General features: G+C 38.8%; 1 protein-coding gene across 4 annotated transcripts; it reads left to right on the top strand.

Moving 5' to 3' along the window:
- The first annotated feature begins 24803 nt into the window (after nt 1–24803).
- Nucleotides 24804–98355, top strand: CPEB4 (cytoplasmic polyadenylation element binding protein 4). Of its 4 annotated transcripts, XM_002744562.7 has the most exons (10): nt 24804–27331; nt 47657–47738; nt 69591–69641; nt 80615–80638; nt 82540–82713; nt 87311–87400; nt 87768–87886; nt 89630–89744; nt 90880–91061; nt 93962–98355. In XM_002744562.7, exons 1-10 carry the CDS (start codon nt 26207–26209, stop codon nt 94187–94189), a joined length of 2190 nt encoding a protein of 729 aa, XP_002744608.1. In that variant the 5' UTR covers nt 24804–26206; the 3' UTR covers nt 94190–98355. The 4 variants fall into 4 exon arrangements, with proteins under 4 accessions (XP_002744608.1, XP_035146426.1, XP_017825153.1 ...); XM_035290535.3 differs by lacking the exon at nt 80615–80638; XM_017969664.5 differs by lacking the exon at nt 69591–69641.
- The last annotated feature ends 6547 nt before the right edge of the window (nt 98356–104902 follow it).

A 104902-nucleotide genomic window follows, 5' to 3' on the forward strand; every position in this document is an offset into this window, starting at 1 on the left:
CCCTGGTGTAGAGGGTTAGAGGTCACGTCAGCCTACCAGCTCAGCCAGCACAAACCTAATCTTAGCCCTCCCACTCCTCTCCACAATCCCCAAAACAGGCCACTATCACAGGGATCTTAAATTTGACTTTTTCTTCAAATCTCCAGTCCTGGGGACAACAGTTTTTCTAGGGTTCCAGTCGAGAACTGGGGTTTCAGAAATCTTCCCTCTGCCTCTCTAGACTCACAGTCTAGCCTCTTGCACCCTGCTCTGTGATTCTGGGAGGCTGATCTCAGTTACCAGAATCAACGATGATCCTTTACTCTCTAGTTCCTGGTTGAGCTCAAACAACAGAGGGTGGGGTAGGAGATGGAAAGTGATGTTGGAGTATTTATTCCCCTGCCTCCACTTACTGGGCCACTATGGGTTGGCTGAGTCCTTCGACCAAAGGCCACAAGTCTTGCACACTGGGCTCTCTGTCTCAGGGTCCAGGTCAGCACTCTGTCTCCTGTCCCCTCAGGCCTAGGAGAGGTGACAGCACTCAGCTTTAACCAGCCCCAGGAAACTGCGCTGTATCTCGTGGATTCCCCACACCTTTGTAAACAGCTCCTTTATTAAACGTTCCTCAAATTGCCTAATTTGAGCATGCCATCTGTTTCCTCCCAGCCCCTGACTGACACCTCCAGTTTCTCAGCCTGGAGACTACTTTGCACTGTGCATATATTTTTCTGGACCAGTGGAAAATAAGGCTGGAAATTTGGCCACGACAAGGTTGTCCTTCTAAGTCTTTGCACATCCTGTTTGTGGTTCAATTTGGGCCAGCTATAAGAGTTACTTTTTCTTCTAGTCCTTAGGAAAAGTGATTTTCTGGAATAATCTGAAACCAGGAAGCTCAGAGATCTGTGTGGACAGAATTCACATTAACTAAAGGGACCCATTCATCTATCACACATCATGATCTCAGGATTAATTTGAATTATACAATGCCAGTCTTCCAGGAGAATGTCTGGCACAGAGTAGGTACTCTCAACTTTACTAGATCATATCATTAGCTTGACCTGACTCCCTAATGATTCCCATGGTTCTTGTCCCAAATATCCACTCTGCCCTGTAGCCTTGTCACTTATACCTCTGCAATGTACAGAAATGTAATTCACATGTTTTGAACCCCTTCTAGGTGCCAGGCACTTTAGGCAGTAAGGCAGAGGGTGGCAATTGGTATAGTGAATAGGCATGCTTACTCTACCCGCTTCTTCCTTTATTCACTTACTAGTAGCCTGAACCAGTTACTTAGCATGCCTGTTAATGCCTCAGTTTCCCAATGTGTAAAATACACACAATAATATTACCTAATCTTATAGTTGCTGGGAGGATTAAGTAAATAAGATGCGTAAAGTGCTTATACACGTGTTTTATGATTATACCCATCATTTCATTTAATTCTCATAACCCTAGAGGTATGCATGATTGTCTCAAAGTTGCAGATCTGTCTGACTACAAAGCCTGGTTTCAGCACGCTGTCATTATGGCCAGAAGCAGCTGGCATTACTAAAGCCGATCACAGTGCCCATGAAACAGGAAGCAGGCGAGGGCCCTGGCTTTCTGGGTCCTCGATGATCCCAGCCAGCAGGAGATTATGTTGGAGGACAGAATTCAAGGAGGGGTGTAACAAATATATTAACAATGGCTGCTGTGTATTGGGTGGGCACTCTGTGCCAGGAACCATGATAAGCACTTTATATATATTATCCTGATTTCAACTCACAATGATGCAGAGAGGAAACCATTATCAACCTCATTTTACATGAGAAACTGGGGAACTAAGGTTTAAGTTACCTGCCTAGGGTCATGCATATAGCAAGTGGCCCTGGAAAGATTGAATCTTGGCTCTGCACTCAGAATTTCATGCTCTTAACCACCAAGGAAAGACAGAATACCATGCTGCTCAACTGACAAAACAGGGATCCCCCAGAATCCTGTCTAGGGATGCTGCACTGTGAACCCCATCCTAACATAAACCAGGTTGGCATCCTCTGCTGCAGCTGTGAGGAGCATAGCTCAGTGCTGAGGCTGGCAAATGCAGCATCTGATGTAATCTATTGCATTACTGAATGTGCAGTAGCTCAAGTTTTAGAAAATAAGAAAAAAGGAACAAAAGGAAAAAAAAAAAACTCTGTGGAAATGGTTGGAAGTCAGGGAGGCCCAGAACCAGCCAATTGAAAAGCAGCAGCTGGCATTACCAATGCCGATCACAGTGCCCATCAAACAGGAGCAGGAGAGGACCCTGGCTGTCCAGGTCTTGCCAATCCCAGCCAGCAGGACAAGGAAGGCTGAAGGCACTCTGACAAGGCCCTTTCAGCCAGCTCCCGCAGCCAGGCCCAGCTGTATAAAGCAGTGTCACTGCCTCAGAGGAGACCATCTGGGGGACAACAGTTCCGGGATAGTCCATCCTCTCTCTGTGTGATCTATCACCCCCAGGCTCCACCTCAGCTGCTGCCGGCACCTGACCAGGGGAGACTTCCCCATTTCCTCCTTTAAAAGGCTCACTCAGGGCCGGGCGCGGTGGCTCACGCCTGTAATCCCAGCACTTTGGGAGGCCAAGGAGGGCAGATCACGAGGTCAAGAGATCTAGACCATCGTGGCCAACATGGTGAAACCCTGTCTCTACTAAAAATACAAAAAATAGCCGGGCATGGTGGCATGTGCCTGTGGTCCCAGCTACTCAGGAGGCTGAGGCAAAAGAATTGCTTGAATCCAGGAGGTGGAGGTTGCAGTGAGCCGAGATTGCACCACTGCACTCCAGTCTGGCGATAGAGCAAGACTCCATCTCAAAATAATAATAATAATAAAATAAAAGGCTCACTCAGGAAGGAAAAACGAGCTAAAAGTAACTGGCAAAATAAGGTTTAGCTTCATCCAACACAAAAGGGGGTGAGACAAAAAATTGTGTGTCAATCCCAGTATGAAAGACACTGGGGCAAGGCTATTGAGTGGGGGCCCACCCAAGAGAGAATATCAATAGGCTCTAGCAGCCGGTCACAACCACTGTGCAGGGGCTGAAGGCTTGCTAGGACCAACTGGACTGCACATGAAGTCTTCTGGCTCTAACCGATGGCTTTAGGATTAGCAGCCTGGGACTCCAATTACAGCTCAGCCCCAGATACAGGCCTGCAGCCACCTCCGTGGTACCCTGTGGCACCGCCCCTGGGCACATTATTGAGTGGGGAGAAGAGGTCAGCTGACCAAGAAAGACAAATCAGAGCCCCACTCTTCCAGTGGGAACACTAGCCTCTAAACACCTCGAGGGCAGCACTTTCTTGTTTTGGTGTTTTTTCCTCCCACTCCTTTTATCTATTTTGTGCACTGCTATATCTTAAATGCCTAAAATAAAACCCAGCCCCTAGTAGGTGCTCAGTATATATTTAACTGAATCATGCTCTACACTTCAAGTCAGGAGTCAGCCAACTGGTGTCCCTCGAACTGGAACTGAAGTTCCCTTAACTGGGAAGCTGGGGCCATCCTGTTCTGCAAAATGGACTTCAGGGTGTAAAGTGGCAAAAGAAGGAGGAGAAGGATGAAGGCAGAGATAATGATGACAGTCTTCCAGAATACATCCCAGTATCCTTATGATATTGTTCTTTTTCCTTAAGCTAGCTGGAGTGGGTCTTCATATTTAAAACCAAGTCATTCTAACCCAAACAGCACATTTTCATGAAATCCTTTCCCAAAAGGATTGGCGAAAAGTCCCATGAACTCCTGAAATATTTTTAGCTTAGTTCACTTGGAGGCATGTGGGACAACTTTAGTCCTTCCCCTCCCAAATGCCTTGCCTGATCCGTTAACTGAGACACCACAGAGGGAAAGTGATAGGGTGGCCAGTTCTGGGACCTCACTGCCTGGCCCCCAATCCTGGCTCCTGCCCACACTCCCTGAAACTCAACTCAGGTTGTCTAACCCTTCTCAATTTCTTCCTTTGCAAAAAAAATTTATAATACCATCCATCTCCATGGTGTGTTTTGAATATATAAAGTGCTTTGTACAGTGTTTAGCACATGGTTAGTGCTAGATAATAATAATGTATCCAATACATTGGATAGACAGGACTCATAAAAGCAACTTTATTTTTGTCTTCCATTTCTCTTTAAAACTCTTCATTGTGTTCAGTACATTCCTTGCCCCAACGTGAAAATATGGACAGATCCTTGAGTTTTCTAATCAATCTTAAGTAATAAAACATCCTGTGGTTGCTTTAAATCAGGGACATTTCTTCAATTCATTATTTGCATTTTCTTTGCTCTTTTCCCTAAGGCCTGCTGCCAGCAGAAACCTGTGAGTCTGGCTTTTCTGCTCCTCTACTAGCTTGCTAACCTGTTTTCTGGTCCTTCCAAGAATCACGTGGGGATAGGGAAGGGAGGTAAAGGGGATAGGGAAGTTCTTAATTGGTTGGTGCTATTAAAGGCTGGCTTTGTCTTCTCTGAGTCTGATAGATGTTTTAAGTTGACAGTTTCCCTCCTGGATGCTCTATAGGTTATTTGGGGACAGCCCTGCTGCCCCACCAATGATTACAGCTCCCTCGATGCAGGTGAGCTTGTTGCTTGCCCAGTAACTCCCTATTCCCCCTCTTGGCCTCTCCAGGTACTTCTGCTGGACAGGATCCCTTTCACAATGACCCCAGGCTGACATTCTACTAGGAAAGTAATACCCCTTTCCCCTGCCCTCCGCCTCATCTACCTCTGCCCAACCATTGTAGGCCATGTCCCTACTTCCTTCTCCCGCTGCTGCCAGCAGCAACTGCAGCTTCCTTAAGCATGAGTCAGACCCCAGCCCACCACAGTCCCCCCAGCTGCAAGGCACACAAAACAAGCTCTCTGGGAGTCCTATGAACTAGGGCTAAGGGTGAAGGTACAAACTCCTTTTCCACGGAAGTCTTCACAAAATCTGTCCTACGTTTCCACCACCCAACCCTTTTCTGTCTTTCAAAGAGGTGGCAAACTTTGAGAAATGTGAAACTGGTTTTTGTATTTTACTTTTGTAAATCCTGCACTCTTGGGCTGGCCTCAGCCCACCTGTGGCTTGCAGCAGCTGTCATATCTTGATGCCTCAGCTAAAACTTCAATTTTAACCACCTGTTACATTAATAAAAAATCAACATGTGCACTTAACCTTTCAGAGCCCAAAATGTGATCATGTACATCATCTTACCTATTCTGTACTGCAGCTCTATTTTGGTGGCAATTCTGCTCTCTCCATTATTCAAATGAGGAAACTGAGGCACAGAGAGGTCGCGGAGCTTGTCCAGGATCACACATCTGGTAACATAGAGTCAGATTTGCACCCACATCTACCTGACTCCTTTTCACTGCCACATATAGCCTCCCAAGGGGAAAGACATAAAAGGACCCTGTGCCCTTACTCTGTGAGGCCTGGCACTTGGGCCCTGAGCCTTCCATGGCCCCCAGGCACTTCGGATTCAGGGGATATCCCAGGAGCCTCTCTGGAAAGGCAGTGGCTTCCTCAATACAGAGCTAAAATACAAACGTGAGACTTCCTTGAAGCAGAGCGCGGCCGCCAGCCTTGTGACTGGCAGCTGGGTTCAGAGAACCAGCCAAAGAAAAGCCGTGTTTCCTTTGCACATAAAGCATCCATTCTCAACCATGCACACTGGCACAGACACTCACAGACCAGAGCCTCAAAGGGCCAGACAAAGAAACAGACACAGGCAAGAGCAAAAGATTTTTTTTTTCTTTTCTAAATGCAAAGCCCAGATAATACTCAACACGTATATACAATTTTCATATGAGCAGAATTTTTAATAGAAAAGGCAGAGATTTGTTGTGCCAAAGTTTTGGGGGCAGATGGCTGGGTGGGGGGTGTCTATAAAGACAGATTTAAAGCCTGTGGCCACTTCTTCGTGGGCTGAAAATACCCTAGCTCCCTCTCCCCCATGTGTCTCATTTTCCACCCATCTTCTCCCTTTCCCCTTTTCACTGTAATTGGTACCTTTCAGTGGCCAGCCCTGGTAGCTACAGAAATGAGCTATTCAAACTTGCCTTCAGGGACCTATAGTCAGGTAGGGGAGACAGACAAGAAAAGCCAACAATGAAAATACAGAACAGGGCTGGGCGTGGTGGCTCATGCTTATAATCTCAGCACTTTGGGAGGCCAAGGTGGGTGGATCACCTGAGTAATCAGGAATTCGAGACTAGCCTGATCAACATGATGAAACCATGCCTCTACTAAAAATACAAAAATTAGCCAAGCGTGGTGGCGGGCACCTGTAATCCCAGCTACTTGGGAGGATGAGGCAGGAGAATCACTTGAACCCCAGAGGCAGAGGTTGCAGTGGGCGGAGATTGCATCATTTCACTCCAGCCTGGGTGACAGAGCGAGACTCTGTCTCAAAGAAAGAAAAAAGAAAAGAAAATACAGAATAATAGAGCAAAGGAACCATACATAGAGTGGGGAGGGGGCAGGTGGGATCACTGGGGATTTTCACAACATGTTACCATTGGTACTGACTGATCAGATAGAATGACTGCCTGACCCATCAGAATGGACTCCAGCCTTTACATGGAATTGGGTGACTATCAGCTCACGGTAGAATAAGAGAAAGCTTCATGGAGGAGGCGAAGACTGAGCTGAGTTGTAAAGGGCATGTTTGTGAGGCAGACATGATTGAGATGTGGCAGTTTCAGACCGAGGGAACAGTAAAGGCAGAGAGGCAGGAGAGAAAGCCCATTAGGGGAACTATCAGGACCTCTCCATCTCTGATCCATCAGAGGCCCAGTGTGGTCAGTAGATATCTGTTGAATTAATAAAAGAATAATGAGTGAATGAATGAAGTGGAGAAAGTGTGGTAGGGAAGCATACAGAGTGACACTGAAGAGCAGCAGGAAAGCAATAAGATTTATTGAAGTCTGAGATGTGCCAGGCCTTTATACAGATTATACTATTCCATCCTTCCCATCAGAGCTAGATAAATTGTCTATGTTAGGCAAGTGAAGAACCTAGAGCAGTCTCTGGCACAGAGAAGTGTTAGATAGATATTAGTATTACCCCAGAGTTACAGATATGCACGTTGAAACTCAGAGAAATAAGGTAACAGTTTGTACAGCTGGGTCTTTCTGACCCCAAATCTCATTCTCTTATCCCAAATCCTAGAGGACAGTAGGGCCATTTAACTTATGTGAATTTCACTAGACGCATTTGCGGGGCAGTGGGAAAGGAACTTTTAAGAACATAAGCCATTCTTCTCATCATGACCTGTGCCATAGAGTAAATGTGGGGCAGAGCCTGAATCTAAAACATTACCTTCACTCCTCTCTGTTTCTTTGGGCCTCTCATAGCCAATGTATCTAGGTGCCCACATGATTTCCAAACAACAAGGTTCCTAAATACAAGCCCACTACTTTACTTGGGCTCAATCAAAGAAACAGTGATCTATCTGGTCCAACCATGGACATTAAACAATCACTCTTCCTATATCATGCACATCTATAGACAAAAAATTTTTCAAGGTGATTTTTACAATATCAATGCAGCCCATGTTGTCTTTGGAATGTATTGGCCCCAATAAGGTGCAATTATGCCCAGGGCAGCCTCCAGGTTAGGAATGGCCAGTTGGTCAGTGGGTTAAAGACCCCTGCCTTGGCAGCCATCTTTGTGCCCTTTTGTCCTTGGAGTGCCAGTGTCTTCTGAGTCTCAGAGACAATGCAGCCAGATTTTATCCGAAACCATGTGGTTTCCTCAGCTATGGGAATATGATGAAGACCAAACTGACCCCACTCTGGGGCTGTGGATGCCATCCCTTGGCTTTCCACCACCCTGGTCTTTCTGTAATTAATTTTTGGCCCCTAGATATGAAGGCTCCATAATGGAGCTGGAAAATTCTCTCCAGGGCAAGAAGGAGCTGCCGAGCTGAGACCTTTCTCTTGACATCAGAATATCAGAACCTAATCAAGTATGAGGGCCATTGCTTGGGCCCTCACCGTATTTCTAAGGTGACTCAGCCTGACGAGGCACTAAATAACATCCAAATATTATCCCACCCAGGGAGAAAGAAAGAAAGAAAAATAAAATCAGGCTACTTCATCATTTGTCTCTCATGAATGCATCTTATGAATATTTTCCTTTAAAAGACTAATCTGCTGAGGACTTAGAAGAATGTATTTGTGTGCATTCATTAAGTCTCCAACTTAGAGGCACATTCTGGGACTAATTATTTTTTAACTAACTAATCAGCATGTTTCATTCATAAATTGGGATTTATCAGTATAGCACATGAAAGGAGAGAACATATTATTATTTTAATTTGGTTAATATGCAAAAACGTGCTGTGTTTGTAATGACCTGCTTTCACTGAATAGAGACAGCCTGGAAATAGCAGCAGCTTCCTCTAATGAGGGTTCTGTCTCCCGGCCCCAGCTGCTCAGCACTAGAAACTCAGTTTGCTCCCTGACCCATCAGTGCTTGTGCTTCTCCAGTGAGGAGGCAGGAATGATTTCCTCACAAGGAGAAAAACCAAAGGCCTTGTGTTTGTTCTGCTGATAGAACCAGTTACACCCGCTTTGTTAGTGGGAAGAAAAAGCATGGGGGTGGGGGCAGAGAGTGGTGGTGGGAAGGGGTTATAACACACACACACACACACACACACACAGACACACACACACACACACACACGTACGCACGTGCTCCCAGAGGCCCAACTCCATTAATAAGAGACTCCACCATAATCTAGTGATTCTTGTGTCTTTTCACTCTATTGCGCCCATCATCCATGTGCAGCTTGTCTACCATGCAAATAAGTCCTCTGTTCTGAAGTCCCTTGATAAAGGGATTTATTTATCAGCCTAACCTGGTTATCCCATTTGCTCCTTTAAATGTGTGGTTCTTCCTCGCCTCTGAGCTGTCACACATGCTGGTTTAGAGCCACCGAGCCAGGACCTCAGGTTCACCCAGCCTGTGAGGAGTCTGGGTTATCTCCCCACCCCCTGCAAACATCTGGCCTGGCTTTGAACCTGAATCATCTTGCCCCTCGGGCCTCACCTAGAAGAGCAGCGTGGGGCAGAGTGGGGGCAGGAGTCACCGCTGGCCTTTCTGTGACACACTGAAGCAGGGTCCAGCTGTATTCTTTCTGTCCAACCCTGGTGCCAGCCTGCTGAGGTCTCCACTCGGACACAGCCTGAGGTGGCACATTCTAGAGCGAAGCACTGCTTTTGTGTTTTAAAGGAGGACATTTCTTCTTCTGTTGTTTGTTTGTTTGTTTTTCACTATAGAGGCTCTTTTTACATTCTGAAAGAAATACATATGCTCATTGTAGAAGATTTAGAAAAAGCACAAAACTGTCCATTAAAAGTAAATCTATAATCCCACTGGCAAGAAACTACCTGCATGCACACTGACATTTGGGGCGTTTGCTTCTGGCCCCTTGTGCCTGCAGCAGAACAGGTCTTCTCCAAGAGGGAGAGTGACCTGGGTTCTCCTCTATTTCTGAAACTCTGGGTATGAAGCAATACTAAAGCGAGATGAAAACCATTGTGCTGTTAAATGGTTTGAATGTGCTGTTAAATGTGCGTACTCTTGATATATTGTACACAGATATAATCTTGCCATTTATCATGTGACTCTTACAACAGTTTATCTGTGACTATGTGTAACAGTATTTAGAGTGTTCCTGTGATTATTGCATAACTGCATTTACAGGTCCCTTCCAAAGTCTAAATCAGTGAATGTGAGACCTAGTCAAATGGGTCTCCTGGATCCCTTCCCATGACCCATGGACATTTGTACTTATATCATATTGGAGATCATACTGCCTTCATATTTTTATATTCATACTTAATATAATTTTGTTAACTTTTTTACAAGTTAATAAAAATTCTTCTACAGAAACTTTTAGTGCTACCCAGCATTGTAATATGTAAACTTACTAGCTAAGCTTTCACCCATTATTGAACATTTCAAATGGTTCCTTTTTTTCACCATTATAAATAATACTGCATTGAACATCTTTCTGTGACAATCTTTGCAACTATCTGGGGTTATCTCCTTTGCATGGAGGCCTAAAAGGAAAACTAATGCACCACAGGGTAGGAACATTTGAGAGTATTTTGTTTCATGTTGCTCAATTAATTTCCAAATCGGTGGTACTGCTTAACCTGAAAGTTAGAACACTTTCACTGTTTTAATTAGTCTTTAATTGCACAACTAATTCACAGGAATATACGCTCCTTGTACAAAATCTAAGAAAGTAAAGCCTAAGTCTTTTAACCACTCCCTCCAATCCCTGAGGTAGCCACAGTCTTCGGCTTAACAAAAATCCTCTAACAATGCATTTATTTAGTTATCCGTGTTCTTATATAAAATTATATTACCTATAGAGCATTAAAGACTTGCATATTTCTATAACCGTAGAAAACATATTTTTGTGTGTGAATTTTTTACATAAATAATGTCACGTATGTATTATGTGACTTGTTTATGACCTTTAGCTGTCTGTCTTGGAGCTCTTCCTTTGTGTATATAAATCTACTTCACTCTAACTTTCCATATGTTTGCATGGGATACATTAAAGCCTACAAATTTAGATTTCTCCAATATTTTCATGTTTATGAATAGTGATACCATATATACCCTTCTATACAAGCGATTTGAACAAGTTTTTTCTCTACTTGAAACCAAGTGGTAGAATTTCTGAGTCATGGGATGTGCACACTTTTAATTTTAATAGATGCCAAATTAGGCTGGGTGTGGTGGCTCACATCTGTAATCCCAGTACTTTGGGAAGCCAAGGCATGCTGATTACTTGAGGTCAGGAGTTCAAGACCAGGCTGGCCAACACGGTGAAACCCCATCTCTCCTAAAAATACAAAAATTAGCCAGGCATGGTGGCATGCACCTGTAATCTCAGCTACCCAGGAGGCTGAGGCAAGATGATCACTTGAACCCAGGAGGAGGAGATTGCAGTGAGCTGAGATCACGCCACTGCACTCCAGCCCGGGTAACAGAGCGAAATTCCATCTAAAAAAAAAAAAACAATAGATGCCAAATTATATAGGACATTTTATATTACTTTTATTAGGAATATTCTAGAATGCCTTGAATTTGGGCTTAATTATCAAGGATGTAGTCCTGAAGTGTTCTATTATGTAGGATGTCACCCAAAGGTCTTTTCATGTCTTCATTCATTCCCTCCATCTCCATCTGCTCCAGGCCCATGTGGCCACTTACCTGTAGTACACAGTCAATGAATGTGGGTTAGGCACTTTCTCCTTCACCCAGTCCCACCCTTTCATAGCCCCAACCTGACACCTGATTCCCTTCAGCACCTGCCAAGACCCTGCTCATCTTTCCCAATAGAGCTCACATGTCTCCTCTTCTTGGAAGCCCTCCCTAGAGGCAAGCTGTGCAAAGCAACCTCTCTTCAGTGTCCCCATGGCACCCTTATTTATTGGTTTGTCATGCTTATTGCAATTTGGAATTTAATCTTCTCTACCCTGTTAAAATGGCCAGTCTTGGGCTTTCAATGGTGCAGCATTCGGGTGTCAACTGATAAATGTGGACCACTGACTGAATGACAAATGTGCACAAATGGCAGTCTGTTGGTTTCTAAAGAGAAGAGACCAAGTGTATGCAGCTTTTTAAACAGAGAGCTTAACAGAAAAAGGCTGCAAAAACATTAGATGGCTAATAATTGACCCTTCATTGTGACCATGATCTCAATAAGAATGATAAACACTTAGTGAGTAAAGTGAATCACAAACTCTCATACGTACAAAAATTGAGAACCACATTCACCTCTCTGGAAAGTGTTTATAGCACTTCTTGCTTCAATATTTCTTCCTGAAATCTAGAAGCTTTTTGTGCAATTTATTTTTTAAAATGCATCACAGGGAATGATAAACAGTGGCAAGAAAGCCACTCACATAATTGGAATATGGTGATTGTATTGTCATAAATCTCTGGGTAGAATCTCAAGTATGAAAAGAAATGTATGAAAAAAGACTGGAAATAAATATATCAAAATGTTAATAATGGTTGCTCCAGTGGGGTTGGGATGCTACACAAATTTCTTTTCTTCTTTTTATTTTTTTAAACTTTTCTGATTATTTTACCATGAACGTAAATTCATTTTTTATTCATTTTCTATTTTTTGGAGACAAGGTCTCACTGTGTCACTCAGGCTGTAGTGCAAGGGTATCATCATGGCTCACTGTAGCCTTGACCTCCAGGGTGCAAGTGATCTTCCCACCTCAATCACCTGAGTAGCTGGAACTATAGGCATACCACCATGCCCAGCTAATTTTTGTATTTTTTGTAGAGACTGTTTTTTGCTGTGTTGCTCAGGCTGGTCTCAAACTCCTGGGCTTAAACAATTCACCTGCCTTGGCCTCCCAAAGTGCTGGGATTATAGGCTTGAGCCACCATGCCCAGACATAAGTAGAAATAACCAAAAAACGTTCAGCAATTAATCAAGTTTCTAAGGAGAAAATTTTAAATACTCTGTGATTTTCACACATATATGACAGGAGAAAATAATTCCAAGAGAACTAGTCAAAAATATCAACCCTCAGATTAGATAGTCACTCATTCAGGATTTACTGGGTACTCTGTGATGTCCCAGGGACTGTACTGGGGGAAACGTATATAGTGGTAAACAAGTCATGTACTCTTCTCACCCTCAGGAAGCTCATAATTTAGTAAAAGCCACAAACTCAAATATCAACAGGGGCCAGGCAACAAGGAGAAAGCAGTGAAATCCACTAGCAGGCCCATTCTCAATATTTCCTAATATTTGCAGGTCCAGGGAAAGAATATATGGAAGCCTACCCACCGTATGTCTAAATACTTACAAGTTCTAAATCAAGTTAGCAAATTTAAGTAACTTCTAATCTCTTATCTTGACAAATATACCTTTATAGCTACCTGAAAGGCCAAGTTCAGATTTAGAATTCTCCCTTGCCTAAAGATGATGACTTAGGAAAAACTGGTCCCCAGTCCAGGGTCCTTCCTCTTCAACACACTATCTGTTCTTCTCTTCTCATATCTGGTTCCATTTCACATAGCAGGGGGCTTTGTGCAGGTGGGTGGACACTCTGGCCTTCACATCCAAGCATTATTCTATTCCTCACCAAATAATAATAATAATAATAATGATAAAACAGCTCTTCATTGCCACCCCTTGGATCCCAGGGTGTGTAACCTGGCAGTGCTGGGTGAAATAACCAAGAAAGAGGTCTCTGCAGGCTTCAGAAGCAGCCTCAGGTGATTTGGGCTGGGCACTCAGTGTCCCTTGGTACCTGCAGCATGGTCTAGAAGAGGCAATGCTGGCATCCATTTTTTCTTCAGACTTCTTGCAGCATGGGGAAAGGCCAGGGTGGACCCTCTAAAGCAGGCCAAGGGCAGGGGCTCCAATTCCCTGGGCCTTTGGTCAACACCAGAGACCACGGTGAACTGGAGAGCAAACACCCCATCTTACAACAGCAGCAGCTGCTCAACTTCAGCCCCCAATTATCATATGTAGGAACATGGATCCAGTTGGCCACATCTTCTACTTTTTGAAGAAAAGACACAAATCTGGGTTTTCTTATGAAATTGCATAGTTTTTACATGTTAGTAGGTAATAAGAATAAAAACATAAATTACTCTGCAGGCCAAATAAAAAGTATCTGTGAACCACCTGTCTGTAACTTCTATGGAAGGAAGCAAACCAATATCACCATTTAGTTTTGAAAATGATATTCTCCAACTCATTAATGTCACTTGAGCCCATAAGTAAATGATACGTCTCCATGGCTGTATATATGTTTGAATTTCATGCATTTCTTGTTCCCTAGCAGAAACTGAATTTAGCTGGTACTTTCCAGTACTAATGTATGTCCCCATAAGCCATCAGGAAAGACCTGATGTATGGATCTACACATTTTTCTTCCCCGATGCTGATTTTGATCATGCTCTTCCACTCTGACCTTCCATCTTAACCTGGGCACAGAGCTCTCACTGCACTGCACATAACGCTTTACATGGCTGTTTACATGCCATTATCTCTTTACATGGCTGTTACTTTGAAACTTATCTCCATGTCCCCAGGGCCTACCAGAGAGCCTGTCATGTGACAGACACCTAGTACATTTTGTTTTTTCTGGAACTGAATTCATTGGTGTTTTGTTCTCCATGATGACCCACATCTCTCCAATCACAAATGAAAAATAATCATAGCTGATAGTCCTTGGACATTTGCTGTAGGCTAGGTGCGGCGCTAAGAGTTTTATACATTTTACCTCATACAATCCTTTTAACTAACTGCTCAAAAATTTTATCCTCATTTTCCAGATGCAGAATCTGAGGCTCAGAAAGACAAAAAAGACCTGCTCACAAGCCTCTCAGCTGGCAAATGGGAGAGGTGGGACTGGAGCCAATCCTGCCTGCTCTGAAAGGTCTGTGTTCTTAACCAGGAAGTCAGTGCTTCCCTAAATGTCCTTGAGCTCTTTTGGATAATACACAGAGGAACTGTCTCTTATTTTGATTTCTAGACATTTGTTCCACTCCATATACATTTATTTCAGTGTATATTAAGAAAAAACAAACAATAGCAACTTCTTGTGGGATATCATATTGATTTTTCATTTACATTAGTAATACAGAATTTTCCTTTTAACTTATTTACTTAAGTTCTGAAATATTGAGTCCATTCACAAACAACAATGCTGAATGAATAATAAATATGATATGTGGCACAATAATACAGATTATATATCTAAGTATATACAAAGTACTAGGATTTGAAAAATATTGCCTCAGAAACCACCGTATATGGGTTAAAAAGCAACACACACAAATATACACACACACACAGAGACACACAATGAAACTAATATTTCAATTCTCACCACTGTCACTTGGAACTTGCATTTCCAAGTTTGTAGAATGTTGCTTAAAAATATATATTCCAGACCCTGCCTAATGAAGCCTCCAAGCAGTCTCTAAATTTCTAACTTTGAAGTGTGTTTATTTCTTTTTCCTCTTTCTATTTTTGGAACTTAAATGGCTGAATGGATTTTTTAAAATTGCCTCTAAATAAAAAATGAGCCAGGGGCCTGGAGCTCTCTTCTGTCTCATTTCAACTCTGAGCAAATGGTGAATTACAACACCCCTGGACATAGTGGTTTCTAACTACCAAGCTGCCAGGCTTTTAAATAACAGCAGCACGGAATTGTGGACATAATGTTACCTATTTCCCTTGCTAAATTATTTATGCATTTATTATATTTTACATGGGCTGCTGAACCTGAAGTTACTTCTTTGAGGGCTAGGTCATTTCAAGAAGCCCATTACTGAGAATCAACTCAACAACGTTAGAAACTAGCACATCCAATTGTATGCGATATTGCTTATTAATATTATATCATTACTGCCTCTGCAGTTGTTTGGTTGGTGATAACTTTGTGTGTGTGTGTGTGTGTGTGTGTGCATGAGTGTGCACTATCCAAAGGCTTTAAGGCAATTCGCCTCATTAAGAAGCTGTTTAACATTGAGGGTACATCAATAAAAACTAGCTTAATGCAATCGTGGAACTGTACCTAAGATGACTTGGCCAAATGAAGCTATTACACGTATAATGTGTTTTACACAAGATGGAAATGGTTTACTAAGTTTATAAAATCACTCTCCAGGATTTACAGTGACTGATTTTCTGTAAGATCAGCAGTGTGGTAGAAGTTTTATGCTAACAGTAACTTCACATATGCTTTTAGGAAATTGCTATATTTTCCCCAAAAACAACACAAAACAGCAATAAAATAGAGAGCACTGTTTGTAAAATATTCCAAAGCATGCTTGTAATTCAACCTAATATTTAGTATTTGGACTTCATTTCTGACTCGCATAGAAGAAGAAACAAATTAATTAATTCAGCCTTACTTCAAGAAACACTCATTAAAGGCCTACTATGTGCTGGATGCAATGCTGGGCCCAGGCAACGCCAAAGAGAAAACTAAGAGTCCCTGACCTGGAGGAGCAACTCTAGTGGCTAGGATCTAAATGGTCAATTCCATAATTGTCAATTATGCAGCCAAGTGTCTGTGCCAGCCTAGGAGAAGACACCCACTTCTGTTAGAATGGCAGAGAAGGCCATGCATGCTTAAATAGGAGCTCCCTGGGCAAACAAAGCAGGTGAGCCCCACAGCAATTTTATGGTGATCATGCTAGACACTTGTTGATTGCTCCAGAGCCTTTCCCTCCTCTTTGCTAGCTGAGTCCTGATTTGTTTACATTTCAGGTTAAGCTCCTTTAGTATCAGAGAAGGTGGGTCCATGTGTGATCTAGATCAAGGAATGTGACCCAGCTCTGTCCAAAAAGATATAACAGGGAGTGAGCAAATGGAAAAGGCCTTTCTTATCTGATCAGAGGAACATCAGTGATGAGAAACTCTAGTCTCTTTGCATCCCTTTCCCTCTAGCTTCTGAATGCCTTGTGATGACAGGGACTGTGGCAGATTTCTTAAGACCTTGGAGGAAAGACCAAGAACGTCCAGAGATTTCAACCCAGTTCTCTGACATACTGGCCTGCCAGCACCAGCAACCACCCACCTCTAGCCTTCTTGATGTGTGAGAAGTAACCTCCCATTGTTTAAGGCACTGTGTTACTTGCTGCAAATAGCATTCACGACTTATTGCAAGTTTGTGGAAATACAAGTTTTTCAGGGTGCTTGGAGCAATGCTCTTAGAGAGAGATGATGCTGATGTCAGGCAAGTTCCTGGCTGTTGAGGGCCCTAATGCCACATGAAAGGAATTTAGCAGTGCTTTCTAGGCAATGGGTCCTTTCTCAGTGGGATATATGAGATGACTGGAGGCAGCACACAGACAAGGCAATGAATAATCTTGAATCATACAACGAGACATTTAGTTCTCTTCACATTCTCTTTCAGTCCTTCTAATTACATAAAGAAAATTTTTCAAAATTGGCCTAGGTGCTGGGCACAGTGGGATTACATCTGTAATCCCAATACTTTGGGAGACCAAGGTGGAAGGATCACTTGAGCCCAGGAGTTTGAGACCAGCCTGAGCAATATGGTGAGACTCTGCCTCCACCACAAATTTAGAAGTTACTAGCCGGGCATGGTGATGTGCACCTATAGTCCCTGCTACTCAGGAGGTTGAGGTGAGAGGATGGCTTGAGCCCAGGAAGGAGAGGCTGCAGTGAGACAAGGTGAGAGAGCCATTGTACTCTTTCTGGGTGACAGAGAAAGACCCTGTCTGTTAAAAAAAAAAGGAGGGGGGAAATAGGTTAGGAAGTTTTTACTCTCTCCAACCTTATTAATCTTCCTTTTCAACAAAGAGAAAGAATTTTGATAATTACCTTTTGGTTATAGCAAGTGATACTTTTCTTTCTTTCTCTTTCTTTCTATCTTCTCCTTCCTTCCTTCCTTCCTTCCTTCCTTCCTTCCTTCCTTCCTTCCTTCCTTCCTTCCTTCCTTCCTTCCTTCCTTCCTTTTCTTTCTTTTTGAGATGGAGTTTTGCTCTCGTTGCCCAGGCTGGAGTGCAATGGTGCAATCTCGGCTCACTGCAACCTCTGCCTCTTGGGTTCAAGTGATTCTTCTGCCTCAACCTCCTGAGTAGCTGGGATTACAGACATGTACCACCATGCCTGGCTAATTTTGTGTTTTTAGTAGAGATGGGGTTTCTCCATGTTGGTCAGGCTGGTCTCAAACTCCCGACCTCAGGTGATCTGCCCACGTTGGCCCCCCAACGTACTGGGATTATAGGCATGAGCCACCATGCCTGGCCTTGTTTTTCATTTTGGGTAGTAAATCAAGTTTCCTTAAATGTATACTTATTTAAATTTAAAAAATTTTTTTTCCTTTTTAAAAATTTTTTTAAAGTAAGTCAACTTGCTGAAAAATATTACATAGGTGATAGTGCAGGAGGTACATCTACATGGAAAAAACTGCAATGCTGAAATGAAAAACACTGAAGTTTAAAAAATGCAGTTGAGTACCTCAGGGAGCCACCCAAAGTGTTTAAGCAATGGAGTAATGTAATTAGACTCTCCATTTACAGAGATTCAGTGGACAAGGCCAGGACTTAAGCCTGAAAATGTCTTAAAAAAAAAAAAAAACAACAAAAAGAAACAAATTTCAGGTGAGAAATGAATAGACCTGAACCGAAGCAGGAGATAGGGAGAAAAGGAGATGCTAAAGAGGGAAAAGGAGGAAAACTTGGGGACCAACAGTAAAAGGATGGAGAGGGAAATGGAGAAGTTTGGGATGACTCTTAAAGTTTGGCTTAGGTGACCGAAAGAATGAATCATGGCATCATTAAATGAGCTAGAGAAAATGGGAGGAGGGCTAAGGCTGGAGGGAGGGTGATGGGTGCAGTCGGCCACATTGAATTGATGGCCTCTTGTTAAACCCAGATAGTACTGTAGACCACTGGTTCTGAGTGTGTTCACCAAACCATCAGCATAGCCTGGAAACTTGCTAGAAATGCAAATTCTTAGCTCCACCCATACCTATTGAATGAGAAATTCTAGTCTGGTTTAACTAGTTCTTTAGATGATTCTGACGCATAATAAAATTCAAGGACCACTGGGCACGGGACAGAATTCTGAGTCAATATACCTGGACAAAAAAATCTGGATTATTTTAGACAAGGCCTTTCCTTGGGCCTCAGTTTCCTCAGCTGCAAAACGAGGATTGACTGGTGGCATACAATCTCCAGTATGTCACCAAACCTCACTGGCCCTCAGTACTTCACCCCTAAATAACCAACTCCCCCTTCTTTTTTATTAATAGACCCTGATTTTTAACTAAGTACTTGGGAGTCTAGAATAAAGACCATACTTTCCAATCTCTTTTGCTACCAGGTATGGCCGTGTGACCAAGTTATGACCAACAGGCCAAGAATGGAAGTAATGCGTATGTCTTCTGAAATGTTTCCTCAAAGAAAAGTTCTGTCCTTTTTCATCTTTTCCTCTGTCCTTTGGTTTGGAATGCAGACATGATGGCTGGAGCTTGATCAGCCATCTTGGATCATGAGGGAGAAATGACACTTGGAGGAGAGAAGAGCAATGAATTAGAAGGAAGCTGGGTTTCTGATGACTCCTTGAAACCACTTACTAGCTCTATGTTAACTCTTCCAAACTTCTTTCATGTAAGAAAGGAACTATTTGATTTTAACCATTTTTATTTTTGCCTTTCTCTGCTCTTACATTATTATTAGAAAATCCCTTGTACCTTTTACTTTTATTTAAAAAAGATTATGAGAAAGCTGAATCAGAATATTTGGGGCAGGGCCTGGGAATCTGCATTTGATGACATTCCTTGGGAATTGATGAATTCTAAAGTTTGAGGTTGGGTGGCTAAGAACTTTCTTTCTTTCTTTCTTTCCCTCTTTCTTTCTTTCTCTCTCTTTCTCTCTTTCTTTCTTTTCTTTCTTGTTTTTTTTTTTAGAGACCGGGTCTCACTGTGTTGCCCAGGCTGGAGTGCAGCGGCTATTCACAGGCACGATCCCACTGCTGATCAGCACTGGAGTTTTGACCTGCTCCGTTTCCAACCTGGGCTGATTCACCCCTCCTTAGGCAACCTGGTGGTCCCCCACTCCCGGGAGGTCACCATATTGATGCCGAACTTAGTGTGGACACCTGATCAGCATAGCACACTGCAGCCCAGAACTCCTGGGCTCAAGTGATCCTCCCACCTCAGCCTCCCGAGTAGCTGGGACTACAGGCAAGCACCACCGCGCCCAGCTCTAGGAATTAACTCATATCATTGTTTTATTGTAATATATATACTCCAACAACAAGGGAGTAAGAAATTTGGATACTAAAAAGATCATTTTTTTTTTTTACACCTGTAGATGACTTTCTTTGCACTTTTGTTGCGTAAAGGTTCAGAATGGAAACTCTGTAGTACAAATTCTGGCCATAAGGAAATCATCAGACAAACGGAACCAGTGCCTGTGAGCTTATGGCTATGTTAGGGCTAGAATTTTGATCCCTGACACCAAGCTCTCTGACTTCTGGACCCTGTAGCTTGCCTGGAATCTCTGAAAAATTATTCTTTCTCCAGCTTTGCAGGTGAAAATCCTCCAGCCTAGCCACAGAGTGTTACAGGGCAGCTGTTCAGCAGCATAGCCACAGTTTTGATAGAGGAAGCGAAGTATGTCCAATCAAAACAGCCAAGGGCAATCTAGGTCAGCAGCCAGGCCACCTAGGTGGCTGGAGCCACAGAAGAATCCAACTTATCCCAAAGTGATGCATGTCATAATTTGGAAGGTCAACTCCCTGTTCTAGCTCACCTAAATCCTTGCTAGGATGCGACAATTTCAAGTGAAGTATATCTGTGTCCTGGACCTTTTCAAACCATTTATTCAATAACAATGCATCAGAGGCACTGGCTTCACCACTCACTATCAAAATGGCTTGTTAACTATCCACTCTATGTTAATGGTAATACCTAAAATGAAAAGGCAGGAAGAAAATCATGTTTAAAATGCAGATGGCTTGCACAGGTTGCAAAACAACCAACCAAAGAAGAAAATACAGCCCAGAAATTAATTGTCAAAAAGAAAAATGGTTCTTTCTAAGTAAATATGTATACTTTCCAATACTGAAAGAAGGCAAAGATCAGAAGTGGAGTTTAATAAAACTTGCTTTCAGGACTTGATTTTGTTCCTATGAAGCTAGCCTTATGGTGGTGAGTTTCCAGGTACTCTTGGAGAAGAGGATATTCCAAAGATAATTTCACCTTTCTTTCTTCCCCTACCGTCACAGGCCCTGCCTTTGAATATTATTATTTTTTTAGTTTCATTAAAGCATATATTTCACACTATATCAGAATGTTTATTAACGTTGCTAGGCAGAGTAACTGCTGGGTATTCATCTCTTGGGGGCCTGGACCATAAACTTGTCCAGACTTGTCTTCTCACTACAGCTCACTAACCAAAACCAATACCAAGGACACAGTGTCCTTCAATTCAGTTTCAGAAAGTTCCTGGGCTGCTAACTATAAAAGGATCAAGAGCTTTAAATATTTCTGCATGCAATAAGCATGGCTCATGTAATGAGCTTTTTTTTGTATGGGTGTCATATTTGTATACTATGCCCCTGTGTATTATGAAAAAGAACCGAAGCAGGGCCACTGCCTTGTACAACTCCATTGGGTGCATTCACATACTAGTCTGTGGTGCCTTATGGAGTTGCACAGTGCACAACCAGGGAAGCCTTGGGTAGTGGTCCTGATTGTTAGTCATTAGGCCTCTGGGGAGCTTGGGTGTGGGCTATTGGGAGAAAACTGACAATGTATGCTTCAAGGAAAGTGGTGGAGGACATTAGAGCTGGATTGGGGCAGAGTTCACCCTGTGTGATTATGGGGTAAGATTGATGCTGCTTGCCAAGCTTTAAAAAAGGCTGGTGAAGGAGATATTAATGCCCTGCTTCCTGGGAGGCTCTGTTCTGGGTGTAGTTGGCCTGAAACCCCAGAGTCGGCTGGGCAGTAGCCAGCAGGTTACAGGCATTCCCCAGCCTACAACTTCTCTGAAGGTGTGTTAGCCCTCACTGTACTAGATAGGGATGGAGCTTTTAATTTTTTTTTTTTTAACTAGTAGCACCTTAATGCTTAAGTAGAACTTGCTTTTCCCGCAACCCAAAAGCTTTCTGGTGAGCCAGCTTCATAAGAAGGGCTCTCTTCTGCCAGCAGAGTGCTTAAGCCAGCACTTACCTACATCTCTAGATCCTTTTGGAGATCCTAAATGGAACTGCTGAATTGTCGTCATGGTTACCATGGGACGTTTCTGAGGCCAGTATGTTTTCAAGGAGGGCAGCCCTGGCCTCTGGGTATCCTATGTTCCTGAGTTGGCAACTGATGGAAAAAAAATTGCTTTCTCCTTCCTTCTTCCATACCTCCAGTCCCTAAGCAAAAGCCTGATGTCTCAGTGATCATCCTAGCTCCAAACCATCCCAAATCTACTGCCCACATTTGACTTAGCCTTAAAAGATTAGCGTGACCTGACAGCACCAGACTGTGGCCCTGGGCGTCTCCACCTTCTATCAACCAAGACAGATTCCTGGATCCCTTTGTGCACACAGCTGCTTTTAGGCAAAAGACACTTGTGAAGGAGTTCCCTGCATTTAATGTGTTACAAAGGAAGTGACATTTTTGAACACTTCTGATGTGGTTTGGCTCTGTGTCCCCACCGAAATCTTATATCAAATTGTAATGCCCATATGTAGAGGGAGGGAGGTGATTGGATAAAGCGGGGGCAGTTTCCCCCATGCTGTTACCGTGATAGTGAGTTCTCATGAGACCTGATGGTTTTATAAGTGTTTCACAGTTCTTTCTTCACTCTAGTCTCTCCTGCCGCCTTGTGAAGAAGGCGCTTGCTTCCCCTTCACCTTCTGCCATGATTGTAAGTTTCCTGAGGCTTCCCCAGTCATGTGGAGCTGTGAATCAATTAAGCCTCTTTCCTTTATAAATTACCCAGTTTTGGTTATTTCTTTAAAGCAGTGTGAAAATGGACTAATAAAACTTCTTAGGAGTCCAGCACTTTAGATGCATCTCGTGTAATTTACAAACTTAGCATGAGAGAAAATATCATTCACATTTTATCTACAAGGAACCAAGGGCTTGTAGAGGTGATGCCCAGGTCTGCATAGCTAGGAAGTAGCAGAGCTGAGATTCAAATTCAAGGCTACTTTGTTCCAAAGGTACTCTTTTTTCCAAGTCATGGCTGTCATTTTAGCCACTGATAATTAGTAGCTCCAAGGGACCCTCAACCATCTACTGGGCATGGAACATTCACTTCTTCATTCAATAAATGTGTCTTGAATCTGCTCTGTGCCAGACCCTCTTCTGGCCACTGGGGACATAAAGATAAATCAGACACAACCTCTGCCCTTAAGAAACGAACCCACTGACAACCAGCAGTAATTAAAAGAGAGGAATCTACAAGATATTAGAGAGAGGGCCAGTCAGGGAAACCATTCTGAAGGAAATGACACCTTATGGAACTTGCTAAGTTCCCAGGCATGTCCAGTTGTAGGGAATAAACAGCAGGTAAGACCCAATCTCTATGCTCAAAGAATCCATAGTAGAGTTGCAGAGACAAGACTCATGCTCATGACACAATGAAAGAGAATAAAATCACCGATTTAAGGCCCTCAGGTGTTCTAAATGGAAGTGATGGAGAATTGACAGACTGAGGCAGAAGTTGAGACCATTAGAGGAAGGCTACGGAAATGAAATGGAAGCCACCTTTGTTCACACTATTCTTCATTAATCTTGGTATCTTTTTTATCCCCTAGTTTTGCCATTTACTTCTGGCTCTACCCTGATTTCTTTTTTCATTTTCCTTCCTGCTAAAGGAAAATACTCATTTAACATCTTTAAAGCTTGTGCTGACAGCAAAGCATTATCCTAAGCCTTGATGGTGGTCACAGCGTTGGGAATGTACAAAGATAAACGAGGTGTTAGAGTCCTTGAGTAGCAAACAAATTATGAAAAGTCTGAGATGTGAGCTCCAAACCAAGTGGCAAAAGGAAGGAAATAATTAATTCAGACTTGGAAACAGAGATGAGGGGTGGAGGGGAGTGATGGGTGAGAGGGTGGCTGTGGGGTGGAGGACTGTCACTCAGGGAAGACTTCGTTGGTGTTGGTTTGTTCATTCTCGTTTTTAGGATTCAGTCACTGATGCCTCCTAACTACAATGTCTGCTTCTCAAAGATCCCAGCATAGGTTTGGAAGACATAAACTGTCACAATATAGTGTGAGAAACAAGCACGAAATGTACACAGGGCCGTAGATGCTTATAAGAAAGAATTCAGAAGATACTGTTGGTGGCATTTGAACTGATTCCTAAAACTAAATAGGAATTTACCAAAGGAGAAGAGTGCAAAGGGCATGTAAAAGGCATTGAGAGTGTGTTTGGAGAGTGATGAAGCAGTATTACCCACAAGGTAGAAAGGCTCGAATACCACACTAAGAAGTTTGGCCTTTATCCTCAAAATAATGGGCAACCCTAGAGAAATCGGAGCATGGAGGGTCAAGATAAAATTTTAGTTTTGGAATTTTCTCTCTGGTATTGCGGGTAAGGTGGACTAGATTGGGATAATACGGGGGCTTAGCCACAGACACGTCGGCTGCATTTCTGTGCCTGGGAAACTGAACCAGATGAGAGTCTAGCAGAATCGAAGAGTGGAAGGTGCAGGTGATTGAACGGAGGGTTAAGGGTCTACATTACTGGCAAGGGCAAACGCAGTTCTAGGCACCGCACAGCTGCTAGGAAAACCCGCCTCCCTTTCCAGATCCCTCTGGGGCGGAGCTCGGGCCAGAGCACGTGACGCTTGCAGCACCACCTTTACTGTGGGCACTCTTCACATTCATCCGCGGTTTCACGGGCCGCCACTTCGATCTCCAACACCTAGACCCTATGCCTTCGTGAACAAGGAATCCATTCTCGTCGACGCGTCCCTGTTGCTCCTCCTGCAAAGCCAGATAGGGAAGAGAAATATCGAAGGAGTCCCTTTCCCACACAAAAGATGGCGACCTGCTGGGCTCGCTTTGAGCGGGGGAAGCGGGCGACCTGCTGGGCTCACTCTGAGTGGGGGAAGCGGGTTCCAGGCGCCCGGCCTCACTGGGCGAGGCGCAGACGGAAGAGGCGTCTCTGGAGGTAACTTTTCGACCTTCCTGGGAGTAGCCCTGAAGCTAGGGGGCGTGGTCTTGTCTGAGTTCTAATAGACGATTGGCCTTCCGGCCAGTAGGTGGGGCATGCGCGCTACTCCACCCCTCCCTCTTCGAACCGGAAGTATCTCTGGGTCTTTCCAGCTGGTTGTCATTTCACTCGGCTCGGTCCTGAGGAGAAGGACTCAGCCGCGGCTGCGGGACCCGGGCACCGGGAGGCGGTGGCGGCGGCGGCGGCGGCAGCAGCAGCAGCAGCGGCAACAGCAGAGGAGGAAGAGGAGGAAGAAGGAAAGAAAAAGAAGAGCCAGGCGGAGCCCTTAACAACGACAGCGGGGACTGTGGGACCAGGGTAAATCGGCGACGGCGGCGACGGCCCAGCAACCGTGAGGAGAAACAAAAGCCTTCTAAATTATAGTTTTTTAAAAAATCTAGGGGAAAAGAGAGAGAAAGCCGAGGGGGGAGGCGCTTCTCCTTTAAAATAACTACGGTAGTGGGTTTTTCCTTTTTTTCCTCTTTTTTCCCTCTCTGCGGAGAATCGAACTGAGGGAGTAACTGAACAAACCGCCCCTGGGTCCCATGAGGGAAAAAAACCCCGGAGCCGCAGAGAGGGGAAGAGGCAGAAACCGCAGGACCTTCCAGGTCGCTCCCTCGGTCCCCGCACCCCCGGGCCGCCAGCTCACCCTCGTCGAGTCTTGCTAATCCCGCCTGATCGCTACCCCCCAAGAGGGAGAAACGGGTGTTTCCAACCCCTTTCATGGGGGAGAGGAAGCCGGGGGGAGCCCAGGAACAGCGACCGCAGCAAGATCTGCACCCGAAGCCTCAGGAACAGCCCCAGAGGCCAAAACTGCACCCTGCGAAAGAGCAGAAAACAGGACCAGGAACAGCAGAAACCTCCCTGCAATCATCTTTCCATTAGTCAATGCTGATTTCCTCTCCCGAAACCAGGAATTCATTTCCCACCCCAGAGAACCTAATATAATCTATATATATAAATATATAATATATAATGTTCTTAAATTATTCCTGATTTTTTTTTAACCAAGCTGCCAAGAAAAGAACGTATTCCCCTCGTAGCCCTATTCTAATTTTTATGTGAGTGAATCTAAACTGCTGAGGAAAACCATATGTGACTGTTAAATTATATATATCTATATTTTTACTCCGTGCAAGGCTTATTCTTCTACATCCATAGATGCTTGAGAAGCTCTGTTTTTGTCATTCATGTACATTTTCCTTTGGAAAAAGAAAGCGCCTATTTTACTAACCAAAGACTTGATTTTTACCCTCTTCGTTTTTATTCCCTCCTAAAAATAAGCCCAATTGGATCCATGTCAATGTTTTAAGAGATTTTTTTAGAGTTGTTTTTTTTCTTTCAGAGACCAGAATTCCAAATCAGAACAATTTAAGGTGATAAGCTGCGATCTTTGAGCTAGCTATAAATAAGACATTTCAAGCAAGCAAGCAAACAACTTAAATTTTGGGTAGAGGAAAAAAAGGCGTGAGACATCAGGTTGTCATTTTTTATTGTGAGATTCTGCTCCTAAAAATAATAAATGGGGGATTACGGGTTTGGAGTGCTAGTGCAAAGCAATACTGGGAATAAATCTGCTTTTCCAGTCAGATTCCATCCACATCTGCAGCCTCCACACCATCACCAAAATGCCACCCCCAGCCCTGCTGCTTTTATAAATAATAACACAGCTGCCAATGGCAGCAGTGCTGGGTCAGCTTGGCTTTTTCCTGCTCCAGCTACCCATAATATTCAGGATGAGATCTTGGGGTCAGAAAAAGCAAAAAGTCAGCAACAGGAACAGCAAGACCCTTTAGAAAAGCAGCAGCTTTCCCCAAGTCCAGGTCAGGAAGCTGGAATACTGCCTGAAACCGAGAAGGCAAAATCAGAGGAAAATCAAGGGGACAGTTCTTCGGAAAACGGCAATGGGAAGGAGAAAATAAGAATCGAATCTCCAGTGTTGACAGGGTTTGATTATCAAGAAGCCACTGGGCTAGGTACTTCGACCCAACCCTTGACATCTAGTGCATCGTCTCTTACTGGTTTCAGTAACTGGTCAGCAGCGATAGCGCCTTCCTCCTCTACAATAATCAATGAAGATGCAAGTTTCTTTCACCAGGGAGGGGTCCCTGCTGCTTCAGCTAATAACGGTGCTCTCTTGTTTCAAAATTTTCCCCATCATGTCAGCCCTGGCTTTGGAGGCAGCTTCTCTCCTCAGATCGGGCCTCTCTCACAGCACCACCCACATCACCCTCATTTCCAGCATCATCACAGCCAGCATCAGCAGCAAAGGAGGTCTCCTGCCAGTCCCCATCCCCCACCCTTCACACATAGAAATGCTGCTTTTAACCAGCTGCCTCATTTGGCGAATAATCTTAACAAACCCCCCTCTCCATGGAGCAGCTACCAGAGTCCCTCACCAACACCCTCCTCTTCCTGGAGCCCGGGCGGTGGTGGATATGGTGGCTGGGGAGGTTCCCAAGGCCGAGATCACCGCAGAGGGCTGAATGGTGGAATAACGTCCCTGAACTCCATCTCACCTTTGAAGAAAAATTTTGCAAGCAATCATATTCAGCTCCAGAAGTATGCTCGCCCCAGCTCTGCCTTTGCGCCTAAATCCTGGATGGAAGATAGCTTGAACAGGGCTGACAACATTTTTCCTTTTCCGGTAAGATTATATTCCATTAATAGATTAGCATGAATAAGGAAATAGCATGGTGTAATATCTGTGTAACTAGAGTTTGAAGTGCCCGTATTCACATCGGAGCTTTTCTTAGATAGAAAATGAATCAATATCCAGACTTTATTTAGCAGGAGTGTAATTGGAACAAAATATTCAGCTGTTTCTTTGGCAGTTTTCTAAACTGTAGCCTTAATCTTGTCATAGATAATTATGAATACCTGGTAGCTGGTGATGTAATAATTATTAACTGTGATACCTTTCTTGCCTGACATGAGAATCATGGTCAGTTTTTCCCTACTTACTTAGGTGAGAATAAATAATATATAGATACAAATATATTTCATTGCAGAAACTAATCAGTGTTTTCTGAAGTAACTATATAACTAAAGAAATTTCTTTTGACACTATAAGGCAGTGATTCACTGAAAACCAGCTATTGAATTGCAGTTTTCTCACTGGTTGGTTGCATTTTAAATCTGAAACTCTCTGAGCCTTGTAAGTCTGAACAGTCTGAATTGATGGATTTGGCAGTTCCTCTTAAACTTCTGCAAATTTTGGCCTACCTTTCGTCAGTAAGGACTAACTAGTGAGAGAAATGATCTAAATGTTTTCTTCATCCCCATTTATTTTTGAACACTATGAAACTGTTCGTCTCGGAGTGACTCTTTATGCCTTTCACCCATTTGTTTATTTTCCAATGTTAACACCGGAGGTGTAGATAATTAAACCATTCCTAAAAATAGATCCAAGCAAAGATCATTTGTCTTTCTTGCTACCAGTATATCCTTATTCTGGCAAGAGTCATTGATATTTTTGAATTAATGGGCAGCAAGTTTGGTTGACACAAACAAGATAAAGGGAATTTCATAGGTGCTTCAACGTCTGATGCGCCACTAAATATGTATACTTTAAGGGTATGATTATTTATGTGTGTTTAGGAAATTTATAGGGGGTAAGAATGTAGCATTGAATCTAGTTTTCCCAACAGCCTCACAGCATGAGTTCTTTTATTGTCCCCATTTTACAGATGCAGAAATTGAATATGAAAAATATGTAATAACTTACCCAAGGGTACACAGCTAGTCAGAGTACATATTCTAAGTTAAAAAAAAAAAAGATTGAAAATATGTATACATACATGTCTGCACATACACATGTGCTACAGCTAGAGGATTTTAGAAATATTTCCAAAAAGGCTAAAAGAGATGACAGAATCGTTGCACTGTTAGCACTAGCAGAATTATTTATTTTAATTAGTAATTGGCTGAGAAGGAGGGGAAGGTTCTTAAGAGTACCCTATGTCATTTGAGGAGTTATATATCTGTTCCTTCCCTAAGGATTCAAGTGCAGTACCTCGTAAAATATGTGGTTATATTTAGTTTTCGACTTTTAAAAATCATTTTTTTTTTTTTTAAAATTTTGCCTATCAGAAAGCTGTTGGCATTTGCTTTAAAGGGTTTCGGTTGTTAAAACCAAACATCAATTACTGTGCTTTAGTGGTCAGGTAAAGAGGCTGTTTTTAAGACATTGACGATCTCATGAAATCTATTTTTAAAAAGTTGCTTTTGATATTCTTTGGAACATAAATTTAAAGAAAATTTAATGCATAGATAAGTTTTGATTATTGGATAATTGGATTACTGGATTAAGATTTGGCTCAGAACTGAATACACCTTTTTTTCTTATTTTGCTGCTATACACTGGCAGAATGAATTTATGTGGCCTCACGATTTGGTTCCCATTCTCAGCTTGCTGATTTTTGATAAAGATTGCTTTAGGAAAAATGAAAAGTTCAGACAATGAATAAAATATACATATACGCACATTAATATTTTTTCCTATAGTCCTAATAGAGCATGTGTAATGTGTGAAATCTTTTTGAACAGTTTTTTTTGGAAATTAAGGTGATTTATGAAATAATGGTTAGACTTAGATTGATACCAAAACGTGTTGTTAGAAACTAAGTCTTCCCTTAGAATTGTTGTCTTTTATATTGATTATGGAAAAAGGATTGGTCAATGTACCTTGCTCTCAAATATGGTAAGATTCAAAAGTAAATTGTTATTTCTGCTCCCCATTCCCATTATTTGTAACTGTGTGTATGTGAGAGAGAGCACATGCACACATATGCGAGGAGAGAAAGCTAGCAGTGGGGTGATTTGAAAGTCACAAGAGAAATAAGTGATTTGAAAAAAATCTCTATGACAAGAAACTCCTAATTGGGTTTTGAGAAAGTCTAAAGCAGTAAGTAAACTGACTACTGTGATTCTTACTTAAATGAATGTGGTTATTCTTGCTTTTAAAAACCAATAATCCTTGTGAATTAGTTTTTTTTGGCAAAAAGTATCACTTTAAGTTGGTATAAGTAACTTGGTTAAATTTGTCTTATTTAAATTTATAACATGCAGGCATGAGCCTGTAATCCCAGCTACTTGGGAGGCTGAGGCTGGAAAATTACATGAGCCCAGGACTTTGAGACCAACTTGGGCAACATAGTGAGACCCCCATCACAAAAAAATAAATGAATAACTTATAACTTTAACACTATTAATTTTAGGAAAGGAATTTTATAGATATTAGCACTTCAATTTAATTAGTATTATAAAGAATTTCTTTCTTCTGCATTATTTATCATAGGGAACAAAAATAAAAAGAGTTCATTAGTGTTATAGAGAGACCTTGAAACTTACCACAGACTTTAAAGGATAGTGCTTACGTAGTTACATATAATATTGGTGTTCGATCAAAGGCCAGCATGTTATCGTTATATTAAAAGGAAATAATTTACTTGATGTATAACTGATACTAAGTAGTGTTTATTTTAATTTGAAATGAACCAGAATGATTTTTACATTTGTTTACTGCAGGCTTGGGTATATGTAGTGAATTAAAATTAATAACCTTTTACATTCATAACTCCCTCCCCCCAAATAACTGATAGGGGAAGGCATTTTATTTGCAGGTATTTTTGTATATTAAAATTTATTTCTAAGTTATTTTTGTTTAGCTTAAAGCTTCATTACACGAATTCAGATAATATCCTTCAAATCCTGTTTTTTGTTTGTTTTTTTGAGACAGGGTCTCACTTTGTCACCCAGGCTGGAGCGCAGTGGCACATTCACAGCTCATTGCGGCCTTGACCTCCCTGGGCTCAAGAGATCCTCCCACTTCAGCCTCCCCAGTAGCTGGGACTACAGGCACACACTACTCTGCCCGGCTAATTTTTGCATTTTTTTGTAGAGACAGGGTTTCACCATGTTGCCCAGGCTGATCTTGAACTCCTGGGCTCAAACAGTCTTCCCACTTCAGCCTCCCAAAGTGCTGAAGTTACAGGTATGAGCCACCGTGTCTGGCTAAAATCCTGTTTTCAGACACAGCTAAAGTAATATGCATTTAATAATAGCTAACATGCCGCTGGGTGCAGTGGCTCATGCCTGTAATCCTAGCACTTTGGGAGGCCAAGGCTGGTGGATCACTTGAGGTCAGGAGTTCGAGACCAGCCTGGCCAAAATGGTGAAACCCCGTTTCTACTAAAAATACAAAAATTAGAAAATTAGCTGGGTGTGGTGGCAGGTGCCTGTAAGCCCAGCTACTCGGGAGGCTAAGGCAGGGGAATTCCTTGATCTCGGAAGGTGGAGGTTGCAGTGAGCTGAGATCATGCCACTGCATCCCAGCCTGAGGAACGGAGTGAGACTCTGTCTCAAAAAAAAAAAAAAAAAGAAAAGAAAAAATATCTAACTTGCCTCCTGTGTTCTAAATGTTTTGTGTGTGTTGATTCATTTAATTCATTCAACAATCCTATGAGGCAGAAATTATTATTTTTATTCACAGACAAGATTTGGCTCTTAACCATTATACCACAGTGCCTCTTCACATAATGATTATATGGCAGGGGGATAGTGGGTGTAGGCGGGGTCGGTAGGGAGGCAGAGTGCCTCCCAGAAGCATGTAAGATGAGAGGAAAAATTTTACGGTGATTCATGATGACCAAAAGCTGATTATAGATTGAATATTGAAAGTGGAAAATAATTAATTGAGTATACTTATCAACTTTAAATGTTAAATTTAGATAATATTTAGGTCAATGCTTTTGTTTTAAATTTTGAGCTTATATTATATACCAGGCACTGGACTAGGTTCTTTCAAGTATGTTATTTCACTTTCTATGTAGGATTTCTCAGCCCTGTGACATTTGATTTTATTGTCCCAGTTTCAAAATGAAGAAACAAGGTCCATATTCATGTTACTACAGGCATGATTTGACCCTTACAGTAAGGGGAGAAAGAAATCCTGTCTGTCCTACCAAACACATCTTTGAATTCTGACATCCAAACCAGATATATATTGGGGTACCTGCCAATAATTATATTTGAGTATAGTATATCTTTGGAGGAGTGCCTAGATCTTTTGTCCTTATAGGAAGGTAAAGGAGAATTGCTTAGTATATGTGCAGACACCCTCTTAACTACAGCTCAATTATGTTTCTACTTTAATTAGCTAAGAATCAGGAAGTAAGGAAAAGACAAAATCTATATGTCGCAAGACTATCCTAAAACTTGTCTGATAGGGAAACAAGTGTATAGATCCTCAAAATTATATACTGCATCTTATATTTGCAAACAGAACATTGCTGCAGTGCTTCAGTTCTGAAAGTCATGGTGAATTATTAAAATTGTCTAATACGCAACCTTATTACATTTTCTTGTTTCTTGATACAGTATAGTCATCCAAGAGGGAACTTTGCATAGGAAATATTTTCTTTTACTTAAAAGGGGAGAAACCAATTTTTTAATTGTAAATTATGGGTCGGATGGTTCTAACTCTAGCAGAATTGACATATTGGAAAAGTCTTGGGAAAAGTCTGTCAGATACAGTTTTCTTCCTCTTTGTAGACAACTTTTTAACTAGGTGAGATAGTTTTTCTGATGAAATTAAAACTAATTCCAGAGTAGAGTTTATTTTTATTTTTATTTTTTATCTTCAGAGAAGCCATGGAATATGATCAGCACATTGTTCCAACATCTTTCAGGAGAAACCTGTTTATTACAAGCCTAATGAATGTGGTTGTTGCTAGTTGCAACTAGGAAGATGCTACTTAGTTCATGAGTTGAAGTTTTTGAAAGTCATCTTTGTTGGTGTTTATAAGGAAGAAATGGGGAACATAGTTTTAAAATTAATATATGCTTAGGTTTAAATTTTACAGTCTCTGTTTATTTGCCTTATGACTTTTTCCTCTTTCTTTTGCTAGAGGGAGAATAAGCTTGATGATTCACGGTCATATTTTTTGGTCTCATCACATATAAGATAGTGTGAATAATGTGTTTCTCTTTAAGGCACAGAGTCTATAATGTGAGCATTTTAACTTTTAGTGACAAAATTCCCTTTAGGTTTAAGTGTTCAAAGATGCCTTGCAGAAATCAACAGTGTGTTTTACCGTGATAAATGTAGAGCAATATATTTTTAAAAAATGAAATTATTGTAGATTTTCTTCCATTTTTTTCCTCATCACATTTTATCTGATTAAAACAGAATGAGTTTCATCTTTAAGTTTTCAGAAAATACTTAGTGGATAGAAAGATAAAGGTGTAGATACTATTTTTAATCAATATTTGAAGGTGAAAAGTGAATAATTATTGAGAAAGACTATTTTGTGAGCCCAAGAATGTAGAGTGAAGCATAGGCTGTGGACTCAGACAGACTTAAGTTTGACTCTGAATTTGAATATAATTCTCCAGGAAGCTGTTCTAAAAATAAATAAAATGCATATATAAAGCTTAAAAAAAATTGTCTCTAAACTCTAACCTTGAGTAAATCTTTTAAATTCCAGAAGGCAATACTGTATCAAAATAATAATACCTGGCCGGGCATTGTGTCTCACACTTGTAATGCTAGCACTTTGGGAGGCCGAGGTGGGTGGATCGCTTGAGCCTAGGAATTCAAGACCAGGCCTGGGCAACATGGTGAGACCCCATCTCTACAAAAAATACAAAAAAAATTTTAAAAAGGTAATAATAACTAACAGTGAAGGGTAATGTGAGGTACCTTATGTGTGTGGCCATATTAGGTAGGTTAACTTTTTTTTAAATGTAAAATATGGCTTTCTAATATTGAATAAAGTCATGGAATTAGTTACAAATATAGCTTGTGTTCCTATGAAATATTTTGAACAGCTTTTAGTTATGCTTATCTTGCTTTATTGAATAAGCTGTAGGTGTAACCAAGGACAGATAAAACATTTAGCAGAATTATCATTTCTCTTGAAGAGAAGTTTTCTAATTAAATATAAGCTTAAACTTTCATTAGCATTGACAGCCTGTATCTTTCAGTATTTTGAAAGATTTTGGCTACAGTTGTTTTATTAAGAACTTGAGAACATGTGATTGCTTTTGCATACATTAAAGGAGACTACATTTTAATGGAGAATTTGTGATTTTTTTCAGTAAGAGATATGAAAGGGTGCCATAGATTTGAATTGAGTATAGTTAGGCTTTTATCCTGGAATCAAAGTATTTTTTTTAATATTTTAATGTATTTAGTACACATTTATTGGAGCACCTACTAGGTTATGAACTAGGCACAGGACTGTCATAAAAATGAGTCCGTTTGACCTGGCTAATCTTTGAGTAATACTGAACATGCATTTTTTCCCTTAAACATTATAAATAAATTATCAACTAGCCCAATAGTTTTATTTTAATCCATTAAGTTGTTTAATCTTTAAGGCAAACTAACTAAATGTGTTAGCTATAACAAAAACATTGTATAAATAGCATTTCCAAACATTTTAATTAATGTAGTCATTAATATGTTTATAAATATATACTTAAATTGGAAATTTAAAATTTTTAGAAATTATAATTTTTTTGGAAAGAAAATGTTATTGTCAAGTATAAATACATGCTTATATAAGCTACCTGTATATTTGTATATAACGTGATTATTAACATTCTATAACAAAATGGTACCACAAAAGGCAAACTTTAACTTGGATAGCAGAATTCAGTCCTGTTACATGCCAAAGAAAAACTCCCATCAGCTACCGATAGGTGCTCATTCATGTTTACAAATGGAATTATTCAAGTTTAAAGTTAAAAGCTGTACAAGCACGTTTTATATTATAGGGTATATTGGTTGGGCAATTTCTCTTTGCTGAAGATTTATCAGATATATTCCAATCATTTTCTTAGTGGACCTAAACTAAGTTATAATTAATTCCTCAGAATTATATATTTTAAATCTATATTTATTTAAAAACACCATGTAACATTTTAAATAATAGTTCTTCCAGGTATTCTTGAGGAATAGGATCATGGTACTAGTCAGTAAAATAGTTGCTGCCATTTTATTGTCTATGAGACCTTAAAAAAATAAAACTCAATATAAGAACGTGACTCAATGTTCATATACTCTGAGAAAATGTTGTTAGAGAAATTATCTTAGTTAATGGAAGTCAGATCTGGGTTCCAGATGTGGCTTGACCACTCATTAGCTATGTGACCTAGGCAAGCTGTACCACCTTCCAGGTCCTTCAGTTTCACATTTCTTTTGTCTGGTATTTTTGAGGATAAAATGAGACATGTCTTATATTTGGCTTCTAGAAGATTCTATTGTTTTAAAAAAGCAAGTCATCTGACAGAAATATTAAGTCAAAGTTTTATTCAAAGTATAGCACAGTTTCTTAAAATGTGAAAACCCATGTATACCTGGTGTGTGATAATTTAATAATTTTTTGAGATGGTCTCATTCTGTCACCCAGACTGGAGTGCAGTAGCGTGATCTGGGTTCACTGTAACCACCAGCTCCTGGGTTCAAGCAATTCTCATGCCCCAACCTCTCCAGTAGCTGGGACTACATGCACATGCCACAAGGCCCATCTAACTTTTTTTTTTTTTTTTTGAGATGGAGTTTCGCTCTTGTTACCCAGGCTGGAGTGCAATGGCACGATCCCCACTCACCGCAACCTCCGCCTCCTGGGTTCAGGCAATTCTCCTGCCTCAGCCTCCTGAGTAGCTGGGATTACAGGCACGTGCCACCATGCCCAGCTAATTTTTTGTCTTTTTAGTAGAGACGGGGTTTCACCACGTTGACCAGGATGGTCTCAAACTCTTGACCTCAGGTGATACCCCCCACCCCCGCCACCCCCGCCGCTTTGGCCTCTTGAACTGCTGGGATTATAGCCATGAGCCACCGTACCTGGCCTGAACTTAAGTAAATAAACTACAATTCTTAAAGTCACTATACTTAAATAATCGTGGGACTGAGGCTAGATGACACACTGATTTTCTTGAGCACTGCTGAAAAATACAGTGACCAACTGGTGGTATTTTTTTTTTTCTCTTTTGGTAAAGCACCCCCTGACCTATGTCTTCTTAAGTTTTTATTATGGAAAAATTTAAACATATTCCATGGTAGACAGAATAGTCTAGTGAACTCCCATGTGTATGTCACCTGGCTTCAACAATTATCAGCTCCTGAGGAAACCTGTTTCATCTATACCCTTAACCCTCTCTCTTCCTTTTTATATTATTTTGAAGCAATTGCCCCCATCATATTATTTCATCTGTAAATGGTTCAGTATGTGTCTCTAGAAGATAAGGAGTCTTTAAGAGAAAACAAAGTTTTTTTCAAGTCTTTTTTTTTAAAGAACGGTAGTGAGAAACTGAAGCAAGGCCCATATTTCTGTTGTACCTGCCCAGCCTGTTTCACTGCTCAATCTGCTGCTAATCTCTAAGGCAACCACTGTTGGCTTCATCTTCTCCTTCTGTAATGTAGAAAAATAAGAGATCCAGTTAAACCACCAAACCACCAGGTGGGGTTAGAAATTTGGGAGCAGGACGGGCGTGGTGGCTCAAGCCTGTAATCCCAGCACTTTGGGAGGCCAAGGTGGGTGGATCACGAGGTCAAGAGATTGAGACCATCCTGGTCAACATGGCGAAACCCCGTCTCTACTAAAAATACAAAACATTAGCTGGGCATGGTGGCTTGTGCCTGTAATCCCAGCTACTCAGGAGGCCGAGGCAGGAGAATTGCCTCAACTCAGGAGGCGGAGGTTGCGGTGAGCTGAGATCGCGCCATTGCACTCCAGCCTGGGTAACAAGAGCGAAACTCCGTCTCAAAAAAAAAAAAAAAAAGAAAAAGAAATTTGGGAGCAGATCAGATTAATGGGGCGCGGTGGCTCACACCTGCAATCCCAGCACTTTGGGAACCTGAGGCGGTTGGATTACAAGGTCAGGAGATCGAGACCATTCTGGCCAACATGGTGAAACCCCGTCTTTACTAAAAATAAATAAATTGGCTGGGTGTGTTGGTGCATACCTGTAATCCCAGCTACTTGGGAGACAGGCCCAAGAATCCCTTGAACCAGGGTGTTGGAAGTTGCAGTGAGCTGAGATTGTGCCACTGCACTCTAGCCTGGGGGACAAAGCGAATCTCTGTCTCAAAAAAAGAAAAAAGAAAAGAAAAAAAGAGAAGGAAGAGATGACGAGGGTTACGAGACATAAGCTTCAGTTTAGGAATAAAGGTTGTGCTTTAGGTTTGACCCTTCTCCCTGCTGTCTCTGGACCCTGCTCAGATCTAGCAGACATGGAAAAGAGGAACTCTTAACAGCCAGTTGAGGTCTTTAAGACTTAATTCCTCAAGGCTAAGTGTTAGTATTGTTTACCTGTTTTTCTACTTTGCTTGAACCAATAAGCTATTCTTGCCCCGGATAGCTTATTAGGGAGAAGAAGTCTTATACTGATAGTTTTGGGGTCAGAGGTTTAAACTTATTTTTATTATCTCTATGAAAACAGGTTATAGAAAATACCATAGAATCACCAAATTTTTCAGATACGACCAATATCTAATTTAAAATGTGAGTTTCATGCTGTTTTTCATTGCACCATAGAGAGATAGGGCAGAGAAATGTTTCTTGAATGAGTTCACCAACTGCCATGCATTGTGCTCCTGCTGCCCACATACCTTATCTCATTTGCTTTTCACCACAATTTTATAAGGGAGGTGTGGTATTTTGGTGATGAAATTAAGGTTCAATGATGTTGCAGCATCAGGGTCACTTGCTTAGTTTGTGACGATTTGAACTCAAAGCTTGTGATCGATTTTAATTATTTCTCTGTTAGACGAGATTAGTATGAACCAATTGTCAAGAAGAAGAAAAGGTCTATTGAATCAGGAACTGACTAATCAAGCCTAGAATGCCTGTTTTTTTAATACAAATAATTGATGACAAGAAATGTTCATCATTTTAAGGAATTTTAATGCTCAAATGAATGTGATTTATTTAGTGAAGGTACAATAAAAAATGTTTTCAGAGGCTTTCTGGAGAGATCTTATTTGTCAGTTCACATGGCAACTAAATTGAGCTGTTGATCCAAGGTAATGCACCAAAGACATTCACTCATTTAATTATAGTTTATAATTCTATTAGGGAACATTTGGCAACCTAAGATCTGTTAGATTCTACCTTCATTACAGGAGTCTTCATGAAGAAGTACTGATTGAAGAGGGAACTTGCTAAGAAATACAAGATGCTGTTAAATGTGGTTCTTCCTGCTTCAGATAATTACCACTTTAACTTTAATCTCTCACACTTGTTGTCCTCATTCAGGCCATGTATATACGATGAAGGATTTCATACCCTGCAGGTGTCAATACAGCAAAAATTCTAGACTAAAACAAAACTTCACTTAAACCACTTTTCCTGAGCATATGCTTTGAAGTCAGACTCTACTACTTACTGTGTGACTTTGTAGGGCGATTAGTTAACTTCTCATAGCTTCATTTGCCTAAAATGGGGATAATACATGGGAGTACTGTCTTCACATGGGGGGTGTGAGGAACTAATATATGTGAATGTTATATAATTCTTGTAAGATGCACAATACAGAGCCGGGAGGAACATGTTAGCCACTTCCTATATCAGTGGCAATGGCTTTACAGCATGCTACACGTATGCCACAAGCTGTGGATATGAAAATGAGTGAAGCTCATGGTGCAATGGGTGGCCTGTCATACCGAGCTCATCAATATCATGGATGTCAGAGTGCTAGGGAGACATAAGGAAAAAGGGATTTGCTGCCTGCATAGGGATGTGAGGGTCATTTGGTAGTGGAATATTGAAAGTTTACTGGATAAATGCTTGATGATCTGTGAATTTAAATATTATTTAATTCAAGATAATTTTATTTTGACAAATCTTGGATTAAAACTCCCATAGTTATCTTGATTAATTATGGGCTCTACTGGTATTTCAAACTTTCTATTTATTTTGGCAGCTGACACACTCATGTACACTTTCCTTTCAAACACAAATATTTTCCCTTCCCTTCTTTACCAGGGAAAGTTTTAGCCAGAAAGAGAAACTTCCATAGCCTGGTACAGATATGTAGTAGTCTGAGAAGTGATGATCATAGTAATGTATGTTTTTATAGAAATAGAATTAGTAAGAGGTAGCTGAATTTTGGCTTTGGTTCTTAATAATGTGATTACATTCAGTTAATTACGTTTTGTGTTTTAGACTCAGTCTAGTAATGCCAAAACATACTAACTCAAGTATAAAAAGAAGCAATAATAGGGTGGTGGTGGTGGTGGTGGGTAGCATGGGTTATATTTAGATGAGAACATTTAAGCTCAGTAAAGTTATTGCCTCTGAGCACATAACCTAACTGTGAACATCCTAACATCTAAGACAAGAATGTAACATCATGGGTGATGTAGATCTCATTCTCTGATGAAAATAAGCATGCTTTTAAACAAGAGAAACATTTTTGAGATAAATTTGCCTTGCAGGTTTCTAATCATGGGACATTGACAGACAATGAATTTTTCCATTGCTGACAGATTTTTACAAGAAAATTCATATATGTTTAACTAACGGCAGTTAGTAATGTTTTCTGCTTGTTAAAATCTGAGATCATGCTGTTAAGCCATAATTCTATAAAAGCAAGTCAAAAGGGATCAGAATATAGTATGTATTTTCTGATGATGTGACTTGATAAATATGTTGAATTTAAAGGAATGAGTAATTAGCATATCCTTTGATTATACTGTTTATCTTGGATAAAGATGTCTTATAGGGCATTTGACCGGTTGTGAGACAGAGAAGACACGTCAGTAGTAAATACCTGAAGGGCAGATATTCTATGTAGCTGAATGGAAAAAAAAGTTACATGCTTCAGACATGAGGTATATGGATGCCAGGGATAATATTTTATTGTGAAAATTCAATCACCAAATTTGTATTTTATTTGATCTTAATGGTAAACTACTCACCTCTTTATGCTTTTTTCTCAAAGAGCAATTCTCTATTTGTTGAAATTGAACTTTATTATAGTCTCTCCCAAGGTATGGACCTTAGAACTTGAAAGGCAGAGCTGTTTTAGGTTTTGAGAGCAAAGCCCTTCTCTTCATAAGGAAATCTTACAATAGTTCCTGTAGAATATTTAAGCTGGACTGCATCATAGCTGGCCAACCAGGATATAAGCTATAAAGCACACCCCCAAGGATCTAATTAAGTTAAGCTGTTGAATGGAATTGCTTAATTCAGTGGTTCTCAAAGAGTAATCCCTGGTTGTTTGGAAACTTGTCAGAAATGTGAATTCTTAGACCCTACTCATACTGAATGAGACTGTAAGGATGGACCCAGTACTCTATATTTTAACAAGACCTCCAGGTGATTCTGACATACTCTCAAGTATGAGAAACACTGGCCTAAATCATTCATCTGGATATTAAAAAAAAATGGCCACAAATGATTATTTTGGTTTGTGGCATAATTACAGTTTAGTTGTTTTTCCTGATAGCAAAGACCAGCAGGTTCATGTGCAGCTTATGGCAACTTCTGGAATGTTATGAAAAGCCTGGTCATGATAGCTATATACTGATGTAGGTCTTCCTATTTTGCCATGGCAGGCAGTATTCAGGTGTATATTAAAAAGAAGGGTCCTCTTTGAAACATTCATTTCGTTTTGTCGGAAGCTTATTTTTGTCAACTTTGATTTTCATAGTGGTATCATAAGGTTTTTCTTTTAGAAATTGTCCTGTGAAGTAGAGACGACAGAAACTGAAACTAACCAGTTACTGACATGCAACTCAGTATATTAAATATAACAATTAAAACTGCAAAATAAGATGAGGTTTCAGCATGTGATAAAGTTTCTTTTGCTGAGCCTTGAAAATCACTGGTGATCTTTTATTTTCCATGGTGATTATTAAGCTCACATGTTCTAGAGTTGGAGGCCTGGGTTCACTTTCCGCCTCCAGTTATCTAACATTGATGGAATTATTTAATTACTCTAAGCTTCAGTTTCTTAATCTGTGAAGTGGAATGATAACTGAACATACCTGGTTGTATATTGGGGTTTTATGAGGAATAAATGAGCTTATGCATAATGTTAGCTGCTGATATTAATCCTATTATTACTATTACTACCACCAATACTCCTGTGGTTAGTAGATAACCCAAAGAACCATTTATGATAGGTCCCTAATTTGTGTGCCACTCTGTCATCTCAACGGGGAGAAGGAAGAGAAGGTTTCTCTTTCTCTTCTTACGGTTTTTTAGTATCTCTGATACGTATTGTGTATAGGTAAAATATCAAAGGTAACATTTGTATAAGTAAAATATAAGTAATATTTGATTGCCTACTGTTTGCCAGGCACTAGCCAGCACGTTCATGCTCTCAGAACTCTTAAAGCAGAGTGCCTTTTTTATTCAAATGTATGTCTTAATTAGTGTGCTTCTTTGACTGCCATGATCATTACCCTACCCAAGGATGGATGGCTTGGTTTGTAGTAAGACTTGGGTTTGAATCCCAACTATGCCACAGAACTATGCAGTAACCATGAATCCTGACTATGCCACTGAACTATGCAGTAACCAATCTGTTTGGTAAATTGCGTAAGTTTTCCTTAGTCTTAGTTTTTATTAAAATAGGAATAATAGGCTGGGTGCAGTAGCTCACGCCTGTAGTCCCAAATACTTGAGAGGCTGACGCCAGAGTCTGATGCTGCGGTGAGCTGTAATCATGCCACTACACTCCAGCCTGGGCAACAGAGTGAGACCCTGTCTCAAAGGAATAATAAAATGTAACTTAGGAGGTTGAAGATCAATTAAGACAGTATTAATAACGTACCTAGAATAATATCAGGTGCTTAGTAGATGCTCAATAAAGGGTTCTGCTTTTCTAATTTCTCCCATCAGGGTGCCAAGAGAAACTGGCAGTGGGGCTGAAGTAAATTGAGTTGTCAGGATCTTTTGTTTTGTAAGAGATTCTTTAATCATCTATCTGAAAGCAGCACACTTCACTCCCCTTCCCCCCAGCACATTTTGAAGTAGATTTTTTTTCAAGAAGCTTATTTTATGTTTTGTATAGCATAATGAAAATGCCGTGATTGTCCTTTTTTTTTTTTTGAGACTAAGTTGCCCAGGCTGGAGTGCAATGGCGCAATCTCAGCTCACTGCAACTTCTGCTTCATGGATTCAAATGATTCTCCTGCCTCAGCCTCCCAAGTAGCTAGGATTACCGGCACGCACTACCATGCCCAGCTAATTTTTGTATTTTTAGTAGAGATGGGGTTTTGCCATGTTGGCCAGGCTGGTCTCGAACTCCTGACCTTGTGATCTATCTGCCTCGGCCTCCCAAAGTGCTGGGATTACAGGCATGAGACATCGTGCCCAGCTATGATTGTCTTTTTAAGACTCTGAGTGATCATTTTCTTAATAATTGATCACTGACCCTTGCCTTTTTGTGGGCAAAAGTGATAGACTTTGATTAATAAATTCTCACCCTCATTTTTGGTTCCTGCCATAATTATCATCATAATTTAAACTGTAAATCTTGAAAGAGCACAGACATGTTAGGATATCAGAAAGCTAGAATACAAATGTATTTTGGAGTTAGGACAGGGACATTAGAAATCTAATCAAACTACTCCTTTTATGAACCAGGAAAGAGGTAGAAAGGATGAAAGTGCCCAAGCTCATATAATATGACAGGCAGAGTTGAAGCTTCCTAGTGTCTAATGCCTTTTCCACCCATTTTTACTAATGTTCATGTTTTGGTCATTAGCTCAAGGTCAATCAAGAAAAGCATAACCTAACAAGGTTTCCATTTTACAGTTAGTTTGATCTTTGGGAAATGGATCCTAGAAAATAGGTCAGTGGTTATATTTGGTCCAATTAACAATTTAAAAAGGCAAAATTGAAGAATGAAATATGGAAATCAAAGCCCTCTTATTCTTTTGATTTGACTCTTTGGTTGTTGCATAGGAAAACCAGCATTGTCTGTACTGTTCTTATACCTTGGGTTCCTTTATCTGTGTTCCCCTTATCTAGTTCCTAATGGTACAGATGTATTTCAGGATTTTTTAAAATTAGATGTTAAAAATGGACAGAAAAGATCAGTGAGGGGGTAAATCAAGAATGATAATTTTAAAACTGCTCTGAGAAGAGAATGTTTACATGACAAAATATATGGCTTTTGAACTGTTTGAATTACCAAAGCATCATGAACGAAATGTTTATAGTAAGTATACTTGCTAATAAGTTTGGGTTGTGGGGAAGAATGCATATTAGACTAGGGTTGGCAGGAATGAAGTACTTGGGCCTTATACCCTGCAGCAGTCTGTGGAGGCAGTTTCCTTCTGAGTTCCTGTAGAGCCTGAGACTCCTTCTCAAAACACCTTGCATCTAATAGTCAGTACCAATTGAACAGACTTTGTGTATTTGTATTTACTTGTCATCGCTGGATTAAATCGTAACAAATTATAGGAAAAATAAATTAGCATCATTACTAAAAATTAGTGTAAAAAGGATGGAGAATTTTTTTTCATGTCACAAAACATTACTGAAAATTTTAAATTTCATTTTGGATTTTAGTTTTAATGTACTTTACCAATTAGAAGTCAGCAAAGATCTTTATGTTTCCCACAGGATGCTTGGGGTGCCCATGGGCAGGGTAGTGGGAGGAAGGTGTGGAGTAGTTTACTAAACTCTATTAATAATACCACATTAAAAAAACTATAGGTTAAAAAAACAAAAACTTGTAGGTAAAAAGAAGGTTTCTTGACTTACTGGAAATAGCGCTTATAAAACAAACCAAACAAAAGCAGTCTGTGTTGTATTTTTTATCAATTGCTTTGTTTTTCAGTGCTCATGTCATTCAGTGATTGGCAAAATGCACGTTCCAGAAAAATTCATAAGGTTGCTTACTCTGTTGTATGAAAATGAACACTAAACTTAATTCCTCCCCTCCCCGCAAAAGAAAACATACAGCTCTTTAGAGGGAAATGGGAAATAATAAAGATAAATCTTAAGGAAGTAGGAGAGAAGAAATATTTTAAATGTTTAAAAATTACATGAAGGAATACCTCCATTCATTGATTTAGCAAACATTTGCATGCTTTCTTCCTGCCAAGACCTATGTGAGACAGAGTGATACAGAAATATCGGACAGTGCTTCTTAACCTGCTTTACTTCATGACACACGTAGAAAATGGTAAGATCATCTGCCAGGAAGCTCCTGCCACCTCAGGCTCTCCTGGGTAGTCTTGTGGGCTTAGGATATGACTGTCTTGGCACACCATCACCCTGTTGTGGTAGACACACTGGAAATATTTGATGTGAGACATAGTTCCTGCTCTTGGGAAGCTCACAAGGGACACAGCCAAGTGAACAGACACCAGGAATTACTGCCTCCAAGACTGGTTTGCATTGGAGATAGAAATGGATGGCCCTTTTAAAAAAGGTGTGGTTTATTGCTGAAAGAGAACATATCCAGCAACTATAGAATGAGATAGTATAATTTTATATTAACTTCTAAACCTCAAATTTTGCCTCAAATCGACTTGGCTTCTGAAAGAATATGCAGGTTTTGATTTAATTTAGTGCTTGAGATGAGAAAGTGTAAACACAGAAGAGCTTCTCCCTTTTGTGAATACTAACCCTTAGTCTGATCCTGGCCATATGTACTCCTGCCTCTCTATAGACAGATCTTGTTCAGGAGATGAGGATAATGAGGAAAGAATCAGGTGGAAGAAGTGGCAAAGATGTTCTGGAGGGAGTCATACCAGTTTAGAGCAGAATAGAATGGTAAGGCACCTGTTCATTCTTCCCCATCCTCATCCTCACCCTAACTTTCCCACTTCTGGGGGGAAACTTGCAATACTGTCTCCTACATATAATATTAGATTATATCCAAATATACTGTCCTTGGACTCAAGTTGGCAATGGTATTATAAAACCATTCAATGCACATTGCTGAATATCTGCATGATGAGATGGGGTCAGGAGGAGTGATCCCTATTTCAGGGAAGCAGAATAATCATATGGGGTAAGATGTGTTACCAAGCATAGAGGAGAAATGTTAGGTCCATCAAAAAAAAAATGCTCTCAAATGGAGGACATCCTCTGTCAGCTTAGAGGTTCTAGAGGTTAGCTAGGAAAGTAGAAAAATGAAGTCCCAACAAGTTTTTTTTTCCAGAAAGGGGAATAGTCCGGGCACAGTGGCTCACGCCTGTAATCCCAGCACTTTGGGAGGCCGAAGCGGGTGGATCATGAGGTCAAGAGATCGAGACCATCCTGACCAACACGGTGAAACCCCATCTCTACTAAAAATACAAAAAATTAACTGGGCATGGTGACACATGCCTGTAATCCCAGCTACTTGAGTGACTGAGGCAGGAGAATCACATGAACCCAGGAGGTGGAGGTTGCGGTGAGCCAAGATTGCGCCACTGCACTCCAGTCTGGGCAACAAGAGCAAAACTTCGTCTCAAAAATAAAAAGGGAATAAAGACCAGATACGGTGGCTCACGCCTATAATCCCAGCACTTTGGGAGGCCGAGGCGGGTGGATCACGAGGTCAGGAGATTGAGACCAGACCATCCTGGCTAACATGGTGAAACCCTGTCTCTACTAAAAATGCAAAAAAAAAAAAAAAATTAGCCGGGCATGGTGGCATGGGCCTGTAATCTCAGCTACTTGGGAGGCTGAGGCAGGAGAATCATTTGAACCCGGGAAGCGGAGGTTGCAGTAAACTGAGATCATGCCATTGCACTCCAGCATGGTGACAGAGCAAGACTCTGTCTCAAGAAAAAAAAAAAAAGCAGGGGATAAAATTAGGAGGTGATTTTTTTTTTTTTTTGAGACAAAGTCTCACTCTGTTGCCCAGGCTGGAGTGCAATGGTGCGATCTCCACTCATCGAAACCTCTGCCTCCTGGATTCAAGTGATTCTCCTGCCTCAGCCTCTAGAGTAGCTGGGATTACAGGCGTGTGCCACTATGCCCAGCTAACTGTTTGTATTCTTAGTAGAGATGGGGTTTCACCATGTTGGCTAGGCTGGTCTTGAACTCCTGACCTTGTGATCCGCCCATATTGGCCTCCCAAAGTGCTGGGATTACAGGTGTGAGCCACTGCACCTGGCCTTAGGTGATCTTTTTTTTTAATAAAGCCAAAGCTTTGAATTTAAATAGTAATGTAAAAGGAAATATAATTGAGGAAAAGGTATTAGAATTCTGCTTGCAGATTCCTTTGGGATCCTCTTTTTCTTTAATGCTCTTGCAGTGGTCTTTGTGTGTTTATGTACAGTATCCTTAAGGTGGGTCAGAAGCATGTATTATTGCTTCCTCTCAGTTTACTTTTAAATGTTTTCATGTCCTACTTTTAATTTATCAAGCTAAACCTTGATTTGAGTTGTCTCTAGTACTCTTCATCCTGAGGAATGTCAGAGCAGCTGAAATGTTGTATACTTTAGGATTCCTTACCCACTCTTGAAATGCACTTTGTTAAGCCAGGGTTTCAGGTCAGCAATGTACATACCCACACCTTTTCTTTCCTTTAATTTTAATGGCAACAAAACCAATTCTAACTTTGCAAGTTTAGAGTAAATAAGAATTGAGATTTTTGTTTGTTTGTTTTCTCATCTAGATTCTAATTCTAACTCTGATCTTTTTATCCTTTATTTACCAGAAGTAACGACTGAGTTGTTTGGGGACCTAATAACATGTTGCATTGGGGGCAGGGAGGGACGGAACATGCTTCAGCAGTTCTCTATTGCTATTCTCATCCTTCTCCTTAGAGAAAGCCTCGTGACAGTAATGAGAGCAGCTTCTGTGCTTCATTATTCCAGATTTATTTTTATGTTGGGGGAAGGGAAAGTCTACCAAAATTATTTTTTACACGTTTTTTGGAAGGAAGGAGTTTTTTTTTAACTTCTCATATAGATTATTAGTTTTAAAAACTTATCTTTAGAGAAGGCAAATCATTTAACAGTCAATAACAACTTTGATAATATATAGAGATGTATAAATTAAAAAAAAATTTTTTTTTGAGACACAGTCTTGCACTTGTTCCCCAGGCTGGAATGCAATGGCATGATCTCGGTTCACTGCCGCCTCCGCCTCCCAGGTTCAAGCCATTCTCCTGCCTCAGCCTCTGGAGGACCTGGGATTACAGGTGCCTGCCATGCCCAGCTGATAAGTATATAATTTATTTTGGCTGGGTCCGGTGGCTCATGCCTGTAATCCCAGCACTTTGGGAGGCTGCAGCAAGAGGATCACTTGAGGTCAGGAGTTCAAGACCAGCCTGGCCAACATGGTGAAACCCCATCTTTACTAAACATATAAAAAATTAGCCGGGTATGGTCATGGGTGTCTGTAATCCCAGCTACTTGGGAGGCTGAGGCACAAGAATCACTTGTCTGTAATCCCAGCTACCCAGGAGGCAGACGTTGTAGTGAGCTGAGATCATACCACTGCACTCTAGCCCCAAGGACAGTGTGAGACTCTGTCTAAAAAAAAAAAAATTATGATTTCTCTCATTTTCTTGAATACCATTTAGTAGTCTTACAATCATCTGATGACTATTTTTAAATCTTGCCTTATAAGAAAATACAGTTATTTTGAACAGCACGTATAGGTACCAGTCTAGCAGATAGCTAATGGGACAAGTTTGGAAAGCTTTGCCACATTTTTGCAATCTTAAGTGATGGGAAAGAATACCATATTTTTTTTAATATTTATGTAATGTTCTTAACTAATATAGAAATTAGTTTTAATGGTTTTTGCTTTTGAATAAATGTGATGCTTTTGTTGAAATTATTAGAAATCAGATCACTCTTTGCTGAGCCCTGTGCACTTAGGTTTGTGGTTTATGATTTTCGGTGTTAATAATAACATTTAGTAATAATATGCCTTATATAGAGAGGAAAATTGCTACGTTGTGATCTGTGTCCCGTCTAATACAACTTATTGTCCTCTTTTATATTTAATTGCTATTTTAAAAAATGGTTTGTGGCTGTTTGTGTCTGCAGGATCGCCCCAGGACATTTGACATGCACTCACTGGAGAGTTCACTCATTGACATAATGAGAGCTGAAAATGATACTATGAAAGGTAAGTTTAGAAATATACTCAGTTGATTTTAAACAGTAGTTTTAAATGTATGTTATCTTTTTAATCTGATACACAGTCTGACAAATATTATGGAGTCACTTTGTATGCAGTAAGTTCTATCGATTTTACATATATACCTTTTCTTGTTAAAAAATCCAACATATTTGATGGACCTCTACTGTGGAGCCACTGTGATACCAATTAAGCAATCTAAGAATGGGCAATTAGCTCAAAGACATCAACCACATACTTTATTTTATTTTTTTAATATCTCAAGCAGTAACTTCTCATTGCCTCAATTGTTTATGTCTACCTACTTATGACAATGATTATGTCCCAGGAAGCGTTGACATGTTGGTAGAATTTTTGCCTACTTTCGCATTTTAAAAAATAACCAATAGTTTCAAAGTTAAAGTGAAGTTTTGTGGTTCTCAGAATTTTTATTCTATGTATTATGTTTTTAAAAAAGTACTATTTCTGCTGGGCTCCGTGGCGTGTGCCTACAGGCACTCGGGAGGCTGTGGGAGGGTCACTTGAGCCCAGGAGTTCTGAGCTATGCCGTTGGGTGCCCGCAATAAGTTTGGCATCAATATGTGACCTCCTGGGAGTGGGGCACCACCAGGTTGCCAAAGGAGGGGTAAACCAGCCCAGGTTGGAAATGGAGCAGGCCAAAACTTCTGTGCTGATCAGTAGTGGGATCGTGCCTGTGAATAGCCACTGCACTCCAGCCTGGGCAACATAGTGAGATCCTGTCTCTAAAAAAAAAAAAAGGTACTATTTCTACATGGGTTCTGGTCTCAGTTCTGTTACTGACAAGCTGTCTATCTTGAATAAGACATTCCATTTGACTAGGCCTCAATTTCTTCATCTTTATAAAGACATAGAATCACCTGAGGGAGGTGCTTTAAAAATAAAATATAGATGTGTGGACCCCATTCCATACGTGGGTTGCAGGCTTGGCATATTTTTTTTTTAAATATCTTAGGTGATGCTAACGTGTAGCCAGGAATGAAAATTACAAGACTACATATTTCCTAAGGGCCCTTCCTCTGATTTTGGGAAAAGTATCCCACAAAATAAAACATTTTTCTGGACAAAAATATCGGTCTCCTAGAAAGCAGGTGTTTTTTTTTTTAAAGAAATTTAGAACTTTTGGTATATTTGGACATCCCATTTAAGTTGTTGGCTTGTTGATTCATTCATCCATTCATTCATTCATTCAGTGATTCAATAATTATGACCTCTTTGTGCCAGACATAGAGCTTTGCACTGAGGTCAAAGGTGATAAGGCAGCCTGTTGCTTCAACTGGTGACCCACTTAGTCTAGTTTTCCTTTGAGTTTGCCTTATCATGTTACTGATGCAGAAAAACCTTTTATGTATTTTTCAGTAGACCAATAGAGACAGTATTTTTTAATGAGGAAAGCTTTTAGGTTTCTGGAGAGAGAGAAAAAAATAATGTGAAAAAAACATCCATCTGATGTGATACCTTTGAATTAAGAATATTTGGAAGGTCTTTACTGAGTTTCTTATGGAATTCTGGTGGATGAATAGTGCAGATGCATGCTGTACAGCTGAGGAAAGTTGATCTCTCACTCAGAACTGGTTTTATTTTTGCTACTTTTTAGCACTCTGACTGTGGGTAGTCCTTCAGCCTCTTGGACTCTTTGTTTTCTCCTCAACAAAATGAAGAGTCTAAGGTGCTATTTCTAGCACCAGAAAAATTGTACACTCTTAAAGAAAGTAGCTAAAGGAAAAATATGAATGTCTGTGGGTTGTACCAATGTCAATTTCCTGGTTTTGTATTATAGTTATATAAAATGTTACCATTTGAGAACACTGGGTAAAGAGGCTTTCTCTGTACTACTTTTGCAACTTGCTGTCAATCTATAATTAGGACTTTGGGAGGTGTAAAGGAGGGAGAATCAGTTGAGCCCCAGGAGTTTGAGACCAGCCTGGGCAACATGGCAAGACCCTGTCTCTATGTAATAAAATAATTTTAAAAAGAAAGAAAACACGGTGATACCTGTCTTTATATAATAAAATAATTTTAAAAAAAGAAGTTAATGTCTGGTGTGGTGGCTTACATCTGTAATCCTAGCACTTTGAGAGGCCAGGGTGGAGGATGGCCAGAGCACAGGAGTTCAAGACCAGCCTGGGCAAGAGGGTGAGACCTGATTCTACATGGGATGCTGAGGCAGGAGGATCACTTGGGCCCAGGAAGTTGAGGCTGCAGTGAATTTTGTTCCTGATTCAGGACCCTGTCTCCAAAAAAAAAAGGGAAAAAGTAGTTAAAGAACATTTGTATATTCTTTTTTTTTTTTTTTTTTTTTTGAGACAGAATCTTACTCTGTCTCCAGGCGCCAGGCTGGAGTGCAGTGGCACAGTCTCGGCTCACTGTAACCTCTGCCTCCTGGGTTCAAGCAATTCTGCCTCAGCCTCCCGAGTAGCTAGGACTACAGGCGCGTGCCACCACACCCAGCTAATTTTTTGTATTTTTAGTAGAGACGGGGTTTCACCATGTTGGCCAGGATGGTCTCGATCTCTTAACCTCGTGATCCGCCCGCCTTGGGCTCCCAAAGTGCTGGGATTACAGGCTTGAGCCCCCGCGCCTGGCCTCATTTGTATATTCTTAATGTGTTTAACTCTTTCAGCACATTTTTCAAAGAGCTTCCTATACACTAGGTACTACAGATAATAAGTAATTGGAAATCATTTTTTTAAGTGCCTATAGTTTTTATCACAGAAAATGCAGGTTAACTGCAGTAGATAGAAACAACTTGTTATGTGACATTTTAAGAAGCAAACCTCTAATTAATACTTAGGTTAGATAAAAAAGTTGGCACACATTGTTCTTTTTTTTTTTTAGATGGAGTCTTGCTCTGTCACCCAGGCTGGTGTGCAGTGATGCAATCTTGGCTAACTGCGACCTTCGGCTCCCGAGTTCAAGCAATTCTCCTGTCCCAGCCTTCCAAGTAGCCAGGATTACAGGCGTACACCACCACACCCAGCTAATTTCTGTATTTTTAGTAGAGATGGGGTTTCACCTTGTTGGTCAGGCTGGTCTCGAACTCCTGATCTCAGGTGATCCACCTGACTTGACCTCCCAAAGTGCTAAGATTACAGGTGTGATTCACCGCACCCAGCCTGTCTAATACAATTAACAATAGAATTTTTTTGGCCGTCAGTTTTAGCCAGGACATCTTTATCAGATTTTTTTCTTCTAGTTTGCTCAACGGTAATTGTTTAAAGTTCTATATTCTCTTTATTCTATATTCTCTTTTTAAGTTCTTCGTACTAATTTTTACTAAATTAAGTTTCTTTAAACTGATATAGGGATAATCAAAAGTTAGGTTTGATGAAAGAAAAAATTAAGTTGGATTGGTCTGATCTGGAACATACAGATTTTGTAAAATAGTGATTTATAGACTACAACATGACAGAATGGAAAGACAGTGGGTTTCCGAATCAGATCTGATTAACTGCCATTCTGCCACTACAGTCTGTGGTGGCTGTGAAGATTACATGGTATGATGCAGCTATAGATTTCAGTATATTGCCTGGTTGATAGAAGGCACTAAAGAAATTACATGTATTATTACTAAACATCTAAGTCTGCTTTCATGCTCATCAAAAAAGCCATCTTCAGTTTAAGTTTAGGTGCCAGTCTGGCTTGAGTTTATTACAGGAATTTTGTGTGTGTTTTTCCTTCAAGGAGCAATAAAGAATTCACAAATGAGTGCATAGACCTAAAATGCCAGATTATAGTTATGCTTGTTTTCTTTCTCAAACAAGATCATGACCTTTGTATCATTGTAGCCTATCACTACCAAGACATTGTTTTTGCTCAGGGTAACATTTTATTTTGTTAAACTATCTTCTGATTTAGATAGCTATTTTAGGAGTACTATGCTTGATTTTAACAGTTGTTCATTCTATTGTGAAATTTAACATTTTATTTTGTTAAACTGTCTTCCGATTTAGATAGCTATTTTAGGAGTACTATGCTTGATTTTAACAGTTGTTCATTCTATTGTGAAATTTTGTTTAAAGGTATAAAGATAATAACATTTGAATAACTTAAAAAGAAACACATTGTCATTTTGAAATAGGTGTCTAACACCAATTCATTTTGAAAATAAATATATAAATACTCTTCCAGCACTCTGCTTTCTTAGAACAGAAAATAGAAAATTGACATTAGCCAGATGTGGTAGCTAACACCTGTAATCCTAGCACTTTGGGAGGCTGAGGTGGGTGGATCACCTGAGGTCAGGAGTTCGAGACCAGCCTGGCCAACATGTTGAAACCCCATCTCTACTAAAAATAGAAAAATTATCTGGGTGTGGTGGTATGCACTTGTAGTCCCAGCTACTTGGTAGGCTGAGGCAGTAGAATTGCTTGACCCTCCAGCAGCCGGAGGTTGCAGTGAGCTGAGATCGTACCGCTGCACTCCAGCCTGGGTGACAGAAGAGAGAGACTCTGTCACAAAAGAAAAGAAAGGAAAAGAAAAGGAAATTAGCATTAATTTTGAGATTACTAGAGAACAGTATACCTCTTAGAAAAAAATTAATTAAAAGATTTGATTGTTTTAAAGACTTCACAATTCAAAGACAACTTTAATACTTAATAATTTCATAAAAATTATGAATGATCTCATTTATTTTTATCTTTTTTTCTAGTTCCTCATAGATATACAGTTTGTGCATGTATGTGTTTAAATAATAAGGCCTAAATTTGCTATGGGAACTACAAGTTGAATCTATTGGTATGGTTATTATTAACTTAAATTTTCAAAAGAGCTAGAAAACTTATTTGTATTTTTCATTTGGGAACCAAAAAAAATCTCCCTTGCTATAATGGTGTTAAAAATTTTATTTTTACTATCAACAAAATGCTTAATAGGCCTAGGAATCTTCAAGTACAGTTTTTGAATTTCTTTATGAATGTGTTACTGATTCCAACTGACTTGTTGGAAAATTTATCTTTTTTTAAACAAATGTTCAAAGGAGTACATAGCTTTCATAATTCATATTAGGGTTTTTTTAACAGCTTATTTTAAATTGCTTTTCTAAGAATTTTGAGGCTACTATCATTTTTTCTATGTACAAGGGATTTAACTCTTCTTTTTTTTTTTTAAAGATGGGGTTTCACCATGATGGCCAGGCTGGTCTTGAACTCCTGACCTCAGGTGATCCACCCACCTCGGCCTCGCAAAGTGCTAGGATTACAGTCATGAGCCACCACACCCAGTGGATTTAACTCTTTGAGGGAAGGAAAAGGGTTCTTCTCATTCCTTATCTCTGTGTCCTTTCTCTGGTCAGCCGGCAAGTCTGGATGTTATTTTTATCTGCGAAATTGTGTATTGCCTTCTCCATAACCAACACCAGTGACAATCCTGAGAAGCTCTTCCCCAGAGACCTATTTCATTTTCTTTACTGCACACCCAGTCTCATAAGCTTAGAGCCTGAGCTACAAGCTGAGTTTGAATTTTGCTCCCAGGTGGCAGCTCGTGCATTGCTACAATATTATTAAGCTTATCAAGCTTTTTCTTCACCTGGATAGAAAAATTTTTTACTACTATAGATAGTTACCTAGATGATTATTTTGGGAATATTGTATCTTGTTGTTATTCCTGTTTTTTCTCACTTGTAAAATTGGTATTTGTTACTTAGAAATGGAGCAGCATGAAATAGATTAAAACCACATGCAAGTACATCTGTTTCCAGCCTTCTGAAGCATAGGTTGGACACAGTGAAATAAAGATTCATAAAGCAGTGTTATATTCAGTGTATAGAGAGACCTCTGAAAATTAAGGAGCGTTTTTTTCTTTATGTGAAGGGAATAAAGGACAAAAATGTGCTTAAAAATTATCAGACATCAGACAGAATATTATAACAATCCACAGTTTCATAAGAGTGGTTGAGTATTTTAAAAATTCAGTATATGAAAATGTAATATTCAGTTTGCTTCATTTCACTAGAAAGCCAAATGAGACAGCAAAATTATTGAGAAAACAAAGGCAATCTACAGACTGTCAAAACATTATAGTTGCTCTTCAGATATTAAATTATGATTTAGAATATCATATTATTCCTTTGACTATTGTGAAAATGGAGTCTTTTCCTCTTCATATTGTTGTAGAATGTATCTTGCTTTCAGTTTTTGAAAGGGAAGACTCAACATATCCACCACAATTCCTCAGAGTTTCCGGCATTTCAAGTACTTAATTTGAATGTAAGCAATAATGATTGCATTCAGAAATGCAAGTTGTTTAAAGTGCCCGTCTTTTACATATCCCCATGGTGCCCAGGAAACCTATTGCATATGTAGAGTGGAAGCATGTTATACAGTTAAACACATGACTACCTCATGTGTTTCATTCATTGCTTTATTTTAAAAGTTATGGATCTACTCCAAAAATGCTATGTATTTAATTCCTGACTGCCAAAGGTTTTGTGACCTTGCATTTAAAACACTTTGATATTTTTTCTTGCTCTATCTGCATGTTAAATTTAGAGACCCTTTCCTGACTATATTTTATTGCTGTAAATTTGTTTGAAACAAATGCTTAAATGAGTAGGCAAGTGATGATTCCATCTGTGCTGCTTTTCTTTGTTGCTAAGCAAAAGAATTTATAATAGCCTTTCTAGAAGAAAATCATGAAACGCAGTTGAAAGTTTAGTACACAATGCTTGTTTCATCAGTTTCATAAAAGTTTTTTTATATCATTGTGAGAGAGTGGCTGTTGCGATACTTATTTAAATTCTAGATCTTTACAGTAGGGAGAGAATGAATTTAGTGCTACTTAAAAATATGTAATAAATAATAGGAAACCTTAACTTTTCTTTTGATACATAATTTTACTAATATTCTTATATTCCAAATTGCAGTCATTTAGCTGACTTAGAGAACACATGTTGTATACTGGTACAGAGGCATTAGGACAAATATCTTATACAGATACTTACTCTATGCAGGCTGAAGTAGCTCTAGAAACTTGCTATGAGAGTTGCTAAATTTTGTCACTTATTAATTTCATATGTTATAAATTTGAAGCAATTTGGGTATAAGTAAAATTTTTTCAAAACGAAAGGAAGTACTACTAAAATAGATTCTGTTGCTTTAATATTAGAATGATTTATTTCAGGTAGGAATGGTGGGGAGGGTATATCATTTCGTACAATATTTAACCTTTTTCTATTTAAATTGGTTTGCCTGTGGCAAAATAAGAGCAGATTACTGGTACCCTAACCTCCAACCTTTTTAAAGGATTAGATGAACATTTTCCTTTAAGGGACATTTAATGGGGCATTATTCAAAGTACCATAAAGAAGAAATGGATAGACCAGGCGTCGTGGCTCATGCCTGTAAACCCAGGGCTTTGGGAAGCCTAGGCAGGTGGAGCACCTCAGGTCAGAAGTTCAAGACCAGCCTGAGCAACATGGTGAAATCCCCCTCTCTACTAAAAATAGATAAATTAGCTGGGCATGGTGGTGGGCACCTGTAATCCCACCTATTTGGGAGGCTGAGGCAGGAGAACTGCTTGAACCTGGGAGGCGGAGGTTGCTGTGAGCTAAGATTGAGGCATTTGCACTCCAACCTGGACACCAGAGTGAAAATCCATCTCAAAAAAAAAAAAAGAAGAAGAAGAAATGGATAACGCAAACCAGTTATTTCTACTTGAATTTATAATCAAATTTCTCCTTCCAAGTAAATTATTAGTATGTGGTATCAAATGTCTCTGGTGAATTGAGGGATCTTTAAATATCATGTCTTCAGGATTGAGAGTCAGCCGGCAGCTGCCTGCGTGTCTGGCTGGAGCCTTCCTGAAATCGGCTGGCTCTTTCTTGCTCTGTTTGGATGATACCAAGTAATTCAAAGTAGCGTAGCAGGGGAGTTCGTGAGGTCTCCTAGGAAGCAGAAAGTTGCCTTACTTCTCAGAGCCTCCTAAGTAATGGAAGAAGGTAAACAGCACAGAGTATGATTTAAACTGGGCTACAATTAATTGTGTGTGTGGCTTTTAGGAATGAAGCGTATTTCCTCTCCTCTTGCACTCTCCCTTTCTTGACTGCGGAAATGGAACATCCTAAATAGTCTTTCTCTTGCCTTGGCTTATCTGTACTGTAGGATGGGACCTGGGCTGCTTCTGTGTTAAGGTAACTTCTATTGTGAGGAAGAAGAGAGCGAAGTTGTGTGGCATGACTTTTTTGTTTGAAAAGTGAGGGGTCTGTTCTTAATTTTGAACAACTGCCTGCTTTCTGATTTACTTTTGATCTAAATTTGTTGGATTCCTCACTCTACTGTGTAGGTTGAGCTTATAAAGGTGTGGATTTTGAGCAGTGTGATTACCCCCTTTCAGATTTGGGGTTGCTGTTGTTTTTGTCTTTTGGGTTTTTATAAGGGGAGGCGGGGAAGGGGAAATGCCTGGGACGGGGTGGGGGGGACATGTGAACGCCGATATGGTCATAGGATCAGACTGAGGTCTTCCTCGCTCTAGCTTCTGAACGGAAACCAACTCAGTTCAAACTGCATCTTATGCATGGGCCAGATCCTCATCTGGCCTGTTTACTTACATAACACATACTAGTCAATCGAAAATAGTGATCCTCTGCCCTCTACCTGCCACACATTTGTGATGGAATATTTGACCCTTGTTTTTAATTGTTCTGAAAATCACATAAGCATTTGTCACAAAGGGGGAATTTGTCTTATGTCATCCATGATGTGGGTCCATAATTACTTAAGCAGCCCTTTTATCTTAATCCTGAACACTGAACACAAGGAATCCTATTTTGAGGCCATGAAAATTCGTTATTTTATTCTTTGTTACCTGAGTGAGAGGTGAGGGTAACGGTGGTGGCCAGGGGGATGGGAGAGTATTATAATAGTAAACTTTTTATGTTATTAGAAGGTTAATTATACTTTTACAAGATTTCTTTTAACGCATTAACTTTTTTTTCTTTTCATTTGTAGTAAAGCATTCTTATTCTATGGTTATTATGACTTAATATTGCTTGACATACATTCAGGGCAGAGATTTAACTATGTGTGGTAGTTAAAAACTTAAGAGATAAATTAGAAAACAAGCAACAATCAGGTAACAAGTTAACAAGTACTTTTCTTTAATGTTTTACATTGTCATATTAAGTTTTGTGTACAATTTAAGCTTATGTTTTACCATCTGGACAGACAAAAATAGTAATCTCTACTCAGAAATAAAATCAGAATGACAATAAATAGTATGGGTTTTAGACTTTGTCCACAGTTTGTCAATGATAAATATTGGGGACCTTCCTACTGTATAAAAGAGAAGGGGGCCCACAACATTTATGGTGATACATGTCATTCATGTGCCACATCTAAATTAATATAGTGTATTGTGTACCTTTAATAGTGTCACATTGTTTTCCCTCTCTAATAAAATTCTATAGAAGTGACTCTTGCCATATTTCCTGACAGCTACAAAAACAGCCCAAATATCTGCTTAATAAAAAAGCCCTTTGTTGTCTATGAAGGTCTTAAAGGCTTTCCTTGATCCTGTTATATAATCTGACACTATGTTATTTGCTGACTTTGGGGGAGGGGAAGAAGTGCTGCCTGATTCATAGTTGTCATAAAAATATTCAAGATTGTCTGCATTCAGTTTAGCAGCAGGAAGGAGGGAACAGTTCACACTCGTACCATGAAATTATTACTTCCTGAAACTTCTGCATGGAATTTCTACCTGAATATGTATGCAGTTGATTAATTTATCAGCTTTATGTGCCTGAATTGTGAATTTCTTGTTTTTTCCCCCTCACATTACCATTATCCTTACTACCAAAACTGAAAAGGAGGAGAGAGAAAACTCTCTGAAATTGTTCTTGGTAATTAGCCATTCAGTTTGTAAAAAGAATACTTTTTAAGAAGGTTTAAACTAGTTACTACTTTTCGAATCAGATATTGAGATGGCCAGGCTGCCTCTGGGCTTCATTATTTGTCTAATTGACTGATTCGGAATTCAGTCCCACACCAGTGCACTCAGTTCTAAAAGCAAGGCTTTGTTTTATTCTGGGTAGTACCTGGTAACCAGTCAATTAAGAACATTAGTGGAACTCTGAAGGGAAAGCACTTCCATAATCTCTTTGGAATACAGTTGGGCGGATGCCAGTTGCTGTATATTGGAAAAGAGTAAGAGGAATCATCCAATTAGAGCCCCCCTTTAGTGCTTGAGAAACCGACAATAAAGAGCAAGTCTTAATTCTGAAGAGCAGCCTTGATTAATTGAAGTATAAATAACTTTTAAAAAATCTAACTTCTGCTGGCTGTAATATTCCAAATAATGTATGTCTGGCATGGTTAAATAGATATATTTAAGCCAGTTGCCTGATTTCTTTATTGTAATGATCAGAAGTTGTTAGCATATAACAGACTTTTCCAAATGTTATGAAATAAAAGGAGAAGCGTTTAGGATTATGTTCAAATCTAGTTTGGTCACCAGTAGTGCAGTGGCCTTAGGTTGGTCACTTCTCTAGACCTCAGTTTCCTCACCTGTAAACAGAGGGGTTGAACGTAATGATCTTTACTTACTATTAGCAATTCAGTCTTATATTACATGATAAAACTGAAGGTTTTTATGGTGTAATGACTGAAAGTAGCACGTGAGTATCATGTGAGTCTGGGTGTGCCAGTATTTCATATATGGAATAGTTTGTAGAAGAGATATAATCAGAAATCAGATATAGTCGGTTGAGTGGAAGGCTTTGGATCTAAACTACATCTTTTCTTTTTGAGATAGGCCTAAAAATATTATGTTTAGGAAACAGTTGTTTAAACTTGGCCTCATGAAATGTTTTCTTTCTCCATTTGTGAACCATCAGCCACTTCAGCCATGGGAATTATTTGATAGAGCCTGTGAGCCCATTAGTGACCAAGCATTCCAGTTAGATGATAGATGTCTCTTATCTACGCATGATTATCTTCCAAAAGCATGTGAATGCTGATGTAATGCAATTAAAATACATTTAAAGGTGTTGCTGAATTCATAGTAGGCTTCTGATATTAAGATTTTTTTGTTGTTGTTCTGTTTTACTTGTAGCATTCATTAGGGTAGAGGTAGGGGTAGGAGTCTTAAGGTATTATGGAGGAAAATTTCTCTGAAATATTTTGATCAAAGTAGATCTTAATAGTTATAAAAGATTATGAAATACTGCTCTAGAGAATTTCCTTAATTTTTCTGCTTTATACTCCTGCAATTAGTATGCTCCTTGTTACAAAAAAGAACATAATATAAAAAAGGAATTTAACAGAGGAAATGGTGAAGAGGAGGACAGGGAGATGTGAGGGGGCTACTTACCCTCTCCTAGCTTGTCATCTCCACCAGTTAGCATTTCGGAGCTTCCTGACATCTGAAGCCATCTTTTATTCCTTTGTGGCAGGGTTGAGAATATGGGCTGCTGAGGCTACATCCTGCACAATGCCAGGGGGTAGAGGGAGCCATCTGATGAGATGGGTGCACTCCACGTTGTATAGCATGGCAGTTCTTGTTAGGAGGGAGAGACAGGTGCTACTAAAGCTTCTTTAAGGCCACATGGTTTGGAAGTGTCTTATATTTTAGCTTCTGCTAATACTCCACCTCCACAAATATTTGAACATATTCAGTATGCCAGGTAGACTGAAGGATACTTTTGATGCTGGGCTGCATTTTTCCTTTTCGAGGTAGACCTGGGCATTGTGTATGGGAAGCAGCATTAACAATTAGTTTCAAGTGAAAGGGTGCTTACCTCTGACACCATTTCTCTTTTATTCAGTGCCCCTGTGAGAATTACTTCTACAATAACCTTTTACGTGAGTTTTGTGGTCTTCATGTTACGGTTGAAAAAAATCGAAGATCCCAGAGATGCAACAGCTTCTGTAAACTCACTCAGATTCCTGGTACCTACAGGGTCAGTATAGGAGGAACACACAGCTTCTGGCTCCTGGTTCAGTGGCCTGTGTATTTACTGTGTAGCCTCTGGAAAGGAAACAAACATAAAAAAAACACAAAGATTTTTGTCTAGTATGTTTTGACAGAAGGTAGGCGTTCAATTTTTTTTTCTTTGCTTTTCTTTTTTATTTTTTGAGACAGGATCTTGCTCTGTTGTCCAGCCTGGAGTGCAGTGGCACAATCTTGGCTCACTGCAGCCTCTGTCTCCTGGGGTCATATGTTACTTCCACCTCAGTCTCCCAAGTAACTGGGACTATGGGTGCCTGCCAGTGCACCTGGCTAATTTTTGTATTTTTTGCAGAGACGGGGTTTTGCCATGTTTTTCCCAGGCTGGTCTTAAACTCCTGGGCTCAAGCGATTTGCCCACCTTGGCCTCCCAAAGTGCTGGCCTTGGCCTCTCAAAGTGCTGGGATTACAAACATGAACCACCATGCCCGGCCAAGATTTCTTAATTTAAATTTAGGAGATGTTACAAAATTTAAAAATCTGTATTTTATCATCATCTATGAAAGATTCAGATCTCACAGTTGGCTGGTTTCATACCGAAGTGTGCCTTATTGGGAGTGGAAACTTTTCCAAGGTGACTTGTTTTCTTCCCTGATTCTTATTCATCAGGTTTGCCATGGGGCTTAAGCATGTGTATTCTGAACGTGATTCAGATACACTTCTTTCCCTTCCCACCCCTACCTTTGCGCTGCTTTGGATGTATACATAAAGTCGAAAGCTGTCTGAGGCCATTCATATAACAAATATACATCAGGCATCTACTGTGCACCAGGCACTATTTTAGGTTGTTAGGATATATCAGGGACTAAATAAAAACAAAGGTTCCTGGCTTCTTGTAGTTTATTTTCCAAATAATTATCAGATATCTTTGAATATCCTGTTTATAATTTAATTTAGAAGATTAGTAAGAGGAAAAGTAAGAACGCTGAGTATTGATAGGATAAAATAGGTAGTGGGCCTTCTGAGAAATAACAAAAGGCAAAATTCTTAGACATAAAATGCAAGTCCATTCTTCATTAAGATTCAGAAAAGTTGCCAGGCGTGGTAGGTCACACTTATGATCCCAACACTTTGGGAGGCTGAGGTGGATGGAGTACAAGGTCAGGAGATAGAGACCATCCTGGCTAACACGGTGAAACCCCGTCTTTAAAAAAAAAAAAAAGATTCAGAAAAGTTGTCAGAACTCATGGTAAGTGACTAGGGTTAATGATAAATAGGTCTGTATGCAGAAAGTCAACTAGTGACTTTGAAGATTACTTTTTGGGGTTTGGACTTTAGCAAACAGTTTTAAGGCAGCTTTTTTATCAACTTAGTAGTATTCTATTTTATAAAATAGTGGTTATAAATAAGAAGTCAGTCTTAATTATTTTTAGTTTCTGTAGTCAGAGAAAAGTCTAATTAGGTTTCTTGTGGCTTTTCTCTCTTACCTCTAAAGTTCTCAATCATTTACACTGACGTAGCTTGTGGTCCCTAGAGATTTCATAAGTTTATCTTGATGTTTTTTTTATGTTCACGTCAGTACAGAGAGCCATTTCTCAAAATTATTTTCACCTTGTTTATTCACTGGTTCTTTTGATATATGTCTCTTGTAACACATGCTTCTTTTAATCAAACTTTTTGCAAGGTAGGAGAATTTTAATTTACTACCTTGGCTTTCTTTCTGGATTGCTTTAATTTTTTTCTACTACTCAGTCTCTTTTTCCACTTTTCTTTCCATTATATTTTTTTCAACTTTTTTTTTCACAACTGACTTTGGCTGGCTTAGTTTGGACAAAAACTATGCCTAGTTTTGCCTAGATTTTTAGAGCTTAAAAAATTGCCATTAATCACTGGTATCATAACATCCTCTTAAGGCAAGTTATCTTGTTGCTCTGTCCTCTAAATGTAGCATCTAGAGTCAGAAGGCTTCTGGCAGGGATAAAAATAGCCTTCCTGCTTGCTGGTTTGTTGTTAGCTTTACTGGCAGTAGGAAATCTTTTGAATTCCTTAATTGGGTCAACTTCTTACTAGGTTCTCTCTAGACATTCCTTTCTGCCTGAAATTCTTGGAAACTTTTAGATCTTGTAGCTTTGCACCTGCCCCAAGTTGTAGTCAAAGCAGTCCTTCCTGTATATGAAACCTCCTCCATCTCCATCTGTAAAAACATATTCCATTGACCTCACCCATCTTACCAGATAAGTGTTATTTTCTTTTGCCACTATTACAATCTGTTTTTCAATCATCCTATCACAATTAAAACATTAAATTTGGGGTTTTGGTTCAAAATGAAGATCCTCCCTGGTTTTATTGAAAAGAAAAATTTTAGGTTGAATTTTTGAAGTTTTTATTAACTAAAATTCTTTTGTATCTTTGCCAGTTTGACTTTGATAAGAGTAAGGGGTTAGGTTTTGTTCTTTTCTCTCCTTCTGAGAAGACTTATATCCCTGTTTCAAATCCTGGACACTAGCAAATTCTCATTTCTCTGAAGCTGAAAAATCCCCAGATTTGCCACTCCCTTCTTCAAGGTTCCAGTTTGGAACTTTCTGGGCAAAAGGAATCCTCCTTGTCCTTTCTCTTACAAGTGGAAAATTGTTGGTTGTCTTTGGCTTATAACAGAGGAAGGGAGAGGAGTTAATTTGGTTAAGTACCTACTGCATACTGAGGGACTTTTCTTGGCATTCTGCAAACATATTTCAAGACTGTCTCACAACAGCTTTGTGAAGTAGATGGAAATATCTCTTTTTTCCTGAAGTTCAGTAAAGCTAACTAATTTGACCTAGGTCACAAGACGAGATCGCCTTGACCCTACCCATTACACTGTATCTTCCAGGGTGGAGAGACAACCAACTGCTGACTTTGCTTCATTCATTTTCCACAGCTGTTTATGGAGCACGATTCTCTGCTCTAGGCTCTGGGATATCAAACCCAAAATTCATAAAGATCTCATTGCCCTACAGCAAGAGATTTAAACAAGTAATGTAAATACAGTGTATTAAGTGTAAATAATGCTGGAAGGAGTACAGAGCGTTATCTGAATCAGAGCAAGGATGATGTGGGGCAGGGAAGGCTAATCATAGGATGTGAGACATAGCCCGGGAACTGCCTAGACAAAAGTGTGGAGACTTGAGTGGTAAGACACTGGGGATAGAGAGAAAGGGGCATTCTAGGTAGAGGGAGTAACCCAGAAGTTGAAGTTATGGGCCAGCAGTTCTGAATGGCTGGAGAGCCTGATGTGGGAAGGGCAATGGCAGTGTGAAGAGTTAGGAAAGGCATTAATTCGAAGATTTTTCTAAGCACTGACTTTTGAGCTGAAAGCCAGATCTGCAGCAGGGAAGGGTTTTGTTTAGCCTAAACTCTGTGTGTATTTAGTGAATTTGAAGTGGCTCTTTGGGAGGGTACAAGACTCTGCAGTTGGTATCAGTCCCAGCCAGTTCCTTCTTTGTGATTTTGCATGGGAATGTTTTTTTTTGGAAATTGGTTTGTAGCACAGATAGATAAGGGGGTAGAATAAGCTTACTGATTTTGATTTGGGGAGTTATTTTTAAGTCCATAGACTAAATTATTAAAAACTCAATTTATGCCATTAAATTATAGAACATATTGAATACTTTTTTGTTAGCTCATATTGATATGTCTTCTGCATATGTGTCAGTATAAAGTGGGCATTCAAAACCAGTAGATTTATTACACATTTCTTGAGTTTTGCTGTCCAATGTCCAGGTCCCCACAGCGCCGTGTTGCTGCAAGTCTCAAGTGGTGTTTGTAAAAACAGCAGATGTGTGGGGGTAGGTGGATTACCTCCTTTAAAATATTATTTATGACAGTATAGTTTTGGTTTACTTAGATATGAGCTAAACAAAATTAGCAGGAGAAGAGGTAGGAGCAAGACCTCTAGTTAGTTAATCAACAACAAATGTATGTGTCTGTATGTGTGTGTGTATTAGAAATTTTTAATGGTGGTCACTGAAGACTCTTCCACCACCACCCTTCTTTTCTTTGGAGTATCCAAATTTTTATAGGGTGAATCAATCAGAAATTGATTCTTAAAAATTTTATGCTACCTGTCACTTTCTAGGACTGTCTGATTATGTTTTGGAGAACCTTGCAGAGTTATTTCTTATCATTCCTTGGCCGTGGCCTGTACCATATTGTCAGCATTGCTGGCATGACTCTGAAAAAGAAAAGGTTATAGACAGCATGAAATCTAATTGCACTTCAAATACATTTGATATTTTTCAGTGTTTGTGTTGTTTGAAATGGCAGCATTTATTTTATCATTTCCTGTTGAATTATCAATAGCAGTAATATCTGGGTTATTCTTTAGAAAATAACATTTTACCTTATTAATTAAAGTAATACATATATGTGCTGCTAATGTAAAAGAGTATTTCCTCTAGTCTTTTCTCCTTTTATTTTTTAACTCGGGTACTTTAGTTAGTGTCTTCAAAGGATATACTAGTACATACTGTTCTTTTTAGCACCTCCTCCCCCAACTTATTCTAAGTCAATCTGTTGGTAAATATTGGTTCTCTCCAACTGGCAAATGCTTGGTGTAGAATTGCCTACTTGATGTATGGATCTCTTCTAGGTTGTAGGATTTGGTAGTGTAAATCCCCAGAGTCACACACTATCTGTTGCCTATATTTGGCTAGGTTGAGTCATGTCACCAAATATAGCCTATGCCTTCTGCAAGATGTATGCCAGGCTTCTGGCTCCAAATTCTACAGCTGGCCTCCAGAGACTACTACTTTTCCTGTTATAATGTTCCCTGAGATTAGAGCTGCTGACCAGGCAGTATTTTTTGTGTTTATAACACAATCAATACCAAAAGCCTTCAAAGATTGAATTTTACCCATTGAATTGGTTCACATGCCGAAATCCTCATGCCTTCCTTCTCCCTTGAGGAATTAAATTCTGAATGTGCCAAAACCTGGATAATGATTAAAGATAGATGAATTCTCAGCCGTGCATGGTGGCTCGTGCCTGTAATCCCAGCACTGTGGGAGGCTGAGGTGGGTGTATCACCTGAGGTCAGGAGTTCAAGACCACCCTGGTCAACATGTTGAAACCTTGTCTTTACAAAAATACAAACAAAATTAGCTGCGCATGATGGTGAGTGCCTGTAATCCCAGGTACTTGGGAGGCTGAGGTGGGAGAATCTCTTGAACTCGGGAGGTGGAGTTTACAGTGAGTTGAGATCATGCCATTGCACTCTAGCCTGGGCAACAGAATGAGACTCCATCTCAAAAAAAAAAATAAATAAATAAGATAAAATAAAAGATAGATGAGTTCTCAAAAACTCAACCAGACAAAACAACAGGCAGGTACTGGGTTGTATTAATATTCAGATATCTCAATTATTTTTATTTTATTATACTTTATGAAATACTGGTATTTTGAGTTCAGTGGAATGAACTCATCAAATGCTCACCTGGTACCCAAACAGGAAACTCAAGATGCCTAGCTATTAAAAGTTCTAGTTCCAAAGGGGGCTGGAGAGATAAGAAGGTTAAGCCAGAAGCGGAAATGGTTAGGTAAGAAAGTTAGCTGTTGCTTTGTAGCTACAAATAAAATTAGGTAAGTTTGTTAAAAAGATGTTTCTTTGTTGGGAAAGGTGTCTTGGAAAAAGTGAACCTGAAAAAAAAAAGATTTGAAATGATCCTTGAGAAAACTTATGTCTGTGCAAAAGCCTGAATGCCCATAGATGTTTACAGAAGCTTTATTCATAATTGTCAAAACTTGGAACAACTAAGATACCCTTAAGTAGGTGAATATAGATAAGCAAACTGTGATCCATCCAAACAATGGACTATTATTAAGTACTAAAAAGAAATGAGCTATCATACCATGAAAAGATGTGGAGGAACCTTAAATGCATATGTCTAAGTGAAAGATGGCAATCTGGAAGGCTGCATACTTTATGATTCCAACTGTCTGATAGTCTGGAAAAGGCAAGTCTGTGAGACAATAAAAAGGTCAGGGGTTGGGGGTTGGCAAAGAGGGATGACTAGGTGGAGCAGTGAAACCACTTTGTATGATACCGTAATGGATGGATACATGTCACCATACATTTGTCTAAACCCACAGAATGAACACCAACAGTGAACCCTAACATACACTGTGAACTTTGGGTGTAACAAATGTATAGGTTGGTACAAAAGTAATTGTGGTTTTTGCCATCAACCTATACCACTCTAGTGGGGAGGTATAGATCTAAAATGATCTAAAAAGAAAAAAGACATGTATTTATAAGTATGCAAATATGTTTCTATATAAGCACATATTTATATATAAACATATATAAACTACGTACACACCTTTCATTGGGAACACGTAGTGAGGGCCACTGTCTCAGACATGTGAAGGGATCATCAACTAGCTAGCCATGGAATAGAAGATCCATAGAAATTTACACCAATAAAACAGAGAGGATATTAGAACAGAAATAAAGGAAAGAGTACAAGGAGAATGCAGAAAGGTTGTAGATAACCAAATTCCCATGGCACTTTTAATGGGAGCTTTTGGAAGATTTCCAGAAAGGAAAATGATATGTATTATCCATAATAAATTATGGACAACTCTTTCGATATTTTAGTTGTGGAGAGAATTTACAGAAGAGTAAGCACACAGGTTAGGGAAGCATTATGAAGGTTAAAAAAAGAAACAGTTTTCTTATGTCACTGCCTATATGTTAAAATATAAGTAGAAAGAATAACTGATTGTTTAACAGAATATCACAGGTGTAGTTGCTACTAGAGACCACAATTGATTCTAGCCTGACAGGAATCATATTACAAGGCTGGATCAAAAAAATTAGAAACAAGTATCACTTTCAGAGTTCAACTATGAACTTTGCCAATGACAGTGTCACATTGTGTCTTAGCTGGAGGGTAGAATGACTTTAACTTATAAGGCCAAGGGACAGGGTAGGTGTTACAGGTCACCTACTTTGGTTGTGGGAGATCTCTTCATGAGATATGCAGTGAGTTAATCTCATAATTGAGTTAAGGGAGCATTTTGTTACTGTCAAGCTAAAATATTCTCTTTCTCCTTAAAAGGTACCCAAAAGATGAGTTTCTGATAAAGTGGAACTTCATTTGTAAAACTTTATTGTGAAACCAGCCTGTTTGTCTTTTGGATTCTCATTGTTTATTATCCTCCCTTGGGGCGGGCGGGGTGAGGTGGCTCATTCCTGTAAACCTGGCACTTTGAGAGGCTGAGGTGGGAGGACTGCTTGAGCCCAAGAGTTTGAGACCAGCCTGGGTAACATAGGGAGACCCCCCCCCCCAACCTAGTCTCTACAAAAAATAAATTTCTGAATGGTGGCATGTGTCTATAGTCCCAGATACTTGGGAGTCTCAAGGTGGTAGTATCACTTGAGCCTGGGAGATTGAGGCTGCAGTGAGCTGAGATGGCACCACAGTCTACTTCAGCCTGGGTGACAGAGTGAGACCCTGTCTCAAAAATTAAAATAATTATAATAATAATTCTTCCTTGGCATCAAATAAGAGACACTATGGTTCATATAGAGCAGCCTTGGTTTCTATTGCAATATTAGCATTAAATAATTATAATATCTTTTTAGAGATAATAAAACATTTCCTCTTAACACTTCCAACTAATGTTTTGAAATATTTTTGTCTCTATATTGATTTAGACATTCTTTTGAAAAATGTTTTACTATAAATGAAAGTGTGTGATAGCTCTTATCCATTTACTAGAGAGTTTTAGAAGCACAGAATCCATATATATGTTCCATTATGGAAAATGAGCTGCTACTTTGTGATTCAGAAACAGTACTCTGTCCCTACCACACAACTTTTTTTTTTTTTTTTTTTTTTTGAGACAGACTTTTGCTCTTGTTGCCCAGGCTTGAGAGCAATGGTGTGATCTTGGCTCACTGCAGCCTCCACCTCACGGGTCCTGCCTTAGCCTCCCAAGTAGCTGGGATGGATTACAAGTATGCACCACCATGCCTGCCTCATTTTTGTATTTTTAGTAGAGACAGGGTTTCACCACATTAGCCAGGCTGGTCTCGAACTTCTGACCTCAGGTGTTCTGCCTACCTCAGCCTCTCAAAGTGCAGGGATTACAGGCGTGAGCAACTGTGCCCAGCCCTCCACCCACAGGTTTTTAACAGGGTCATGTTCTTGATCCTAGCATCTCAAGTCTATTCTTTTAAAAATATATACTTGTGACAAACCATAGATCCAGACTGTAGTTAAAAAGCAGCCTAGTTGGAATTCAGTAGCCTAGATAGAATTTGGGTGCTTGGCTGTGTACATTAACATTAAAGAATGAAACCAATTTTTAGGAAGAAATTGAAATATCGAAATCAGTGGTTATCTTTTTTCTTCCATTTCCAATCCTACCCCCATTCTCTACATAAGAATAAGCTGAAATTTAAACAGAACGATTACCAACTTCTTTTAAGTCCTTTCATTTGGTTTTAAAATTGTAGGAAAATTATAATGTTCAGAATTTATCCAGACTTCAAGTTTTGGATATGGATTCATTAAAGTTGCTGGCAATAGAGAATAGTTTCCTCTTTTCATAACATGAATTCATTTCTATGGAGACTGTTTCAAAGAAGCAGCATTTTAAAACATGGAAGACCTTAAGTTCCTCTGTAAAGAAGTGTTACTATGTAGCTGTTGGATTGATGGGACCCCATGTTAGCTGTGGTTCCCAGTGTTCAGTGGAACTAGGTGGAGTCTTTGCTGGCATCCTGGAAGGCCTACAGGTAAGCCATCGGAGCTGTAAGCTGTCGGAGAACCTTTGTTTATCTGTTTTTCCTTAGCCTTTGGGTGTCATGGTTCTGTGGGGTTGGAGTTCAGACTGCTGTTTTCTAAGGTAATGTTTGTAGTTTTGAGTCACTTTAAAATTCCTGTACTAAATCCTGATTTATAGAAGGTGGGACTATAGTAGAGAACTACCAACCAGGTCCTCCTATCCATTCCCTAGATGAGGAAGACCTGTTGAGTGTTCTTCAGTCATTCTTCTTAAGCCGGGTGCAGGTGGCATGTAGGGTTTGGAGAATTAAAAGTGTTGCATGATGATTCCTATTTTATAACTTACAGTATAGAACTAGATCCATATGTGTACTCAGTAAGGATTTGTAGTATACTCAGCTTACAAGTAGAAACTCTTCCAAAACAGAAATGTAATTACTTCAAGGTAGAGAAATCCCACTGCCATTCCCTGTCTTGTATTTGTGGCTAGCAATTTGGAAGACAGTTCATCCAACAAAAAATTTTAGTACCTTTGCAATTTCTTTTTTGAGGGTTATCTTGGATGCCCATTTTAGTTTCAAAAGTAGATTTTGACACACTTCAAAATTTAGAGGAAAATAACCCAGCATTTAGTGAGTGCCTGCTGTGCCCTGGGCTTTTGATATTTTTTGTCAGATGTAAGTTCAGTGAAATGTTCTTCTCCCCTCTGAGAATGTTCCCCCAATCCTGAAATTAAACCCATTAGCCTGTCTGTACATGTAGGCATAAGTGTGGCACTTTTCTTATGAGTCACATGGAAAATATTACTGCCAATTACATACTTTCAAAAGTAACAAAACACTACGCAAATGAAGAAAAATTTTTACATTTATTGGGGCAGAAATGTGAAGATTGTCATAATGAGTTGCTGTTACATAATGATATAAAGAAAATTACTTTGGATGGGGATTTGCAAATTAGAAGGACTTAGAAGTTTAATATGAGAGATATTTTCTTTTCCTACTTTGAAACTTTTCCTTTTTAAATATTGATGAACATGCTGATTGATATATCCTCTGATTCAAATACCTTGCCTATTTGAAAGCAAGTCAGTTCAGCTCTGTTATTGAGTAAGTTTAAACCATCTATGGAAAAAGTAAATTTAGTAACGGCCTTCTTTTACCTTCAGGTCGTCTAAACTATTCATATCCAGGATCCGATAGCTCTCTGCTTATTAATGGTAAGTGATAATTGATTTACCCTAGTGAAGTGCACAGAACTGATATAGTAGTTGTGCTTCAACAGTGGAGAAATGACATTAGTTTGTTCTGTAATGATAATTATAAGTTGCCATTAATCTATCAGCTATTTTAAGAATAATTCTTTTACCTCAAAATTGTGGCAGAGACTTTTTTTTAATTTGAGGGCCAACAGATTCCCTGTCCTTAACTTTCATTTATGAGAATAAATGAAAATCTCAAAATGATACCTAAAGATTGACTTTATCTAATATTAGCCTCTGGAGAGTGACCTTTGAAATGTCAACATAAAAGCCATTTCCACGTGGCTGGAAAAATGTTCCAGAGGAAAGGGTAAGCAGATACCTAAAACCAGAAAAAGGCAGCCTAAAACCACAGTGCTTGACATCACATAGGACAAGGTCATTTGCTGTTTGCTGTCAAATGAAAACAAGGAAAATGAAATTTGATTGGCTTTTCAGTGCCTTCGTTAGACTCTCCTTTCCTGTTCTAAATACTGCTAAGGTTCTGTTGAGTTCTCTTTTATGTGCATAGTGAAGCAAGCTAAGTTTCACCAGGAGGAGGGAACATTCACTTAGAAGAGTTTTAGTGTCTGTTTTTTTAGTATCATGGTCTAAAACAATGGGGTGAAATACAGAGGTCTTGTTTACTTCTTTTCTACTAACTTACTATGGAATGTGAATTTTCAGATTTCTGTGTGTAGAAAATGCCTTTCATTTGTCAAAGCTCATTTTAAGTCCCACAACCTCTAAGAAGTGTTCTGGACTAAATAGCTATATTCTCATCATTCCCAAAACAAATAAAAATAAAAATCCTTCCATTTCTTGATTTTAGTATGTTGTGAATGAGGAGTTAAAAATTATTTTTATGACAATCTCCTTTTTGACTAGTGTTTGAAATCAATATGTTGTAGAACTTAGGATTGTTGAGCCAGGAAAAGTTAGCAGGAGATTCAATTTTTGAGAATTGCTGGGTACATCAGGTCTTCTGGAGACTAAATAGTTTATAAAACCTCACTTGGTCATCAGATGCAGGTCTTTTCATGCTACAGTCAGAAATAATACCATAATATAATATTCTAGCATAAATGTATTAGGCCAAAAACCAAACCCTGTGGCGACAGTGGCATCAGGATAAGGAGAACATAAGGTATATATATATATATATATATATATATATATATATATATACACACATACATACATACACACACACACACACACATATGTAGAAGAGTTTACCTTTTCCTATGAAATTCATTTGAGTCAGGTCCAAGTACTGGAAATTGTAGTGAACCAAAATTTGGGATACTGCTGTGTCATGTTAGACAAAGTGATCAACTCTTCTTTGTCCCAGTTTCCTTATGAAGCTGTTCCTGTTGGATTAGTTGCCTCTGGGGCCCATCTTTGTTGAGGGTTGTTGAGAAAAATAGCCTCTCTTTAGTGGGTTTTCCTTAAAGCTAAATTCACTTAACTAGGAAAAAAAGTCACCTGTAATCTCAGCACTTTGGGAGGCTGAAGCAGGAGGATCACTTGAGCCCAGGAATTCAAGACCAGCCTGGGCAACATGGTGAAGCCTTCTCTCTACAAAAGATTTTTAAAAACTAGTCAGGTGTGGTGGCATATGCTTATAGTCCCAGCTACTTGGGAGGCTGAGGTGGGAGAATTGCTGGGATCGGGAGGTCAAGGATGCAGTGAGCCATGATTGCGTCACTGCACTCCGGCCAGGGTCACAGAGTAATGTGCTGTCTCAAAAAAAGAAAAAAAGTATACTATTATGAAATTGCCTTTCCTTTTATCTTCATTACTATCCTTTCTTTCATAAATAGATCATTTTTAATGATCTTACTTGTCAATGAAAAAATAAAAGTAACTTTTCCCCAAAATATTTGTTTTCAAATTTTACTGGTCCATGAACTCTAAGAGAGGACTAGATAGTTTTTAATGTTACATACATGGAAATTCTGTTTATTATAAAGGTATACTGACTTGGGTTAGCATCACCTCATACTGAAAGATGTGAAGATAAAAGACAAAGAGAGATGTCTTTCTTTTAAGAAGCATCTCTTGCTGGCTCCTCAAGCAAGACCCAGAAGTGTGGGGTTATGATTGCCATGGTCTCAGGTCTAGTATTGAGCTTTGTGGGGCCCCAAAACTTGATTTTGTTAGGTTTGATCAAGGATTAGTTTTTCAGTAACCAGCCAACTAGGACCAGATGCCAATTTATTCATGTATGATGAAACATAAAAATTCCAGGTAGACCAGATGCTGGAGGTGACTGCTGGACCGACCTATTCTCTTTCCAGTAGCAAGGTCCAGATCATAGCGGAAGATTGCCTAAAAGTCATGAAATTGGCTGGGTGCGGTGGCTCACGCCTATAATCCCAGCACTTTGGGAGGCCAAGGCAGGTGGAGCATGAGGTCAAGAGATTGAGACCATCTTGGTCAACATGGTGAAACCCTGTCTCTACCAAAAATACAAAAAATTAGCTGGGCATGGTGGCACGTGCCTGTAATCCCAGCTACTCAGGAGGCAGAGGCAGGAGAATTGCCTGAACCCAGGAGGCAGAGGTTGCGGTGAGCCGAGATCTCGCCATTGCACTCCAGCCTGGGTAACAAGAGCGAAACTCCATCTCAAAAAAAAAAAAGTCATGAAATTAAAACTAGGTGGGGAGGAGGGGTGTTAAGACAATGTTTTAGTGACCTTGATCAGATGTGCACATTACCCATTTTGTCAGTCATGTTTGTGAAATATCTTCTAGAGTGGATCGCGTCTGTAGACAAATTAATCTCATTTATGTATTGATTCTTAGTAGCTTTGCTCTCACTTTAGCTTAGGTTTTGGGGGTGCCTGTATTACAAATCTGGCATAATGAATTGTGCTTAGTGGATTCATTAAAGATTTACAAATACCACCCATCACATAGGATTGTGGTGAAGATTAAATATGTGTAGTAAATCACTTAGTATAGCACCTGGCACACAGTAAGTCAAAGTAGGAGAATTAGAGTAAGTAATATTTTTGGTTAGGAATTAATGTCATTCATTAATTTGGTAGGGCTGCTATGATAAATATTGCTTCTTAGTAGCTGAAAATATATAAGAAAAAAATACCGAACAAAGGATTAATATGGGTTTGCAAAAATTGTTGAAAGTTTAACCTGCTTTTGTTGTTTGTCATAAGGTAGATAACTTGAAACTATGTACCTTAAAATGCATTCCCTTCATGTCTTGTGTCCATGCAGCCTTTTCTTAAAACTGAAAGTAAAAGCCTAATTTATGTTACTTTATAGGCAGTCATTGCTTAATTTTAAGACTGAAAGGTGCTATAAAGAGCTGTTCTTCCTTGTCTACCATAATCTATTCAGGCTTTTAAAAACCTTTAATAAGGTAATTATATGGCCACTCTACTCTGTTTCAGTGGTAACTTTCAGAGCTTTTTCTTCCAAGTATCTGTTGAAAACCATTTCTTGTTTTGTTTCGATAAAAATGTAGAGCAGCTACATGTAAATGTAGAGAAAGAATGTTCTCCTTCTCACATGAACATTTGAATTTTGACTGTGATTTTTATTTTATGCTTTATTTTGGAATTTTCAAGCAACCTCAAAGCTTTTGGAAAGAGGTTTAAATCCTCAATAAATAAAAAGAAAATCCCCTCACCAGCCTCTTACTGGAAAAATAATAATAATTGAAAGAAAAAAGTCAGAGTAATCAACCAGTTTTCAGTGGTTTATATTGGACTAATGTTGTAATTTGCCTGAACAAAGATAAATAGGTTGTATTCATTCATGGATCAAATTATCTTTTCCCCTGCTCAATCATCAGTTTTCCTACAGTTTTATACAGATACCTTCATATACCACTCATGTTAAAAGGCAATGCCAATATAATTCAACAATGATTGATAATTGTGTTAAGGCTGTTACAGAACTTTTCATTTATTGCTGTGTTAATAGTTGTAGAGATTTTTTTGAGCAGCGATCTTGGGGAGAGTTTTTGGATTTTCAATGTATTTTTAAAACCAAACTTTCTAAAGCTACTTTTTGGGTGCTGTATTAGTTTGTTAGGGCTGCTATAATAAGTACCAGTGACTTTTGGCTTAAACAGAAATTTATTTCCTCACAGTTCTGGAGGCTAGAAGTACAAAATCAAGGTTTCATCGGGGTTCATTTCTTTTGAGGCGTGTCTCTTTGGCTTATAGATAGCTGTGTCGCCACATGGTTTTTTCTCTGTGCATGTCTGTGTCCTAATCTCTTCTTATAAAGACACCAGTCATATTGGATTAGAGCCCACCCCAGTGACCTCATTTAACCTTTATTACCTTTTTAAAGACCCTGTCTCCAAATAGAGTAACATTCTGAGGTACTGGAGGTTAGGACTTCAACATATGAATTTGGGCAGGAGGCCGGGGGAGGGCGTGGGAGGGGTGGCCACACAATTCAGCCCATAATAGGTACCTTTTTTTTACTAGTAAATTTCATGTAGCAGGGATATAGTTAGAATGCCCATTTTATGGTTATGAAAAGCAAGTCCGAAACTTAGTTTCCCAGTTAGGTGAGAGGAAGTGCTAAACATAGGCCAGTTACCTCAAATTCCTCTGGAGTATCTTGGCTTAGCTCTGAGACAGACATTGGATTAAAAGATTAATTTTCCTCTTACCCAGCTTGAAGCTTTATTTACCTGAGAAACCACCATTACCTCTGAATAAAAATGCTCACGTATTAGACTTTTTTTTCTCTAACCTTTCATTCTACTGCTTTAGCCCTCAGGATTAACTACTTTAAAAATTAACCTTGGGGCAGGAGAAAGTTATGAAGCAACAAAAAACCTGTTAAGTTTTAACAACTCATGTATGTGCTTTCTTTCCTTTGAGGAAGAGATTAAAGATCTTTTAAAGGTAGCACAGAACAACATCTCTTTCTCTCTCTCTCTCTTCTTTTTTTTTTTTTTTTGTGATGGAGTCTCACTCTGTCATCCAGGCTGGAGTACAGTGGCTTGATTTCTGCTCACTGTAGCCTCCACCTCCCGGGTCAAGTGATTCCTCCTGCCTCAGCCTCCCAAATAGCTGAGATTACAGGCACCTGCCACTACGCCCAGCTAATTTTTGTATTTTTAGTAGAGATGGGGTTTCACCATGCTGGCCAGTCTGATGTCGAACTGCTTACCTCAAGTGATTGAACTGCTTCGGCCTCCCAAAGTGCTGGGGTTACAGGCGTGAGCCACTGCACCCAGCCCAGCATCTCTTAATTATAGTTTTTTTGAATGAAAGGAGGAATATTGTTTGCTTGGGAGGAGGAAGAAATCTATCAAAAAGGAACATATAATTTAGATTGTAAATCTAAAGAGAAATGTAGATGATGATCACTTACTGAAAATGTATGTCATATGGTTCTAGTTGCTACAGTAAGGAGCATGTTGAAAGATCCCTTTGTTGAAAAGATAATATGAAAACATATTGTAAACTCCAAAGTGCTCTACAATTCTTATCCTTAAAATGATTAATGAAAAGCTGAGAATAATTGTTGAAGATCAAACTAAGAATATATGCATATGAATTTACTTTTGGGAGAGGGAGGAGATTATTTATTGAGTGTGTGACTGTCTGACCATTACATATACACATGATGTCTTTCATTACTCCCTCATTTGCTCCTCATTTTTTTAAATAAAAAACTGAGGGTTAGAGACATGAAGAAACTAGAGTTGCATTCTCTGCTCTTTTCTAAGGTAGGCCTTATAAATATAGTGTCTTTATCTTATCTTATGGACATTCTTTGAATGTTGTTGTACCAACAAGCTAATATAAGCATAAGCCCACATGGTATAGAAAATTCGAACTATAAAGCATATGTAAATTAATTATTTGGCAGTGAGCCTGTTAAATTAGGAATTCATTTATAAAATTATTTAAAATGTTTCTTTTAATCTTTGTGGAATTGTATGCTTTGATCTTTGTAATGATTGTGTCTGCTTTTTGATTCTACCATCTTTATTCTTTCGTTCATAGATTAACTCCTTTTAGCTTCAAGTTTTTGATTTATAGCTTTTCAACTGATTTACTAATTTGGCTAATTTCCCCACTCCTCCTCTCATATATTTTCTTTTAGTCCTAATGGAAAAGTCAACTTTTTTTGTTTTGTTTTGTTTTGAGACAGAGTCTAGCTCTGTTCCCCAGGCTGGAGTGCAGTGGTGTGATCTCAGCTTACTGCAACCATCACCTCCCAGGTCCAAGCAATTCTCCTGCCTTAGCCTACCGAGTAGATGGGATTACAGGCTTCCACCACCACGCCCAGCTAATTTTTCTATTTTTAGTAGAGACAGGTTTCACCATGTTGGCCAGGCTGGTCTGAAACTCCTGACCTCAGATGATCCTTGCCCTCCCAAATTTCTGAAATTATAGGTGTGAGCCATGCCTGGCCAAAAGTCAGTTATTTGATAGCATCTTATCATGTGAGCTACACCCCGCTTTTTTTCCCAAATAGAATTGCTGTCTGCCTTCTCACCATGGAGCAGTGAGAGGTGCACAAATGGAGAGTGTAAAGTAGATCAGCGTAACCTGAATAGGATCCATTTTTTCATTGTCCACTAAAACATAGTAATATCTTATCCTTCATGATGTTAAGTCCTATTCTTGACAGAATTGATTAGATGCTCTCATGTAGGAAAGTAGGCTTTTGTGTGAAAGTAATGTATTATTTGCTTATTTTAATATTAGTACCAAGGAGAAAACCAAAAAAGGTCCATTAACAAATATAGCAATATAGCATATGCAATAATAATAAATTCAGATGGTATAGAAAGGGATAAAACAAGAAGTGAAAGCCTTCTTTCTTGTTTCCAGAAGTTTTTCTCTCCAAGGGTTCTTGTGGTTGTTTCTAGAAAAACTATTTCATGGCCAGGTGCAGTGGCTCATGCCTGCAATCCTAGCAGTTGGGGAGGCCCAGGTAGGTAGATTGCTTAATCTCAGGAATTGAGAACAGCCTGAGCAACATGGCAAAACCCCAGCTCTATAAAAATCAAAAGAAAATAAAAAGTAAGAAGATTTTATGCCTATTCCTTCATACCTATTTATATTTTCTTTATTTTTAAATGTACACAGTAAGGATTCTACAATACACACTTAAACACTGCATGCAGGCCACATCTTAGAGAGCTTTAGGTACATGACCATGAGCCACGTTTAAAATAAAATGACACATGCTCAGTTAATACGGTTGCTCCTTTGAAAAAAAATAAATAAATAAAATAAAAATGCCCCATACTAGGTGTTTCTCCTTTTGAATGTATCCGTACTTTGTTTCTTTTTGATTATTACAAATGTTGCAACAAATGAGAAAAAGGTGCTTTTAATAAGATAAATAATGTTTTATTTTTATAATAAAATGGGAGGGGAAGGAGAAAGTGGGGGAGCCCTGAAAAGTCTTTCTGTACCTTCTTTGTAAGTCTGGCATTACAGATTAATGGGTATTCACTTTGCTAAAGGGAATTTGATTATGCATATAGGGCTAATAACAAGGAAAGGAAGCATTTGTAAGCAGTCTTATGAAGACAATTTGGTGATAAAGTATTTATCAATAGATCTAATAAAATGTCCAGAAGTCATAAAAACTTACGGCCATAATATTTTGAGTGGCTCCCCGCTTTTTTTTAAACATTCTTGAATCCTGTTAGTTCTGAACATGAAATTATTGAGGATTTTGTAAATCAAAACTAGGCTGGGCATGGTGGCCCAGGCCTGTAATTCTAACACTTAGGAAGGCTGAGGCAGGCAGATTGCCTGAACTCAGAGTTTGAGACCAGCCTGGACAACAGGGTGGTGAAACCCTGTCTCTACTAAAATACAAAAAAAAAAAAAAAAGCTGGGCATGGTGGCATACGCCTGTAATCCCAGCTACTCAGGAGACTGAGGCAGGAAAATTGCTTGAATTTGGGAGGCAGAGGTGCAGTGAGCTGAGATTGCACCACTGCACTGCAGCCTGGGCAAAACTCTTATCTCCAAAAATAAAAATAAATCAAAACTAAGAAGTAAAAATAAAAGTAGACAAACATGTAAGTAATAGTCATTTAAACTTTGATGGTGACTGGGAGATTTTTATTCAGTGGTAATAGCATGGATTTAAAAAAATCTTTTTAAGAGTCTACTTTTGGGTAAATCAAGGAAAATTCTGAGCATAGTGAGTTTTGCTGACTTAGAACTTTTCCAAAACGTAGATTTCTTTGAACATAATTAAAGTCATTTTTTAACTTAACTTCCTTGGATAATTGAGAAACATCAAATAACAAGCAATGCTTGCTAGTCATGAGACTAGAAATCTGTCTGACATTTTCCTCAGGAAAGCAGAGAGGATTTATGTTACAAGTATTTCATCATAAAGTGTGTGCCAGTATAATTTGAAATAAATGAGGAAAAGATGCTTAGTATATCTTTTTTATATAGGATAAAGTGGCATTATTTAGCATTCTATTATTAACTGGGTTCCAGTTACATAGATTTGTTCAATTTGTAGAAAATTCATTGAACTTATGGTTTATTTTTGTGTATATGTCATATGTCAAAATTTACATGAAAAATAATGTATAAATATTACAGTAAGTGGAAATAAAAATTACACATTCTTGTTTTGCATATTCCAGAATGTCATTGTTTTTATTTCTTCAGTATTAATTTACATTGATTATACCTGATTTGATTGGGCAACTTTTATAGTTGTAAACATTGTTCACTTACAACCTATTTTCTCTTAATATGTGAAAATGTCTACATAGCTTTTAGAATTTAATCTCAGAATTTAACCATGAATTATTTTATATTGACCAGTTTTATTTTACAGTATATAATCAAAGTTTGAGAGCACACATTTGAAGATTTAAGAAGTATTGGATTGTACCTTTTGATCCACAGCCCTTACTACTATTCCTGAAATTATTTATTTTTGAAATAATGGAATCTGTGAGAGTTTTCATGTTAATTTTGTAGCTTATAAAAGTTTTCATGTTAATTTTGTAGCCCGTTCTTTTCAAATATCTGTTTTCTTAGAAATCCAAGCAGCATGAATCAACTTTTTAAGATTGACAGCACCAAGATTTTCAAATCATTACTTTGTTTCCCCAAACTCGCTTATCTGTGAAGCAGTTGTATGAATAGAATGTTCTTAAACAAGCATCAGCTTTTGTGATGCTCTTTGTCTTTTAACTATTGTCTGATTAAGTCAGAAAATACCTAGCCCACCCCAACCCTCTAAACTTAAGACCTATTAAAGTGAAAGCACAACTGCTTGAGGGAGATTTTATGTTGTGTGAATCCATTTGCTCAAATATTTTGGTGAAATCCAGGGCTATCTAAGTGTGGCAGAAATCGTGTATTTTGGTTTGGGATATAATTTCACTTTGGAAGATATTCACATAATACTTCTGAGGTATACTTATTTAGCATTTATCTAGAAGAATAAGAATAAATACCTTGACCAGTTTATGAGTTTGTGTAGTGATTTCTTAAAAGAGCTATACCTTCTCACTCAAAAACCTATCTCAGGCTGGATGCAGTGGCTCATGCCTGTAATCCTAGGACTTTAGGAGGCTGATGTGGGCAGATCACTTGAGATCAGGAGTTCGAGACCAGTCTGGCCAACACGGTGAAACCCTGTCATTGCCAAAAAATTTTTTTAAAAAAATGAGCTTGGCGTGGCAGCACTCCTCTGCGGTTGCAGCTACTCGGGAGGCTGAGGCATGAAAATCGCTTGAAACGGGGAGGCAGAGGCCACAGTGAGCCCAGATTGCACCACTTCAGCTTGGGCTACAGAGCTAGACTCTTGTCTCCAAAAAGAAAAATCCTATTTCCTCCCCACCCCGTTGCAGTCTCATCCCCAGCCAAGTCCCCACTTGTTCTACATGCTTCTGTTCTGGCCACCGTTCCCTGAATGCTACAACACCCCCTGCCTGTAACGCTGCTGGGCCTGGAATGCCCTTCCTCTGTTTTTCCTTTAAGGGCCACCTCAAATTCCCTACCCCCACCCCCAACTTTTACATCAGAGCCAGTTCTTCCTCTAATTCTGTTGCACCTACCACATAACTAGTATAACAATAGGCATGCTATACTGTTTGCTTCTGTGGCCTGCTGACATTAAAAGCTGCTGGTTCCTGGAGGTCAGGGACATTCGCTGTTTACTATTTATCTACAAGATCAGGCATTCAAGAAATGTTTGTTGAATAGAATTGAGTTGTTTGGATAGGCTGGGCTCATAAGTCCCAGTTTGTTTCAGGGGAGACATTTTCTCAAAGGTTTTCTGATTTAAAATTTATACTGTCGTTTCCAGAGTATTCCAGTGGATTATTAATTACCATTACTTAGCCCTTTGACTACAACCTACATGGCAATAAAAATACCAAATCTTTTACTTTTTCAACATTTAGGACTTGGTAGAAGACTTGATTAGGGATAGGAAACTGTTGGCTAAAAAGAAGTTGATGAATTGCTTAAAGATTTCATTTTTTTTCCATAAGGGATCAGCTGAGGAATACCATGAAATTGGTATTTATCTTCTGGTGGTAAAAAAGTCATGAATTAAATATTGGTATATCTACTAAATTGCTAGTTAGCAGCAAATTCTAAGAGAAAACATTGTTAAATGGTAATAATTGGTTTTGATCTTGTTGTATACTGCATTAATTTCATAACAGTTTGAACCTTGGAGAACAATTATAGCAAAAAGCTTCCCCTGAAATAAATAAGATTCAATGAAGTTTTACAGTGTCCTTAAAGAAATTTTAAAAATGCACAAAATTGACCTCTTTCCATTGAGTTCCTTGTTTTTGAGACATTTACCAGGAAATGAAGAATATAGCCACAGTTTTTTATTTTCAAAAGCTGGTAGATGAAATCACAGTTGATTTTTTTGACAATGTTTGAAAGGTTGTTTTGTTTTTTTGTTTTTGTTTTTTTCTCATTTGACATGCAGCAAGGACATATGGGCGAAGGAGAGGTAACATTATTGTTTCTAACTTTTAAATGTATCACTTGTATTAGGAGAGGACCCAAGCCAAGCTTGTTTAATTTATAACCTTTGTGGGGAAGGGGAGAGGGAAAATGAAGCATAGCTTTGATCCTTACATACTTTTTGTGTTACAATTAACATTTTAGACATCATTTGAAGGAGTTAAGGAGCTCTAAGGAAATTTATCACAATGATAGGATTTGAATCAAAATGATTTCCCTGTGTTATATTAGAAACTCAACTAATTTAAATCTAAAGATTTGCTTTTTTTTCTGAAAGGAATTTCTTAGAAAAAAATTAAGAATCTTTAAAAAGGAAAATATAGTTACACAAGTCTCAAAATTCCTCATTATCTTTGAGGTTTAATTATACTTAAATGCCGTCTACGTTTTTTCTTTTTTACTGAGTAAACAATATATGTGGTTTAAAATAAGATGAGCTAAATAAATGACTAATCCTGTAGATTTCAAACGTTGGGCAGAAAAGCTCTAGAAATGTTAGGGAATTCTAAAGAATCATTTCCTAGAAGTGCCTCAATAAACCTTATTATTGGCACTTATAATTTGCCTTTTTACAAGAAAGTAAGACAGTTAAATAACTTAGATTTAAAGGATAAGTGATTTTTTAAGATCATTCACGAAATAACCTCCAGTTTTATGTTTTTGTCTTCACTTGACATATGCTATTATAGGATAAATTTGTAACAAATATACTATTATTATTTGTGTTTAGTGATGGAAATTGAAGACAAGTATGGCAAAACCTGGAATGTTTCTATTAAAGTAAGAGCACTTGAGATACATTTCTAGAGGATCCGTTAACAAATTCCTCATGTGGTACCTAGAATTAAATTGGCAGCCAAAAAAGTGCTAAAAGAAGGCCTGGGAGATTCTGTAGCTATTTGTAGCTCTGTGTTTTCCTTATGATTTAAAAGTTTATATTTTGCTGTCAGGTAAATATGGAAAGACTGTTACACATATTAGCATCTCTGGTGTTTCCTGCATATATATTCTGGATGATAAGATTTTCAAACAGCAAATTTAATGACTAGTTTTTAGAAATTGATAATACCCTTAGCAAGCTGATAATTACCCAGTTAATAATAAATTTATCTTTAGCATGCCTAATAATCTTAAATTCCATAAGACTACACAGTGAAATTGAAATATAACATTAAGTAGGTTTTGATTATATCCCATTAGTTAAGGTAAACAAAAATGAGTGGTCATTTTAAAAATCTACTTGTTAAGTTAGCCAGGTGTCATGGCACATGCCTGTAGCCCCAGCTACTTGGGAGGCTGAGGTGGGAGGATCACTTTAGCACAAGAGTTTGAGGCTGTAGTGAGCTATGATTATGCCACTGTACTCCGGCCTGGGTCAATGAGCGAGACACTGTCTCAAAAAAAAAAAGAAAATCTACTTGTTCATTTTAAGCACATTCATAGAGGAAATTGTGCAGGCTATATTGTTTGGTCTTTTAAAGAAATATAAGTGATTCAATGTCTTATAGTCAAATTTAATACTTAGCATACATGTCTAGGTTGCCAGTAGCCAGGGGGCCCTGCCAAGGGAGTATAGTCTGTTGCCGACTGCTTGTTAAAGTGTGCTCTCTCATGCTGTACTTCAGTTCACCTCACTGAAGTTTCTGGATCCCAGTGGGATACTGGAATAGCCCATGATTAATATTTAACCATGTGCTTTCTCTCTGACTCAGTTGGGACTTTTAAGTTGGTTGGGAATTCAAGAGTATAGCTAAGTGATTCTATGACTCAGTGAGAAAAATAAAAGCAGCAGTTTTATTGAATCTGCTGTTTCCTTGTTTCTTGTGCATGATAATCAGTGGCTAGGAACATTTTCTGTTACCGTTTTTTCCCTGCTTTCTATTCCAGGTCAGTCTTCACTGTTTCCAATGGAAGATGGATTCTTGGATGATGGCCGTGGGGATCAACCTCTTCATAGTGGCCTGGGTTCACCTCACTGCTTCACTCACCAGAATGGGGAAAGAGTGGAACGATATTCTCGCAAGGTGTTTGTGGGCGGATTGCCTCCAGACATTGATGAAGGTATATTTGGAAATAACTATTTATAGCAGGGTACCCAGATGGTGGCACACAGTATGAAACTCATAGTTAGTGGTTGTTGTTGTTACAATAACAGTTTCATCTGGCTCCAGTAGTCAGCCATGATTGCACTGTTCTCTTGTCCTATCCTCCTATCATGGCATATAAGATTAATTCATAGAAGGGAGGGGAGCAGAGCTGTGCAAACCAACTAAAGCAAGGGATTAGACTACATGAAAAGGAGTAAACATCACTGGGAAAAGTTCCAAGGGATTCAGTTATTGTGGGGATACATGGGTACTAACCGCCTTTTTGTTTGTATGTGCTACTTTGGACAAATTCAATGATGTATTTTTCTTTTTTTTCCCCCATCTTTTATGAGTGCTCCACAAATATATAGTTTATTATTTAAAATCTTAAACTAAGCATGAACTTTTGAAAAATATAGCCTACAGTTGTACTACAAGAAAGATAATCTTATTTAAAGTAGTAAACAAGATGGAAGGTCCCTGCTTACATAGAGTTTACATTTTATTGAGGGAAGGCTCGTAACGTATAAATACTAGAGTGCAAGTGTTTAGAAGCAAAGAGCAGAATGATGTAATATAGTGATGCAGGGAGGTTTTTAAAATTAGGTGGATAAGAAAAGCCTCTTTGAGGAAACGATATTTAAGCTGAGACCTGAATAAAGAGCCAGCCATTTTAGAGGGGCTTGTTCAGGAATATGCTGTTCCTTTATGGGTCTCAGTGACCCTAATAAAAATTAAAATAGCAGACCTCATAGCAATCACCTATCCTTGGTTGCTTTCCTAATTTCTTTTGTCTCAGTTTCCTGAATGAAAATGGAAATACGCTAAATCATGTTATGGAGAAGAGAATAGATTTCTTTCTTTCTTTCTTTCTTTCCTTCCTTCCTTCCTTCCTTCCTTCCTTCCTTCCTTCCTTCCTTCCTTCCTTCCTTCCTTCCTTCCTTCCTTTCTTTCTTTCTTTTCTTTCTTTCTTTCTTTCTTTTTTTTTTTTTTTTTTTTTTGAGATGGAGTCTTTCTCTATTGCCCAGGCTGGAGTGCAGTGGTGCAATCTTGGCTCACTGCAGCCTCTGCCTCCTGGGTTCAAGCAATTTTCCTGCCTCAGCCTCCTGAGTAGTTGTGACTACAGGTGCACACTGCCTGGCTAATATTTGTATTTTTAGTAGCGAAGAGGTTTCCCCATGTTGGCCAGGATGGTCTTGATCTCCTGACCTTGTGATCCACCCACTTTGGCCTCCTAAAGTGTGCGATTACAGGTGTGAAGAATAGATTTCTGTGCACATGTCTAAGATCTAATAATAAGGTTTGATATCTTCGCAGTTAGACTGGGATCACACTTATCAAGTCACTTCATTTTCTTTAAGAGTATTTATCTTTTGGAAGGTTGAGACAGAAATGGTTCTAAATGTCTTGGTGGAAGCTATGCTGAAATTTCAGGGTTGACTGAATCAGTCTCCATCCTGCCCTCAGCATAGATTGAAGAATATTGTGTTCTGCAGAATTGTGCACTAAAAATTACAGGGTTTATGGGGGAAAATAAGGTTAAAGATAAATCATTTAAAACCAAATGAACTTGGTACCTGAAACACTGACAAGAAGAGAATTAGTACCTTGGAGATAACTTGGACATTTCAGGCAAGTAGCTCAGCACACTTGGGGCTGCTTCAGGGAATATTGAAAATGTACAAAACCAATAAGGCAGAAATGTTGGCTTGCAAGTGTGGAGACAATGCACATGGAAACATCTTTGAACACCTGAGGAAGCGCAAACTAAACTGTCAGGAGAGAAGAGTCCTGGAAGGTTAGGGGCATATCTCTTTGACAAGAAAATTCTGGTTGCTGTGCTTATTTTTAATTTTCTTATAATAGAGCTGGGAGAGTTTGTACCTGTACATCAGAGAAGTGGGGGACTTTTTCCTTTTTTGATGAAGTTTATAATTCTTTCCTCACTATGCTAGCTCATCTTGCCTAGGAAAAATCATTTATGAACCAGTACAATTCCATGTTTTACTGACATTGTTCCATATTTATTAGACTCACAAAAACTAAACTTACTGTAGAAACAGGTGTCACAGCAGAGGAGACTAGACTGTTTCACAGTATCGGGGAGATGAAAACAGCTCTACCAGACTGGAATTTAGACATACTCCTCATCTTTCTTTTCTGTTCTTTTACACTGCCCTATTATCAGTTCTTACCTACACATGCTTACCTACTCTTTCTAGAAGTCTCTTTGAAATGTATTGTTTTATAATCTCATTAGTGTCCAAATATATAATGTAGCATAATTTGTATCATTTAAATTAATAGCAAAATATGGTCAGGTCTTCCTTGTCTATCATTTTTTCCCATTCATCCTTTTTTCCCCTCCCTTCCTCCAAGGCTGAGATAATGCTGTCAAGGAAGTGGATTGGTGACAGGGGAGAGGTCTCACGTGGAGGGGATGTGTATGCATGTGTGTGGAGGGGCTTGCTCAGAGGCCTGAGCAGCAGCACAAATGGTATCCAAGAAATAAGGGTGACAAGAGCAAAGGCACAAAGGTGGAAGTTAGAGGAGCCTAGCAGGGTAGGGGCAAGACTGGTTACATTGAGCAAATTAATACATGTTGTACAGGTATTGGGAGTTAGGTTTCTTCCTGTGAGAAGAGAATATAAAGATAGAAAGAGGGAAGGCTAGAAAAAGCCATGAGATATTGGAGTCATATTGAAAATATCAGTATGAACTTACTAGTTTTTATCAGTACATACACAGATACAGAAATAGTTATAAATGTGTGTTTGTGTGCATATTTATTTCCTAGCTTCATCCACTGCGAAGACTTAGAAATAGTGAATACTCACTAGCAGTGAGCATATAGAACACCTGCATCTTGGTTTCTAAATATCTTTTGCCACTGAAGGGATCAATACATCTCAGGAAAAAAAAAATGACTGTTTCTTAGGCTGGTACAGGGAAACAATAAGACGAGCTAGGAGTAGCTTCTTAGGCCAGAAAAGCATGAACGTGCTTAAAGAATGGTGGCAAGAAGTGTGAAGGACATAGAAGCCTCCCACTCCTATGGGACAAGCAGGGACAGATTATCCCTGACAATTTGATAATTAGAGCCAAATCAGGAACAATTTTGGGGACATATTGAGCATCAAGATAAAGAAGGAATGAATAGGATCACAACCCATTGAATAAAATAGACGATACCGATACAATAAATGAATGAATCAGTGGGACAGAAGGAAAGCTCCCTTACTACACAATACTAACTAATACATGTAGAAGGAATCATGGAAACAGTTAATCATTATTTGGCATCCATTATTTTGGTAGTTAATACAGGCAGGAGTCTTCAATCGATGCCAAGGCTCATGAAGGAACAGGATATTGGTGAGCAACAAAATATACTTTGTAAAACACTGATTACAAAGGGAGAAAAGGTTTTCTTGTGGTAGAGAAACAAGGCCAAGATTGACATGCCCTCCAGGTGTGGTAGTATGCACCTGTAATCCCAGCTACTTGGAAAGTTGCTGGAGGATCACATAGGTTAAGGACCAGCCAGGGCAACATAATAGGCCCTTATCTCGGGAGGAAAAGATTAACATGCTTATGGTAGGGCAGAATGGCATTACACCATTATGGTGATATTCCAGTTTGGAATGCGTAGCATAGGAAGCAGAGTACAGACCCAGGGTGTCTGTGAGGGTCACTGTCTTAAATCTGTTCAGATTGCTATAAAAAATAACATAGACTTGGTGGCTTATAAACAACTGAAATTTATTTCTCACTGTTATGGAGGCTGGGAAGTTCAAGATCAAGGCACCAACAAATTCAGTGTCTGTTGAGGGCCTGCTTCCTAGTAGATAAAGTCTTCTCATTGCACCCTCACATGGCAGAAGGGGTGAAGGGTCTCTCCAGAACCTCTTTTATAAGGGCACTAATCCCCATGAAAGAATTCCAACCCCATGACCTAATCACCTACCAAGGGCCCCAGCTCTAAATACCCTCACATTGGGGAACAGATTTCAACATATGAATTTTGAGAGAATATAAATATTCAGACCATAGCAGTCATTCTATAGAATGAATATGAAAGACAAGAAAGAACATGGAGCTGTTCCAAATTGAAAAAAGACTGATGCTCTAAGGATATGATGATTAAATGCAACCTGTTTTCTGGATAGCTCTGTGGGTCAGAAAGGATTTTGAAATTTAAATGAAGTCTGTGAATCGCATAGTAGTGTTATATCAAAATTGGTATATAAGCAAGTGATGTTGCTTTGAGCAGGTAACAATAGTTGTGTTTGGGATTACAGAGCACCATTTCATAAAAATATGCTGGCTGACTGGCTTGGCTGGATGGCTAGATTGATTAATGCATATATACAGATAGAGGGAGAAAGAGAGAAGAAAGAGGTTGAAGGCAGATGTGCAAATGATTAGCAGTTGGGGAATCTAGATGGAGGGTATAAAGGAGTTCTTTTTACTGTTGTTATAAATAGTAGATTTGAAACTTTGAAAAAAAACTTTCAAAAAATGATCATAAATATATATTAAATCTGCTTTTTTCCTTTGTTGTTTATTAGATGAGATCACAGCTAGTTTTCGTCGCTTTGGCCCTTTGATTGTGGATTGGCCTCATAAAGCCGAGAGCAAATCCTATTTTCCTCCTAAAGGTAATTCCCAAGATTCATTATACTTATATAATTTATTCTTAACATTGTTTAATGTGTAGCCTTTTCATAAATGTTCATCTTCACTGTAACATTTTTTTATTGTTGAAGTTGCATTTTCCCAAATGCTCTTTAAAATTTCAATATACTTTTAAGTCAAATTTAATTTTACTCTAAAAGATGTTTCAAGATACTACCAAAATGAACTATATGTTGATGTTATCAGACTTTTGGTATAAATATTGTTTTAATATTTTTTCCTATTCCTTTTTCCTTTAGTTTTAGTGCATGATTCCTGTCACCTGAAGAATTACCCAAAAATAGGAAAACATATAAGCCTTCTTTTGCCCCCGGTTTTTTTCTTTTCCAGGCTATGCATTCCTGCTATTTCAAGATGAAAGCTCTGTGCAGGCTCTCATTGATGCATGCATTGAAGAAGATGGAAAACTCTACCTTTGTGTATCAAGTCCCACTATCAAGGATAAGCCAGTAAGTGTAGTTTAGCATAAAATAGCTTCTTGTTTTTGCCTCCGTTCATCTGTTCTGTTTGAAAAACCCATAGACAACTTGATGTGTTTGGGGTACTTATTGACACGTTTGTAAGCAGACTAAATTTTAAAAGTCTTGTGAAGTTCCTAACATTGACTTTCTATGTATTTGCACTTATCAATTTGACATTGAATTTTTAGTTAGTTGAAATATAATTGGTAAATCTTTACTTGTAAAAGACTTCATGGCTGGGCACCATGGCTCATGCCCGTAATCCCAGCACTTTGGGAGGCCGAAAGTGGGTGGATCACATGAGGCCAGGAGTTCGAGACCAGCCTAGCCAACATGGTGAAATCCCATCTCTACTGAAAATAAAAAATTAGCCAGGTGTGGTGGGACACACCTGTAGTCCCAGTTACTTGGGAAGCTGAGGCATGACAATTACCTGAACCCAGGAGGTGGAGGTTGCAGTGAGCATCGATCGTGCCACTGTACTCCAGCCTGGGTAAAGAGTAAGACTCTGTCTCAAAAACAAAACAAAATGAAAAAAACACACCAGACTTCACTTGATAATGCATTTAATAAAATAGCTGAATTGCTTCTGAATAATAGAACTCAAATCACAAATGTTATATGTATATCTTTCTAGCTCTTTCTTCACTTTAATAAAGATTTTACCCAATATTACCGTTAACTTTATATATGGTACTCACCAAAGTAGACTTGTGCATATACATGTACAGGTACATTGCATACTGTTTTTTTCTTTTTGGAAAAGTTTATCATAAAATTTAGTCTTCAGGAAGAGGAGCTGGCATGTTTTGATGAGTCTGGCAAAGCAGTAATTTATTATCATTCAGCCAGCACCCAGTGAATGTTGGGGTATAGTAAAGAATGGAGTTGTCAGTGAACCCAGCTTAAGCAAATAATATCTGTGGAGCCTCTTTTGATGTCTTGTGGTTATCTAGGTCAGAAACTTTGTAAGAGTTCCTGTGTTCTAGACTCTTTCTGCTTGACTTGTTTATGTTCTCTGACAATCCCCATCTGTATGGGGCCTCTGACCTAGGACTCTGTTGGTGTGCGTATTTGGGAATCCACTGCTGTCAACCCATAGCCTTTGGTGTGGGCATTTGTGACAGTTAGAAAACGTGAACAGTTTTAAATGAGGTACATGATTCTTGATTGACTGAGCTAATAGATACACTGAAGTATTTGTCATAAAAAAAATGTTGTAAATATCATCAATATTTTAACTTTGAAAACTATTTTGAAATAATGCATTAGATTTGATGGTATCAGGAGTAGTTTGCATTTCCTGAACATACACTGATTGGACATACAATTCTAGTTTACTTAGCACTGGCTACCATGCTACAAATTTATTGATTGGCATTGGATACCAATGCTAAAAATTTAAATTATGTAGATATTGGGGGATTGGGCAGACTAACGGCCCAAATAAGCTGAAAAACAGCAAATTAACTTACAGATAATTAGGGGGCTTGTTAAGTAATTTGGCTTATAATAGAGAATCAAAGTGAACTTTTCACCTTGGTTTAGTTTACTCTAAAAATGATGGGTTAGGATACACTATTTTTAAATCTTCTAGTTTCCCAGCTTTATTGACTTGTAATAATAGGATTATTGCTTTTAAGATTAAAATACTTTGTAATAATTTTTAACTTTTTCCCCCATAAAGTATCTGTATTGAAAATGAGACATTTTGGTTTGTACATTCCCTAGGTCCAGATTCGGCCTTGGAATCTCAGTGACAGTGACTTTGTGATGGATGGTTCACAGCCACTTGACCCACGAAAAACCATATTTGTTGGTGGTGTTCCTCGACCATTACGAGCTGGTATGATTAAACAAACAACAAACTCTCTATCCTATAGCACAAGAAATATCAAGATCTTCAGGATAAATTTTTCACAAAAATTTGAGTTAACATCCAAGAGTAAGAATTCTAAAATCAAAGTGTCTGAGTTTGAATTCATGTGTTCTAATAGTTGAGTGACCTTGGACAAATTCCATGATTTTTGTAATTCTCACAGTTTCCCCATCTGTCAAGTAGGGGTGAAAGGTGTATGTATTTCTAGTATTATCTTGAGGGTTGAATGAGATGACCAGTGCAAAGTACTTAGTCTAGTGCTGCATAATGCTAATTATTCTCATCATTGTCTGAAAAGAAAAAAAGTAGTTCAAGAATAGATTACATATTGAGATGGTCAGTATTTGTTTCTCACATCCTCATTTGCTCAACAGCCATTAACTGAGCTCTGGAATATAATAGACTTCTAAGCGGTGCCTCATGCTTTTAGAGTAGTACTTACAGAACAAATTAAATTCCCAACTTCAAGTAATTTGAGGTTTAATAGTATAAATGAGATAAAAAGCATAACATGAACAGCAATGTAGCTTCATGATTATAACACTTCATAGAGAAGATGTAGTCATTTCATGGTTTTTTGTTTTTTTTTTTTAAATGAAAAATTGGTGAAGAGACTACGGGGAAAGGGTTTTGATGGGAATAAGCCAGGAGGGTCCCCAAAGAGTCTACCAGTTAGTTTTCTAATGTTCGGGTAATTATTATATTAATCAATACATCATTAACTGGTAAATCTATGGCAGCAACATGGCACAGAGTGACAAACGTGGGAGCCACGCCCAGCACTATCACTTAATGACCTGTGACCTTGGACAGATCGATCGCCCTTTCTGCGCTTCAGTTTCCTTGAGAAATTACTGTCTACTTCATAGAGTTGGGAGAAGAATAAAGAGAACATATTAGAAAACATCTAGCAACCCCTTGCCCAAAGTTAAAAGATAAAGCTTGACACAATGGATGACTGGTTGTAGTAATAAGTTTAATTTTAATAATTATTTTAGTGATGTGAGCTTAGAGTACAGATGAATTGCTTTTGATGAAATCGTTGGTGAGCCAGATGAATTTTCCTGATTTTAAATATCCTGTTTGCTCCTTTCTTAATTAGTGGAGCTTGCAATGATAATGGATCGGCTATATGGAGGTGTGTGCTACGCTGGGATTGATACTGACCCTGAGCTAAAATACCCAAAAGGAGCTGGGAGAGTTGCGTTCTCTAATCAACAGAGTTACATAGCTGCTATCAGTGCCCGCTTTGTTCAGCTGCAGCATGGAGAGATAGATAAACGGGTAAGCCTTACACTACACTTTGGAAAATTTTAGAAATGGTCCTCTAAATGTGTGATTAGCAATATTAGAATGGGAAAATTTTATGACAATAAAGTGACAGCTGAGAATTTTGCCTATAGAGTTAATTCTGCTCTATAATACATGAAAGAATTTCCTATGAATTTCTTTTATCTTTGATTTTTTTTGAGTAGCCTAATCAGAACACTATAATCGATTTACTTGAGTTAATTTAATCTTCTCTAAACTATAACTTTCATTCAATCTCAATCCATCCATCCATTCATTCATTTAGTTTGTCAGTCATTCAATAAATATTTACTGAATTCTTTGTACTGTGTTATATCAGGTATATAAACAGGAATGCCCTTGAGATTTCCTGCCTCTTTTTTTGTTTTGTTTTTTAATCCTGGGACATAGCAAATACCTCAGTAAGCGCTATTTCTCAATGAATTGCACTCACAGATTTCTTTTCTTTTTTTTTCTTCTTTTTCTACAGTCGCTGCCTCTCACCAATTTATTTCTTAGCTTGGTGTTTCATCCACTCAACAAACATTTTAAAGCTTAGGTCAAGAAGTTCCTGTTCTCATGAATTTATTTCCTAGCAGATAGAACTGTATCATTTGCTAGAACTACTCAAAGTATGGCCTGTGGACTGACCACCAGTCTGCAAACTTAGTTTGTAGTGAGATAGGAATTTAGACCAGACTGTGTAATCAGCTACATTGCTGGGCACAATGTTTGGTCCAGCTGGAAGCTGGCAGTTGTTTTTTCTTTTTCTTTTTTTTTTTTAGAAAAAGAGGGAGAGAGAACGGGAATGTAGCTTTATTCTAAAAATGGGTATTAATAATGGCCGATCAATATTTTGTGTATTTAAAATGGAGAGCTCTATAAATATTTATTGAGTTTACTTGTTCCGGATCTGAGTTCAAGTCCTGGATATTATTAATTTTCTGTCTCGTTGAGTCTAAAGGAGACTCAACAGTTGTTTTTTCATAGAAAAGTTTTATTGATGAGGGAAGCAACATGTTGATTTATATTCTGGTATTACCTTTTTATTTCATGGCACACTGGCACTTGCATTAGTGCTGACTTTGATATCCAACACTCTGAGGTATTGTGCTAAAATAGATTGATTTTATTGTGTTGTTCTCAATTCAAGATGTAAAAATGATCAAGTCAGTAATGGTTTCTGCTTTTTATGTTTCATGTCATGTATAGTCTACTTCATTGGCAGTAAAAACATTTAAGATAGTAGTGATCATCCTACAACTGGCTTTATTAAAGAGAACGGCACCTATTCTATTCTAAGTGTTGGGGGAGGGACAAGATTAGTACATTAATATGCCTACTTGTTTGTTTTTGTTTGTTTGTTTTTGAGATGGAGTATCGCTCTGTCACCCAGGCTGGAGTGCAGTGGCACGATCTTGGCTCACTGTAACCTCCATCTCCTGGATTCAAGTGATTCTCCTGCCTTAGCCTCCCGAGTAGCTGGGATTACAGGCGTGTGCCAACATGCCCAGCACATTTTTGTATTTTTAGTAGAGACCGGGTTTCACCATGTTGATCTGGCTGGTTTCGAGCTCCTGACCTGAAGGGATCCACCTGCCTCGGCCTCCCGAAGTGCTGGAATTACAGACTTGAGCCACCCACCACATCCGGCCTATTTGTTTTTTTATGCACACTAAAAAATATCTACGTATCACTGCCTCATTCTAACATAAGTTTCAGAGCTGTGGGGTTGGTCATTAGAAATTCAGACTTAATTTGTATTCCTTTGCAATGAAATCCTTTGCCCAGTGTTCTTGCCACTCTGTAGACAGACATTATGGAGCAGCCTAGAGGCCAAAAGTCTGGTGCTGTCCTTATGCCTACTCTTCTTGGACTTCCGTGGCACTCTTCTCCTTTTGTACTTTTATTTTTTTAGTTAAAACATTATTTTTAGATGCAGGGTCTCACTCTGTCACCCAGGCTGGAGCACAGCGGCACAATCATGATTCACTGCATGTTCTCATTTTGTTCATGGCTAACCTTGGTCGGGATTTCTTGTCAGAGCTGGATGGCACCATTGGTGGTGACAGCCTGCTGTAAGGGAGTTTCAGCTGTGAGTCTCTCCAAACTAAAAATAACCAGCTCTTTTCTAGCTGATGAATTAATAACCAAGTGACTGTTAATGCTTGAAACATTCACATGACAGGTTGGCCGATAGAACACTGAAACAGGCCCAGTTTTAGAAATTCACCTTTGACTTTTAGACTCAGGTGAACCATTCTTAACTGAGAAAGAATAAAGCAGGGTTTTAAATTGTGAATCCTGTAGCTGCATCTTTTTTTTTTAAAACAGAATTCCAGGTTTGTGATTATAACCCAAGATGTGTACACTATAAATAGAAACCACGAGCCTGGCTTTACGACAGCTCAGAATCTCGTGACACAGAAGTCAGGCATCTTCCCACTGACTTGAATATTGAAGTGCAGTTGTGTGGAACTTGGATCCTCTTAGCTGATTTTGTTTAAATTATGATTCCACATATGACAAAAATCCAGATCCACTAATTAAAATGAGGGTTTGTGTCTATGAAAAATCTCCTGTGAGTTTGTTTAATCTCATAACATTCTAGTCTAAACAGTTGGCTTCACTTCATGTCTACTGAAATCCTTTTTCCTTTGAAGAGTGTTTATTTAGTAGAAAAAAAAAAGTAAAATGATAGATAATTAAAACCTTCCTAGGTTCTTAAAAGATGAACTATCCATATTTCAGTGAATGAATAATTAATTGTTCCTTCCACTTTGGGTACTTTGGAACAGATTCCTTCAGATAGTGGATGGAAATGTACATGTATGATAAGTGTTGCTGGCCTAGTCACTGAAAAATGTAAGATCTTTTTTTATTTTTGATTGCAGGTGGAAGTTAAGCCATATGTCTTGGATGATCAGCTGTGTGATGAATGTCAGGGGGCCCGTTGTGGGGGAAAATTTGCTCCATTTTTCTGTGCTAATGTTACCTGTCTGCAGTATTACTGTGAATATTGCTGGGCTGCTATTCATTCTCGCGCTGGCAGGGAATTCCACAAGCCCCTGGTGAAGGAAGGCGGTGACCGCCCTCGGCATATTTCATTCCGCTGGAACTAAAGGATAACTACAGTGCTCATTTTCAGGCCTCAGAATAAGTGCACTCTTCTGTTAATTCTGACCCCTTCCTCAACCTCTTCATGCTGGCATGTCCTTTTGTAGCAGTTTGCAACTTAACTATAGTATAATGAAAAGGATGACCTATAATATAGGTGTTTTGTAGATTCTTGTGTCACTGCAAACAATATGAACTCCTTTTTCGTATTGCCATCGGGTTACATGGAAGTTTTATTCTCTTGTTTTGCTGGAGACCAAGAGGATCTAAACTTCCTTTAACATTTTCTTAGAGGAGAGAGAGAAATATTAAAAAAGAAATAAAACAATAGAGTATTTTGGGTTTTTAATTAAATTATTGTTAATAATATAACATATAAGAATACTTTTATTAAAATAACCATGCAACAATAACACTATCCATCTATCTGACAGTTTTTCCCCCAGGGAAGTGCTTTTGCCTTTTCCTTTCTTTTTTTTTTTAATCTTTTTTGTCTCTCTCTTTTTTTTCCATTCCCTTTTAATTTTTTTAGCAGCAATGGAGGAAGTTAACAATTTTTAACGGAAAGAACATGTTAAAACAAATGCATAAGCAAGATTGAGCAGCATTATAATTAATTTTCAGGGTTTTGAGGCTGAACATAATTTCATTATCCCTCAAAAAGTTACCACCACATCAGAAACAAAAAATAGTAAAGTAAGCAGAGCTAGGTTTATTTTCTCTTAAACAATTTTTAAAATTTAGAATGTAAAAATTGGGTAAATTTACTACTGAGGGGAGTGCACTTATTTATTTAACTTACTTATCTGGTCAAAGCCCCAGGAAACCTACCAAAGCTAGAATTAATGACAACTGGTGGGAAACCTAGCATTTCCTCTCCTGAAGAACAAATGTATAAATTTTATTTTTGATGTTTATATATAAACTCTATATCCTAATTTACTAACACTCATCAGGTGTCAGCCTTTGCTCTCCATTTTGACGTCAAAAAACAACAGATCTAGAGATACCTCAAGGATATCATTTTTGATTTTGTGTTACAGTATACTTGGAGCCAAAACTGGAAGACAAAACCAATATATAATTTGGCTGCTGATTGGCTTACTTTTAGATTTAAAGTTTCTTTGGGTATCCTGTAATTTAGTTGTAACATAGAAAATGAAAAAAAAAAGTTAAAAAAAGTTAAGTAGTTGCAAAGTGTTTTGCACTGTTGAACTAAGTAACTGTGTAAATCTGTGCAAAGGTACGTATGTTTATCTTACTCTTCCTATAAACTAAAATAACATTACAGTTTCAGAATTTAGCATGGGACATAGTCAGTGTTTGAAGTGCCAACTTCACCAAGTAATGCATGCTTTATTATAAATAAAATTCTAGCTTTGAAAGGCGTTATTATGTGTTGAACAGTATGCTTCAGGGGTGAATTTAAAATAGTCTCTTGAAGCCCCAGTCATGGAAGTAACTTTTATTTTAATTGAGATTCTCTTATTAAATGCCCTATCCATCATTAAAAGGAATATTATCAGTGGGCAAAACATGAAATAGAACAATCTAATGGCAATCTTGCTAGTTGTGCTACCTAACAGTACCATCTTGGATCCTTCAAAACCAAAGACTTGCCCCAGCACTGTTGTGGAACCACCTGGCTTATGACCCCTATGGATGATCTTTAGGAAAAGCAGCCCTTTATTTTTAATACAGGCTTTAATGAACTATACCTGTTAAGTTCCAAAGGTCAAAATGGAGGCATTTGCTGTCTAATATTCAAACATAGAAAGGGAGCTGCTTTTAAAGAATTCCCTGCAAATACTGAAAGCAGTCATGCGAATGGAGGGTGCTCTTGTGTAGCTGGTCAGGGACTTTTTTTTGTTTTCTCCTGAACTACATGATTCTAATTGGAATGTTCATTTGCCTCTTTTTACTCTTTTAAATGCTTGTAGGTGGCTTGGGGTGTGCTATCGTGCTGTTCCTACTCAGTAAACAGGTGTGATGAGTTAACAAGAAATAACACTGTTTGAGAACTAGCTTTGAATAATAATTTTTCCCTTTGTACATGACCTGCTGAATTTCGGTACAGTGTTTTTGTAGCTAACTTATTTTGTCATGCACATAATGTATATTTGTTATGCACTACTTTTGTATATCTTGTTTTTCCAACAGTGAACATTTTTAGGCACACTTTTCACTGACGGGATATCTCTTTATGCAATACCTCAATTTTTCATATTGCAAAGAGTAGCTTTTTGTACTTTTATTACTGAGAGATCTTCATATACTTCATTTTTTAATATAAATAATTTTAATAAATTTTATTTTCTTATATTCTGCTTTTTATACATTTCAGTGCTCTGCATACATTTTAAATTATGAATGTCGTGCACTGGCAATGCTATTTTAGAGTCTGCAGAGAAGAGAAAGCATGTTGCTTAAACATCCTTCCCCAGCACCAGCTATTGGTGTACCTATAATTTAAGAAATAGTCTATGTAAAGTCACAAATTAAAGAAAAAAAAATTCGCATGAAAATGACAGATAACACTGTAGTTCCTGAAACAAATTAAATACATAAGCATAGGGTAGAAATTTAAAATACAAAATTGTCTACAGCTTCTTACTAAGTTTTTAAAATTATTCATAAAATGCAGACATTTTTGGTGAATGTTTAGCCATTTTTAATATTAATAAATTGATGTTAAGTGTTTGATTCAGAGATGTCTGCTCTTTTAAATTATATATAAGGAAAAAATAGCCTGCCTTGGGACAGGTATGTAATGTTAGTATGCATGACTAATGTAAGAAATTGTTATTCTACTAATATTTACTTGTGATTGTGTGACAAGCGTGTTTACAGATTATTTGGTTACACTTCAATTTACAGGGCATAAACAATGATTATCTATTACTCTGAACTTTATTGATTACATGTTCTTCAGAATACATGGGATTGTAGTTGGGAGTTACCATGTAACTCAAACATAATTAACATGTAATTAGTTTACAGATTTTAGGGCATCACTTCAGTTCACCAAGCATGTAGTTCTAGCGTACTAGCATGGCACCAGCCATGTACTTACAATGTAGTTACAGAGTAATTACATGGTTATTTTTGCAATGTAAAATAAAGTGTTTCTGATTATTTTCTATGTAAAGGAACCCTCTCTTTTCCCCTTCTGGTCCCCGCGCTTTGGTATAATATATATACTTCTCCATACACAGACCTCTGCAGAATGCAAAATAAAACTTGCAGTGAATGAATTTAGCATTTTATGAGAGTGCTGTTGGAAAGACTTGATAATTCACCCCTTTTGTTTTGAAGAGTTGAATCTTCTGTTAAAAGGTGATTTAAAACTTGAATGTGATGAATCGTGGCAAGTTAACTTCAAGTTATGTGCAATACTTATTTCAAACTTTTGAAAGATCTTTGCAGTGTAATTCTTTGTTTTTAATTGCAGACATTTAAAAATGTCATTTTCTACTGTTAAGAGTAATCCTCTTTCTTGCTGGTGTTTCTAAAGAAAAGAATCAGAAATCAATCTTTCTACTAATGTAAATTTGAGATTATTTTTAAAAATGGAATAAAAGAGGTTTTGGTCATTTGCTTTATTTTATTATCTTATTTTAAAGCTACTGTGATTGATAGCATTGTAAGAATCGGGACAATATTGTATTCAACTGTTTTATTTTTTATATTTTTAAAATTTAAAGTATAATTAGTTTTTATAATTTCATCAGATTTTTGTTATATTTTTTGGAAGTGAAACTTTTAGCAAGTGGGTGCCTAGTTTTTACTAATCCCTAATTTTTTTTTCCAGTGTATTGCTCATATTATCAGAAGGAAAAGTTATTTAAGTATGTCAGTTAATTGTACTACTTGGCTGAATTTCCATATAGTTTTTACTGTGTATGGGGAGGTTGTAGTATTTATTATAGCATTTTAAATAAGGGTAATTCATTTTTTATTAAAGTCATTTTCACGTTAAGTTCCTATTTTTGTATGTTCTACTCTTAAGTTATATAACACAGTTCCTTTTTTAAAAGAGTTCATTTGTTGAAGTGCTAGTGGAAAATTAATGTTATTAAATAGTTTGCAAATGACTATTTATACCAGTATGCATATAATTTTTAAATATTTGTAATGTGAGATGTTGAATGAATAAAACTTTTAACTCAGATTTCTTTTAATATACTTATTTATTTTCAACACAAGTAGATTATGCTTACTTGATTGGGAATATAACATTTTAAAATATTAGAAATTTACTGTGGAGCTAATGCAGCACAAACCAACATAAAAAAAATCTTCAGTCATATAAGTACTGTGGCAAGTGTGCATTCTTATGTAAGCCTAAAGTGTCAGTGGGTGGTTGTGTCTTTGGCCTGTACTGTTAGTTCACCTGCTGCCTGCTCTGCAGAGTTCTTTTTATTTGTAGCCTTCAATATGTATATGAGGTATAAGCCAGATCTAAGCATTTAGTCATCAGCTGAAGGCCAAATGTCCAATAAAAGTGAAAGAACCAACGTTTAGTTAATAATGACAGTCAGTATCTGGGAGGTTCAGTTTTGAGTCTTTGCCAATCAATAGTCTTGATTTGTGGCCAGACTACTAGAGGGCTTGAAAACAAGTCTCTTTTGACTTCCAATTCCCAGTTCCTCCGTAGACTTTAATGTCATCGGGTATGGTCTGTGGGATTATAATCTCTGTAGCATGTCAATCGAAAATATATCTTTGATTTGAACCATTAATCATGTGGACTACTAAGTAATATGTTAGTATTTATATTTTAAACTCCATTCTCAAACTTTTATTATAAGGATTTATTGTAACAAAATATAACCCTAAGAATATCCTGTTTGTCAAATTTAATATCTGTTCTTTCTTGAATGTAGTATTCTGAAAGCTAGAAGAGGTTCTTGTCCTGAGAGAAATGAACTGTAAGATCTTTTGCTTCAAAATTGTCTTTCCCAACATGCAGCTTTTCCAACTATAGAGATTCCTGAGGGTAAGGGCAGACTGGAGAGCTTCCACTTTCTCTTATCTGGCAATTCCCAAACCTTATGTTCAGCATTCAGTGAAGGGCTTTGAGGAAGCCCCAGGGATGGGACACTGGAGATTTGGTTACCACCTCTATAATATTCCTAGGCATTCTGGAATGGTTTCAGTTTTTTTGTTTTGTTTTGTTTTTTTGAGACAGAGTCTTGCTTTATCACCCAGGCTAGAGTGCAGTGGTGTGATTTCGGCTCACTGCCACCTCTGCCTCCTGGGTTCAAGCTGTTCTCCTGCCTCAGCCTCCTGAGTAGCTGGGATTACAGGTGTCCGCCACCATGCCTGGCTAATTTTTTGTATTTTTAGTAGAGATGGGTTTCACCATCTTGGCCAGGTTGGTCTTGAACTCCTGACCTTCTGATCCACCTGCCTTGGCCTCCCAAAGTCCTGGGGTTATAGGCGTGAGCCACTGTACCTGGCCGATTTCAGTATTTTAAGAAAAAAGAAAGATAGCCCAAGCATATTTAGTTTAGGAAATGTTATTTGAGGTAAGTGATATATCAATAATAAGTGACACAACAACTTTATCTTGATATTATATAGGTGCTTTACTTGGGTGTTTTAAATCACAGAATGGTGAGTCTGGAAAGGGTGTGAGGGCTATATTTCTTTATTCACTGATTGCCTAAACCTGCCCAACAAGGAAAATTCTTTTTTTCTTTTTCTTTTTACTATTAAATCATCAATCAACAATGGAAATTCTCTACCACATTCTTAGCAATCAAGTTATTTCATAACCCCTTTTAGTAATGGGTTTTGTCCACACCTAGGTCAGAGGTAATTTTTTTAGGGATTTTTTTTATTTTTTTTTTAATTTGGGAAATACTCAAAGTTTGATCAAATGTCAGGGGGAAGTAATCTCTGATTTTAAAAATTGAAGAATATTGAAGGTGTCAATGAAGTGAGTTAGAAACTTTTAAGGAGTAATTATTTTCTGAAATGTGTAACAACCAAATAACAAGAAGAAAGTCTAATAGTGATCTTCAGAGGACTAGGATAGTCCTTTCCACAAGAAAAAGCATTAAATACACTTAGAAAATGGGGCACCTTGTTTCTTGCAAAGTCAAAAGTAATGCACATTAGCTTATTAAGACTTAAGAGAAGTTTTACAGTGAAGAAACCTGTTTACTTTGTTGAAAGTGTCTCCGTCACCCCAATTTCTCTAACTACAGATTCTGTTTACAGGTGATGCAGGATCCCATAGAACATACTTTGGGATATACCACTGTAACATTTTAGTATGTTTCAAGAACCTTTGAAACCCCACCTTGTTTTTTGGCATCCATATGTGTGTTCTGGAAGGGTGCTTGGCCCTGCCCCTTGTAAGCCACATTCAGAGCTGTTTTCATTGCCCATATGTACTTTACTGGAGTTCTAGGTACTTGCCTAGCTTCTAACCCCTGTCCTAGTTCCAGTACCTCCTCCTAATTCTGTCCTCCCTCTACTCCCATCCCAGGAGAAAGAAAAAGAGAAGTTACTTTGCATAATAAAGCTATTTTGATTATGCTCTTCACTGGCTCAGACCAACCTTTCTCATGAGTGCCACTTTGAATCTTCCCATTCTATGATACACTATCTCGTTTTCTCATCATTCCTGTCCTTCAAAATTTGCTTTTGCAAACTTCCCTCAGCACCCCTTGCCTACCGATTCTCTTGAGAATAGGGGCCACTTGCTTTGAATAAACTCTAAGAATTCAGAAAATGAACATTTGTGCCCCACTAGGAACTCTAATCTAGCAATATCAATTCAGTCGTTCTTATTAGAGAACATTTTGTTTTGTCATGCCTTCAGTCTTCCCAGGGTATTTTGAGTTATAATCTTTCTCTAGTCAAGTTGGGTGTCATTGTTGGCTGTCTGGAAAAAGTGTCTTATTGTGATTCAGCGTGGTGACCAGAGTTGGAAAAGTACACATTGTCTCAGGGAAGTTAAAAATGAACAGCAGCATCCCAAATCAGAATGTGAGCAAACCTCCAGCCTTTAGTATTGCCTGTAATTTGATTCAGTGTCAGGGAAAAACTGCCTGTGGGTAGCTGGGCTGGAGGTGGTGAATCAGTGCATGCAAATGCCAGCAGCTAAGCTTGAGCTTTCTTTATTCTTTTCCTTGGAGTTCTATTTCAGGAAGCCTGGCTTTGATACCATGAAAATGTCAATGTGATCAAGCAAATGTCACCATGTTAAAGAGATTATTTTCAACTCTTCTCCCATCTCCCTGCGACACCTAGGAGTGATTCCCCGGAACCCACCAAAGGCAATAGGGCATTTTAAACTCAAAATAAGTTACCCAGAAAGAGAACTGGGAGGGGTGGTGGTAAAATAAATATGTGAAGCTGCAAAGGTTTTACGTAGGATCCAGTAAAGACCTGGCGCTTCCTTATTTGTAGGAATGAAGGTGATACAGGAGCTAAAGAGAAATTAGGCAGTTAGTGAGGGTAAGAGAGCCTCTGTAAGGCTTCCCTTTTAACAAAAAGCAACCCTCAAATTATTTCTAACAAAGAGCAGCCTGTAAAATCGAGCTGCAGACATAAATAAGCAAGCTGGAAGCCCGCATAGGTAAATGCCTGCAGCTGTGCCAATAGGAAAAGGCTAGCTGGGGGCCAGGCATGTTCAACATGGAGGCACCCTCTTCTTTGTCACTACGTGTGCAGCAGAAAGGCAGGCAACAAGGCAGTTGGCCAGGTAGAGACTCCATCTGCATAATAAAAGATTAGGGTGGGATGGCCAGCTTTGTGCACGACGCAAATGTCACACCTGGTCCGACCAATCTCTCCCGCCCTACGGTAATCAGACACGCCTCCTCATGCTCATCTATAAAACCCCACGCATTTAAGCACGGAGCCAGAAGTCCGACTCCGGAGCCCCAGTCTCTCTGGAACAGAAAGAGCTATTCTCTTTCTTTTGCTTATTAAACCTCCACTATTAAACTCACTTCTGTGTGTCTGCGTTGTTGATTTCTCTGGCGGGAGATGACGAACCTTGGGTATTCACCCCAGACAATGACGCCACTTCAAAGGCACAATTCCCCTTTCATATTTGAAGTATAAGTGCTGTGGGCTCTTGCGTGTTTAACTGGTGATAGAAGGTTTGATTCCAACAACATGCTGGGTGGGGTTGGGGTGGGAATGTGGAAGGGTCACATCCATCAAATGACTCTCAGCACTTCTGACTGCAATAACTGAATGATTTGGTTCAGAAAAAACTAGTATATGCTGATCACCTGTTATAGACCAGGCCCTTACATACAAGGATAACACTTCCATGAGGTATTGAACAGGCCATAGAACTGTCTCATGGAGAAGGTGGGTGATTCGGCCAAAGCTCGGATGTGCCTAGATCCCAATTCTCATCTACTAATCTCAAATCTTCTCCTTTAAACATTCTTCTCACTGGATTAGCAATTAACAGGATCAGGGGTTTTTATTTAAGTTGGGTTTTGTTTTTAAAACAAAAGTTTTTTTCCTAAACCTAATCTGGGTGTAAGTGTCATATTTGAAAGTATAGAGATAGGATGATAAAACAAAAGTTGTAAGATGGCTGGGCACGGTGGCTCACACCTGTAATCCCAGCACTCTGGGAGGCCAAGGCAGGAGGATCGATTGAGCCCAGGAGTTCAAGACCAACCTGGGCAACACAGTGAAACCCTGTCTCTACAAAAAAAAAATAAATAAATAAAAAACTTAGGTGGGAATGGTGGTGAGTGCCTGTAGTTCCAGCTACTGCAGGGGAAGGGGACTGCTGAGACAGAGGATCACTTGAGCCTGGCAGATTGAGGCTGCAGTGAGCCACGATCATACCATGGCCCTCATGCTCCAGCCTGAGCAACAGAGTGAGACTGTCTTGGGGGAAAACAAAAGCAAAAACAAAAACACCACAAAAGAAAACCAAAAAAATTCAAAAGTTGTACCATGGCTGGGAACAATGGCTTATACCTGCAATCCCAGCACTTTGGAAGGTGGGAGGATCACTTGAGGCCAGGAGTTCAAGACCAGCTTGGTCAGCATGGTGAGACCTTGTCTCTAATTTTAAAAATAAAAAATAAAAATAAACTTTGTAAGAGCAAATGTGAGTTTTGATTATGAGTCCTAAAATGTGGCCAGTTCCTCTCTAAAAACTGACTCTCAGCTAAGAAAGTTGCTCAAGATCATGTAGTTAGCAAGGGGGCAATTAAGGAGGCCAGAGGGAAGTTTCTGAGTTCTGTCAAGCCCAGGTGGCTCAGGCCTACCTCTGCAGTTCTTGTCTGCCTTACTGGCCTCCATTAAGGCCATGAGTATGGTTCAGAGGCCAGAACGGGGCATACATTTAGGGAAAGGTAGTTGAAATGACATTTCTATTCACCTTGAGGAAGTACAGAACAGACTTCTTAGTATATATTCTTTGTCTTTGATCCAGCCACCAAGGTAGACATGCATCAGTTTGGGGTAGGAAACAAAAAGGATGGTCCTTTTCTCTAGTATTGTCAACCCAAGAATTCCAGAAATACAATTTTTGGAGTGAGAATATTAATAACTACTAACATTGGTGGAGTACTTTCCAAGTGCTAGGCATTGTGCTGTAGGCATCTCCTTTCTACCTCTCCACAATCCTATGTGAAAGATATTGTCATTACACACTATCTCATTTTAAAGTGACCAGAGTTCAAAACGTTAACTAATCTGCAAAGCCAGGATTCAAATCCAGGTCAAACAGGTCCTGACTGTTTGACTTCACCCCTTAGAAGTTTGCAACCTAAGGAGAAATTTTATTAAAATTTCATTTATCTCCCTGCACTGGTTAAAAACTCACCAATAAGGCATGTGATAGCTAATCTGTGTTGTACTTATGCCATCTCCAAATTATCAAGGGATTAAGATGTGGCCCAACTAACCAAAATCACACGGGAGCCAAGGAAGGCTGTCGAGCCAGCTAAATGGATGAACAGCTAGATAGGTAGGTGAATGGAGCAATAGGTTTTTGTTGTTGTTGTTGTTGTGAGACAGTCTCACTTTGTTACCTAGGCTAGAATGCAGTGGTACCATCATGGCTCACTGCAGCTTTGACCTCCTGGGCTCAAGTGATCCTCCCACCTTAGCTTCCTGAGTAGCTGGAACCACATATGTGCATCACCACACCCAGCTAATTCTTTATTTCTTGTAAGACAGGGTCTCTATATGTGTATCTATGGATCTATGTAGATATGCATCTATCTATCTATCTATCTATCTATCTATCTATCTATACATATATATATATATTAGATTCAAAGAAAAAACCCACCAAAAAGAAAGAGTTTTACTTTTTTCTATAGGACTATAATTGAACAATATGCTCTATATAGAAAATCAAGCCTCCTCCCATGCATCTGATCCTTTGATATCTGCACAGTCTGTGTATGTAATCTCACAAAAATAGTCCTGAAATCCAAAGGAATGGGGGAGTGACTTACGGATGTGTCCTCGTGAATTTTAAAACAGCACTTGAACATTTTGCTTTTGGATTCGGATGTCAGAAGCATCAAAATAGATTTCTACAGAGAATTTATATTCCTGATGTTGTTTTATATATATGTGTATATATACATATATGTGTGTGTGTGTGTGTATATATATATGTATGTATGTAAAGAGAGGCAGCATTTGCCATTTTTAGAGCACTGGAGCTTTGAATCACGCATGGCTTTGATTCTTGCCGCAGCCTCAAC

Source organism: Callithrix jacchus, chromosome 2 (genome assembly GCF_049354715.1).
Source record: "Callithrix jacchus isolate 240 chromosome 2, calJac240_pri, whole genome shotgun sequence".
Lineage (NCBI taxonomy): Eukaryota > Metazoa > Chordata > Mammalia > Primates > Cebidae > Callithrix > Callithrix jacchus.

Bases quoted from the DNA above. Each gene is read 5' to 3' on its own strand.
- CPEB4 (XM_002744562.7), top strand. From the start codon at position 26,207: ATGGGGGATTACGGGTTTGGAGTGCTAGTGCAAAGCAATACTGGGAAT. The intron at 87,401-87,767 runs GTAATTCCCAAG...TTTCTTTTCCAG, and splicing joins ATCCTATTTTCCTCCTAAAG to GCTATGCATTCCTGCTATTT. The intron at 91,062-93,961 runs GTAAGCCTTACA...TTTTGATTGCAG, and splicing joins ATGGAGAGATAGATAAACGG to GTGGAAGTTAAGCCATATGT.